Below are 144,179 nucleotides of genomic sequence, written 5' to 3' on the forward strand. Positions count from 1 at the left end.
ATACTGCTGACAGGTCAGCCAAGTAACAGGATGGAGACCTCATCAGCTGCTTGGTGACAGAGAAACTTCTTTGCTGTCTGTAAGAAGACTTTCTTCAGAGTCATAGGAACCAAAACCTCAACAGAAGGAATTCAGGAAAGGTATTTGCATGTGTGGACAGTTCTTATCAAAGCTTTGTTAGAAATGGAGAGAAAGGTGACTAAAGCCAAAGGGGGGAAGTGGCATTAGGAGGATTTTTAAGGCATCAAAGTAGAAGGACCTAGTTGGGAAGAAGGGGTCCAATGGGAGACAAAATGAGACGGCCAAAAGAAGGTAATGGGAGATTAGAAAAAAGATTAAAAAGTGGGATAAAGCATAACAATTTGAATACTGGCAGGAACAACTAGAGAGAAAGGAAGACTGAAGGATAACTTGGGAGGGAAGGGGGCTCCCTGCAGCAGGCAGGCCAAGCAAGCAGGCTCCCGTGCAGGCAGGTGGGGGGATGTACTCCCACACATTCTCTTCCAGTTGCATGAATTTTATAAACGAAACAGGAAGCTGGGTCACCAACAGACAGCATGTGGGAGAAGAAGGTATGGCTGAGCTGTTCAGGCAAAAGCAAGGATGAACAGGCCCAGAAGTGCAGCGTGTGCATAGTTACTGCTGAAGGCATTCAGTGGGCTATCTGACCAGTGCAAACCTTCCCTCCCTCAGGCAGGCCACCTGGAACCTTCACCCCAGAGGTGGGGAGTGCTGATTGCCGTCCATCCTCATGCAGGAAGGTGTGTGGAGAGCTTGTCCTGGGCAGAGTGCTGGCTGTCTTCCTGGTGATTTGGAAGCTTGCTGCTTGAAGCAAAGAGAACTGTGTTGGAGTCAAGGCATGTGGTGAGAGTCTTGGAAATTTTTTCTCTTCAGTCAAGAGCACAGCCTATGTCACAAACATGCTCATTCTAGCTTTACAAGAATTTCCACACAAGCTTTTCTTAAGAAAGCACGCTCACAGAGCCACCACACTGAACAGCAGCCCACTTCCTCAAAACTGCGAGGAAGCAGACAGTCGAAAAAAAGCTGCGAGGCGGTTGTTTATCACAGCTTTGCTTCAAGAGGCCCGAGATTCGTTCGAACAGGAGCTTGGCTTCCCATGACGCACTGCAAAGTGTCACCTGGGATATTTCTGGTAAAATTGAAAGCAAAGCCCCTGGGCGACCGTGGGTGGGTTAAGGAGGCTTGGGTGCCATCCCCAAGGGACAGATGGCTGGACCTTTGGCCTGAGAGAAAGGAAGAGGCTCATTGGCGAGCCAGCCGCCAGCCTGGGTGCCTGTGAGGCCGTCGTGAGCGGGAAGAGACGGCCGCGGAGGCGAAGATCACAAGGGCAGGAAGGGCACTGACTGCCTCCCGGCCACTCGGCCGCGCCCGAAACAAAATGTCCCTGAAGTTACCAAGGACCTGGGATTTCAACCTGAAAGCCGAGGCTGCGAAAATAGGTACGGTGCGGGTCCACATCTTTCCCTTGCCTCTGCGGTTCTTGCACTCGAACACCTCTTATTTGCATGTTGGCCTCAAGGGAGGGGAGGGCGTCGTCTGTGAAGAATGGACCCCGCAGCACGTCTGAGTTTGGGGAGATTTGCATTCAAGCCTGTGTACGGACTCAGGTTCCAACTTGCTGGGCGCCGTTTCCTTTAATGTGGAGGTGGGTTGAATGGATCAAGGGTAGGCTGCACCTTGTACACAAACCGGGCTTTTTGTTTATACCATCCATGAGTCTTTGCCATCTGGTTTGGAAACATCCACATTTTGAATGTCTTTCAGTAGCAGCATAAAATCTGCAGTATTCTGGGGAGTTTCATCTGGGAGTGAAGTCAGTTTTCTGGGCCCAAGAATGGGGGCTGTCTATAGCAAAACGTGGACAAGGAGAACAAGACAGGAATGGAGAAACAGTTGAAGATTTACAAAAGCTTTTGTTTGTTTGTTTTTGCGAGGTAGGGTGTCACTCTAGCCCAGGCTGACCTGGAATTCACTCTGTATTCTCAGGGTGGCCTTGAACCCATGCCGATCCTCCAACCTGTGCCTCCCTAGTGCTGGGATTAAAGGTGTGTGCCACCATGTCTGGCTACAAAAGCAATTTTAAAGCAACAGAATGGTAGGGAACGCAGATGCTCTGAGGAAGACATGTATATTCAATGAGTTGTCTTGAGGGTAGTTTTGAGATATCCTGGACTGCAGTTTCTACCTTTTCCCTCTCATTATAATGGGGCTACATGAGTTCAATTTTATTATTATTATTTGTTATTAGGTAGGTTTCTATTCCTTTTAAGACAGGGTGTCCCTGGCTTGCCTGGAACTCACAATGTAGACCAGGCTGGCCACCAACTTACACAGATCCATCTGCTTCTGCTTTCTGAGTGTTGGGGTTTGGGGTTGCAGGCCTGAGCCAACCATGCCTGGCAGGGCTGTGTTATTATTAAATTGATTGCAGTGATTTAGGCCCAAAGTGATTGCCTATAACACACACACACACACACACACACACACACACACACCTCAACCACATAATGAGATAAGTTCCTTGATATTAGACATGTTAACCTATTTGCAACAGCTTGGGGAGTTTTCTTGGAACAGAGTTCAAGGTGGACCTCTGGTGGTGACTGGTGTGTTAAAATAAGTGATCTGCTAAAAAGTCACAAGAGGGAGAGCTGAAGCAGGCCAGGGAAGGGTTTGAAGCACAGTTGACAATGATCAGAGAAGCTACTTGTCTTGGAGAGCAAGGACTGGCATTCACTAATGAAGCTGGAATCATGAAGGGCAGGAAGGGTTACCTCACTTAGTATGAGTCGGGTGAAGGCTGCTAGGCTGAGCTTCTTCCGTGAGTAAGGGCCTTCTCTCCTGTCCATACAAACACACTTGCCTACTGCTCATTCTGTGTCATCAAACCCCAATTTAAAAACACCTTTGTGTTGACATATATGTACATAATGTTGCATAATATTCTTTGATCATACTCCCCTCCAGTTACTTTCTCTTGTCCCCATTCCTCTTCCACTGAAACCCTTCTTTCTTTCCAATTATTTTCTTTTCTATTTTTATGTCTTTTTCCTTCCTCCCTCTCCACATCCATGATGCAATGTTGATGGGTTCAATGTTGTGTAGGTCAGGTAAGGACAGCTACTGTGAGGTCATGAATGCAATGGACTTCATATCCAGAAGACAGTTAATGACTAGCAGTCACTGCCAACAGCACAAAGAAGCTTCTCTGACCAAAGCAGCCCTGATCTATGGACACAGACACAAATATTCAGAGGGTAATCTGAGGAGCACAACATATCCATTTATCTAAACAATAGTAGTAGTTTCCTTCCTCCCCATCATAGGCTTTTTGGAGTAGGTTCTTAGTATCAGGCATGAATTCCCTCCTGTGGAGTAGGCCTCAAACCCAACGAGAGGGCAGTTGTTTACCCTGATAACAGCCTGTAACTACTGCACCAGTGGGTCATACCTTGTCCAGCTGGCTGAGTCCACAGACTTCACTGCTGGCTAAGCCTGTGGATGACTTTTTTCCACTACAGCCTGCACAGCACTGTGACATCTAGCCTGCAGGGAGGAGCTTCCAGCTCTTCACACTTGATTCCTCAGTCTCCTGCAACTGAAGCATGTGGAGTCTTCAGCAACAGGGTCTTACCATCTTGGGAAACCAAGAGCATTGTTAATAGCCTGCACTGTTTGGGGGCCTCAGAGCTCCCTGAGCAGCAGCTGACTGGGAAGTGTCTCACCCTTGGCGCAGGAATTTTCCTATAAATCCTAAGTCTATGGGAGCAGCACTATCCACCCATGCAATGTACTTCTGCTCAAATTCTTTTTTAAAACTATATATTGTAAAGTAGCAAACAAAGATATAGGTTTTCCACATGACTTTTCATACATCTTTAGATTTTATCCCTCCCCCACCTGCTCCTTTTCTCCATCCCTCATTTCTATCCCCACTTAAACCTTTCCATCCTCAGTATTCCACCTCTTAGTCTTCATATCTGCTACCCATCCCCTTAAGCCCTCACCTACTCCCCAATTGACTTCCTTCTGGCTTCCTGGCCTCTGTTGACTCCTGTGCCAACTTTATAAACTAAATATTTGAAGCTAAGATCTGCATATGAGAGAGGACATGTGGTGCTTGTCTTTCTGAGCCTGGGTTACCTCACTTAGTATAATCTTTCCTAGACCCAGCCATTTTCCTGAAACTTTCATAGGTTCATTTTTCTTTTTTAATGTTTATTTGCCGAGAGAGGCGGGGGAGAGGGGGAGAGAGAGAAAGAGAAAGAGAGAGAAGACAGATAGGGAGAATGGGTATGCTAGGGCCTCCAACTGCTGTACATAAATTTCAGATGCCTGTGCCATTTTATGAATTTGGCTTTATGTAGGTGCTAAGAGATTGAACTCAGGTTGTTAAGCTTTGTAGTCAAGTGCCCTAAGTGCTGAGCCATCTCTCCAGACCATCATTTTTCTTTTTGGCTAAATAGAACTCCCTTGTGTATATGTGCCATCTTTATTAGCCATTCATCAAGTTGATGGGCATCTAGCCTGATTCCATTTCCTAGCTATTGTGAAGAGGGCAGCAGCAAACATGCCTGAACAGGTGTCTCTGCATTAGAGCACAGCATCTGTGGCAGTCAGCTTCACGTTGCTGGCAGAAAATATCCAACCAAAAGCAGTTTGTGGAAGGAAAGGGTTTATTTTGGCTTACAGACTCAAGGGGAGGCTCCATGATGGCAGAGGAAAATGATGGCATGAGGGTAGATATCACCTCCTGCCCAACATCAAGCGGACAACAGTAACAAGAGAATGTGCCAAACACTAGCAAGAGGAAGATGGCTATGACACCCATAAGTCTGCACCCAAAATACACCATCTCTAGGAGGATCTAATTTCCAAATTGCCACCAGCTGGGGACCTAGCATTCAGGACACCTAAGTTTATGAGGGACACCTGAATCAAACTACCACATTACTCCTCTGACCCCCATAAACTGATAACCATCCATAATGTAAAATACAATGCATTCAGTCCATCTTTAAAAGTTTTTGTCAATCCCAATGATGTTCAAACATACCCATAGCCCAAAGGTCTTTTAATACAAAAAAAAAACAATAACAACAAAAACCATAATGGCACAGAATAAACATTCATACTGCAAAATATAGCACTGGGCATAGCACAGAAATATTCAACCAATACAAGATTTAAAACAAACAGGGAAAACTCTGTAGCTCCAAATAAACAACTCTAACCAGTGACCAGTCTCTAAGTCCAATAATTCTAATGCGTAATGAGTCTCTGCAGTTCCAAGTCTACCCCTCTAGATAGGCTACTTACAGTCCCAGAAAACCTCATCTGGTGCCAACAGGTCTCCTTGGTAGTCATCCCATAGTCCTGGCATCTCCACTGGGTCTCCACTGCAGCACACAGTTCAACCTCATGGCTCCATTAAGCTCCATGCAGGTAATCCAAAAAGCCTGCTTCACACTGCCCATGGCCATCTCAGAAAAACAAAGCTATGTTGTAAATTCAATGACTCTCTTTCCTGCATTTGTTATACTCCATAATGCCAAGTGAGCTACAAATTTATTAATCCAAGGGGGAATAAAGCAGACTTTGAAGAACAGGACACTCCTTCAGCATTCAGGCCCCTCACTTCAAGAGTCTGCTTTCTGGGCTGGAGAGATGGCTTAGCGGTTAAGCGCTCGCCTGTGAAGCCTAAGGACCCCAGTTCGAGGCTCGGTTCCCCAGATCCCACGTTAGCCAGATGCACAAGGGGGCGCACGCGTCTGGAGTTCGTTTGCAGAGGCTGGAAGCCCTGGCGCGCCCATTCTCTCTCTCTCCCTCTATCTGTCTTTCTCTCTGTCTCTGTCAGTCTCAAATAAATAAATAAAATATTTAAAAAAAAAAAAGAGTCTGCTTTCTTGCTGATATTCCAATGCTGATCAGCTGGCCCAATTTCAATGGTTGTAATCTCTCAAACAATTGCAGCTGAATGGGCATCAGTTTCAGCCCGAAGATTTCATGTTTTTTTTTTTTTTTCCTGTGCCATACTTCTCTGTTCACACCAGCCCATTTCTATGCAATGCAACCCTGAACAAATTCCCAGGAAACAGGCAGACAGAACGTAGGAAGCTTCTCACACAAAATGCTTCTAGCCCAGTCCAGGCAAAGCTCTCTCTCACCCTCATAAGCCAAACCTCACAGTCCATAGTTCTTACTGCACTCAGGTCTTTCAATTTTGACCAGAATATTTCATCAAACTGTACTTAAAGCACTGCAAAGCATCTCTTAGGCCAAGGTTTCATATTTGTCTATACTCCTTCTAAAAATCAGTTCCAAAAAGCCAAAAGCCACACAGACAAGGTTTCTAGCAGCAATGACACACTTCTCAGTACCAATTTTGCTACTGCAGTCAGGTTCTAATTGCTGGCAGAAAACACTCAAACCAAAGAAGCTTCTGTGAGGAAAGGGTTTATTTTCATTTACAGACTTGAGGGGAAACTCTGTGATGGCAAAGCAAAACAATGGCATGAGCAGAGGGTGGATATAACCTCCTGGCCAATATCAGGTGGACAATAGTAGCAGGGAAGTGTGCTAAACACTGACAAGGGGAAGCTGACTATAATACCCATAAGCCTGCCCACAACAATGCATCACCTCCAGCAGGATTTAATTCCCAAATTGCCATCAGCTGGGCTCATGCCTTTGACAGTGTCCTGCCTCTCCTTACAAGGGGCCTCCAGCTCTCTCTGCATCTGTGTTTGGTCTCAGTTAGGGTTTCATCCTCCTTCAGTTAAAAATGGCTGCTGTTAAGGTGTTTGCCTGCAAAGCCTCAGGACACTGGTTTGATTCCCCAGGACCCACGTAAGCCAAATGCGCAAGGGGTCACATGAGTCTGGAATTCATTTGCAGTGCCTAGAGGCCCTGGTGCACACGTTCTCTCTTTCTCTCTATCTGCCTCTCTCTCTCTCTCAAATAAATAAATAAAATATTTTTTAAAATGGGAAACTTGAGAAAGTAAATATTTAAAATTTTTCAGGGGTATAAAAAAATTGTCACATTAGATTTTCAAGCCTGGGATTTAGTTAGGTGGATTCGTGATTTCTACCAGTGTTTCTTAAAAGTGGCTTCCTTAGAGCCTACCTTATAGCCACCTCAAGTGCTGCTAATAATAAAGATTCCCAGGCTTCATCCTAACCAGGCAATTAGCCCTCTGGAGGGATGCCCAGGATCCTAAGTTTTAAAACATTATTTTTATTTGTTTATTTGCAAACAGGAGAGATAGAAGAGATGAGAGAGAGAGAGAATGGGTGCATCAGAGCCTCCAGCCACTGCAAACTGACTCCAGACGCATGTGACTTTGTGGCTACTGGGGAATCAAACCCAGGTTGTTAGGGTTTTTGGGCAAGCACCTTAACTGCTGAGCCATCTCTCCAGCCTGTTCCTACAATTTGGCAAGCATGCACCTGATAAGGAATTGCGTGTGGTGGGCTGGGTGCAGCAACCTCAGTGAGTTCTCATCCAAGCATTGTAGAGCTCAGTGCCTAGACCAGTCAGGCAAGCAAGCAGTGTTTGTTGACTGAAGAAAGTCTGACTACTAGAAGGTGATATTATTTAGTATTAATTAATAAAAAGTAATAATGACATAATGAAGTCCGGTGGAACCTTTGCCACATTCCATGCCACCTATTGATTTGTCGCCAACAGACCAGACTGCAGGTTCTATCTCTTGGGTGTCATGTGAACAAGGATCTACACTGTTAGCTGAGTCGTCTGAGGAGAGTCTTCAGGCCCCCTTGCATCTGTGGTGGGGCTCTAGGAACTGGCTTGTTAATACATGAGAGAAGCTATCTCCACTGGGGAGATCTGTGGAACTGGGTGTCCAGGTGAATGGGTTGTGAAAGAGTTGGGGGTTCTCCATCTGGTCCCCCCTGACATTTGTGGGTGGGTGATTCTTTGTGGTGGGGACTTTCCTATGCATTGTAGGATATTTAGCCACATCTTTGTCCTCTTTACCACCACCCACTGTGACAACCAAAAGTGTCTCCAGGAATTGCCAAGTGCCCTTTGGTGGAAAGGACAGCACTAACACCTTCCCCAGTTGAAAACTCCTGCAGCAAAGAGGGTGAAGCCATAAGGCAACTGGCATTGGAGCCTTGTGATTCACTCTCTGCTCAATTTCCAGGAGGCTCTTGCCAAACTATGACTTGGGGGGTTAGGTGGGAGCTTAGCACCAAAGGGGAACTTGCTGGGGAAACAGAAGACCCTGAACCGCTGTAGGGCCAGAAGGGGGCCTCTTTTTCTCTCAGTTCTTCTAAGTCCTGAGTGCCAAGACAGGGCTGGAGTAAAAGCAAAAGCCTGTAAATTTGCAGGGAGGGGCTCTGCACTGTGCTTCCTTCTCAGAGAGCTGAGAGGACCTCCGGGTGGCATGACGCCTGGGAAAGCACCACTGTGGCTGGGTGGGTCTTGATGCAGAGATGGGGAAGCACCACTCAGACCATCTTGCATCTGACCAACCCTTCCTGATGGGGAGCAGGGCTTGGACATGAGAAAGGTGGGGGAAGATGCAGGCAACGAGCAGCTGGGCTGGGAGCAGGGCTTGGACATGAGAAAGGTGGGGGAGGATGCAGGCAACGAGCAGCTGGGCTGGGAGCAGGGGCCCATGCTTTCCTTTGATCCTCCGTCATACTCAGTTTCAGTCCGGCGACTTGGGCCATGACAGCCTTCCACTGTGTTCACACAGTTTCTCAGATAGTTACACTTGTGTGTCTTCATCTTTCTGACTGAGTTCTGAATTACTAGCCCTGGTGAACAGGTTCTGGGACCCAGCATTCCTTCTTTCTTCACACACATGTCCTGCATGTGGCTGATCTGCTCTGCTCTGTTGAGCCGCAGCCAGTCCCCCAGGGAAAGAGTCTATGCTTTGCCAGTGTTTAGCTAGTATGTCGCTGGTTAAAATATTAGATCATTCATATCATATGTAACTGCAAGTATCTTCTCTTTTACTCAAGCTCCCTAAGCCCAAAAAGGGCCAAACAGGGCCTAGTGGTTATAGGATTTTGAGACACATAATGACAGTGACTCAAGGGGAGGGGAGTCTATCAACACTTTCCTCCAGGAATTCAGTAGTAAAAACTAAAGAATTTAGAAACACACACACACACACATAACATATAAACATATATGTTTATCATATATAAAACATATATATTGTGTGTGTGTTATAAAGTGAGGAAAGCCGGTAGTGGGGGCTTTCTAACTACTTTTCTATTTGTTACTGTTGCAATCAGGTTCGCGCTGCTGGTAGAATTCACCCAATCAAGACCAGCTTACGGGAAAAAGAGGTTTATTTTGGCTTACAGGCTTGAGGGGAAGCTCCACGATGGCAGGGGAAAACAATAGCATGAGCAGAGGGTGGACATCACCCCCTGGCCAACATAAGGTGGACCATAGCAACAGGAGAGTGTGCCAAACATGGACATGGGGAAACTAGCTATAACACCCATAAGCCCACCCCCCAAAATACACTAACTCCAGGAGGCATTAATTCCCAAATCTCTATCAGTTGGGAATCTAGCATTTAGAACACCTCAGTTTATGGGGGACACCTGAATCAAACCACCACAGTTACCAACATAATAATTATTAATCTGACATAGGATCTATCTTTGCTATTTACAAAAATCAGAGTAATGGTTATAAAAACATTTTCTACTTAAAACTTGAATAATTCAAACAATTTCTAAAAACTGGCTTTATTATTTATTATTGTTCATGTTAAAATAAGCCAATTTGTAAGTATGATTTTAGAGAGAATCATAGATGCCTACATAAACATATAGAGATAGAACTAAATGTATAAGGATGTCATGAACTTTTTAAAATAGGCAGACAACATGAATAGAAATAATACTTGGCCAATAAACACATGAAAATATACTTCATCTTAATAATTAGGGAGTGCAAATGAAAAGTACAGTGTCATAGCTGTTCTCACTCACCAAATTCATTACAGTGAGAAAATCTGATAATTCCAGATGGGGTCTACAATGTGGTCCAGAGGGACCTCTCACAAACAGGGTGTGGCTATGTTGGAGAACTGCCTGGATTGCTGAGCCAAGCAAATGATGCCCAGCATAGCAGTTCACTCCTGAGACTACTCTCTAGTAAAGCTCTGCTCATGTGACCAGAACGAAAGTACAGAATTTTCATAGACATATTGGTTTCATAGTAGAAGCCATGTGAAGAATCACCATAATGTAATGAGTTAATAAACTTTAGCCACTTTATATGGTGGAACATTGTATGAGAGAGAAGTATAAATAATTATAGTTACACACCTAAGTGATGTTGAGCAGAAACAATTTAATAAAAAAGAAAAAAAAAGAAAGTCCCAGAAGAGCTGGGTAGCATTAATAAATTACTTGTTATTCTTTTCATTTAGTTGTAGTTTAAAAACTATGTATGCATATGGCAAAATTATTTAAAAAAACAAGGAATCAACTGATAACAAAATTCAAGGCTTCATCTTCTGGAAGGAAAAGGAAGGAGAATATATTGGGAGGTTTCAAAGGTACCTAACTTTTCATAGGCACATGAGAGTTTATTGTGTTGTACGTTGAATGAATAAAGAAACACGTATACAAATAAGCCCTCAAAAATGTGCAAGGAATTACACCATTTGCTAATAGTAAATTATGGGTAAGGGTTTTGTAGGTGAGATGTACTCATACATATATGTATTATTATTCTATGAGTGTTCTCTATAAGAATCAAGTATTAACTGTGTTATTTAAGATACCCAAAGCTGGCACATGTCCCCAAGTGCTTGGCTAGGTGTATTGGCCAAGGTCCTGCAGATAACATGTGCTCCTTAGCAACTTAGCAGCCTTGGTCAGGCTGAAAAGGCTCCACCAAGCTGAGACCCATACTTGCTCTTCTGTAGACATTCTGGACCTCTAGTCCCAGGATACAGGGCTTTCTTGAAAGAGCTCCATCACTCTATAGTGGCCAGGCCAGCTTGCTTGAGCTCAGCTGGCTACTGAAACGCTGGTTCCCAGTGCGGCATCCTGACACCACATAGCCCATACTGAGCTGATCCATGTATGCTTGGGAGTTTCATTTACTGAAAGCCTTCTTTATAATTCATTGTCAAACTTAACATTTGCTAATCCACAGCCTGGGTCCTGGACCAAGTTAGTCTTGTTGGTGTGGCAGATGCCACTGTGTGCCCTGAGCAGCTTCCTGTCTCTAATGGCTAAAGATCTCGCCCAGCCACACACATCAGCACAGAGAAATAGCTAGAAATATGCCTTCCTTAATTGTCACAAAATAGGTTGTCCCTTCCAGTACCCACACCTGGCTTTCTGCAGAGGTGATATTACTGCTCCCCTATACTGTTAACTTACTTTTAGGCACAAGTTAAATGGAGGTATGCATCCTGCTGTCCAGGTCACTTGGGGATGGAGGCTAATGTTACCTCTGAGGCTCCTGCAGCAGCAGGAGAGTGAGGACCAACCATACTGGTGATGAGAAGACACAGCAGTTTTCCACTCACTCATGCACAAAGTTCCGCCAGCAAACACTAGACAGGCTTAGTTCTGTATTTTGTGCTAGCTTGGGAGGCAACTGGCTAGCCCAGTGGCTGTTGACACCTGGTCTCTGAAAATGGGTCTGGGATGAGATTGGTGTGGCCCTGGGCGCCCATAGCCTTACACAGCTCAGCTCACAGGAGTGGTGCTGTTGCAGCTCATATCACAGTTTCAAAAGCAGTTTCATGGTGTCCAATGGGAGGACTGTACAGGGACTCCAAACTAGTGGAGTGTGGTCCTTTGAGAATGCTGGGGCTGGAGAGATGGCTTAGCCGATAAGAGTATGTGTTGTGTAAGCATAGGACTCAAGTCAGTAAGTCTATACAAAAAGACGGCAAGCTCCAGGTTCAGTGAGAAACTCTGTCTCAGGGAAACCTAGTGAAAGAAAGAGAAGGTCATCGATATCCTCCACATGCATACACAGGGTGCACACACCTGTACTCACATGCATATACACACACCTACACCCACACACCCACCAAAAATAAAAGGAATGTTCACTCTGGGAGTAAGATCCCAGGATTTGTTAAGAAGAGTAAGTTGATGATGACAGTCCTTTCACACCCAAACTGGCATGAGGTAGCACCATGGCAGTCACCAGGTGCCCTGAGACATGTGATACAAGCAGGCACAAAGAGCTGAGGCAAAGCCTCTGCTGCAGCCACCACAACTGTGATCAACTTACACCTGGGGAAGCTGGGGAAGCCGTGGGATGGACACCACAGTGAGGTACAGGTCATTCAGAAGAGTTCCCTCACAGAGGATGGAAGCTTTGTAGAATCCCCAGAAGGAACTGAGAGGTGAGAGTTGTGGAGTGAGAAGATAATTTGCATTTTTTTGTTTTAGCCTTTATTTATCATCACTTTTGTAACTGAAAGTTTTAAAATTTTTTTTGTTGTCCATTTTATTTATTTGAAAGTGACAGAGGTGGGGGGAGGGAGAGAGACAGAGAGGCAGACAGAGAGCAAGAGAGAGAGAATGGGCACGCCAGGGCTTCCAGCCACTGCAAATGAACTCCAGACACACGTGCCCCCTTGTACATCTGGCTAACGTGGGTCCTGGGGAATCGAGCCTCGAACCAGGGTCCTTAGGATTCACAGGCAAGTGCTTAACTTCTAAGCCACCTCTCCAGCCCTGAAAGTTTTTTTTTTTTTTAATGAAAAACTAAAAACCACTTTTCACAAGACAAAAGATACTTGTAGGATTGGCAGCCAAATATAATAGCTCTGTCCATCTTTTTGGAGCCCACAGGCCCAAATGGAGGCAGAGAGGGAAACAATTACAAGACTGTGGTGAGTTTAGCTCCATGAAGCACGGGGGTCGCCCGTCAGCAGGAAGTCTGGTGCAGCCCTGCCCATCCCTACTGCGTCCTTCCCTTAAGATACAGACAAGAGCCTCTTAAATGTTCTCCACTTGCAACTCCAAGGTGTATAAAATTGGTGTACAAATCAAATGTTTGCTGATAATAAATGATTTCCACCCATTTGATTAGCATGCTTATATCCTTTGTCTTTGATAAGAACTTATGTGTTCATTGAAAATGATTGTCTATGTGAATATGTAAACTTCACGAAGCCTCTTCTTTTAAGAAGACCATATAAGTGAATACGTACATTGCTTCAGTGCCCACTGCTCAGATGTGCTATGGGCAGATTTCATACTTTTTAGTAGCAATATCAGAAAATAAAGTTTTCCTAAAAGGGTTTGAAGAACATGGTAGTGCTGAGGCACATCCCTTCTAGTTCATATATAGAAACATGATCCCATGAACATAGCACTCTTTCCCTGGAGTTATGCAAAGAGGTATAGTCTTCAGTATAAGTATAAGTGAAAACATGATCCCATGAACACATACTCTTTCTCTGGAGTTGCATTCATCCATCCACTCATTCATTCATTCACTCACTCATCACTCATTCACTTGATTATTCATTCACTCATAAATTTACTTATTCATTTGTTTATTCATTCATTCATTTGTTCATTATTTTCACTCACTTCTTTATTTATACTGAAAAGCTTCTTTCTATGTGACAGGTGCTTTTTTCTTTGTTTGTTATTTTCGAGGTAGGGTCTTACTCTAGCCCAGGCTCACCTGGAACTCATTCTGTAGTTCCAGGATGGCCTTGAACACACAGTGATCCTCTTACTTCTGTCTACCAAGTGCTGGGATTAAAGGCATGTGTCACCATGCCTGGGTGTTTCAGTCCGGTTCGCATTGCTGGTAGAAATCACCCAACCAAGAGTAGCTTCTGGGAAAAAGAGGTTTATTTGGCTTACAGGCTCGAGGGGAAGCTCCACGATGGCAGGGGAAAACGATGGCATGAGCAGAGGGTGGACATCACCCCCTGGCCAACAGAAGATGGACCACAGCAACAGGAGGGTGTGCCAAACACTGGCATGGGGAAACTGGCTATAAAGCCCATAAGCCCGCCCCCAACAATACACTCCCTCCAGGAGGCATTAATTCCCAAATATCCATCAGCTGGGAACCTAGCATTCAGAACACCTAAGTTTATGGGGGACATCTGAATCAAACCACCACACTGGGTTTTAAAAATATTGATTTTTTTTAAAAAAGATTACACACATAGAGTCCTCCTCTGCTGCCTCAGTTCTGCTGAGGGTCTTTGGAGGGGTTATTGGCATTCATTGTGGGAACCAAGAGGCCTCAGTCTGTCTCTGCGGGGATGGGGGAAACATGGTGTCTCAGGCTATTCCAGCCCACCCTGAGACTCTTACAATCTTTCCAGTCCCTCTTCCATGATGCTCCATGTGCCTTGGTGGGCAAAGTAGAGATCTGATTTAGTCTTGATTTCTCTGTAGACTCTGGATTGCTGTTTTGATAAGGTTTGAATGACCAGTGTCTGTCACCATTTCCCTGGAATTGGTTTTTAGGCTAGCCATGAGAGCAGTATTTGTGTCACTGCTTCTCCTATAAGGACTTCTGGGCAGACAAGGTGGATGTGACCTCATGGTAGACAGTTGGCTCTCTCTTCTTCATATCCTTGTTCTCCCCTGTATTCTCCTCCATTTGTAAAACAGAACAAATTATCCAACCAAAAGTGATGACAGTTTGAATAAAAGGGGATGAACCTAGTTATTAGAGAGATACATTGATGTGTATATCCACTCTCCTTGTTAAAGAGCAGCAGAGATTCTTTCTGGAGCCTGTTGGTTTCCGGTTCATCTTGTACTGCGTCCTTCATGTGAAAAGCATATCTCTAGCCACACCTTAACCTTTCTAAAAAAAGTCTTTCTCAACCTCACCACCACCATGTATTCTCCACTGGCCAAGCAGTCACTAGTACTTTTGCTGGCGGAGGTGACAGCTGTTTCCTTTCACACTTGTCATACACCCCCAAGCAGGCCCAGCATATCTCCATTCTAGAGGAGTCCAGATGCTTGCTGTACTGTGGGGGCTGAGCCCTGTGTGGCTTCCTCATTCGTCTGGATTTTCACGTTGAAAGAGGAAGTACTGCAGGGTAGAGTTCCTGAGTATGGTGCAGAATTGTTGGTCACATTAAAAAAAAAATGTGATGCTTGCAAAAATAACTTTCTGATCAAATCTAAACTAACTACAATTAACAAGCCAGCTCCAGCGTAGTGATGAGAAAGCTACCTGAAGTTTGTCCTCATTTCCATCCCCTTATCTCAAACTGCTAGTGGTGGGACCCTGATCTCCAGGCCCTGCAGCTGGAAGACAGATGTAGTAAGTTATGCGTGCAGGGGCATCTGGAAACTTCCTACATAAGGTCCGATACAGACGTACGGTTGAGCAGCAGCCCCTCAGACTCGTGGACAGGAAGACAGGAACATGGGCTGAGTCTGCTGGAAGCCCCTCCTCCCGGCCCGGGAACAACTTCTCCCAGAGCTGCTCCGTCTCCGTCTCCGTCTCCGTCTCCGTCTCCGTCTCCGACGGTCACATAAGCCTCTAGCCTCTGGCAAAGATGAAAAGGGACTCGGTGTTTAACTGTTTGTCATCACTTGCAAATGGGCCATAGCAGTGGGGACGGGTTTTCCCGTTTGCTGTAAGAATTCTTCACCTGACTTATTTTCAGATCATCGTTTTCAGGCAGGACTGTGAGAAGCGCTTCTCAGCCTCCTGGCTACGATGCAGGCAGATTCGGCTCTGAAGCCCGTGAACACAGGCTGCCATCTTGCCTTCAGCTCTCTTGCTGATTCTTGTGGCTATTTCCCCCTCTAACTGTTGTTCCGTGTTTCGTGGGACACACGCGGACGCTCAAAGCTGGAAGCCCACTTTGCTGGGGCGGAGACATCTTCCGTCCGCCGCAGCGTCAGGACGGGAAGAGGCACACCGTCACCGCGCCGCTCCCAGCCGCGGCCCGCGGCGCCTGGCCGAAGCCCGCCCGCTTCCCGCGCGGTCTCGCCGGCCGCGCACCGGCCGCCCTCGGCCGCCGCTCCAGTTTTCCGTGGAATCCCGTAGCCCAGGGCGCTCTGCATGGCGCTTGGACACCCGTGCGGCCGCCCGTCCCCCAGGGGACTGCTCCACTTCGCGAGTTCAGTCTGCTGTGCAGTTGACACGTATCACTGGGTGTCTGTCTTGTGCTGTGTACTATGTGCTTGGCTCAGGATGCCAGAGGGCTAAAGATAATTAAAATTCCATCAATCTCATCAGATGGGGAGAAGAAAGCCTGACCCACCAAAAAAATCAGACACAACAGTGCAAGTGTCGTTATGACATTCAAAGAGCCGACACTCTGGTTGTTCTGCATCTAGTTTTCCTTTCCCCACTTGAGACTCTGCCTACATCGTCCAAAACCACTTTCCAACGCCAGGCCGCCATTCTCACTGAGAGCCAGGAGAGGGCGCCTGCAGACAACGTGCTAAAGTTCCATTTTCACCAATAAAACTTGGCCTGTGTTGTGCATTTCTCTCCAGAAAGTCTTTATTTCTCTCCAGAAAGCTTGGATTTGACCAGTTCTCTCAACGGCACAGTTAACCCCGTTTTTCATCCTTCCATGCCCCAAAATGTTCAGAATGATGATGAAAACAATATAATGTGGCCACCTTTTTGTCTACAGATAAAAAAGTTCAAGAGTTGAAATATTTCTTGAAGGAAAAAGAGAAGTCTTGGCTTAAAGCAGACCTGAAAGTAGAGAGGCAGTGACTGTAAGAACGAAAGCTTCCAAGACACCAAACACGGATGGTGTTGCTAGCATAGCCTTTTACCACTGTAGGCAAGTCATGCCTGTCCTTTTTTTCCTCCTCTGCAAAGATGGGGAGTAGCTCTGCTTGCCTGGGGAAGTTCTTATGCAGAGCCGCCCCCAGCCAGCTCACCACTCACAGTCCTCCGCAAACCACGGCTTCAGCACCATCTCTGATGTCTTCATCACTTCCCACTCTGTGGCCACTCCATCCTTGCACCCAGCTCAACTCACCGATGTTCTCATATCAGTGAGCCCCTCTTCTGCTATACCTTTTTATTTTATTTTTTCTTTTTGGAATGGGCCTCACCACTCAATATCACCTACCTACCAAAGTTACTTTATTCCCCCCCCCCAAATACGTGCTGTTTAATGATAGCTAATTCTGATAAGCTGATGGGATTGAAAAGGTTCTGGGGTTATTAAAGCACACCTTAAAATCTTCCCATCAGGGAGTTTCCAGAGATGATTAGTAAGGAGATTAATTAACCTTGAATGTGGGTGGCATCATCCAAGATAGGCTGAAATTTCTCTCTTTATGCTTATTGGTCACCTTCCCTAGCATGAGCCATGATGGGCTGAAAGTCTCAAACTGGAAGCTATAGCAAATAAATAAATAAAAGACATGCTTTAAGATGTTCTCTCAGGTCACAGCAATGAAAAGTCTAATTTACACATCTATTCCTTTTTTTCTTCTTAAGGCCTTAATACTTCTTCCTATCCTTGCTATACTTTTATATGTCATAGAGAAAAACATGTACAGATAAGTTAGAAATGCCTCATTTTCCTGTCACCAGAGGCTTCTGTTTACTCACACCTTTACCTCCAGTTTTACCCTTCAACTTGGACAATAGGGACCTGGACGTTAGTGGGTTCTGCTGTTCTCACAAGATAGGGAGTCAAGCCAAGGGAGACATATCCACTAAGCCTGTGCCCTGCTCACCTTCTGAAATTTGAAGTAGATGGTTTGGAGGGTGGGAGTATTGTCCTGGGTCCTCACAATGGTTGCCCTGTGTTAGTAGGTTGTAGGGAAGCACTGCCACAATTTGGACTTTAGGGCCAGAGTGTCCAAACTCAAGGTGTGAGGCCTTTACTGTGAGAAATGGGGTCAGAGGAGGAGGGGCTTCCATTTCCATTCTTGTTGCAGGCTCTCCAGTGTCCGTGATGGACTGGTGGCTTCTCAGGCAGCCTTACGTGCTGCTCCCTGAGGGAGCTGCTCCGCACTGGCACCAGCCCATGCCTTGCCAACTCCCCTGTGATTCCTCTGTGCTCATCTCACTCCACTGCTCCGTGGTATTCAACAGTCAGACACATTCTCCTTGAAATACTTCCTTTTCTCTCTGTCATTTGTGGGGCCTGGTGTAAATTAAAATGTGGGTACCTGATCAGAAAGTATTAAGTGCTACAGGGTGGTGGCCGTTGAGCAGCAAGCGAAGTGCAAGAACAGCCATAGGGCAGGGCCTGTGTGAATGCACAAGTGTGCGTGCCTGTGAAGTTAGCCCTGGACAGACGCTCAAGGCCTCAGTCTCTTCTTCCCCCAGCCTCACTACTCCTTATGGCTTTAAACTCCACCAGCCCCTCTGTCATTGGGCCTGACTGCCCCTGGGTGTTCTGCCTGGCTCCGATTTTCTGCTCGCATACCTCAGGGGCTTTTTTCTCCAAGCCTAACCACCACACCATTTTCATTGCTTCTCCTCACCCAGTTTACCTGACCCCATTAAGAAGTTTTACTCTTCACAACTTGCTAGGGCTGAAAGTCTAGAGTCAACTTCAGCTCATTCTCCACCATCTACTGCCTCACGCTGAACCCATCAGAAGGACACTTTGGGTCACCAGTGTACTCTAATCTGACTCTCTCCATTGTTTCTGATGCTGTAAATGCCAACATTTCTCACCAAGTCTGCAGCAATATTTTGTGTGCCAGTTTATTCCCCACACTCTTGTTTTGTATAGTATATTCACACCAGGGCCTGAGTTGACAGCCCTTAAAAGTCACTTCTTCCTCCAAGCCATCAGTGTGCTTAGAATGAAATTCAAACTCAGGACCCCGCCCCCATCTGTGGACCAGGTTCCTGCCCCTCAAGCCCACAGGTGCCCTACCGCTGCTGTCTCCTACCCCAACCACACTCACCTTTCAGCTCCCGAAGCACTCAGAGGCCAGGGCCATCTCAAAGCCTGTCCTCTGTTTTCCCTGAAATGCCATTCCTAAGATTTTACCACAGCTTCTCCTCCCTTTCAAGCAGCATTTTCTCAAATGCTAAAGTACTTTGCGTCCCTCTCCTAGGTCTCTCCTGACCATTTCTTCTAATATACTCCAGTCTTCTTGTATCCTTTCTTTTTTTTTTTTCTCACAATGTGACTTTTAGTGTGAAATTATCTATTTTATGGTCATGCACTATATATAAGCTCTTTAAAGTAGGGGCCTTGCTTACGTTATTCTCTTTCAAATCATTCAGGAACAAGGACAGTGCCTGGTATATAGCAGCTATTATGGTAAAATTAAGTTGAAATGAGACCAAAGCATATTTGCTGGTTTTATTATTCCTGTAGCCTCTGTTCTTATCTGAGATGGAGCAATAGCTTCATCTGGAGAGAATTCTGACTTCCTTTCAGAGAGGAAAGTAGGACTTTTGGTTTCTGAAGCTAATTTGGGACAGGAAGGGGTGACTGAGCACTCAGTTATTCCTGAGGGAGGACAAGTTTTCAGTCACAGGCTTATACTGCTGGCTAAGGTCACAAGGGGGTACTTCTTACTCTTACAATCAAAGTCTTCTGAAACGTGGGCAAAGAATTCCTCAATTCATATTCACCTCCCCTTCCTCCCCCACTTTCCTCTCACTGGAAGTTGGTTCTCCACTCTCTAGGAACCTGACTCAAAAACTCAGGAGTCCTTTCATATCAAGGGCTACAGGTAAAATAAACTTTAGTTTTTATGTTTTGTTTTGTTTTCCTCCTTGGAGAAAAATTCAACTCACATTTACTAGTCAGCATGAGAAAACTACCAAGGAGATACAAGTACTAACGTGATATATCAGTTCAGTAGTATTTAGGGTTAGTTAGTATAAGTGGACAGCTGAGTAAAGGGGAGAAGATGAGTCAGGGAGAGGAAGATAGGGAAGAGAGTGAGGAAGAGAGGAAAGAAGGAAGAAAGAAAAGAATGCCAGCTAGTCTAGCACAAGTGTAGCAGTCAGATTCAGGTTCACTGAGATGAACTTCCAGACCAGGCATAGTTATGGAGGAAGGGATTTATTGAAGCTTACAGATCCAGGGGAAGTTCCATAATGGCAGAAGAAGCTGGCCTGCCTTCACAGGTACAAGAGAGAGAGAAGTACAAGCCTAAAGGTCAAAAGCCACAGCACACTTCAGGAACTCCAGCTAGGCACACTTTGCATATCTTTAGATTGAAATCTGAAACCAGCCACCACACCTAAGATCCACCCAGTGACACTGCCTCCAGCCAGGTGGCTGCAAGTGACTACAAACAAATAAACAACTGAATATATTCGGGGCCATCTATTCTATTATAACCACCACAACAAGGATGGTGCAAAGGTAGACCATGGGAAGACGGAGGAAAATGGGAAGCTCTGAGGTGGTAGAGGGAGGCACCTCCACGTGGTTTTATAATGTGGGCGGATGCTATTTAAAACCCTACAGGTCAAATTTCACAAGCCACAGACCAGTAGCTCAGTGGAACTTAAAACTACACAAATGAGAAAATAGTTATATTGTCAGTCCATTGCTGATGATAGACAGCAGAGTTGCTGCTGTAGACCAATTCACTTAGAACTTAGAACCAGCAACAAGTCAGACTCCCTTGCAGCTAGGATTGGGGAACTAGGCTGTTTGTATTGATTAGATTTACTTGGTGAGACCTGGAAGGTAGTGGTTCCAGAGGATCTTTCATGGGGGCTAATCCTGTTGCTGGAAAGCATGCAAGATTTCCAGGAGCTGAGCTTTAAGATCCGTCTTGTGTCCTGACCACAGTAGTAAAAATGTGGAGTAATTATACAATAGTGTATGTGATAAAAATAACATTTCAGAAAATGTGGAGGAAAATACCAGGGTGGTGGGAAATCATTAGCTCAGTATTTTCCTAGACAAGTCTCCCTGAGTAGATCAATCCAAGTGACAACTAATGGAAGTTTCTAGAACCTCTCTTGTTACTGAAGTACAGGTCCCAGCTGAGCACTGCTTGTATCCTGTGATGCTGATCATGGCCACCAGAGGGCGGCAAGCCCAGCCCAGGATTGAATATCCCTGGCAGCCTGAGCATTTAGTTCTAAAATGTGGCAGCATAGGTGACTGAATTTTGGATTTCACTTAGGGTCCTCTGGGACCCCTTCCATTGTGTTGGCGCAGGACTTACTGTCCTAGTCTCAATGCTGTAAGAGGCAAACAGCAAGGTCACCCTTTACATCTCTAAGGAGATAAAGATTTTGGGATTGTTTTGAATTTTAGAGATTGTGCATGAACTCCTATGAATATTTGTGTATAGGTTTTATGAGACTGTCATGTTTCCTTTCTTTAGGGTAAGAGGAGTGAGACTATGGGTCATCAGAGGAGTACATGCTTGACTTTATAAGGTACTCATGGTAGGGTAATTGGCCAAGTCTGAGAACTGTTCTCACACACCACTGAGCGACCTTGCACATTTAAGTCACCTTGTCTCTGCTTTACATGGGACCTGGAGAATTGATTGTGCAAGCACCTTAACTGCTAAACCATCTCTCCAGCCCGACTGGCATCATTTTATTGGATAAAGTGTGAGTTCAAATATGTTGCTCATTTAAAAAATTGGCTTGTTTTTGAGAATTAAAAAGATACATCCCATTAATAATCAGATATATGATTTATAAATCTTTTCTTCCAACCTGTTACCTGCTTTTCATTCTCTTAGTGCCTTATTAAGGTGAAAAGTTTTGATTCTGATAAAATTTAAAACCAATTTTCTCCCTTGTGAATTGTGCTTTTGATGTCCACAGTTGTTCTTTAACATCTTAACCCAGGAATAAATATCAGACACATTCCATGACTATTAAGACTCTGAGGTGTCCATTCACCTCCTGCCTGCAATGGCTTACAAAGATTTTCATTTTCCCCCACACCAGCACTGTGTACATAAACACACCCACATACTTACTTATAAGTATGGATTTCCTGTATCTCTCTGAACTCTCAGCCCCCCTTTTTCAGGTCTGCCAAAGCATATAAAAGTAGTGTTTTCCAAAATGCCTTTTGTCACTAGACAAAAGTGCTGAAAGATTGGAATAGGTGGTGCTATTTTTATAGCAGAGCACTATGGGATATCACTCTGCATCCTTTTTACCAAAATGCTTCTCACCCTGGTGTAACAAACCTCAATTATACATCAACTGAAATTTAATACTTAAGTCAGTGAATTAACCATGTTTGTATTTTGAACATCTTCCCAAGTAGTAAAGGAGCAGATGTCTTTAGAAGCCTTCCCTGAAACTAAGTACAACTCCCTCCTGCTTCTCTTGTGTTTGATTTGTAAGTCAGTCCCTTTTATAGTTGACACAATAAGGCAATGCAAGAAAGAGACAGAAGGAAGAGAAAGGTTGAAGGATTCTTAAGCATATGAAACAAATCCTTTTTATCCATCTTTTAGAATGCCACATTAAAATTACTTTTTCTTTTCTAACTGCACCCTCAGGCCAGCTCATTAGAAAATGCATAGTTTGTCTTATTTTAATGAATCCCCATTTTAAGTGGATTAAATTTAATGGAATTATTTCCATAAGGCATAGCCCATAGAGAGTGTTGGGAAGATGACAGAGGCAGAAACACCAACAACCTCTCTCACCATTTAGGCTTCACCTTCCAGAATTCCTCTGGTGCAATGGTTTTGGAACCAGGTATCTTGTGGAGCCTTGGTCTTTCATGAGATGGCTTGGACAGGACATTGAGTCCTGTCTCCCTACCAGCCAGCTATGCATGCATTCCCCAAGCAAGTTATGCTACTGACAGAACCCGGGACAGGCAAAGTGATCCAGGCAGCCCAGCAATAGGTATCTGTGCTTTCAGTACAGCAGTGCGGACTCAGTAGTGATTTACATTGCATCTCATTCCACCTTTGAATCCTCCAGTGAAAATGGTCTTCAGATTATTTAAAGGGCCCATGCCTTTCTTCTCCTTTCCTTTTCATTTTTCCTGAGATGAAGCCAACTGTAATATTTACAACAAACAACATTTCAAAAAGCCAACATATCGTGGAGAAGGGGAATAACTTAGATGTAGGAGGATTGTCATGAGTTCGAGGTCACCCTAAGACTACATAGTGAATTCCAGGTCAGCCTGGGCTGGAGCAAGACTCTGCTCCAAAAAGAAAAAATAAAATAAAATAAAGAAACAACAAAGTATGGCCCATTCAAAGGGGAAAAGTAGATCAACAAAAAACATTTCTGAGAAAGACCTAATAGAAAAATCTACTTAAAAAAAGACTCAGAACAATGATCCTAAAGATACCCAAAGAAATAAAGAAAAATTCAAGAAAATGATGTATGAACAAAATGGAAATACCAATAAAGAGATAGAAAACCCCAAAAGAAAACAAAAGAAATGTTGGAACTGCAAATTATTATATTTGTAATAAAAACTTGTCAGAGGGCAGGCTGGATAGATGGCTCAGCAGTTAAAAGCACTTTCTGTACAAGCCTGATGACTATACTTCATACCCCCAAAACCAATGTATTTCCAGATGCAAGTAGGGCAGTGGGAGGTGGAGTCAGGAGAATCCTGAAGCTTGCAGGCTAGCTAGTCCAACATTTGCAAACTTCAAGAGAGACCCTGCGTCATAAAGGTGGGAGGTGAGGACTGACACCCCAAGGTTGTCTTCTGACTTCTACATGTGTGCAGTGGCATGCACATTCCCATACACACATCATATCCACACAAACAAAATTAAAAATAAAAAACTCAGATATTTTCAAAACAGATTTGAGGAGGTACAAGAAAGAACCAGCAAACTGAAAGATAGATAATAGAAGCCATCAAGTCTGAGGAACATAAAAAGATTAAATAAAAGTGACCAGAGATGGCTGGGCATGGCGGTGCACGCCTTTAATCACAGTATTCTGGAAGCAGAGGTAGGAGGATCACGGTGAGTTTGAGGCCACCCTGAGACTACATAGTGAATTCCAGGTCAGCCTGGGCTAGAGTGAGACCCTACCTCGAAAAACCAACAAAACAACAACAAAAAAAGGTGACCAGAGCCTAAGAATTCTATGGGATATAAGTAAAAGAAAGAGAGAATATTTGAAAATATAATGACTAGAAACTTCCCACACTCAACAAAAGACATGAATGTAAACATTCAAGAGCTGAGTATATTAGTTGCTTTCTCGTTGCTGTGACCAAACACAAGACAAGGAACAGCTTAAGGAGAAAAGGGACTTATTTTAGCTCATAGTTTAAGGGTACAGTCCATCTCAGTAGGGAAGTTAAGGCAAGCGCTTGAGGCATCTGGTGACATTGAGTCTGTGGTAAGGAAGAAGAGAGAAATAAATGCTCAGTTCACTTTTTTCTTTCCTTTTTTTCAGACCAGGACTCCATTACCCAGCCCATGGAATGGTGCTGCCCACAGTGGGAAGGTCTTCCCACCTCAATTAGCTAATCTAGATAATCCTTCACAGGCATGCCCAGAGGTGACTCCTGGGTGATTCTAGATCCCATCAAGTTGACAATAGAGATTACACTGAGTTAACTCCAAGTCTGATAAACTCAGAGACCAATGCAAAGACACATTAAAATCCCACTGTCATGGAAGAAAGGAAGACAGAAAGAATGAGAAAGAAAGGCAAGGAGAAATTAAAAAGTAGGGATAAGTGACTAATCACCTACAAAGGATTTTCTATAAGATTATGAGGAGATTTCTCATGAGAAACATTGGAAGCAGAAAAGACAGTGCTCTGACAATTCAGAGAGTTAAAGAAGAGGAATTTTCAAACAAGAATCTTATATCCAGCAAAATTATTCTTCAAAAGTGTGAGAGAGAGCTGGGTGTGGTGGCACATGCCTTTAATCCCAGCACTTGGGAGGCAGAGGTAAGATGATCATCATGAGTTCAAGGCCACCCTGAGACTACATAGTGAATTCCAGGTTAGCCTGAGCTAGAGTGAAACCCTACCTTGAAAAAGAAAAACAAAAGTGTGAAAGAAAAGGTAAGGCATTCTCAGAGAACCAAAAGCCTAGGGAGTTTGTTACTACCAGTCCCTGCCCTGAAAGTAGTGCTGATGGAAAATCTATAGGTCAAAATGAACTTGAAACCATGTGAAGAAATACAGAAATGTAAAGATACATAATTATAAAAACCAATGCTATTATAACAATGCTATGTAACTACACATTTTGTTTACTGCATGATTTAAAAATTTAAAAATTGGGCTAGAGAGATGTCTCAGTGGTTAAAGGCAGTTGCTAGCAAATCCTGACTACCTAGGACTAATTCCCCAGTACCCATGTATAGCCAAAGCCCAAAGTGGCACATAGGTCTGGAGTTTGTTTAGAGTGGCAGGCAACCCTGGTGCATCCATGGTCACTCTCTCTCTCTGCCCCTTTCTCTCTGTCTTACTCTGTCCAAATAAATGAAAATATTTTTTTAAATGTTAGTTTAGAAACTAATGTTGTAATTTTGGTTTATAAACTACACTTTATTTTCTGCATAAAAACAAAAGTGTTAGGTTCTTGGAAACACAAGATATTAAAGTACAATTTGGTGACATGAACAACTGAAAGGTGGGGAAACAGTTGTTAGAACATCAGCGCATCGGACTGCGGAGACGGCTCATTTGGCAAAGTGCTTGCTGTGCAAGCCTGAGGACCTGAGTTTGCATTCCTATCACCCTTGAGAAAGCCCAGCACTGCAGGATGTGATCCCAGAGCTCAGGGGAGGATCCTTTCAGATCACTACCTGGCTCTCTAGCTGAATCAGTGACCTTCAGGGTGAGTGAGAGACCCTAGTTCCAAGAATAAGTTTGAGAGCAATTGAAGAAGACACTTGATGTCAACCTCTGGTCTTCATAAGACACATGGGCACATTAACTGCCCCCATACACACCTACGTCCACACACATATAGTAAACACATATATACCCATGCATGCGCACGTACCAAACACACATACACATACCGAAAGCAGATTATTTGTATGTTATTAAAGCTAAATTGGATTAGAATGTTACAACTTTGAGTTTTTAAATACAATAACAATTGTAACAAAAAGAAAATAGGTAAATAATATACACAAAAGGAAATGAAAAAGGGATTTCAATATTTCACTGTAAAAATTCAATTAAAGAATATAATATCATGCAGAAAACAAAGAACAAAAATGCTACAAGGAATGTGAAAAATAGCAAAATTATGGAACTAAGTTCTACCTCAATAATTACTTTAAATAAAATTGATCTTAATTCCTCCACTGACAAACTAAGCATCTTTTAGAATGGAACATTCTGAAACATGATCCACCAGTATGCTAAGAGACTCACTCTAGATACAAATACAAAGAATATTGACAGTGAAAATATATAAAAAGATATTTCATGCAAATAGTACCTATAAAACAATAGCAACTGCACTAATACAAACAAAATTTATACAATGCCAACAAGAAGCAGAGAATGACATATGTCAGAGGTTAAACACAGCAAGAAATGAAACTAACACACTAAATGGACTACAAAAAGCAAAAACAAAACCAAAAACAAACAAGACTCAAATTACCAAAGACAGAAATGAAATTGAACACCTTCTACAAGACACAGAAAGGGTGATGAGATATTATTTGATATCATGAGATATTATTTTGATGACATAGATGAAATGGAAAAAATATTAGAAACATGACACACCACCAATATTAAACCAGAAAGCAATAGAAAACCTGAGTAAACCCATAGCTAAGAAAAGGATTGAATCAGCAATCAGAAATCTCCTGGCCAAGAAAAGCTGTAATGGTTTCGCCAGTGAATTTTATCAGGTACTTAAGGAATTGGCAACGCCAATCCTTCACTCATTTTCAAAAATATTTAAGAGGAATACCTGGGAAGATGGCCCAGTGATTAAGGTGCTTGCTTATAAAGCCTGCTAGCCTGAGTTTAATTCCCAAGCCACTCACAGAGCTAGACATAATGTTAGAAGCATCTGATGTTTGTTTGCAGCAGCAAAAAGCCCTGGCACACTCATATACACACATGCAAATAAATTAATTAGTCAATTTAAAAAGTTGAGAGGGTCAGGAGAGATTGCTTAGTGGTTAAGGTACTTGCGGGTGGGGCCTAAGGACCCATGTTTGATCTCCAGATAGTCACGTTAGCCGTCCTGAACAAAGGTGATGCAGGCACAAGGTTGCATGTGCCTACTAGGTAGTGCGAGCATCTAGAGTTGGATTTCAGTAGCTGAGGCACTGGTGGGCCAATTCTCGCTCTGTCTCTCTCCCTCTTGCTCTCACTCTCTCTAAAAAAAGTAGGAGGGAAAACTGCCAAATTCATAGAACAAGACCAGTGTTACTTAATGTTAAAGCTAGTAAAGAAAAAAAAAAAAAAACTGCAAGAAACAGCTGACCAACATCATTGCAACACCATTGCAAAAATTTTCAGAAAAATACTAACAAACTGAATTCCACAGCACATCAGAGGACTATGCATGGCAGCAAAGTGGGATTTACCTCCAAAATTCCAGCATGATTCAACATTTAAAAGGCAATGAATATGATAAAACACATTTAAAAATGAAGAAAATGCACAACCATTTAACTGATATCACAAAATAATGAAGACTGCATATAACTCCCTTCCTCTCCCCCCACTTCATATTCAATGATGAGGGAGGAAAAGCTCTATGATGAGATCAGGAATAGGTGGAGATGCACACTTTCCCACTTGTATTCCACACACTGCCTGGAGTCCTAGCTAGAATAATTGGCAGAAAGAAGAAATTCAAATTGTAGGTGAAAAGTACAATTATCGAGAAAATGAATAAATAGGGGCTGGAGAGAGGCTTAGCACTTAAGGCCCTTGCCTGGGAAGCCTAAGGACTCATGTTCGACTCTCTAGGCCCCACATAAGCCAGAGGCACAGTGACTTAAGCATGTAAGGTTGCACAAAGCAACATTAGGAAGGAATTAAAGGACTGTTCTCGGTTGTTGAAAATTCAACTGCTGTGAATTAGGATGGTGGTGATAGTTGCATGACAATGTGAATGTATGGATGTTACACTTAAAATTGGTGTTTTATGTATTTTGCAGTAATAACCAATAATTGAAAAATGAAGAAATTAAATTGAAACTTACAAACTATTTTTTCACTTTAGAAAGCTTGCATGCTATTAGGTGGGCCAGGCCAGTTGTAGTGATTTCTAGTGCCATGGGCAACACCGTCCGTCTTTCCTCACCCTGCTTATTCACTCCTTCAAAGCTGCACTTTGGTGACAATGGGCTCAAAGAAAAAGGAACAAAAAGCACTGTGCAGGCGGAGCTGAGGGACAGGGGTCGGCCAAACAGATGCTCCCAGGCCAAGGCTCCTGAGAGCTAAGGACAGCCGGGGCCAGCAGCTGTCAGCTGCCACAGAGACAGAAGGAGCCCTTATGTTTTGTGAGACCCTCAGGTGATAATGGAAAACCCTCAGAAGTATTTTTCAGACAGCTGATAAAGTCTGACAGCTTTGCAATGGAAAGGGAACTGGCCTGTCAGTGACAGGGTCTCAAGGGAATTCTGTCTACTGCAGAGCCTCAGCCTGAAGCAGGCTGGAGATGCTGGCAGTTGGCATGATTTTACAACAGGTACTTCTACGTAATTCTCACAGGTTAGTAGCTCTAACATATGGACTTGGATTTTTTTTTTCTGATTGTATTATTAAGGTGTAGACTGCATCCTTCTGCCAAGCTCCAAATGATGATCTTTAATAGAGCTGTGAATATAGTGTCCATGGGCAGTTTCTCATGTTACAGAAACAGCAGGTACCCTGCTGCGTCATTTTCTGCTTCTCTGACAAGTCTCACCTGTGAGCACCATCATTTTCCTTACTCCTGGTTCCTCATTCTTGTAATTCACAACACTTGAATTTTCAGCAACATAGAGCAGTCCTTCAGTTCCTTCCTAGTGTCGCTTTGAGATATATTGTTGTATTTATTCATTTTTTTGAGATGAGGTCTCACTTTAACCTAAAGATATCCTCCTGCCTCAGTCTTCATCCTAAGTACTGGGAGTACAGGAGTTGGTTACCTCACTTGGAAAGGTACATATTTGTTGACACTCGATGTCGTTTTCTGTTTTTGATAATTTAACTTTCTTTCTGTGTATATGGAGCATACTGGGTGCTTCTCCATTGCTCATGAGCTTGTTTCCCTGAGTCAGAGACTCTCACTAACCCAGACCTTCCACTTCCAGTCAAACAGGTGACTGGCAAGCCCCAGTGATTCTCCAGTCTGTTTCCCACAAAACTGGGGTTACAAGTTTGCATTGCCAGCTGTTTACGTGGGTGTTGGGGAATCCAACTCAAGGTGAATTAGGCCCTCTCCGAGCTGAATGCTTGCACAGAAAGTGCTCTTACACGCTGTGCCATCTCCCCTCCTAATCGAGGCTGATGGGGAATATATAAACACAAGTTCACAGCCTTTTGAGACACTGGGCTTCTAAAAAGTCATCTTAAGTATGAATAGGATAAGCCATCTATTTAAGTATTCTTGCATTCCTGGAATATGTTAGATTTTGGCAGAGATAAGTGATAAAATGGGCAAAAATCTCTAACTTTGTGGAGTTTAGTATCTTTTTAACTGTATGAAGTGTGTTGGAAATTATTTTTCTTCCTCTTTACTGTTTCATAGTATTTTGTGTACTTTGCACCTCTCTCTGCATGCATGCCCATGCACACACATGCATGATTTCAGATTTCCTCTTATATTGCCGAGAGTCACTTGTCAATAGCAGTTTGGAATTGGGAAGACGAGGCCCTCGCATGCCAGGTGGTCACTCCTTCCTGGCTTCCCTCGGCTTGCTCTCTTTCTTGCTCTCTGTCACTTCGAGCCAAGTTTGATCGCACAGTGAGTCCTCTCCGGACTGAAAGCTCTAGGAGCCAGCCCTGCACTCCCCGTCAATCAGCCGATAAGATGGCAGCGCTGGTATCTGGAGGGCGGAGGGGAAGGCCTCCATTGTGTGGAATGATGTCTGGGTAGTCTCACTGCTGTGGATTGGAGGAGGGAAAATGGCAAAGTTAAAGTCCAGGGCAATGACTGATCAGTGAAAAGAAAATAAGCTTCAAAAAATCTTGAGGGAAGATTTTTATTATGCAAACATTTCAAGCACCAACATAGAGAGGAAGTATAGCCAACAACCAGCCATGCACTCCACTCCTGAAATTCAAAGTCAGTGTTTCCTAGGACCTTCCTTTCTTCCTTCGTCCCTCCCTCCTGACTTTCTTTCCTTCCTTCCTTCCTTTCTCTCACCCTCTCTCTTTCTCTTTCACTGAGATATTTTAAAGCAAATCCCTGTCATATCAATTTTCCCTTATGTTTAAGTATGCATCTTTAACAGTATGAGTATTTTATTTCCTCACCACATGGTCCTGATTGTACTTTACTAATATATTTTTTGGGTCATCTTTTCAGAAGCAAACTGCCTCAATTTCTAATGGGATACTCTTGTCAACTTGTCTGTCATGCCCATCCCATCCCCAGCACTGTTCGCTGATCTCAGTAGAATTCAGGGTGGAAATTGCTGGTCCCATAGCCTAGTAATGGCCCTGGAACAATGACAGGAGGGACAAATGTTTGTGGCCTCCCAAGGCCAAGGTCTTTATTTTAGCTTGCAGGCCCTGGAGTGTGGTCGCTTTGGCAATCCTCTTATTGCGACATGCAGACCTCCCTCCCATTTCAAGCATCATAATACACTATGTATTTATGAATGTTAGTGGCTAATAAAGCAAAAAAAACAAAAACAAAAAAAAAAAAAACAAATCCCTAAAATGACACTGGGAAGCCAGCATCTCTCTTAATACTCTTAGTTTAACATGTTCCTGGACAATTTATGACACGAATGTTCCCACAGTCCTACAGATCCAAATCTTTCTTCCTCGTGTTTATGTCTGGGAAAACAGATAGCTTCCAGATAGCCAGATAGCCAGATAGCAGCCACATTGTCAACCCAAGCTAATTTACCAGCTGTAGCCAAATCTCTACTTGTCTCAGCACTAAGGAAGCAGCAGCTCCAGGGTAGTATTCAGAAGGAAGTGCCCACAATTCTGCAAGCTTCTTGTTATTACACACGGCTTCCTGTTATGCAGAGAGAGGGAGATGTCGCAACTGTTGGAGACTCATGCAGACCCAGAAGAGGCAACTGTTTTCTTCATTCCTAAGAACAGGAAAGCTCTAAAATATGAGCGCCAGAGGGGTATCCTGAGAAGTGCCCTTATGGAGCAAATATGCCTGAGCAGGAAAACTGGCAAGTCAGATTTGTTCCTAACTTGGATTTCTAGAGCTGCTAAAGGGGTAATTATGAAACAGAAAGTCAGCTCCACCCAACACACACACACACACACACACACACACACACAAACACACACACACACACACACACTTTCCATTACTATGTTCATTCTGCTCCAAGACAGTTTTTACCTTTCCCGGCAGGACACACAGCTGTGCGAAGTTGTTGTCTAAGGGTAGACTGCTCTTTTATCTTGTAATCCTTATAGGACTAAGCACAAAGGGCACTGCCTGTGCAGCATGGGAAACCCATCCCATTCTTGGAGAGTGAGATAGACATTCACAGATCAACTCCTATGTACCCCTATAACTCAAGTCTCAAGGCTGAGTACCTGTACAGGGTGCTGTGGCTTAATGCCAGAGCAGATGAAGGAAGCCCCTTTGTTATCCGTCTCCCAGCTTATTACCTTTTGTCAGGGGTCATATTTTTTGAATAATTTTTATTTATGTGAGACAGAGAGAAAGAAGGAGAGAGGGGAGGGGGAGGAGGGAAAGGAGAAAAAGAGAGAGAGAATGGGCACACCAGGATCTCCTGTCATTGCAAATGAATTTCAGACACATGCACTACTTTGTACATCTGGCTTTGGCCTCACATGGGTACTGGAAATTCAAACCCTGGCCATCACATTTTGCAAGCAAGCACCTTTTTAACTGCTGAGTCATCTCTCTAGCCCAAGGGTTTTCATACCAAAGTTAAAGATAAAATTTAGAATTAAGGAAAAATCCAGGAAAGTAATAAGTTTATTCCAATGTCCAAATGATAGTTCTTGAATTGTGAAGGCTGTCCATCTAATCTCCGGAGTGAGGTTGCTAAATGGTAGGCAATTTGCTATGGACACACAGAAGGGAGAAAGAAAATCAGCCAAAAGTTCTAAAGTCACATGCCCTCATTTTCTTCTAGGAAAAAGCTGAGCCCCTCACCCTATATTCTGGTCCCAAGACAGTCAGAGGGGCTCCACATGTATAGACGTCATGCAGGCTGGGGTGAGTGAGGGATGTTCTCGGCATTTTCAGTGGACAGCTTCCTAGCAGCTCTCTCAGCCTGGGCGCTCAGCTGGGCTAACTCAGTCTTACTCTTACACTTTGCCCACACTAGGCCTTGATCAGCATCTTTGTCTCCCATTGAGCTTAGGAAGCAAGCTGGTGAGTTGGAGAAATTACCTAAGATGTTTGTTCCTATTGTCTATGGTGGACTTGAGATTCAGTACTATACTTGAGATTCAGTATCATTTCTCCATCACTGTTTTTCCAAGGCCTTGCGAGCTTCACCAAAAGCACCCTAGGTGACAGAAATAAAAACAAAAGTTGTTTATGCACAATACTTAGGCAATATGGATAAGAACCACATGGGTATGCAATAGTTTGATCTATTCCCCAAAGTGCACATGTAGAAATTGTTTATGTGTATGTTATATGTGTGTGTGCTGGCGTACATGTACACGAATGTGTGTGAGTATAGAGGCCAGAGGGGAATGTTGTTCCTCGGGAATGCTATCCACCTTTTATGGTCCTTCCTTCCTTCCTTCTTTCCTTCCTTCCTGTCAGGATCTCTCAGTGTCTTAGAGCTCATCAACTAGGCTGCACTAGCTGGCAGTGGGTCCCAGAGATCCACCTGTCTCCACTTCCTCAGTGCTAGGAATGGAGGCCCATACTACCATGCCCAACATTTTACATGGAGTCTGGGTATAGAGCTTAGGCAAGCACTTTCCCCACTAGGCTATCTCCCCAGTCTCATATGTTAGAAATTTAATCTCCAGTAGAGTAATAGTGGGAGGTGGGTCCTAACGAGATGTAACTGTGTCACAAGGGCTCTCCTCATGCGTGGAGTCCTCTGGGGAGTGGGTTGTTAGAAAAGCTATTAGCCCTTTCTCGTTCACTTGCTCCTTCCCATTGCACTTTCACTACGGGACGATGCAGCACCAGATGCTGGAGCCATGCTCTTGAACTTCCCAGCCTCCAGAACTATGAACCAAGTAATCTCTGTTTTGTATAAATTATGCAGCTTCAAGTGTTACAATTTAGTAGCAAGGATTAGACTAAGATAAGGAGCTTCTTGTAGTAGATTAGGAATCAAGTTTGCTCCTATGCAGATGAGAGGTGGGGCCACCTCTGTCCACTGCACTATTAAAAATTTATTTGTGTGAGGGAGAGAAAGAGAGAGAGAGTGTGTGTGTATGGGTGCATCAGGACCTCCTGCCTCTACAGATTCCTGACACATGCACCATTTCATGCATCTGGCTTTATGTAGGTACTGGGGAATTGTACCCATGCATTGAGACTTTGCGTGCAAGCACCTTTAATCGTTGAGCCATCTCTCCAGCCCACTGTACTCTTTCTTATGCTCTAACTGGCTTGTTTGCAGTGTAGAGGACTCTCCCTACCACTACAATACTTCTCTTTCTGGACTGTGACCTAAGTATGGATAGAGGGCTTGGAAATCAGAGTTATAGGAAATGGAAAAATCACTGCATCTCTCTGAGCTTTAGTACCTTGTGTAGAAAATGCAGGTAAAGTTCAAGTGCCCCCTGTGAAGAGCTGATGTAAGCAGCAAAGGAAGCTAGACATAGGTGTACTTGCATAGCAACTGGTACCTGGTGAGCAATAAATATTAAGTAATTGTTGCTGTTTATTGTTCCTGGAATAGGGACCAATTCTAATACCAGCCATGCCTGAATTTAAACAAGCACATATCCTTAGAAGCCCTACAAATAGGGAAATTTGCCATTACTTTTTTTTTTTTTTTAACAAATATAAAAACCCCTGATAGAGGCTGTGGGATATGTTTGTCAGTGCAGACAGGGTAATGTAGGAAGTGGGAGGTAGGGAGGGTGGTTTGACTAGCAATGTGGTAAGCTTATAATTTTCACTGAGGTGCCTGTAAGCAGCAGGAGGGGCTGGTCTGGGACTTCAGAGGAATCTGAAGTGAAGCTATAGGACTTTCCCTCCCTTTTCCAATTCATGCAGACAGTTTCCACACTCACGCACAGTGTTGAGAAACCATCTTCCATGGATCCTCCCAGCCTTGAATGCTGCTTACACCTGCTCCACACTCACAGCCATCTAAAGCAGAACCTAGACAGTGGCAGGTTGTAGCACAGATACAGAGGGGAGAAACAGCCCCATAGGTGGACCCTGGGAGAGTTTGTGGTTATTTTTCAGGTCAAGAGGTCAGAAGATGGGAAGAAGCACAGAGGAAGTGACAGAGGAAGCTGACTTCTGTGTTCACACTTCCTTCTTTAATTTCTCTTGTATCAACTCGGAGGCAAAAGCAGCTAACTCCTGCTGCCAACATAACACTCAAGGAACATGGACTCCTTCAATGTTTCTTCTGTCCTCCATTATCCCCATCTGCAGATGCAAATTCAATATCAACAGTCCCATGTTTTATCATGGCCCTTCCTTGCTCAGCAACATGAAATGGCTCCGTTATCTCTCAGATCAAGGTGGAAGCCTTATTTCATGTGTCACCTCAGGCCACTTCTCAGGGCTCTTTAGCCTGATTTTTCTCTTGGATGAAATGCTTTCTGACCTTTGTGGCCCACTTATCCCATGCTTTGTAATGATGGCACTCAGACTCTGGGAAGTGCTGACCAACACTATCTTCTGTGCTGATGGAAATGTTCTCTGTCTGATGTCCAGTACTGCAGCCCTATGTTCCATGGGGCTACTGAGCATGTGCAATGTTGCTGGTGTGACTGAGGAAATTTGTTTTTATTTTATTTAGTTCACATAATGCTCTATAGCACTTATAGTGGCTACTACCCTGAACAGCACAGTACTAGCCAGGGGCCTGTTCTTTCTCTCTCTGCTAGAGTAAGGACAGGTTTCTGGCTTTATTGAGACTTTCAGTCTTGCTCCAGAGAGTTCTATACACATGGAGCAACTGCCTTCTCCTCTTGCCTCCTTTGTCCTCCTGGGGCCTGGTCTGCAGCCCATATCTGGTTCACACCTCCTTCCCAAAGGGAGCGTGTACCATGCATGCAATGAATGGCTCAAGCAAAGCTTGTTGTGGTGATTACTGTCATTATGAGAATCAAATCTCTTTATTTCATCTGGGAACAAGTGACACCCACAAAGAGAGACTGTTCAAAGAAAGTAAGAAGGAATGTCAATCAACGCTAAAGCCCACAAGGTGTTTTCTACCATGCAGGGATTATCCATGAGAAGCATGGCTTGTAGGTAGGGCTGAGGGTTAAAATGAGATAGAAAGCTCCACAGAGCCTTCAGCTACTATCCTCCCCCAGTTTGAGATCTAGTGGGGACGTGCACTCTGATCCATCCACATCCTCTGACTTGTGACAGGTGACCCTGGGCCTGTAGGAATATCAACAAGCACTCCAGAAACATTGGTTGGACACACAGTGAGTGGTGTCATTTTGCAAGAAAGACGACCATGCTGTACGCAGTTCTAGAATTTGGAAGGAGGCCATGAAGACGAATAAGGTTTGAGAACCATAGGTACGAAAGGAGGTAGAAAAACAGGAATCAAAAGCAATGGGAGACATTGTTCATTAAAGTCAGTAAGGTTAGGGATGAGTGAAGAGAGGAAGTTTGAAGCAAGAGAAGCTGAGCTCTCAAAGATGCTCTCTACCCTCTCGGTAGGAAGTAAAGTCACTTGCTGACAAAACTAAGAGTGACATGTGCTTACTGTTAACCAGGACTGTGCCCAGGGGTTTGTAAGGGTCAGTTTGCATAATCCTTACAACTAGTTTACATAGTGGGAGCATTAGTAATTCAGTCTAGCGAGTAAGAAGTGGATGTGTGGAGAAGTTGCATAGTTCCTCACAGGTAAAATCCAGGAGAGGAAGCAGCATCTCTGACCAGGTGAGATGAGTGGAAAAGAATGAAGTGGTTGGCTTAGATATCTCCTGACTATTCCAGGGACCACCAAACCTGACCAAAAAGAAAGACAGTAAGATGGGAGCTTCCCTCAACAATCCATGGTAGGATTGGAATGCAGACACTGGGTAGTAGCAGCTGGGGAGAATCAACACAAAGCTAAGGCTTCAAGGGGCTCTAATTAGTTTTAGGGTCATTGTTGAATTGGCTGGGAATGAAGGAGGGCAGACATCAGCAGGATGGACAGAAACCAGGGTGGTAGATGGGTCACTATGGGGATGCAGGAAAGAGAGAATTGTCCTGGGTGGGAATTTCCATGAAAGTATAGGCAGGGATGCAATCAAATGATGGCAAGGCACCTTGGGAAGACAAAAGCTCCTTACAGCCCTGTGTGGAGGGGTCTGGCTTCAGGTCCTGTTTCTGTTGCTGTGGGTGATAATGTGGCTAGAAAGGTCAGATGAAGGCACTACCCAAAGCCCTTGGTCCAGCACAGAGTGAAGTAAACACTCAGTCGGCAGGGGTCCAAAGAGCACTGGATGACATGCGCCGGAAACTTTGGGGGGTACACTTCCCTGCGGGCTGGCGTGCGGGCGGCTCTGCTGGGGAAAGGCTCGACTGGACAGTGAGGCCCAAGCTGTGCACCGGCCCCTCTGATGGACCACTGTGGAAGAAGGCCCAGGCAGCTTCCTGCGGCCGCTGCAGCTGCACCCTGAACCCGGAGTGGGTCATTATTTTCTCCTCTCGTCAGACACTCACTCCCACGCAGGAAAAGGAAGCACCTTGTGTCAGATGCTGCGGCCACTTCCTCTTCGGAGGCTGCAGCCTGCGGGGAGCGGCTTGGGCGGGCTGCGCTCGGGTCTGCAGCAGCCCCGGCTCCGCTCTGGGTCATGGGCGTGTGCGGCTAATCCGGATCTGGACCCTGAGTGGAGATCTGGCTGTGCCCTGGCCACCGCTTCTTAGTCCCCTTGGCTATCTGCTTCGTGTCCCTCAGTCAGTCAGCCTGTCTGTTCCTCCCGACAGCTCGGTCAAGGAGTGTGATGACCGGGGAGCAGATGGCCGCCTTTCACCCACCGTCGGCGCCCAGCCCTCTGGAAAGGCCCATCAAGATGGGCTGGCTGAAGAAGCAGAGGTCCATCGTGAAGAACTGGCAGCAGAGGTACTTCGTGCTGAGGGCGCAGCACCTCTGCTACTACAAGGACGAAGAGGACACCAAGGCACAGGTACCAGCCTGGAGTGTGTCCCAATTAATGTGGCGCTCTCCCCCCGTCTCCCCCCCCCCCCCCCCCCCCCCCCCCCCCCCCGTCTCTCGCTCTCTCTCTCTCTCCAGGCCCAGGAGCAGGTAGGCTCACTTAAACTTGATTGGGTCTTGTCATAGGACCACTTTCCTCTCAGGAGGGGTATTGTTGCCTTTTTTCTATTTTCTCTATAGGAGCTACATTGCCTGTATGGCAAAGACAACTTCCACGACAGACTAACATTTCATAAGTTCCTAAGGCACCCTTGAGCCCAGGCTCACACTACTGGTAACATTCAGTTTCTTATCGGTGGCTCAGGAAAACTGATTCAGGAGCTCTTTGTTCAATAGACATATAATGGAAGCTTATTATAGCTTATGCTTCATGCATAAATGTTCTAATGTCGAACACTGTTCTGGACAAGTGAAATACACAAGTGAATAAAGCAGATGGCAACCCCTGACATATGGAGCCTGAAATATGGGGTGGAGAAGAGAAAAAATATATATAATAAATAAAGCAAGTGCATTGTTAGAGAAAAGTAAGTTCTATGAGGGAGAAGTAGAATAGGGTGAGGGAAAAGCATCTGGGAGAGGTGCTGTGGATAGAGTGAACTCATGCACAAGGTGACATTTGACCACGGCTAAGGAGGAGGGGGAGGTAGCTACATGGATGTCTGAGGCAGAGCCTCCCACAAGAGGGGTCAGTTACAGAGGAGCATCAGCAGACTGACATAGTGAAAACAGGACTAGAGATGATAACCAAAGGGGAAGAGAGGAGTAAGGATGGGGTCCAGGTTTGGGGATGGCAGGTTGTAAAAGGCACCATAGGTCGCTACAAGGACTTGGGCATTTACAGTGAGTGCCACAGTGAGCCACTGCAGGGTTCTGAGCAGAGAGAAAACATTCTTTAGTTTGTACATTGTATGTTGAACATGGCTATTGTGTTCTAAAACAAATAAGGGTCTTAGCAGAAGGCAGGGCAGTTGAGGTAAGGGGTGATGATGTGAGGAAATTCAGTAGGAGGTGTAGGCTGCAGGTCAGTGGCCAAATTCCAGACATACTTAGAAAGCAGAACAGACAGGCCCACGTGGGGAAGAGGATGAGGCCATGAGATGGCTTTGATCCTTCCACCTTAATTCCAGTACCCACTGTGGTGCATCACAGTGACTGGGACACTGTTAGCAATGACTCTGGGACCTGGGGTAAGCTGATGTCTTGGACAACCAGGGCAGCTGCAAACCCACGTAGATTCATCTCTGTTGTGATGGAATGGTAGGCTTGGAACTTCTCCGGGAAAACAGATTCCAGGATTTTCTGGGTTCAGGAATGGTGAAGATAAGAAGTATGTGGGTATGGAGGAGGTGGGTGAGCAACTGGGTGGAAGCAAAATGACACCATATCTTTAAGGGTGGTCTTAAGGATCTGTAAAGCAGCAGGATTTGGTTAACCACACCTTCCACTCTGAGTATATATCCCTGAAGATGCTGGGGAAGGGGCCCCCTCCCCGAGAACCCCACCACAGGCTCTTGATGATGCTGATGTCGGTGTGTGGTAACCAGACTTCCTGTTCATGTGTGTGCGTGTGTACACGTGTACTATGTGTGGTGTGGTATGTGTGATGTATGCTTGTGGTTGTGCAGATGTGTGCCATGTGGAGGCCAGAGGAGAATGCCAGGTGTTCTCTCCCATTGCTCATCTGCATGTTTTCTTGAGATGGAGTCTCTCTCTGAACCTGAAGCTGTGGTTTTGCTAGCCTCAGCAATTCTCCAGTCTCTGCTCAGCTCCCCTCAGAACTGGGGTTACAGGCATGTGTGGCCACTCCTAGGGAGTTGCACGGACGCTAAGGAAACAAACTCCGTGCAAATCAGAACCTCTCATGCCGGCATGCTTGCACAGCCCCCACTGATACACACAGCCATCTCCCCAGCTCCTCCCTGGTCTTTATGAACAATTGAAATCTTATCTGATCAACTGGTTTCAGGCTAAGAAACCACCATGGTGGCTTGTGCATCAAGGTGGCCAGCAAGTCCTCCTACCTGTAGAAGAAGGGGTGGCAATCCTGCTTGGGCCATCTCAAAACCATGGAAAGGGCCCCTGGGTGGTGGTTGTCTCCATGAAATATAGAATACAAAGTATTTTTATATCAAATGACTGCCAATTTCAGGACATATGATTATTTACTTTTCCTAGTCCCTTCTTTCTTCTTTTATGAAATGAGACAATACTGCCTGTCCTGCATTTGTCATATAATAATATGAAGCATGTGTAGAAACTGTTTTATAAAAATTAGTGACAAAGGGTAGACTACTCATTTGCAAGTCCTTGCTGCTTCTCTTGCTTGAAATTTAAGACTTTTTTCACAATCACATTGGCCTGAGATAATTAGCTACAGCTTCTAAGGCAAGGTGATTTATTTTTAAGAAATCTATCAGTACAGTACATTAGATCAATAGGCCAAGTGAGGGAGCCCTACAGTCCCTCACTAGGTAAATGAAAAAGCAGTTAATGAAACATAGCACTCACTTCAGATATGAGTATCAAACTTCTAGAAATAAATTGGTGATTTCTTAGAAAGTATATTTTACTGTATATTGCTATTCATAATCTGGTTGCAAAAGCTGTATATGTGCACAGTAGGATAATTTGAAAATGCAGAAAATCATACATAAAGCAAAAATTATTCAGAGTCATTAACAAGAAATAGATGCCTAAATCCATCAACTATAAATGTAAAATTATTATATCACTTAATTAAAATAGAAAGATGTCATAAGTATTCATCCTTAGTATTAAATATTATTCTACAATATGGTTAACAATAGTGACAAAAGAATCTACTGTATAGGTGCTCCGTAACTTTTAACCTAATTTCTTACTATTGGAAATTTGTACTGATGTTCTTATATCATTATAAAAAATAATTACCTGCAGATTTCATACCATCATGATTGTTTTACAAAGATAAGAAAATTGACTTTGAAATAATGTATTGTTAGCCATGCTAGTATCTATCACTGACTGGGAATTCCTATGCCTTAAAAATATCTAGAAATGAAGAAAAAATTACAGACACAAGCTAAACTCTTAAAAGGGGGGAAAGGTACATTTCCACATTGTCAATGTGGGTGATACTTAAATTAAAACAAATCCATAAAAGTACCAGAACAAAGTATATCTATCTGCACGGTCGTTGGAAAGCTAATATTTTTGTTTATTTTTGCATAAGTATGTGGTGTGCATGCATATGTATACATGTGTGGGTGCACATGCATGTGTGAGTACATGCATACAGAGATCGGAGGTTGACATTATATGTCTTCCTCTGTTGCTTCTTCTGTATTTTTCAGGCAAGGTCTCTCACTTGAGCACAGAGCTCACCAATTCAGCAAGATGTCTTGCTATCCAGGGAAGCTGATTATTTTTAAAGGACAACAAAGTCAGCATAAGATAAAACTTGTAGTGGTAAGCAGGAAAATATATATGTGTATTTGGCAAACAACTGTTCTTAGTATTTAAAGTCTTCTTCCAAATTCATAAGAAAAATCCAAATAGCTCAATAGAAAATTATCCAATTTATCAAAGAAATGTAATGGTAATGAACATATATTTAAAACCTTTATTTATATGGAAGCTGGAGATATGGCTTAGCACTTAACTGCAAAACCAAAAGACCCAGGTTCAATTCTCCAGTACCCATATAAGCAAGATGCACAAGGTGGTGCATCTGTCTGGAGTTTGTTTGCAGTAGTTTAAGGCCCTGGTGCACCCAATCTCTCTTTTTCTCTATTTGCCTCTTTCAAATAAATAAATAAATAAATATAAAAAAACTTTATATGGATAATTAATTCCATACAAATTAATGAGGCATAATTTCTCCTTATCAAAATGGGAAAGGGGGTTGGGGGGATGTTTTAGCATTTATGGCATTTGCATGCAAAGCCAAAGGACTGAGGTTCGATTCCCCAAGATCCACTTAGCCAGATGCACAAGGGGGCACAGACATCTGGAGGTCATTTGCAGAGGCTGGAGTCCCTGGTGGACTCATTGTCTCTCTTTCTGTCTCCCTCTTTTTCTGTCAAATAAATAAATAAATATTTTTAAAAGTGGGAAAGGTTTATAGACATGTCAGAGGATGAGGTTTAGGAAGAAGAAATTCTCATGGGCAGCAGTGGAAATAAAACATGGGTAACCTTTCTGGAGGGTTTTATGCCTTTTAACTAATCCAACCCTTTGCCCCACACTTCACATTTCTAATTGTGGGAATTTAACCTAACAGGTAGTTGTCTGCTGGTAATATGCTGGAAAATGTTTAACGTCAGGCTGTCTGGTGGGCTAGCTGGTTTGTGTGCAGCACTTGCCCATTTGTGTGGTGTAAGTATCTCCTTGACAAACAATTCAAAGTTCCATATGATGTTACCAACTCTTGAGATGTACAACACCAAATATAGAGATTTCATAGAATTTCATAGAATTCGTAGATCAATCACCAGCACTGAAGAAACAATAGAAAAGCATAATCAAGAACAGGAAGTTAATATGTTTGGGATAACATTATCTCTTTGAATATGAATAGTTTAACATGGGTTTATATATTGTACGTTTTAGTAATAGCTGTGTTTAGCCACTGCTTCAGAGTTCCTGAAAATGTCTAAGTTGGTTCTCATGAGCCAGGGCTTGCTGGCCCCACCTGTGTTCATTCAGACTCTGCCCCAGGCACTTGCAAAGTAGATGAAAGTCCTAATGGCCTCTTGGGCCCTCCCCTTTCCTCAGCATTATCCCCACTCTCACTCTGATGGTATTGACCTCTACTGAGTTTTCCCTGCCTGTTGATGACATCTGAAGGGTCTCGTACTCAGAGAGAAGAAAGTGCAAACTGATGCCTCAGTGTGAGAATTTGAACTCTGTTACTTCTTCCAGCTGCGCCTGGCCAGAAGGCCTTGTTAGGAATTCTGGAATCACACTCTCTAGGGTTTGAGTCATCATCTTCCAAATAAGTGGCTTGTGACCTTGGGCCAACTAATTAACCTCTCTAAGCCTTATTTCCTCGTCTCTCTAGTGATGAAAATAGTCCTTCCTCATAGGTTTCTTATGAAGATTTGATATGTTAATATATCTGGGGCAATCAGCACAGACTTTGGTACCTATTAATTGGTATATGTATGTGTATTACATACATATATTTTCATATTAGAATTTTATTTTTATAATTTTCTGATGAAATGATTTGGGGTATGAAATGATAGCAAAAGAGAGGTACTTGGAAGACAATTGACTTCCCTTCCCTCCTAGAAGTGTTCCTTCCTATGTAAAAGTAACATGGCTTTTTCTTCTGGTGTTGTAATTCATAAAACATGGCCCAACCATGATAGAATCTCAAGGTCATTTTCTGAAGGCACTGATGTGATTGACTAAAGATGGTAAGGATTGTGTATGTGAACTAGAATTAAAGGAAGTCTAAGGAAGTACACAATTCTGTTTTGTAGACAGATAACTTCTTTTTCTTTTCTCCTCATCCTCTTCTTGCTCACGCCTTTGCTCCTCCCCTCACCCTTCTACTTCCTCTCCTACTATTCTCTTCCTCTTTCTTTTTTTATCACTCATATATCTTTATTTCTAGAGCCTCACGAAATTATTCTTCTGGGTTTCTGCATTGATATTTTTTCTGAGAGTTTCTTTTTTTCATGTGTATGTGGCATGTGTGTATTCATGTTCATATGTGTGTAAGTGCACTTGTGTTAATGTGTGTGTTCATGTGTAAGCCAGGAGTTGATGGAGGATATTGTACTTAATCATGCTCCGGCTTATTTTTTACTTTATTTATTTATTTTTCCTGGTTTTTGAGGTAGATTTTCACTCTAGTCAAGGTTGACCTGGAATTCATTATGTAGCCTCAGGGTGTATTTGAACTCACAGTGATTCTTCTACCTCTGCCTCCGAGTGCTGGGATTAAAGGCATATCACCACACCCCCAGCTCCAGCTTATTTTTTGAGAAGAGAGTCTCTCATAGAACACAGAGTTCATTGATTCAGCTAGACTAGCTAGCAAGCAAGTTCCAGGGATCCTTCTGTCTCCATGTCTCCAGCCCTGGGATTGTTGGCATATGTGGCCATACCAGGTGTTTATATGAGCACTGAGGATCTGGATTCAGGTCCCCATATTGGTTTGGCAAGCACTTTACTCACTGAGCCATCTCCCCAGTCCCTGAAGACTCTGTTCCTTTATAGCATTCACTGTCACCAATCTTAATTATCATAATTTAGTCTTTGCTTGAAATAAAAACACCTGTTTTCTCAGTTTAGAATCAGATATCCTACCTTCACGATCCAGTGAGGTATGTGTAAATTATGGGCAACTAAATCTGGAAAAGCTAGCTGTCACATTGTGCAGTCATTTAGTTTCCAAGTATCTCATTGCAAGATAGAAATGATAGTTCTTGTCACACCTGTGCTAGGGAACTGCTGTTTTTAGAAGTGCAGTACAGATTGGAAAGCACCCTGTGTACACGTGGTATAAGTGACTTGCTTTTTTTTTTTTTACATATGTATGTGTGTGTTATACATGTATGTGAGTATGTTTCTATGTTTCTATGCATGTGTTTAAGAGTGCATGTACACATTGTTGTAGTTTGAATGACTAGTTTGAACTCCAGTAGATTCAGGAGTTTTTGTTTGTTTGTTTGTCAAGGTAGGGTCTCACTCTGGTCCAGGCCGACCTGGAATTAACTATGTTGTCTCAGGGTGGCCTTGAACTCAAGCCTATCCTCCTACCTCTGCCTCCTGAGTGCTTGCATTAAAGGTGTGTGCCACCACACCCAGCTAGATTCAGGAGTTTTATTAAAGCTTCTTGAATTTCCAGCTGCTAGGCTGGAAGAGGTGTCACTGTGGGTGAATCCTAGGGTTTAGCCTTAAGGTATGTTTGGGGAGGGATCTGGATTTACAGCCAAAGATACACAGTTCTTGAGCTTTGCCTGGGGTTCTTGGGATGTGCTTGTTTATGATGCTGTGGTGCTATTTCTCCACCAGCATGGATCTATGTAAAAGGGGCCAGCTTCTGCTGCCATTATGGAACTTCCCCTGAATCTGTAAGCTTCAAATAAATTCCCTTCCTCCCATAACTGTGTCTGGTCTGGAGGTTCATCCCAGCAACATGAAGCTGACTACAGGAAAATGTATGCAGAAGCCAGGATTTTGCATTAGGTTTCTTCCTCCATTCGCTACATGTTATTTATAGGGTCTCTCACTTGATCACAGAGCTCACCAATTTAGCTAGTCCAGCTATCCAGGTAGCCTTGGGTATACCCTGTCTCTACTTCCTGAGCACTGGTACCTCTTGGCATTTCCATGGTGCTGGAGATTCAAACTCTAGCAAGTGCTTGAACAAGCAAGTGCTTGATCCCCTGAGCCTCTCCCCTTGGTTTTCTGATACTACATCTGTGGATGAGGTCACATGTTCTACTGAATCCTCCCTGTGTCCCCATGGATCAAGGGTGGCGACCAAAATAATTATTCTGGAAGATCTCAGCTATGATAGTGAGGAGAAATGACTATCAGCTCCCTTCTGGGATGACCCACCTTTCTGCACTAGCTCAGTGTGGGCAAATTACAGAGACTTCCTGATCCTGTTTCCTCACTTGCTCTAGCAGTGCCCTCCTTGGAAGTGTGCCAGAGGAATGAAATGAACACTAGCAGGGTGAACACAGGGGCAGGAACCTATGCAGTGCTGCTCAGTAGCGTGTCACTATGTCTCCCAGATGGCTTCCTGCAATGCCTTGCTGTGTGACCCCCTCTGGCAGGCAGATGGGCAGCATGGTCCCCAGCCTCAGCCCTACCTTCACATAAAAGGTCTGGTTTGACCATGAAGTTAAATCTTGAAAAAGTGGGAGGTGGCAAGTGCTAGTAATGACACCCTCTGGGTTCATTTTCCTGTCAGGACCTTGTCCTCCTTTCTCTAGGTACCCAGTCAGCTGCATTTTATTTCACTAAGGCCTGAGTCACAGAAGGTCTCCATTCAAACTGGGACACTGCTTTCTGCATTCCATCCCATGAGCCCTCCTTCTCTCTCAACTGTCATTGTCTCACCTGTTCTTCACCTTAATTTTGGTACATACATGATAAAGTTGCTGATTGTATGAGAGGCCTAACTTCTTATCTTTCAGGGTTGTGTGTTTCTGCCAGGCAGTACGATCAAAGAGATTGCCACCAACCCAGAAGAAGTTGGGAAGTTTGTCTTTGAAGTGGTCCCAGGTAGGTATAGCATGTGTATTTTACTTCTAGATCCCAGGGCTCAAGACAATGTTATGTCCATCAACCAACTAACTATCCAAGAAGTCATAGCAGTTCTTCAAATACTTATCCTAGTTGATCTTATCCTAGTTGATTAACTAGCACCAAGGGCTCAAAGGATGCCCAGTAAGTGAGTGCTCATTTGGTGTAGTTCTGTGAACATTTCAAGAACACGTGCTTGGAGTCCAGTCTGAGGAACTGACCCAGCTGGTCCATCACTGAGCCACATAGCACGCTTCACTTGCTCTTTGTACAAAATGGCCTGTGATCTCTATGGGAGCAGCTCCCAGCCAAAGCCTTGGGAATATTAATGCTCAGTGACTTGCCTGTAGAACTAGAGCTTTGGCCAAAGACAGGCGAGGACACAGAGATCCAGGTCCATGGAACTTATATAAGCCTTTTTGACTGGCAGTGCTTCATGCACTAAGGAACAAATCAGGCCCAGTCCTCTCCTCGCACTCTACAAACTTCATGTGCACTATTCTTTCCTCCAGCCTCATGGGACCAGAGTCGCTTGGGTCAGGACTCCTATGTCCTCATGGCCAGCTCTCAGGCAGAGATGGAGGAGTGGGTGAAGTTCCTCAGGAGAGTCGCTGGCACACCATCTGGAGGTAAGAGCTTCTGCAGGTGCCCCTGGGCATGTACCCTTGGGCCAGTGCCTTGGCTGTTCAGAGACAGGCAGGTGGCTGCTCCAGACATGTCCCCTCTTGAATTGCATTCAGGAGAGACAACCCAGGAGCAGCCCTGGCCCATCAATGTGGCCAGGTCCTCTCCTGAATGAGGTGTCACAGTTTTTAGTTTTCCTTCTGGGTCACCTCACAGAGCCATCTCCAGATCAAATGGAGGCATGTGAGTCCTTTGCACTGTAGCAAAGATGTATGACATCCGAAGTAGGTCATTCTCTGATCTGGGCCAAGGCACTGTCATGTGGAGCAGCTGACCCTGGTTCCTGACAAGGCTGACTCATACAGCATTGTGGGTCTGCCCATTATGGCCTTGTGGGACCTGAGAGGGCTGCAGGCAAGCTCTGTGACTGAGGCTGGTCAGCACAAGAAGATAGCTGCTCTCCAGAAGAGGAGTGTTCATGTGGCATGAGGGAATCTCACAAGCATGTGAGAAACTCCACGTTAAACACTTTCCAAGATTAAGATTTTTGGGAATCTTAGTGAGATTCCTACACTAGAGCAGTCTTAACTTCAAAAATTCCAAACAACAAAACTAATGCAAAAACAGATCTGAAATCAACAACACATGTATCCAGCACGTTTTCCTTATTTTATAAAAAAAAAAAAAAATATGAGAGGGGCCGGGCGTGGTGGTGCACGCCTTTAGTCCCAGCACTCAGGAGGCAGAGGTAGGAGGATCGCCATGAGTTCAAGGCCACCCCGAGAATGCATAGTGAATTCCAGGTCAGCCTGGGCTAGAGTGAGACCCTACCTCAAAAAAACAACAAAAGAGAGAGAGAGAGAGAGAGAGAGAGAGAGAGAGAGAGAGAATGCATATGCATACTTTCATAAGATACCATTCCCAACTTTTTAGGCATATAAACTACTTCTATCACCCCAGGAAAGCTGTATAACTAACTAATTATTTATGATGGTGCTGTCATTTTAGAAATCATTTATGAAAGCTTTCATGCTTGCATATAAATATTGATTTGACTTCCCAACAGTTTCTTTCAAAAATTATATGAACATCAAAATAATATTATATAAAATTGAAAAATACTTCTTAAAACATCAGAGCTATTTCTATATTTTTCCTAACCAGAGATTTTACATATACATTTTTCAGAAAGATAAAAGTGGACTATATGCAATTTAGTATCATTATAACTAACAATTATCCCATATTGTTAAAGGATTTTTAAAAAATTATTTATTTATTTATTTAACAGAGAGGGGAGAGAGAGAGAGACAGAGAGAATGGGCACGCCAGGGCTTCCAGCCACTACAGACAAACTCCAGCCACGTGCACCCCCTTGTGCATCTGGCTAACATGGGTCCTGGGGAATCAAACCTCAGTCCTTTGGCTTTGCAAGCAAATGCCTTAACTGCTAAGCCATCTCTTCTGCCCTTGTTAAAGGATTTAAACTGATTCATTTTGGGGATTATTTTGGCTACAGGATAGAAATTGTGTACAGTGGTATGCAATCAAGAGAGCTGTGGGAGTGGTTACTGGTAGACACAGTAAAGAGAGGAACTGCCATGACCCTTTTAACGGGGCCAGCGGCTAAGAAATGGAACAGGACTCTAAGCTTGTCTGCCAGCTTCTCAGGGGTATGCATTGCTCACTTTGCTGTTCTCTCACACCTGCCTATTTTCACCTAGCCAGCATCCCTCTCGTGCCCACACTTGTCCCACACACTGCTGTGTCTGCCAGATTCCCTGTGTCACTCCTGTTAGTACTGGCTCAGCCTTTGCAGCCCCACTACAGATTCCTGAGAATAACTCCACCTGGCTCAGTCAAGGTCAGGAGTCCATCTGTGGGTCCATGTCCTGTGGCCCACTAGGAAGGGTTATGAAAAAAAGAAGAAAACAAAACAGGATAGTTAAACCCAAGAGTGCCTGCTATAAGCCACCCTCAATGCACCTGCATCTAACTACAGAAAGTTCACAGTTTCATGAGCTCTTTCCCAAGCCCTCAACACATGCCTTTCCTGTATTAATTGGGCCAGAATAAAGATTTCTTAATGGGTAAAATCCTGCTCATGGCGGTTTCAGCCTAGATAGGCTTGGCTGGAAGCTTCCTCCTGCACTGGACTGTGAGGTCCTGAGTCTGACTCTCTTTGCTTTCCCCAGCAAGGGCTTTGAGCTGTCTGCACTGACAGAGGTCATGGATGTCGCTTAAGTGTGCACCTGCTATGAGTCACAAGGTCAGCTTTATACTTTCACTGGGACCTGTGCCTTCTGATGTGCCTGGCTGAGCCTAGCCATGGCGACCTGCTGTCCTCTGTCCCTGTACCCAGGGAGTTCCCCTAACCAGCCCTCAGCCACCTCACAGAGAAGTAAATCAAGCATAACTCCTGGGGGGGAGGGGCATGGGAAGCTCAGGGGAGAGGAAGTCCTGTGTGCTTATTCAAGGAACAGTGTTGGTTCTGATGTGGCATCCTCATTGTTTTCAGTTATTCACTGAACCAAAATCACAGGTACCAAAATAACAAGACACCATGTAAGACAGAAGCACCTCACTAAGACCAATGAGCACATCAGGCATTAGTTCTCTCTGTGTACATTGGAGGACTCCAGTCCCCCAGTCCCAAGGGAATAGGTGACCTATAATAGACACTAGCTGGAGAAGGGCAAGGCTGGGCCTTCTTTGCACACAGTACTACTTGCAAAGCATGCATGGATCATAAGACATGCCCCCAGACACAGTGAAGTCACCAAGACATTGCTGCTTCTTTCCAGCTCTCAGGCACCTCTCTGTGATCTTTTCCATGTACCGCCTGACTACTCCTCATTACCTTCACTTCTGCTACCTGGTTGGGAAGGAATCCTTCCTGTACAAACTCACCTCCATTTACACAACTGCCTTCATGTCTTCTGCTCTCACTCAGCTAGTGAGCCTGCAAATCCTGTTATGTTAAGATGCTTCTCTGCTCAACACTATCCAGGCTGAAATTGCCCACGATCAGGATTTCTTCTTTTCTCTCCCAAAGTCAAAAGCCCTATGCTCACTTACAGTACATAGTCACCACCCCCTTGTCTCTCTGTTCTTATTTTTTAGAAGCTTCTTCCATGCTCACTCCCCTTGAGCATCATCAGCCTCCTCACCCATTCCAAGCATGCTCCTGCCTCAGGGCCTTTGCACTTGCTGCAAGGCTTGGCTCCTTGCTTTTGTTTTGTTTCTATTTGTTTTTTCAGGATTTTGTTTAAAAAATGACCTCAGTTAGCCTTCTTTTGATCATTCTATTTTATCCTTTCATCCTTTTCTTCTCCTACTTCATCCCTCCCTAGCCCTGCTTTTCATCGTTTCTCCCTAACATGTTACTCCCTTCTAATTTGCTAAATATTTAACTCATTTTTTGGCTCATAGTCTCCCCTTACTAGAATGGAAGCTTTGATGTATGAGACAGGCATTATTTTTATCTGTGTGTCCCAGAACTAAAATAGTGCCTGGCTAGGCAGGTACCCTGTAAATATGTGTTCAATGAACAGGTGAAGGAAAAGTCTTGCAGCAGAATCATTAGCCCAGACTCTCCTCTCCTTGGATGATGGTCAGCTTATCTGAGAAACCATTTCAATAGCAAGCCTCTTTATTATTAAAAGGCCCCTCAGAAAAAAAAAATCTATTGAAAGATAGGGGAAACTCTCCCCAGAATAATAGCTAGATATGAACAATTTTTTTTTTCCCACAGCAGGTTATCCTCAGATACCTAGTAGCCCACTTGAATACCAAGGTTAACAGAGAAGCCAAACTCTGGACAACTGGGCAGACTCCTCACGGAATCTAAATAGTGGCTAGAGGAGAGGCCTGGTGGCTCTCCCAGCTTCTTCTCAGTTCTTCCTGCTTCCCAGAGCTCTACACAGTATCTTCACCTCCTTGGCATTCCTACCTCATCATCCTAGCAGGCTAGCTATTCACAGCTTCCCCTGAGGGCCACAGCTGGAAGGCTGTGGTGTCTTTCCAAGTCTTTCTCATTTAAGCAAGAGAAGGGGACAGAACTGTTTCCACTCCCACAGTCAGTACAAGGTTTCTCCCTGCCCCAGTCCTCACACTGACACCTGGGTCTGTTCAGCGAGCCCTCCTGGACTAGTCTAGACTGTAGATGGGTTCTCCATCCAGGCTGTTTTCTTCCTCCTTTGGAAGTTTGCCCTGGCACTTGTATTCAGTTGTTCATCTTCCTGCTCTGCCAGTTGGTTTTAAGGAGGCCTCCTGTGTTTAAGCACTTTTGTGTGTTTGCCAGTTCAAGGCATATAATATATAAATACTGAATTATTAGCCTGGAGTGCTTTTCTTTCTCTAATTTTTAAAAATCTTCTTTGCAGCCCTTCACCACATGGTTCCACAATCCATAGGGCAGCGTAGCGTGTGGGGTGTGTGGTCCCTGCGGTCATGGCTAGCCTGTGTGAACTGGTCTCTCTAACTAAACCAGATGATTTTTTAAAACTTATTACCACTCATTCCTTCATCTTATCCTCTCCCAGTTCCTAACACAAGAGGGACAATTACTTATTATTTACTCAGAAACTTTATTGAGCCATGCACCAAGCCTCAGGCCTGCACTGGGTGTGTGTGTGTGTGGAAGGGTTAAAGGAGGAGAGACAGAAGGAGGTAGAGGGATGGAGGAGATAACACAATCCCTCTCCCAATGAGCTCATAGTCTATGAGAAGATAGAAATTACTCAAAAGCTCAAAGGAAGAGCATACAATTGTCATCTTGAAAAGTATAAGTAGATGGAATAAAAAGACATAATGTCACTTGAGAAACCAAGTGATATATTTGTGAAGAGGGCTGAGGAAGGCTTTCCTGAATGAGGGGATATATCATTTAACTCTCGACACCTAGCTAGACAGGGCAGTGGAGAGAGGAATGGTGTTTCCACCACGGGCATCACAAGTGCAAATGTCCTGAGATGGAGAGGAAAGTGGGCTCTTTGGGGAGAGAGGAAGGTGCTAAGAGCGAGGCAGCACATCCATGATGCTGGATGTTATCCTGGACCAGGAGGGAGCCATTGTGTCAATCAAGAGGGTAGTTCAATGAAAGACCATTCTAGGTTCTGCGTGGATCATGGCTGAGGTCAGAAGTAACACGTCAGTCAAAGCAGGAGGCCTGCTATGACACTCAAGCAGCCATCCAGACAAGAAAGGACAACAGATAGTGGCTTCGACAGGAGGGGTGGCAGAAGAGTTAGGGAGGATCCAACAGGTTTGCATACCACCCCACAGGTGACATTGCCAGGATGTGGGGAACTGAGGGAAAAGGTGGTGTCAAAGATAAGTCCTGATTTCTGGCTGGGAAGTGACAGAGGGATAAAGAGTTGGTTGTCAGTATGAGACTGTCTTAGGCCCTTCCTGGCAACTCTGTTCCGGCCTGGTCCCCTGTGACACTGGGTGACCACCCCAAGTGTCTGGGGTATGGCTGGTTACTTGTGGCACTGTCTTTTCTTTTCTTTTCTTTCAATTTTTATTTTTACATATTTACTTGGGAGAGGAAAAGAGAGAGAGAGAGATGCATGCACCACCTTGAGCATCTGGCTTATGTGGCTACTGAGGAATCAATCCGAGGTCCTTTGGCTTTGCAGGCAAAGGCCTTAACTGCTAAACCATCTCTCCAGCCCCTTGTGGCACTGTCTTTAATCTTCCCCACAGGAGAGGAAAACTGCTCAGTTTACCCAAGCACCCATCTCCCAGCTTACTGTCTTGGAAGGTCCAACCTAGCTTCCCTGTGACTCTGAAAGCCTTTTCAGGGGAGGGTGGGCTGGCTTCATAAAAGCTAAGTGACATTTTGTGTTCCTGCCAGACAGTTTGATATATGGCGCAGTGCTGGTAAGCGCTTGCATGTGGAATTCGCTTTTTTTTTTTTTTTAACCCACCTCTGAGATATCCCCTGAATGGCAGCTGACAATTAGCTGCTAAGTAAAAGGAGCCACTTATTATTATTGGGCCCTGACAGCTTTATGTTCACCCTGTAAAAGCCAGGAGTTCTGTGTGTAAAGGTGAGTGGTGTGGGAGAGGGCCGGGCAGGTGCCAACACATCCCCTGGGTTCCGCCCGACCTGAGCAGTCTTTGCAAGCATGTGCTGATCTGGAAGCCAGAGAGGACCGCGCTTCCAGTGGGAGGAGAGGCCCCTCTGGCTGGGCAGAGGCTGGGTGCTCAGCAGCCATGCCTCGTGTTCCCGGGATGCCGCGCTGGGAGCTGAGCTGTGGCTTTCCTGCCCTGGCGCTGCTCTTCTGCTGGGATTTCAGGAGGAAAGCCCCCAAGCTCCGAAAAAAAGGTATTTCTTCCCTATTTCATGGTTCAATCCTTTAGCTGCTGGACACTTTCTCAGCTGTGCCACACTGTTCTGTCAAGGATGGGTGTTAGCCTAGAACTGAGTCCTGGGAAACAGCAGGGCTGGTGGGAGAGGGGGTCTGGTCGTCTGGAAGCCTTGGGACAGGCTCTTCCTGAATTCAGAGATTCAGAGTGATGACGGAGGTGGGAGGTCATGGCTGATCTTTTCATTTTCACTTCCCAACCCACCCAGTTCCCTGGGGTTTCCTAGCCACTCCAGGGAGGGAGCTTTAGGTCAGTAGATAGAAGACAGACTGTCTCTTTGGTGGTAATGTAATGTCACCTTTTGGTGGCTGTTCCGGAGGGTATCTTTTGCCCAGAGCTTTAGGTCTGGAGGCTGGGGAGCACAGGGTTGTGCTGAGGGGAGGTGCGATGGCATGTCTGGCACTTTACCATTACTGTGCCCAACAGCCTTATGTTCACTTTGTAAACGCTCACAGTTGGTGTGTAAAGGTGAGTGGGGAGGAGAGTCTTGTGGGAGAGGGCCAGGCAGGTGCCAAAGCGTCCCATGACTGGGGAGGAGCACCAAAAATATCCACCCTGGTCCTTTCCTGGACATGTATTGGACAATGTCTCAATGTTATTCTACTGACACGTGTGTGTGTGTGTGTGTGTGTGTGTGTGTGTGTGTGTAAGGCACTCTTACCAACCTCTGAGCTACATCCCCAGAATTTTTAGTTTTACTTTTGAGATAATGACCTGGCTTTCTACTGACTTTAATCAAAGGAGATTAAAGTACAGAATATAGTATCACAGAGGAAGAATGAGGTTAGACAAATTCCAACAATCTGAGGTAGCTTTTTGTTAAATTTGTGTGTGTGTGTGTGTGTGTGTGTGTGTGTGCATGGATGGGTACATGTGCCACTGCACATGTGTACAAGTCAAAGGACAGTCTTAAGGTGTTTGTCTCTCTTCCACCTGCTTTGAGTAGGCTATTTCATCTCGCTATTTTTCTTGTGTTTGCTTTTGTTGCGTGTGTGCTGGTCTATAAGCTTCTGGAGTCTCCTGGCTCTGCTTCCATTGCCACAGGTGCATGGGGATAACAGATGTATGTGACACCTTGTGTCTGTACTTACATGGGGGCTAGGGAATTGAACTCAGGTTGATAGGCTTGCAAGCAAGCACCTTTAACCCTTGAAGTACTGAGCATGTCCCCAGCTCCCACTGAGGCTATTTTCCCATCTGTGACCTGAACCAGGGTTCACTCTGTAGGACTCTTCTGAGGCTCAGGCAGCAATGCACTTGGACATCTAAGGCAAGCAGCTCCCAGGGTCAAATTTGCCAGTTACATTGCCCAATTATTATAGTAATTATGCTGCATTTAGCAATTATAACAATTACATTGCATGTAATTATTGTAATTAATTAACTTTTATAGCTGCTAAGATGGAAGAGCTTCTGTTAACTGTGACTGGCTCAGCATGACAGTGGGTTCTAGTGCTATGGATTAAATCAGACTCCACCCTGTGGACAGAGGATAAAACTGAAGCTCAAGTGACTAGAAGTGGACCCAACCTAGGAGAGCATGAGGGGCCCTGGGGCCAGCCTTGCCAACATCTGCCTACTGCCCTCCCACTTTTTCCCTGGGCTTTCTCAGTACAGTTTTTCCCACAGTCAGGCTTTCCCATGTGCATATGGAACCAAATGATGTAAACAAGTATCTGGAGACCAGTACAACTCTGGAAGGGGCTTTTGGAGTTCCAGGGATGTTTTGGACTCCAAGTCTAGTGTGATCTGAGATGAAACATGATAAACTTGACCTAAGAAACCTGCAGAACACAGGGACACAGGGGCCTCATTCTCTAGAGCATGCAGCTGTGGGTTCTCCCTGAGGAAATGGCACTGACTGGTTTCTAGGCTACAAATATGAAGTTTGAGGTCTTTGGGTGAATTTAAAGGGTTGACATTTTAAGGAAGTGTGGCCCTGGGACAGGCTGACACTTAGAGGAAAGAGAGAAAAGAAGAAACATCTGAGCAAGTGGAAGTAGTCAGTGACATGAATGAGGAACTGAGAGGGTGGAGTGCCAGAAGCCAGCTGATTGGGAGAGAGCAGCTTACTGTGCAGTATGCTTCTGATTGAGATGAGGTCTGGAAATTTAACTCCTCCATTTAAAAATGCAAGGGCCTTCGATCTCCTTGACCAGAGCAGGCTTGGAGAAGGGCTGAGCAGAGACAAGGGTGAGTAAAGAATGGGAAACTTGAGAGACAGCAGGTAGAATGCTCCTTGAGGGCTGGGCCAGCATATGCCAGCTGTGTGCCAGGAGATAAAAATAGAGGGTGAGCCAGACGGGCTGTCTGCCTCTGAGGAGCCCACAGCCCAGGGGAAGAGAGATGTTTAAATAAGTCATCACAAAGCTGCAAATAGGGGTATACACCAGAGTTCTATGGGTGAAAAGGGAGACCCCCATTTCCTCTGGAAGATTGCACTTTCCAAGGGAAATAGGGAAATAGGAAGAAGAGCATTAGCTTAAAAAAAGTCTGCTTTTTTGGTCTTTGTGTCATCATGTCCACTCCAAGGAGCCTACAGCGGATTTACTGAATGATTTTGTGAATTCTGGTGGAAGCACTTTGTAAGTTGCCAGAAAAACTGATGCTCACAGTTCTGCTAACTGGGTGAATTGCATGCAGGTATCTGGTGACGGTGGTTTTGTAGTCTCAGTTCCAGAGAGCACTTGGAACTTCACTGACTGAATGCTGTTGCTTGTGAGAAAGGCAGAGAGGGAAACAGGAGCTGAAGGGATGGAGGAGAGTGGAATTAAGGAAGACAATGAGAGGTCTGCTACCGTATGTAGGATATATGGGAATTGAGGAAGGAGAGAAGAAATGGAGAAAGGAAGAGAGGTAGGGAGAGAGAGGAAGGAAGGAAGAAGGAAGGCAGAGATGGAGAGGAAGAGAGATAGATCTGGATCATGTATACAGGTGTAAGTTATCAGTTTATAGGTAATACCCAAATGTATGGAACCATGTGGATATCCGCAAGGAGAATGTCTAGGTGAGAAGAGTATCCTGAGCTGGGAAGCAGGCAGTGACATACACAAGGAGCCCCTGGAGGATGGGGCTTAGTAACAGAGGCTGAGGGGCATCAGGAACATGGGACAGGATAAGAATGATGTTTTGTAGCCACATACCGATAGGAATATAGTCTTAAGTGAAAGGAGACACAATGCCATCAGTCTCCAGAGAAGATCATCAGAGTATGGAATCATCCTAGGCTGAGCCTGGCTATCGGGAGGACACCAGAAACCTTGGTGGGAACAGTCAGTGGAGAGAGAGTGAGACTAATGAAAATCAACTAAGTTGTGGGTGGTTGAATAAGTGAAAGATGGGCTGTGAGGGAAGAAATCCCTCTGAAGCAGATATCTTTTTCATGAGTAAACTGGTGAAGAATAGCAAGTATGGTCATTTTCCTGAGAGCTGGAACAGATGATTATGTTCTTACAAATTAGCAAAGACCTACACTCGTGAGTGCTTTATATCAAATGAGAAATTTTGGACACAAAAAAAATACTTCTGGGAAGGGTGGAAGGCATGTAGACCACATGCCGAGAAAACAGCACCTACAGGAAAGGCAAGGCCTGTTTTTCCCTGACTGGGGACAGGCCAAGTGGAGGAGCAGTAATGAAGAGGCAGACTCTAGGGAGAAGGAGTCGCATGTCACCTGGAGAAATGGAGGAAGGAATAAGTGATCTTGCCTGCCGAGACAGAGGATGGGAGGGTTGGTGAACTCACGGGGAGTGGTGAGAGCTTGGAACTGAGGATTTGCAAAGACTTTAAATGCACATCTCTAGGATTTGCCAGTGCTCTATTCCCTCAATGTTCTCAATGGCCTGACAGAGGCACAGACACTAGGATTATATGCAGGATGAGGATGATGGACTTGGATGAGGAGAAAAGTCAGACTTCTCTGTGGGTCACAGAAATCCAAGGGCTCTTGAACTCTAGTTTCAACTGTTCTAGGAGACACCTACCTCCCTCTCTTATGGTCATTTCCTGGACATGCCAAAGAAAAGTTTTCAAGGGTGGCATGGTAGTCTATATGTTGAGTCAGATCATTTCAATTATGACTTTGTGATTTGGTGAAAAGATCTCTTAAGCTCTTTCCCAGAAAATAGAAACCCAATTTAGTGTGGACATTCTTTCATTGTCTCCTGCCATGATTTTTGTGATCTTTTTGTTTTCATAATGGGAGGGCTAGCTAATTGGGGATTTAAAAAAATTATTTATTTATTTGCAAGGAGAGAGAGAAAGAGATAGAGGACATAACAGGTCCTCCAGTTACTGAAAATGAACTCCAGATGCATGTGCTACTTTGTCGTTTTGACTTTACGTGGGCACTGGGGAATCAAGACCAGGTCACTAGGCTTTGCAGGCAAATGCCTTAAATGTTCAGCAATCTCTCCAGCCCAGGACAATTGGGAAAAAAATGACAAGATCTTCTGTGTTCCTTGTGCTGTTGACCATGCAAGGATATTTGGTGACTGTCAGTAAGAAGCTGGGTGCATTTTGGGGGAAGATGCTCACTAGAATTTTAACTAAAGAAAGGGCAAAATAATCATTACTGATGGAAAATACTTGCTTAAAATCAAGTTGATCAATTATTTTGGCAAAATTTGTTGACATCTGCTGTGTGCTGGGCTCACTGGGGAAGAAGAGATCTTTCACATGTTGTTAACCAAATGGGCTTGTGATCCTGCAGAAACACAGACACAAATCAGGACAGCTCAGTGTGTGAGGGATGGGATATGCAGGAGGAAGATGGGCTCAACGAGTGGGGATAAAGTCTCTAGTTGTGGCTGGAAAGGTCTGGCAGAGATATATATCAGAGAGAGTTCAGGGAAGACAAGTAGACTTCCTGGAAGCCTGAAAAGGGACGTGACTGGGCAGGAAGGAGAATCTGTCAGAAGATGTACAGACTGGAGAGCATCACATTTTGGGATGACCAGGGTAAGGTGCCTTTGAACGTATGGGTGTAAGTCATACCAACAGGGTAGGTAGATGTCAGGCCAGCACCCAGGGGTACCAATCAGACAGCTTTCAGATCTGTTGGAGATCAGGTCTGATTCCCTTACATACCAGCACTAGACACCATGAGGGCAAGGCTATGAGGAGCCAGAAATAAACACTTTCCTCCCATCAGCTGCTTTTAGTCATCTGTCTGTTCCAGCAATAAGAAAGTAACTGCAATAGGAGTGGTGTTTAGACAAACCAGTGAGTTAGAAAAGTAAGAGGCAGAGGGTTTTGAAAATGGTAGAAAGAAGAGACATAGGCAACTGCAACAGAGGGGCCAGAGGCCAGGAGGGACGTGGATTCAAGAACCTGGCAGTTCCTCCAGGTAGAATCTGTATTCATTATGGTCTAGATAGAGGGGAGAAGCCAGCCAGAGTGAGTCCTGGGGAGGACCAAAGGACTTTGAAAATTGATGTCCTAGTGTTGGATGTGGTAGAGTCCCAATCATGACATAACTAAAGCCACCACCATCTTCTGAACCTGTAGAACATGGGCCTAGGAACCTGGCAGGGGAATAGATGGGCAGTGACTGTCTTCATTTAGAGCTAATCTTGTTAGGCATAAGGGTGGGGAAATTACAGAGCCGAGCCCTGGCAGGGCCAGGTGGAGCTGGTCTATACTTGCTTTGCTGGAGGATATATAATTCGGAAAAATATTTTTACAAAGCAATTTGCATACCATCAGATCATGAAAATGTTCAAACCACTTGACACTGTGGTCTTACATGTGAAAATTTGCCCAAAGGAAATAGTTGAAAGAATGCAATGTTTCAATCCAAACGCTAATTCAAAGGCATTTGAATTAGTTTTTGTTCAAAGGCATTTATTTGTTCAAGGCAAATGTTCAAGTCAAACACTAACTAACACAATAAGAATAGACATTATGCACTTGTGCTGTGGACCTTTTGGTGAACATGTTCACATGGCTATACTTATGATAATAGAACAAATAACCTAAATTATTTTAGATGCCCAATGGCTCAACTCAGTATGAGATGACCGAGTGATGGGCTCTTGTGCTTCACGACTCAAGAATACCAGCAGAATTCAGAACAGGCTGCTCACCACGTTTCGGGCCTTGCTTTTGGGCTTAGCTTCTAGGTTTAGCTTTGTCTTGAGCTCCTGGTCTGGCAAGTTTTCTGATGTCTTCAAGGTTTGGTGTCACTGACAACAAAGTAGTTGTGACAATGTTGCCATCTCAGGGCAACTGTTAGGATTAAATGAGCAAAGGTGAGGTCATGGCATGCCTCTTAGTACAGTGCTCCATAGAAACTGGCTGTTGTATTTAATATGTATAAAGGGTGGGTCAATAGGAAGAAACAGGCGGTGATAGCTACAAATTTATCCTGGAAAATGTGAATAATTTCTCTCTCATGTTTTGTTTAGTGTCATTATTTTAAAATCTCTAAAGTTGCGGGTGGCACAGAAAAATCAGGAAGTGGGCAGAAAGCCCTTTGATCATTAGTTGATCCAAGAAAGGTCAGAATAACAAGGGGGTCCTGTTTCATTCTTCCCAGCAGTGTTTGGCCAGCGCTTAGATGAAACTGTGGCCTACGAGCAGAAGTTCGGCCCCCACCTGGTGCCCATCCTAGTGGAGAAGAGCGCAGAGTTCATCCTAGAGCACGGCGTGAATGAAGAGGGCATCTTCCGTCTGCCTGGGCAGGACAACTTAGTGAAGCAGCTGAGAGATGCCTTTGATGCCGGGGAGCGTCCCTCCTTTGATGGGTATGCTGTGCTCCTCCACACTGTTCTGTCTGTCCGCTACCTGCCTGGCTGAGGCAGGAGGACCCAGAGGAGCCAGAGACCTTCTTGGAGGCTTTAGAGCCCTGGCTCACAGCAGAGGACCTTTTATTATGCTCCCTATTCTAAATGTGTTTTCTGAGGCACAGTTAGCCTGCAGGGTTTATGTGAGAGAAAACATAAACAGAGGCTAAACCTGGCTGAGAAGTCTCAAGTGGGGCATAGGATGTAAGAGAAAGGGGGATGCAGGGGGGAGAGAAAGCTGAAACCTAACCTAAAACCCATCATAATCACCTCACATGCATTGACAATCAGAGCTCCCCGCACAAACACGGGATAGGGAATGTACCAGCTCTGTTTCCTAGGTCCAGACTCCTCAGCATTCCAGAAGTGAGCTAGAGTTTCTATGACTAGACAAGTCCACAGTCCTGTATGATTCTGAACTCAGTTCTGAGTCTTCAATGAATGTGTGCATTATCATGGTAGCCTCATAGTTCCCCGAGTCTCCAGGTTCTCGGCCCTGTGTGGGGCATGTTGGACATAGGGATTTATTCCCATTTTCCTCTCCTCTCACTTCTCCAGCCACCCAGCAGAGCTGTCCTCCTTGCTCAGCCCGACAACCCCACCACAACACTGCAACTCTTCCGGCTATGCAAGACCCACTTGCCTGCATTTCACTAGTCCTGTTGCCATCAATCAAACCAGCTCTTATTTCCAAATAGGCGGCCCATCAGCCCAGATTCAAAAATGGGCCTGAACTCTACCAGATCTTCAAATGTTGAAATCCCCTAGTGCTTACTTAAGACAGAGGGGAAAACTGATGAACTAAGTTGCCACGTGTGTGCAGGCATTCTCGCTGCTCTTCTCCCTCAGCCCTATTCTACTCACCAGTTCAACCCTCTTTTCCTCTGGAGCATCTTTCAGGCTCACTGCCATGGTCTTCATTTGGACCACCATAAGTCAAGGCTAGTTTATTAAGGGTGCTGGACTTTAAACAAGGAATGGTATTGTTTTTGGAACTATAGCAAGTTGTGGGCATTAAAGTTGGGGCCCTTTTGACAGCACTGTAAGTTGCATTTAATGTGCAGGTACCTGTTCCATTATGCTCGCTGCCTTTGTTTGGTTCTCTTGTTAGGTTTTAATTAGGTTTGAGGTTATTGAAGGATGCAGTGGGTTGCTACTAAAACACTGGGAATCAGTAAACCAAAAGGAGAGAGGTCATTGATAGGATTTGCTAAATAACTGTTTTGAAGATAGCTCAGAATTGTCCAGTCAGCATAGGTAGTACTGTTGGAGTCTTCGATTCCTATGGTCTTCTTGGGGCTGGAAGGAGGATCGTTGCCCTACCTTTTCATGGTACCTCCTTGTCTAGAGCTGAGGGTTGGAGTTGGCACACACACAAGTAGGAAGGACCACCTGGGCTCTTCACGAGGTCCTTCAGGACCAGTGCTTTCATCCATGTAGCTCTTAAGAAGACAAGCCTGATTTGAGAAGGAGTGACTGATTCTTTTCATTCATGTTATCTAACTACATCCCAACATATTTAGGGCCAAAGCTTCTTCTAATAGTGTGTCCTAGATTAAGTGAATGCCTTCTCCACCTATATATCATCAGGGCATGGCACCTTGCAAACTTTTGCCTCAGACATGTCTGTGGAGACAGCTAAACATTTACTATAGTTATAGCACTTTCACCCTTGGGAATAAATTTTTAGAAACCAGTAAGTGTCATGAAGGGCTTGGGAGATCAATGTCATGATAGTAGATGCCCCTACTGATCCCTTACATCAACCAAATTTGGTTCTATCGTAATATCTGCATTTCTTCACTTGAATAGAAGGAAACATAGGAGCTCTAGCTTGGTGAGATTCCAGCACAGATATTCACTGTTCTCACAAAACACACAAATGTAAGTTTAAAAATCTCCTCGTCAACTTTTTTACTGGGGTGGGACATCACCTGGTAACTGAGCTGATATCTTTCCCATAGTTCACTTCTCTGTGAGAGTGGACTGGCTCCACACATGATATGTATCTGGGCCCAAGGCAGCCCAGCAGTGCCATCTGAGAGGTCTCAAGTGATCTGCTGTGTCTCATTGAGAATGGACCAGAACTGAGCAGTTTTTGAATTAAAAAGAGTCATGTAAGGTTGTTCTTTTGGCTTAGAGGAACAACCAACTCAAGACAATTGATTCTGGAAATTTAGTAAGATGACACTTGAGCCAGCCTTAATACAGTGGGTCAGACAGTGTAACAAAAATGTCTAGAAACAAAAATCAAATTTAAAAATGTATAGAAACAATGGCATCAATTCTATTGAATTAGTGCTAAAAAAGGCAGGGTTTCACTCTAGCCGAGGCTGACCTAGAATTCACTATGTAGTCTCAGGGTGCCTTTGAACTCATGGCAGTCCTTTTATCTCTGCCTCCCAAGTGCTGGGATTAAAAGCATGTGGCACTATGTCTAGTTTTCAAACTGTCTTTTGAAAAATATATTTATTTATTTGCAAGCAGGGAGGAATAGAGAGAAGAGAGACAGTCAGAGAGAGAATGGATGTGCCAAGGCCCTGCAAACAAACTCCAGATGCATGCACCACTTTGTGTATCTGGCTTTAAATGGGTACTGGGAAATCTGACTTGGGTCGTTAGGCTTTGTGGGCAAGCGACATAACTGCTGAGCCATCTCTCCAATCCTAAACTGTCCTTTAACACTGCTATTGTTTCTCTTCAAAGGATGAAAGCTTTTGACTTATCATTTATTCTGTTTTTCTCACTGTGAATTCTTCATTCATCCTGTGGGTGGTTTTTGGCTGGACAGTGTATTCCTGAACAAGAGGCAGAGGGAGGGGTAGAATCCTGGTAAAAGGCAATTGGGGAGCAAAAGGTGATGGATTTGAAGATTCACATGACTTTGGGGGCACCAAATGAAATTGTGGGGACATGGGATCTTAATTTAATGTGGGGTACAGGATAAGTGCTGATCAAATCACGGTCCCTAGATTCCCATAAAAGGCAACTGGGTGCACTGTGACATAGGGACACTAGGAAAATGCCACTCTTGCATATTGCCAGATAATTGTTTTTCTTCCACTTCTTGGTCACTTCTCATCAGGTTTTGCCAAGCATGTCCCCCCAGCCTTGTTCTGCCTAGAGGTATTTTTAGAAGGTGACTCAGCAGGGTAGGATTTTTCAGAATCTCCATGTTAAGGGAACATCCTGTCCCAGATTTCCTGCCATAGAGTGCAGACAGGGCTCTGTGTTCTCCTTCAGAGGTAGAAAGTTCACAGGCTGCAGGGGTGGGGACCGAGGGAGGGAGCGGGCATGCAGAAGTCAGGACCAGCAACTGGCAACCAAGAACAGAAACAAAAACAAAAGAAAAAAAAATGTGAGAAGGTGCCAAGACAGCTTAACACTCAAGTCCTGGTGTTTTTGTTTCCCTTGCCTCAAATGCCTCCTCGCCTCCTCCAGGAGGCGTATCCACCGTCAGCTTGACCTACCATGGATAGACCACACACAGACCAGTACAGACCATCCGGCTTAGGAGTACAGTAGGTCACATGAACATCATGCCATGATGCTCTTATAATGAGTAAATTACGTAATGACACGTTTCTCAGAACACATCCTCATCATTGTGTGTGGTGGATCCAGATTTATTTTCTCATATAGCACTTCAGAATAACCACAATAACCCTATAAGCCAGGGACCAGCAAACTTTTCATGTATTAAATATTTAGGCTTTTCAATCTAGACAGTCTTTGCTGCAGTTACTACGCAGTGTCCTCACAGTCGGAAAGCAAAGACAACATTGAAATTTGAATTTCATGTAATTTTCACATCATGGATCATGGGAGACTTCTTTTCTCCAAGCACATCAAAATGTGATAGTTATTTTTGGCTTGAGGCTACACAAAAGAAGGTGCCAGGCCAGATCTGCGTCCTGAGCTATGGTTTACCAACCTGTATTATTATACCTGGGAGAAGCTGAGCCAGAGCTGGGCCTCTTTCAGTCAGTCAGTCAGATACTGGTCTCTCAGTTGTTTCAGTCCCTGCAGCGGGGTCTCCTCCCCAACTCCAGGCCGATACTCCTCTCTCCCCAGAGTCAGATCTCACCCAAGGGGCAGCTTCATCTAAGAAGACACCTGTGGCTCATAGCTCTGTCCAGGGCATCCTTTTCTACACTTCCATTTGGCTCATTGACAGAGTCCTGGGTTTTCCACCACATTGGTTCAGAATCTGGTGCCATGTGCTTCCTCCACATTCTGTGGCCTGATAAAGCTGGGTCCCGTGTGTCCCTTGGGTTTGCTACTGGGAACATAGTAGAAATAAAAAAAAAAAATAGACTGTCCTGGTGATTATTGGTTGAATTACTATTTAGAAGTATATGAACCAATCTCAGAACTGTTTTAAGCACTGTGGGAAATGAAAGAGATCTAAACCAAGGGCATAAAGCAGTTTACACAAGAAAATCAGAGCCTAATTTTGTGAACTGTAAGATACTAAAGAGTTTGAAGAAAGCAGTAAAGATCAAAATAGTTGAGGACATGAAAAGATGGATCTCATTTACCTTTGAGGAGGTTGTGGAATGAGGTAGAGGGATGTCTGTTCAGGGTTGTATTCCAGAAGGAGGAATAACAGAATGGATTTGCTTCCTCTCCTCTAGACTCTACCTGTTGACAACATGACCCTCTGTAGCTCTTGTGTCCACCCAGGAAAATCATCAGGGTGGGTGTGAGGAGGGTCTGGACCTCATATTCCAAGAGTGTGGCTTCTTTTCATCCAGGGACACAGATGTGCACACAGTGGCCTCTCTGCTGAAGCTCTACCTCCGAGAGCTCCCAGAACCGGTGGTTCCCTGGAGCCAGTACGAAGGATTCCTACTCTGTGGGCAGCTCATGAATGCCGATGAGGCAAAGGTTTGTCTCTTTTGCTAAGTATGTTGCTTGGAAGAAAGTAATTGCTACCCTGAACATAGTTTTTGGAGGTGACAGAGCACCCCACACCCTATAGTAAGATACTTTGTCAAAATGGTACTTTGGCTGTAGTGTGAAGCCCAATCATGGTGACCATAAGTCACAGCTTTCATGATTGTCATGGTCCAATAAAGAAATGTACCATAATCTGGGCTGGAGAGATGGCTTAGCGGTTAAGCGCTTGCCTATGAAGCCTAAGGACCCCAGTTCGAGGCTCGGTTCCCCAGGTCCCACGTTAGCCAGATGCACAAGGGGGCGCACGCGTCTGGAGTTCGTTTGCAGAGGCTGGAAGCCCTGGCGCGCCCATTCTCTCTCTCTCTCCCTCTATCTATCTTTCTCTCTGTGTCTGTCGCTCTCAAATAAATAAATAAATAAAAATTAAGAAATGTACCATAATCAAACACCTAGAGCCCTTGTACAAAAGATTAAAAAGGACGATTCTTATGAGAAGTCTTTCAAGTCCTATGGCCTTGCTGGGACCTGCTGGGACACAGGAAAGTCTGGCCACTGTGGAGGAGAGGCACAGGGCTGTGTTCATCATGGGCTGAAGTTCTGTGATGGTACTGGATGTCAGATGTGCCAAACAAAAAACACATGAGCCAGGGAAAAGAAGAGCAGACAACTTTCTTCTGATCTTTTCAGCCTCAGCTGCCTGTGGGTCTGTCATCACCATCCATAACAACAGACTTGGGAGTCACACATTCACCACCAGCAAGACTTTTGATTCTGTGTACTTAACAGCCATCACAATGGAGTCAGGGTAATAGCCCAATAAAGGACAAAAAATAAATTGATAAGATTATAACTATAAAGCTTTCATGGATTTTAACCAAGGTTTAAAAGAAAATTGAGGGGCTGGAGAGATGGCTTAGTAGTTAAGATGTTTGCCTACAAGCTAAGGGATCCAGGTTTGATTTCGCAGGACCCACATAAATCCAGATACTCAAGGTGGTGTGAGTGTCTGGAGTTTGTTTGCAGAGCAAGAGGTCTTGACATACCCATTCTCTCTCTCTCTTTCTCTTCCTCTCTCTCAAATAAAGAAATAAATAAAATATTTAAAGAAAAAGGAAATTGACAGCAGAGAAGGTGTCTGTGCTGCACTGCTAATGTGAGGGTCTGGGGACCCTCTTTCAGAAGGTTGGTTTTTTTTGTCGTGGCTATATTAAAAAATCTCTAGAAAAGTGGTAAGCCAAAAACTTATGAAGACCTAAATTTGACTTTCATTCTGCCATTTTGCAAATTATGAATTGTGTTAGTTACTCTCTTATTGCTATGACTAAAGCGACTTGAGGAAGGAAGGGTTTGTTTTGTCCCACAGTTTGACCGTGGTACAGAAGGCATGCGGCAAGAGTGTGGGGTGGCCGGTCACATCACCTGAACAGTGAGGGAGCAGAGAGAGGCAAATTCTGGTGCTCAGCTCACTTTCTCCCTCTTATTAGTCGAAGATTGTGGCCCATGGGATAGTGCTACCCCCAGTCAGGATGGGGTTTTCCTCCTTAATTAGACCTCTCCAGAAGTACCCCCACAGGTATTTTCAGAGAAGCGTCTTCAAATCTAGTTAGGTTGACAGTGAATATTCACTGTCATATATCGCCTATGAGACTCAATTCATTTACTCAGAGCAACTTTCCACAGGATAGAATGGTTATAGATCTGCCCTGTCCATGGTGTCACCCGCTAGCCACGCATGGCTACTTGGAATGTGGCCAGTGGACCTGAAGAGTCAAAGCTTATTTTTTTAAATGTGTGTATGTGTGCGTGTGTGTGCATATGAGTGCATGTGTGTCTGTGGTGTGACTATAGGGTAGATTTATGTGTGTGCACAGATGTGATGCCTTGTGCACTCACATGGAAGACAGAGGAGGACACTGGGTGTTCCCCCATCATTCATCTATTTGTTTCCTTGAGATTGAGTCTCTTCATTGATTTCAGAACTTTGGAATTTTGTAAGTCACAGAACTTCTCTGATCTCTGCTCCCTGCAGGATGGATGGGTGTTACAGAGGAATTCTAAAGAATCAGACTAAGGACCAACCCCCATTAGTCTTCATGCTTGAGCACGAAGCTCTCTTAACCGTTGATCCATTTATCTAGTCCCCCAACTTCCTAATTTAAATTTATTTAAATTTAAATAGCTACACATGCAATTGTTTATTGTATTGAGACAATTTTCATATCTGTTATGCCAGAATGTTGGAAGGACAAAGACATGTGATATAAATGAGTGACTAATGATATGGGGGGAGATTTCCTCTCTGATATGTCAGAATTTGGTTTGTAGTCTGAACTACAGAATATCTTTAAAGTGAATGAACACATAGTACCCTGGTCCTGTGAGAAAACAGCTGCACAACTTTCCAGTCACTTTCTGGAGGAGGCTGGTGACTTGTGTAGCTCCTGGCATAAGACAGAACTGACTGTTTCACATTTCAGAATTAGATGGACACACGGTGGTGATGCTGCTAATGTGTAGCTTTTCCAAGCAAAAGTTAGACTGCGTGATCTGACATGGGGTACTCTGTACATGAGTTCGGGATTTTGTAGAGGATGGATGATATGAAAACTGCATTTGTACAGTTATCTCAGCTCACCTTGGAAAAGCAATAGAATACTACAGAATAAGGCTTGAGGGACTGGTGAGATGGCTTAGTGTGCAAGTGTGAGGACTAGAGTCTGTGCTTCCAGCATCCACATAAATGCAGCCTGCCTGTAATTCCAGCTCTCAGGAGGCAGAGACAGGATCACTGGGGCAAGCCGACTAGCCACGCTAGCTGAATCAGCATGCTTTGGGCTTTCTTGAGAGACTCTTCTTCAGGAAATAAAATGGAAAGCAATTGAAGATGTCCATTATCAACCTCTGGCCTCACAGGCACCCGCATGCATATGAAGATCCACACATATGCACCTATATGCATGGGAACATATAACACACATGCACATACATGTGAAAAAGAGAGAGGAATTGCCTAGAAAGGCAGGTATATCAGCTCTCGGGACAGAGGAAGATGCTTAGGTATATTCTCACAGAATCCCCCCCCCAAGCTTCCTCACCACCCTCTTCTAAACTCAACATATTTGAGAGTTTCTTTGTCTATGACAGGCAGGACAGAAGGTCCAAAGTCTCCCTTGCTGGGGAAAATATGACAGAGCTGGTTGCTGGGAGGGTGAATCTGTAGCAGCTTTTGTAGAAATTTGTTGAACTTGGGAGGCTCTCATCACCAAGCAGGTACATGGTTGGATGGGAGGGACCATATCACAGTGTTGCAAGAGGTGAGGGTTCAAGACACAGTGTCTGTTTAAATTCACAATAAAGAGTGCTTGGGTCTGATGACCCCCACAGACCTCATGGGAGTATGTCATAATCATGATGTCACTGAGGGTGATTCCCAATCCCATAGGCAGCTGTGGCTGAAAGAACAAGCCTGGCCCACTCTTTGTGTTCTTTGAATAGCCACCTCTGACCTGCACAGCCATCGTGGAGCTTGAGCTCCCCAACCTGAGCCTGGCCTCTAGTGTGGCTAGCCTGGATTTGTGTTCCAGCAGGTTGCAGTAAGGCCACAGGGCTTGAAAGCCTTCTCCAAATAATATTCCTTTCCTCCCCACGCTTAAAGTGGTTCTGAGGTGTTACACTGTGCACCAGTTCTTGTTGGATTACTGCATCTCACTCATTCCGGAAGTAATCAGGAATTATCAAGTAGTCTTTACTTAACAGCAGCTCAAGGTTAGGGATGAGAGGGTGGCAAAATTATAAACAAATCTTCAAAAAATGTACTGTACAAATAACTATGGCCAATTCTGTACTATTTCTTGCAAATTTATAGGAATTTATAGTTGCTTCCAAATATTTTTAATTCCAAAAACTGTAGGAATTTGTGTTCCTTCTATACAGTTGCACCAATAGTATCCCCAAGTCTCCTTTCTGGTCAGTGAGCAAGCTAACTTATTTGTTCGATGGGAATATGACCTATTTGCAATATGTTAATATATGAAAGTTCTCAATAAAAATTTAAAACAATCTTTTCCCAGGCTCAGCAGGAGTTAATGAAGCAGCTCTCCATCCTTCCTCGTGACAACTATAATCTCCTGAGCTACCTCTGTAGGTGAGACACCTTAATTGTAGAGTTAACACTACTGTTCTCAGCACACTAGAAAGACGCTCTTGATTAGAAGAGGAGGGATTATCTCTGGGATCACAGATTTTGGTGCAGAATTCTAGACTGCTAACCTTATTTGGTTGCCACTGAATGTCTCTTTCAAGACAATTTCAGTAATCTCTAAAGACCTGGTTGTCACACAGATAAGCACACGTCCTCTTTCAGGCTTCCGTGGAGCTACTAAGAGTCCTGGAACATATATGAGGACCCCACATGCCCTTAACATTTCTAGCACTGTTTCTGGGCTTTCTGACTCTAGACAGTAACCCCAGGAACACCCATCCTAAGCCATGCTTTATTTTTACTTCAGCCATTTGGGGGAACCTCACAGGTATACTGGCTCTGATCTGCTATACTGGGAACCTCCATCCCAGACAGACCTCAGTTTTGTCTCTCATTCAAAAAAAAAAAAAAAAGTAAACGACATTCAAAGTTGTAAAAGTGATTTGTGCTTGATTTGGAATACCAGAAAAACAGAGAAAACTGCAAACAAGAACTAAATATACCCCTTGTCCAGCAACAGCCTCCATGAATACTTGGAGGCACTTCCTTCTGTACTTCTGTGTGTTTGGTTTTTTTTCTTGGCACCGATCTTTTTCATACATCAGTTTGAACACAGGGAATATTGTTATTCCAAATTGAAAAGCATGCCCCTAGCTCACAAACACAATGACAAATGTTTCCATAATATTTCACAGTGTTTCATCATTTGGACATATCACCTTTTATTAGTAGTTTCTCTGTATTTAGAGTTTAATGTTGCCTCAGTCTACTCACTTTTACATTGTTTTTAAAAAGTATCTCAAATTCCCTTTATGATCTGTTCAGTTTTTTTTAGTGAATTTGAGAGTTTCATGTGTCACCTGGGTAAAAGTGTGGTGACAACCCAGTGTTAGATATTGAGCACTTCTGAGAGTGAGGGATGCTCAGTACTCTTAGCTGGAAGGTGGACATAATGGATTCACTGTCCCTGAGACCTTTGTTAATTTTTCTCTCTGGATCCATGGATGGGTGGCTGCTGAGAAGTAACTGGTAAAGTCAAGGCATAGGAGCAGTCAGATGCCCACGTTAGTGCCAGTTACCTCTTAGTGCTCAGAACAAGCTCCTGCTATGTCATTTTTTCCGAAGTCACATAGTTTGTCCTCCTTGCTTGGTCTTGGGTCTTTCAGATCAAAGTTAAGCTGTTGTGGGCAGAGCATGCCTGTTCTATTCTGATCAGGAGGAAAGTTGGAATCCAAGTACACCACTAGTACCTGGAAGTGTTCTCTCCTGGCTACTTATTCCTAGTTCACTATGATGGGCTTTCTTGGCTGCCTGCAGGTTTCTGCATGAAATTCAACTGAGCTGTGCTGTTAACAAGATGAGTGTGGACAACCTGGCCACTGTCATTGGTGTGAATCTCATCAGGTCGAAGGTTGAAGACCCTGCTGTGATAATGAGAGGTACTTAGGCTGGTCCTGCAAGGAAAAGTGCAGAGGAAGTGACAGTCACAACACTGCTCCTAGTGTTTGTGCCCTGCTCTGCAGCTTGCCGAGCATTTTGCAGCTTGTCTCCTCTGAATGGTATTAACAGTCCTGTGAGGTAGGTAGTACAGGAATTATGCCACTGCCCAATGATATCAGACCACAATGGGTTAGTCCAAAACTAATTTACAAGTGTCTCTAAGTCTTTCATTACTTTTACATATATGTAGCCAGCCAGGCAGAGCAAGCAAAGCTTCATTTTGTAAGCCAGTTCACAAAAAGGCTATTTTAAAGCTGGCTTCAGAAGGCTCTGCTATGTGTCCAATAAGAAAACAGACTTCCTGGCTGGAGAGGTGCCTTAGCAATTAACGTACTTGTTTGCAAAGCCTAAGGCTCAGGTTCAATTCCCGAGTACCCATGTAAAGCCAGATGCACAAAGTGGTGCATACATCTGAAGTTCCTTTGCATTGCGTGGAGGCCCTGATATGCCCGTTGTTATTCATTCTCTCCCACTTCTCTCTCTTTGCACATAAACTTTAAAAACAGAAAGAAAACAAACTTCATGTTGATGACCACAGCAAGAGAGTAGGGTGTTTCATCTGTTATATTGCCCACCTGCCTGAATGAAAATGGATTCAGAGCAGCAGTATAGGCCATTGACAGCTCCCTGTTTACCCACTTCTGAATCCTTCTTCTAGTTCAGCTTCTCACCAAAATAAATCTCTTACTCCAAACAATTAAGAAGGGTGCTGTGAGAAGCAAAGCAACGTCCTTTGGGGCCCTGTGGTTTTAAAGCTAATTTGGAGACATTCCATGGATGTTAACCCTCAGAGACTATTTGGCTGCCATCCCATAGACCAGCACTGACAAATCTTTTCTTTCTTTCAGGGACTCCTCAAATCCAACGAGTGATGACTATGATGATCAGAGATCATGAAGTCCTCTTCCCCAAGTCCAAGGATGCACTACTGTCACCATCTGCTCAGAAAAATGACCCCAAGAAACCCCCAGTGCCCCGAAACTCAGTGGGCTGGGATGCTACTGAAGACCCCCCAGTTTCCAGGACAGACAGCTTCAGTCACACGGTGAGACACAGAAACTTCCTGTCCCATTGCACTCCTCCTTCAGTCCAGGTCATGTTACAGCAGCACACTGGGGAGTTATGGATGGTGCTGTGGGAATGAGCAGAGCTGACATAGACTGGTCTAAACACATGGAAGACGTCTGGCTTCACAGAATCCTGGAGGAGGGGCCAGTGACTGTGAGCATTACCCAAAGGCTAGCCAGTGGGATCTGCCCTAAAATTTTCTCTAGGGCAGAACCCTAAAGAAGCTAAATTAAAAAATAAGTCTAGGGCTGGAGAGATGGCTTAGCAGTTAAGCACTTGCCTGTGATGCCTAAGGACCCCAGTTCAAGGCTCAATTACCCAGGACCCACGTTAGCCAGATGCAAAAGGGGGTACACACATCTGGAGTTCGTATACAATGGCTGGAGGCCCTGGCGTGCCCATTTTTTTTTCTCTCTCTCTATCTGCTTCTTTCTCTCAGTGTCTGTTGCTCTGAAATAAATAAGTATAAATAAACAAAAAAATTTAAAAATAAGTCTAACATTGTAAAAGCTTTGGTGAGTGTTGTTGAATTCTGAGTGAGAACTGATTTCCTGTTAACCCTGAAACGTGATTTCTTTCTCAGAGTAGAGGATGTGTTCGTGTGGTATTCCTCATCCCCTGATAAACTGCCTCAGCAATGTCACCCCCTCACTTGTACAGAAGGGTTGGAGCTCACGTTCCCAGTGTCCCAAAACTCTGCGGACTCCAAAATATAGGCTATGTAAGGGCAATGATTTACAAAGGTCAAATATTTTCATATATTTATAGGAACAAATATTTTTTAAAGGATGTGTGGACTTTATGTAGCAGCTTCATTCTTTGTGTGAACAAGAAATGAATTTAATATTTCTGTTTGAGCAAGTTAGTTACCTATAATGCTGTTGAAGGTAGAAAACAAATGGAAGTAAATGGTACTGACTGTAATTTTTCTTCAATGAGGACTGTTTGGCTATAGGCATCTTACTAACAGTCTAAAATAAAATTGCAATTCAACATTGCTTGTACTTCGTATAATATGGCCACCCTGCAGTCCTTGAGGACAGCCATGGTGAAGTTCCTTTGACAGGTGTCCTGCCATTATCTGTTCTGGGCTGCCATTGAGCTGGGAATTTACATATAACCTTCTGGAGTTCTCACCAGAGCACTAGAGAGCAATTTATCATGCACTTTTTTAAAATTGAGAAGCTGAAGCAAAAGAGGTTGACTAGCTAGTCCAAGTCCAAGGTGGCAAGAACAATATGTTCTAGAACAGGTCTCAGGTCTAAGACTCTGTTCCCACTTCAGGACCTTGGTGCTTCTACTGGGGGGGGAGGGTAGTTATGGAAACCTGATTTGCTGGAAGGTAGAGAGCACCAGTCCTTGATTCTCTCATCTAGTTTGGGGCTCTTTTTTTTTCTTTTTACTTTTTTTTTTCTTCTCAGTTATACATACTTATATGAGATATATGTGTATTTCAATTAATAGAATGCATTCTTGACATGTACAGAGCCATGGACTTGGTTCCCAGCATCACTCTAACCAAGTGTGGTATTGTCTGCCTGGTGTCTCACCACTCAGGTGGCAGAGGCAGAAAATCAGAAATTCAAGGACATCTTCAAGCTACATAGGGAGTTTGAATCCAGCCTGGACTAGGAACTATCTCAAAATACATATATAATATATACACATGGTTCAAAAAAACAAAACAATAGGAAAATGTACCCACTGAGAAGACCTATTGCCTCCCCTTTCTCATATGTCCTACCTATCCTGCTTTATTGGTTTCTTATTTGCCCTTCAAGTTGAATTTGTTGAACTTTTCTTATGGCTTCTGGATTTTGAGTTATAGTTAGCTGGACTGCCCATCCTAGGATTATAAGGGGATCTCAGTTTAGAATTCTTCTATTGCAAGCAAGCAGAGGATATCAGCCCACTCTTTCTCTCTGGAGCATGAACAAGCTTCTTAGCTTCTATGTCCTCTTGAAAAATTACCACAGGTGATTACCACAGATGAAGTGATAAATTGAGATGTTGCAGATGTATGATAAGGACACATTTGTTTGCAGGTCTCTTAAGAAATATTATCTTGACACATGGGATAGAAAACTTATGTAACATCCATGGGCATTTTTTTTTTTCCAGGTAAGTGACTCTGATGCTACTAGCCCCACTGGACCATGGCCGAGTGACCAGGAGGACTGTGGTAGAAACCTCAGGGAAAAGCCAGGAGATTGGAAGGTGCAGTCTCGAAAAAGGACTCAAACGCTCCCTAACCGGAAGTGTTTCTTGACATCAGCTTGGCAAGGTGCCCATAGCAGCAAAGTGGAGGTCTTTAAAAATGAGTTCTGGTCATCGTCTTCTGAGACTAAGGCTGAGGAGGGGCACAGAAGAGCCATGTCTCAAGACTTACTCCACCTTTGTGACTCCCAGCGGACTTCTACCTATGACAATGTCCCCGCCCCAGCAGCATCCACTGGGAACACAGCAGGTGCGCTCTCTCCTCATGCCTGTGACTCAAAGACAGATGCTGTTACTAGCACAGACTCAGAAATGGGGACTGGAAGGAAGAATTCTGGAGATGAAGAACTCAATTCTTTGCAGAAAATGGTCCAGCACCTACAGAAGGAAATAGAAACACAGAAGCAGATGTACGAGAAGCAAATTAAAAAGTAAGTCATATGCAGAGGAGTGCAGGGAGCACCACTCCTGTATTCAGAAGGAAGGGGATTGTTCCCACTACACTGGGGCTGGGGAGATGGCTCAGCAGTTGAAGGTATTTGTTTGAAAAGCCTGATAGCCTGGATTCAACTCCCTAATACCCACATAACGCCAGATGTACAAAGTGGCACATGCATCTGATTTTTACTTGTAGTAGCAGGAGGCTCTAGAGTGCCCATACACACATTCATTCTCTCTCTCTCTCTCTCTCTCTCTCTCTCTCTCTCTCTCTCACACACACACACACACACACATATACACACAAATGTTTGTTTTTTTTTTTAAAAAAAGAAAGCCACATTGTAAAGGCAGTAATCCCTAGCAGTTAAACCTAATAAGGGGAAGGGAGAAGGGAATGATGGCATAGCTAAATTAATGAAAATCCTGAGCTTTAGATTAAATCCATGAAAGCTTAAGCAACTAGCTCAAGTAGTTTTAAGGACAAATATGTCATTCATTGATTCTGAAAATATTTCTTGAGGACCGCCATAGGTCAGACACCATTCCAGGTAGTGGGCATAGTACTTAAATAATACTTCCTGTGCTTGTAGAGCACTTCTTGCATAGGGCAGACAATGAAAATATGTAATAAAACATATTTTATGACTGGAGAGATAGCTCAAAGTTAAGAGCACTTCCTGTGCAAGCATAAGGGCCTGAAAATGTCATGAGAAACTTCTCAAGTTTGACTCCCAGAAACTACATAAACAGCTAGGATTTGCCATGTGCATCTATACCCCAGTCCCACAGAGGAGCAGAGACTTGAGAATCTCTGGCGCTCATAAAAAATGTCAAGTTCTATGATCAGTAAAAGACACAGGCTCAACTAAGAGCAAGTAGAAGAATGATGAAGTGGGACACCAGGGATCTTCTCTGGCCACTGAAGGCCAGTGCACCCTACTGCATGCAAACACACAAGGCCCTGCAAGAGCCCATCCATGCACACACACCACACACACCGCACACCACATTACACACACAAGCAAGACAAGCACAAGTATACATTTTATTGCAGAGGATGGATAATGCTGGGCTGTAAAATTAAGGTTGGAATGTTCAAGAAGTTACTAGAAGTTCTGATATTAACACAGGCTCAGGAGAACCTCTCTATGAAGGTGGCGTTTCAGAAAAGGTCTAAATAAGATGCAAGAACATGGCAAGCCCACAAATGGGGGAGAATGTGCCAGAAACATAGAAGCCAAGATGCAGAGGTCATGCGATGATAGCAGGCCTGCCATATCACGCACAGGAATATGGGTTCTGATGGCTGGAAAGGACAGTGGAGAAGCACAGGAGGCCAGGTCCAGGAGGGTTTTGCTGCCCACTGGAAAGCCTGACTGAGATGGAAGCATCTGGACTGGAAACAGTGCATCTACTCACAGGTTTCTCACAGCACAGTCTGCAGGGACAGATGGGGTTGGGAGGCAGCCTGGCAGTGATTGCCACAACCTCAAACAACCTTTGAGATGCTTGCTAACACCCTGTTCTCCTGAGGAGGAAAAGGATTTTCTTGAACTCTTTCTCATTCCTCTGATTGCCCAACAAATTCTTTTACATGAGAGATAACTTTAACTGAGGTTTTCACCCATCATAATACCACAAAATGAAAATTAGTCGCTGTTCATATTTATGGATATTCTTTCATCTATTAAGACAGTTAAAGGAGGACTGTTTTGAGCTTTTATCCATTGTTCTCTACAGAGTACTGTTATTCTAGAAACAAACTGGAAATCAATCATTTGTGGAGTTATGAGACTTTTATGGCATCTTGGTGGGACCAAAACTGCTCAAGAGAAGTGCCCTTGACAGAACAGGAAAAGAACTGGCAATGATGCATGAGGAAATGGCTCAGGCAGTAAAGTTCTTGCTTCACAAGCATGAGGACCTGGGTTTAATTCCCAGAATCCATATTAAAATACCAGACGTGGTGGTAGCACACACTTGTAATCTCAGCACTGGGGAGGCTGGTATAGGAGGCTAGCTGGGTATCACTGGCCAGCTAGCCCAGCCTAATTGGTGACCTCCAGGACGATAAGAGACCCTGTCTCAGTAAGAGGTGGATGGTACTTGAGGAATAACACTGTAGGCTGTTTTATACACACATGCAGCTGCATACATACGTGCACACACTATACACACACACACAAAGGAGAGAAAAGGTCACTACAGTGGCGACTACTCCTCCTGAGTGGAACAGACACCTCTAAGCGCACCTGAGACAGGAGAGTTAACAGAATGGCAGTGCCTTTTGCTTTAGAGAATCTTCTTATCACTCTCCAGGAGGAAGTACCTCATGTTCTAGAAAAACTGGCAGCTCCAGAAGCACACAAATATTCCTAAAGGCCACATGTCTGGTCATTAGACTGGGGTTTAAACCTAGGTCATCCAGGTTTCCAAGCCCACAAAGGCTCTACTTATTCGCTGACATTAAGCCAGCATGTCACTTGAGATTTTCTACAAGCCAGAAGGATAGGGAGAACTTTGAGAAGACTAGATTTGTAATGAGAGGGTCCAAAGAAATGAGAACAACTTCGGAGTAAGAAGAGACAGACAGTGGAAGGCAAGTCTGTGAATGGGGAGGATATTGTGAGATCCTTGAAGACAGAAACCGAGACAGGGACTTACATGGGAGCCCAAGCCTGCAGATGAGCACGGGGACATTTCCTGGGGAGGAGGTACGCAGCCCTCCGCCCCCAGGATGAAAATCCAAGGCAATTACCTAATTACATAATCCTAATTTCATTAGCAGACGATGGATTTCCTATTTAGGCTTAAAAAATGTGCATACCCATTCTTAAGAGTTAGTTTAGGGCTGGAGATTTGTTTAGCAGTTAAGGTGCTTTCCTGCAAATCCTAAAGACCCAGGTTTGACTCCTCAGAACTCAAATAAGCCAGACACACAAGGTGCCACATGTGCACAAAGCTGTGTACACATTTGAGGCCCTAGCGTGCTCATTCTCATTCTCCCCATATAAAAATAAATTTTAAAAAAGGATTCTTTTAGCCCATTTTGGACAAGGTACCAGAAGCTGTAAAAGGATTTTAGTAACAATGAAAATCCTAGGAGTTCAGGAAACCGAGAGATTTTTCTCCTAGAGCAGAACTTAGAATTGCAGATGGGAACACCTGTTCCCCTCCCCTTTGCTTCTCCAAATTGATCCAAGAAGAATCTCAATGAGGAAAGGGTCTGGTCCAGGTTCTCCACTGGAGCAAGGTGAAGAGGTGTCACATGTGCCTAGATGTGGGGCATCTAGATGGAACATCCACAGATTCAATTAGACAAGAAACACAAAGTTGCTGTCTGAGTGGAATATAGATAGGTTACAAGGGATCCCTTTCAACTATTTTATCTGGTTACATATATAAAGCATCAAACAATGTGAAACACAACAGAAGAGATGTCAAAAATGGTGTTAAATGACAAAGAAAGGTTCAAAAGTGCTCTGGGAATTCGAGTTTACTGGAAAGTCTTCTCGTGGGAGAAAGGATATAAATAAGAGGCACAGGCTGGGTTTGGGTCTGTGTCTCAGAAAGGAAAGTGAACCGGAGCAGGAGGTTGTGAGCAAGGGCGAAGAGGTGTGAAGGAAGCTCTAGAATTAACATTTTCATTTTCTTTCCTTCCCTGTAGCCTTGAGAAGGAAAACTATGATGTCTGGGCTAAGGTGGTCAGGCTCAATGAAGAACTGGAGATGGAAAAGAAGAAGTTTGCAGCTCTGGAAATCAGCCTCCGGCACATGGAGCGTTCCCGGGAAGATGTTGAGAGGAGGAACAAAGTTCTAGAAGAAGAAGTCAAGGATTTTGTGAAATCAGTGAAGGAGCCCAAGACCAAAGCTGATGCTTGATGGCTGGAGAAGTTCTGCAGGGACAGCCAACTCCATTCCTTTGCTCTGTGCTACGTTGAACTAGGAGAAAGGTCCCTTTCTAAGAGGGAAATGGCCCCTTGAAGAAAAATGTCACAGTCCCCAGAAAATAAATCAATGGGATTTCCAAAAATAAGGGTGATTAGGGACAAACATTAGCACTTTGGCCACATATACTCAAAGGGATTGTGTTCTTCCACTGTGCTCTTAGGCTGAATGAACTGGAACCTTCCATGGTAGATGACTTAGGCCAGTGGAGACATGTGAGACAAGTGCCACCTCAGGGCCCAGACAGAGGCTGGGCTAAGGCATTCATCCTTTGTTTTCTGTGTGGGATAACTGGCTTGGCTAGGTGGTTCAGGCCATATCTAAGCCACAGGGCAGAATACACTCATCTCGCAAGGGCTCACTTGGCGAGGGCTGTGCTGGAGGCAGAATCCAAACTTATTAGAGTAGAATGAAACAAACAATAAAGTGTAAAAAGAAAAGAAAAACAAGCAGGGCTGGTGCTAGTCCACACACCACCACCATGGCAGTAGTAAAAGACACTCCTTCTCTGAAGACGTTGTGGCCTTTCCTGGTGCGTGGTTGGGAAACAGGGCCTAGGCTAGATTCCACACTGGCTTGCTTCTCAGTGGTCCCACCTGTATCTGGAGGGCCTAGGAGCAAATGTTTACAACTGTGAAGTGACCTTAAGGACACACTGTAGATTTGTATAATGAATAGTCAAGGTCATCTTGATTTCCTATTTTATCAAAATGCAAGTGACTTTCAGGGGCACGGGGCACTAGACAGCAGCTGTGAGTAAGGCTGTCCCAGCAGACAGCTGACTTGTTCTACATCGAGCCAGCCTGGCACTGCCCTCGTCAGACACCAGAACCCTGGGTGGGTTGGATGAGCGTTCATAGGTTTTGTCACCATTTTAGTTATGGGGTATCCAAGTACTTTTTGACTGTTCACCCAGTGTTGGAGCATAACCCCCTCAATGAGGCATATTTATTTATTTGTTTATTTATTTATAAGTTGCACCTTACCCTGTTTGTATTTGGGTTTTACTTCCATGGATTCAACCAAAGGCTGATTACAAAACTATTTTGAGTGATGGCTGCTTACAGAACATGCTAGAGATGATGCAAAGCACACAGGAAGTGATGTGTGGGTTCTATGAAAATGCCAATGTATGTGAGACCTTGGAGTTTTGAGTCTCTTGGCCCTCTTGCAGTCTGTTGTTCTAATCCTCCCACTGATTCTGTTGCCACATACCATGGCTTCACTATATCATGTGAGTTAGAAAACATGCAGAGGTTAGGGACTGAGTAGTGATGAAATTACAACCAAAGATTGGGGGATTTTCCCCAAGGTGGCTTCATCTCGGAGACCACCTTCCCAGTGGTTATTGTCTGTACCTGTTTTACACTGTGTGCTTTATCATGCCTGGAAGTTACCTGAACTTTAGGATGCCATAATCAAGGGCCTCCAACATGGTTAGCACAGTGAGAGTTTGCCTCCCCAACACTGCCTCCTCTACTACTCCTCTTCTCTCTCTGCTTTCCTAACTGTGGGCGACCCGCTGTTCCCCTGGCACTCTGTCCCTTATCATCACAGAGTGAAAGACAGGAGCGTCAGTGTCCGACCACTCCCATTTCCTGAAGATGGTACCGATGGGGAGACAGCGCAGAGCATCGTCCTAGGGGCCTGTTTGCAGAAGATGATGGGGTAGTTTAGGACATGATTAAAAGCAATAAAACATTTGATTTTGTGGGGTCTACTTGCTTTTTAATTCTTTAAAATTTATTTGTGAGAGAGAGAGAGAATGAGAGGAGGTGTGAAAGGGCCTCTTGCCACTGCTGACAGATTCCCGATGTGTGCACCACTTTGTGCATCTGGCCTTATGTGGGTACTAGAAAGTTGAACTTGGGCTGTTAGGCTTTGCAAGCAAGTGCCTTTAACCTCTGAGCCATCTCTCCAGCCCCTTATATAGTTTTTTAATATGCTTTTTAATTTTGTAGTCACAGACATGATGGCACTTCCTGGGCTTCTGATTTGAGATGATGAATGTCTGCAGTTTCTTCTGTTGGCACATGTGCCCATGCTCCCTCCCACTGCCTCACACTGATCCTTTGGGTGCTGTGACAGAGTATGGAAGTGTCCAGCATCACAATTCTACAGGGAACATTTGTCTTAAGGTACAGAGAGAGGCCCCTGGAGTCAGTTTTTAAGGACCATGTTACAGGATCTTGCTATATTAGACAGCCATAGATCAGGCTGAGCAAGATACCATGTTTGAACCTCAGCCTACCACAGTACAGGGTTAGAAAACCTGGATTTTATCCAGCCTCACCCCCACCTCCACCTTCTACACTCTTGTATCACCCACATGCCTAGAGCAGGGAAGACCTGCAATGTGCCCCCTTCCCAGACAACTGGTTTTCCCTCCAAGTCTTGAGCTTGGCACATATTGGTGTATGTTTCTCTTACACTTGAGGAAGGTGTGGCTGGGAATGGATGATGCCCTCCTGATAAGAGTTTGGAGTAGTCTGGGGCCTTGTTCTTTTGTTGTTGTTGTTTGCTTGTTTTGTTTTTTGATGTATGGTCTTATTCTAGCCCAAGCTGACCTGAAATTCACTATGTAGTGTCAGGATGGCCTCGAATGCATGGCAATCTTCCTACCTCTGCCTCCCATGTGTTGGGATTAAATGTGTGAGCCATCATGCCTGGTTCAGCTTGTTGTTTCGACAAACTTCTTAGAGGCAAGAATGGGGAGACTGAGGCAGCTGAAGGCCACTGAGGCAAAGGACAAGGACCACAGTAACACAGCAGCCACTGGCTGGGCTCCATGGGCTCATGAGAGGGGCATGAACACTAACTTGCAGTAAACAGCCACATCCCACCACTTCCTGTTCACGTATTATCAGTGTCCAACGTCTGGGATGTATAGAGACCACCAGGAGGTGGAACTGCAGCTTCCATTTCTTCCAAGTGGGAGTCATCCACTCAATGAGCAGAAGACACTCTTGAGTGCATCTAATCCAACCTGTTCATTCACTGCACAGGGAAACTGAAGCCCCGTATTGGGGCCAGAATGTCACACGAATGTCCTCTAGCCCAGGTCGGCGCAGAGCCCATCTTCCCCTCAGAAGGCTCCCCAGTCCAGCCTTTACTGTGCACATTTCTTTTTTAAAATATTTTTATTTGTTTATTTATGGAGGGGGGATAGAGAAAGAGGCAGATGAGAGAGAGACAGAGAGAAAATGAATGGCCACCCCACTGCAAACAAACTCTAGACCCATGTGCCACCTTGGACATATGGCTTATGTGGGTACTGAGGAATTGAACCCGGGTCCTTAGGCTTCACATGCAAATGCATTAACTGCTAAGCCCTCTCATCAGCCCTACTGTGCACATTTCAACTGGCGTTCTTCTGTTCTGCCGTACTCCCAACAGAATCACCTATGGAGCTCTGCTCATAGCATTCTAGGGCTTATATAGCCTACAGTGCCAACATTTTCCACATGCCTCCTGCAAACCAGTTGCAAAAGCCCATGGAACACTTGATGAGGTAGTCACACTGACAACCACACTTCTCATTACCACTTTTCTGCATTCCTTACTTTTCTCACTGCTGTGACCAAATGTAACAAAGAGCAACTTAAGGAAGGAAGGGTTTATTTTAGCCCATGGTTTGAGGGACAGTCCATCATGGTGGGGAAGGAATATGAGGCTACATGCTCACTTCTGGGAGTATCAGGAAGCAGATATGGCATAGGAAGCAGAGTTCAGGTATAACCCCCAAGGATTTTCCCCCAGCAACCCACTGTTCCATGTGTGCCTCGCTCCCCACAGCTTCCAGAGCATCCCAAAACAGCACCTCCATCAATATTGGAATATTGGGAATTTTGTCTCTCCTCTTCTTTTTGCTCCTTGCTTTCTGGTGTCTGTGAGATCAACTAAATGTCTCTATTGAATACTCCTTGTCAAAGTCCTTGGCAACAGACCCAGAAACACTGAGACCCAGTGACCACAGCCTGCTACAACACCCAAAATTGAAATATGCTGATTATCTCAGGTATTTTGTTACAGTGACATAAATCTAATTAACATGTCTAACTTTTAAAAAGTAGAAATGTGGCAGGTCATATTCCCATCAGTTATACTCTTATTCCTTTTTCCCTGGCCCCATTCCACAAAGGGCCCTCCTCAGTGCAGTTACTGGTATTCCAGGTGGGGTCATAAATGCATTAGTCAGTCTCTGTGGATGTGGGTGGGGACAACAATGCCTCAGGATACTCTTTTCCACCTTTTGGCTCTTACAATCTTATTTATTTATTTGACAGAGAAAGTGGGAGGGCGGAGAGAATGGGCGCACCAGGGGCTGCAGCCACTGCAAACAAACTTCAGATGTGTGTGCCCCCTTGTGCATCTGGTTAACATGGGTCCTGAGGAATCGAACCAGGGTCCTTTGGCTTTGTAGGCAAATGCCTTAATCGCTAAGCCATCCTTCCAACCCAGCTCTTTCTGCCTCCCTCTTCTGTGATGTTCCTTGAGTCTTGGATATGTTATAAGTCTACTTTAGTGTTGAGTTCTCTGCAACCTCTGGATTTCTGCTTTGATGAGTTTTGAGTGTCCTATTGCCATCTTCCTGGAGCTGTAAAAGTAGCCGTAAAGGGAGCACTCATGTTGAAATCACCGATTTTTCTGCAATGTCTCCTGGGGCCCAGCAGGTGATAATAGTCCTGACCCATCTTGTGATAGGCAAGTTTTTCATGTATTGATGAATTCTTGTTTTCACTGCCAACTGTTTTAAGACAAAACAAAATAAAACAGATTCTCCAAACAAGGCTGAGAGCAACATGGGGTATAAGGTAAGACTGGGCATGGTGACGCACACCTTTAATCCCAGCACAAGGGAGGCAGAGGTAGGAGGATCACCATGAGTTTGAGGCCACCCTGAGACTGCATAGTGAATTCCTGGTCAATCTGGGTTATAGTGAGACTGTAACTCTAAAAACAAACAACCAAAAAAAGAAAGAAAGAAAGAACAGAAAAGAAAAGAAAAGAAAAGAAAAGAAAAGAAAAGAAAAGAAAAGAAAAGAAAAGAAAAGGAAAAGAAAGTTACTTAAGAGACTTTTTGATGGGCATAGCCACTTTTTAGCAAAAGACTGGTGGGAGCTTCTTTCTGGAGCCTGTGTGTCTGTGTGTGCTTGGGTGTGTGGGAACAGGAAGGTGGTGGTAAGAATGAGTGACTAAATTTCCCTTCCAGGAGCTGAGGTCTTGAGGGTCAACAACGAAGTGACTTCCATGAAGACCTGGAGATGTGTAATGATCCGTGAAAATCCACAGAAGCTACCAGTGCACGGAAAGCTGACCCATACAGGTGATGAAGTGGGCGTCTGGGAGATGCTTCTGAGAGAGGCTAGGTCTAGCTGTTAAGCAAATATAAGGAAGAAACAAGCCAAATCCTGTATGCTGAGGCCCACTCCTGCCACGAGAGGGAGCGCTCGCCGCAGTCCTCAGCCCGCCACAGATTGGAATCTCCAGCCGGGAATCTGGTGGGGCCTGAAATAGGTTACAAGATGTGGGTCATAATTCCCTTACAGCATGATCTTTGGAAGTTCTATGAGTATACAGGGCTAGTTTTGCCGGAGAGACCTGGGGCTTCTACCACCTTGCCAGACCTTAGATGTGGCAAGTTTGATGAACAGCCATCTAGGGATGGAGGTTCAGGGTTTAGAAGTCCGAGTGAGCATTTATTCCACTTCCAGTTTGCAGGCTTCAGCTTTCCGTGGGACCTGGGCACAAGGCAATACTCTCAAAGCTCCAGCACCCATCCTATCCAACTCCTAGGGCCTTCTGCAAAAACTTTTATTCAAATAAGTGACTTTTTCTTGAAGAACTCCTTTAAAACAGCTCTCCCCTCCATGAAAAAAAAAAAAAGTGGTGTACTATGTGGATGTAATCAGACACATTTCAGCAAGATGAAAATTGCTATTGCCAAATCTATGATTCAGACTTGCCAGTTGTCTCCCCCAACCAAGTCACTGGGTATTTGTTGTTGATATTGTTGTTTAATTTTAATTTTTATCTACCTATTTGAGACATGGAGAGAGAATATGGGCATATGTGCCAGGGCTCCTACACCTGGCAGTGAACTGCAGACCCATGCACCACTTCGTGCATTTGACTTTACATGGGTACTGGGGAATCAAACTAGGGCCATCAAGCTTTGCAAGTAAGCGCCTTTAACTGCAGAGCTATCTCCCAGCCCAAAGTCACTTTTTTTTTTTTTTTTTTTTAAGGATGAAGTATAGTTCTGAGTGCAACTGTTCTTCTTTTAAAAGGCTTTAGAACAAGGCCTGGCTGACAACATTCTGACTTTAATTTACTATTTATCATCACTTGTGATAACGAATTTATTGGCATGATTATTTTATTAACATTGGTCTCATTACTCACCTGTAAGACCTTGTGTCCTTATTTGACACAATACTTAGCACAGTTCTGGGCACACAGAAATTGATTGATGCTGGTGATTCCAAAACTGTGCACCAAGGCACTCCCACACCAGCTGCTGGAGCAAGCTTACAAAGGCACTGTAATAGATTATCCCAGTGACCCTTGACATCCATGGGAGCTCAGAGAAGACCCCAGTTGCAGGCACCTCGTGGCTTTGATATCAGTTCATCTGCATTTCTTTTAATCACAGCAAACCTTTTGAAGCAGCACACACAAATAGAATAGGAAACAAGGGTGATAGTGTTTAAATCAACTTCCAGAACCGAGAAACCAGGACATGCCCACTGGCAATTGTAGTTATTTACAAATGAAAATTTTAAATCACTGTTTTTCTTTCTATTTACATGTGTTCTTTCAATAAGCTACTAAGTTGTTTGGACATAAGTTGTGGAGGCACAGACATTCCCAGAACAACAAGAGCAGTCTAGAGTAGGGCATATACTGGATGCTGTTGGAACCTGTGGAATGGAGCCTCCCTGCCCCATGCTGATGTGGGAGAACGGCTTGGAGAGCATGGTGCAAGAGTGGTATTATGATCCCACTGTGTAGAGAACAGTGAGAAAACATCTCTGAGGAGGGATAAAAAGGGTTCAGGGAGCAGAAGGTGAATAGGCAGACAAAGCTGAGCCATCAGTCAGTCAAGGCAACGCCATCAGTCTCGCTGCATGGAACCAGGTCCCAGGAAGGTAAAGAAGACTAGATTGACATCTAGGGGAGAGAAGACTGTATTGCAATGCAGGGGAGAATTCTCTTTTACTTTTTCTTTTAAATTTTTAGATAAACTACAGGAAGTTACTCTCTTTTATCTCCTCACCCCATCTCACGTTACCCTGGAGGCCCTTCTCAGTGGGGTTATGATAGTTACTGTAGGGTCATGAAGGCCTCACTCAGTTCCTGTTGGGTAGCAGGGGACCCTGCCTCAGCATATTCCTACCCACTCTGTGGCTCTTACAATCTTTCTGCCCCTTTTTATAAATGTTCCCTGAGTCATGGCAGGCCTGTTGGCAGTCTGATTTAGTGTTGAATTCTCTGTAGTGTCTGGATTTCTGTTTTGATATTTTTTTCTTAATTTTTATTTATTTATTTGAAAGAGTGAGAGAAGGAAAGAGGAAGACACACACACACAGGGAGAGAGAGAGAGAGAGAGAGAGAGAGAGAGAGAGAAAGAGAGAATGGGTGGGTCAGGTTCTCTAGCTATTGCAAATGAACGCCAGATGCATGTGCCACCTTGTGCATCTGGCTTACATGACGTGGGACCTGGGGCAAACCAAGGTCCTTTGACTTTGCAGGCAAATGTCTTAACTACTAAGCCATCTCTCGAGGCCTGTCTTGATAGGTTTTAATGATCACTTTGTTCATCACCATAACCTGGAGCTGGTTGTCAGTTCCCCTGCAATTTTTCCTGGGCCCTGGCAGATGTGGTAGAGGTGGTACATCTTGTGGTGGGCAATCAGTTAGCTTCTTATCAATGGATTTTGGTTATCCTACATTTTATTTGCCATCTGTAAAATAAGTCAGATTCCCCAAACAGTAGTGAGAGCAGCTTGAGTTAAAGGGAAAGATGTGAAAGATTTCTTTGTGGGTGTGTGTGCAAGCTCACTCTTCTCCAAAGAACAGTGGGGACTTCTCTCTGAAGTCTATGAGTTTCCTGAAAATGGGATTCTCATTTGGTTTGGAGTACCAAATATGAGTTTTCTTCCACTGAGCAGGCCACATGTCCAGTTAGAGAACAGTTGGTTACCCATAAAGGCTGTGTGCTACTATTGCATGAGTGTATACTTCTTGTCCATCTGGTTGATTTCATAGTCTATTTGTGTCCATTTCCCTCCAGCATCACCTATAGGGCTTTTCACACTATGAGGGCTAGTTTTCCTTTCAGTTCCAGATGGTATTCTGATGTCCTGTGACCACAGCCAGTGGTGTCTTCAGCAATAGGGTCTTCCCTATTAGCTCTGGCAGGTATCATGTGTTTTAACAATGGCCTACATTGTTTTGGGGACCTCATGAGTCTCCCTGGCTAACAGTTCACTATGGGTGGGGGCAACCCAATTCTGGGCCTGAGAATTTACCAACCTGAGTCCATGGTTTTAAAGTTAAGCTTTTTCTACCTTCTGTCCAGACTGTTCCCCCCCCCCCCCCGGGGAGAGTTTTGGACCAATTGTTCTGAGCTGGCATTGCTGAGTAGACCATTCGCAGATACATGTCTAGTTCTAGCTCAGAGTGCTGTGTGGATTGGTGCAACTCTGGATTTGAATAACTTTCTTTCGTAAATCTTCTGCAGCCACTTCTCATCCTTTTCTTTCTTTGAGTTTCTTATTCTCTTTCTTCATTTAGCTCTATACTATGGCAATGGAATAGTTAGAGTCAGACCACTCTGGAAAGTACATTATTTCTTTCAAAAGGTCACCTGATGAGCAGAAGCTCTGACTCTTTTTTATTATTACATAATAATTTATACATAATAAACCTACAACCCTGAGTTCATGAAACAAGGCAGCTTAACCTCTCTAGTCTCTGTGTAATTTCAGAGTCAGGGTGTGGAGATAGAATGGTTGTAAAGGAGAGGAATCTCTGTGTCTTACTTTCAACACATCTTTTAAATTCTCCCTCATCAAAATTCCCTTTTCTGCACCACCCTATTTGTTCTGTAGATTTGTATTTTTAGTCTTTGTTTCTTTACCTTGCCATGGGAATAACTAAATTGGGGTCTTCTTAGCAAAGAAATATGAACAGACAAGAAATCTGTTTTTACCCCTTCATGATGCTGTCATGAGTATTAAATAAGGTGACATCCTTGGAACATTGCCTGGCACTAAGGGCTTAGTAAGTGTTAGCTACTATTTTTTATTTTTATCTTAATTATTTTTAATCCTGTCTCATCACTCCTTGCTGTGGCCATCTTCTGTGTAACCATTTAGTGTTTACTGTGAGGTGTGTACACCATGTACTAGGAAACGTAGGTAGAGGAGCCTCATTCTTACAGGAGAAGCTTCAGGGGCAGATGGGACCCACAGTAAGGACAAGGGTTCTGGAGCATGAAAAGAGAATGAAGGGTTTAGAATAGTCTAACTAAATTTGACATGGAACCTGTTGATGACACACTGGAGCAACTGGGTGTCTTAAGATATGCAAATTATGAGCACCTACTCCAATGCCCTGGCCACATATTCCAGGCACAGAAAGTAATGTAAACTGAGACCTGGAGATGTGTCTAGTGGGTAATCATGTCCTGAAGGGATAACAGACGTAAGCCAGACAGAATACGGACTGATTTATGGTAGAACCATGAGAGGTTGTCAAGGGCTAATAGCAGGATAAAATGAAGAGAAAGGTCAAGGGAGCCAGAGTCCTTCAACAGCCAAGAAATTGTATGGTCAGTGAGAGTGAGAGAAAGCCAGACTGTGGAGTTCTTCCCAGGGATCCAGAGAGATGCCCCAGACAGCAGCCCAGAAGACCAAGGACCCAGTCTGTTCCCATGGCCTATGCCATACACGGCAGTCATGCTTGTTGGATACATGTGCTTCTGTCCAGCTGTAGAAAAGATTCAACTTTTCCATCACCATTTGCAGATCTTCATGCTTTCCTCTTCAGACATCTTCTCTTTCATTGTTCTTAGTAAAATTACCTTCTAGAAACACTGTAAGGGAGAAAAGATTCATTTGGGTTTGTGGCTTCAGGTATTAGCCCATTATGCTTTTAGGCAGAACAGAGCAGCTCAGTTCAAAGTTCTGGGAGCCTGTGATAGAGACTGCTCACATCACAGCAATCTGGAAACAGAGATTAAGGAAGGAACTAGGGAGCCAGCTATGTTCTTCTACCAGCTATGTTCCAAGTCCAAAAGGACCAAGGAGCTCTCAAAATAGCGCCACCAACTAGGGGAGAAACATTCAAAATATGAGCCTGTGGGGGACATTTCCGAGTCAACCCATAATAGTTAATGCACCATGATTCATCAGTCTTGGTTAATAGAGTCATCATTCAGAATCACTTGGAGTTCTTCACACACTATCCTGTTTCCATCAGTTATTTTTAATTAATTAATTTTTAAGCAGAGTGAGGGAAGGAGCATGCCAGGGCTTCTTGCTACTGCAAATGAACTCCAAATGCAAGTGCTACTTTGTGCATCTGGCTTAACGTGGGCACTGGTGATTTGAACCCAAGCTGTCATGTTTTGCAAGCAAGCATCTTTGACTGCCACACCATCTCTCCAGCCACCGTTCCCATTAATTTTATTCCTTTTCCTCAGTCAGGTAACTTCATTCATGGATATATTTCTTGAATGGATTCTTTCCTCATTGAGATGAGGACATTTATGCTACTTTAGGCCAGACATTTTTTTTCCAATTTCTTTGGTGGGCTTGCTATATCCTTCTTTTCTCCTACCTTCTGCTGCCCTCAACAAGGAAACCAAATAGCTTTGGGGAAGACATGGAACAGAGCCTTATTTGCAGCACTGCATCTGAAGAATCAGTATGCCACAGTGATCTCAGTTCCTCAGGCAGAAGGAGATGCTGTTTAGTATCTGCTATGAAGTCAGAAGCTTCTGTTCTAGCAGGCTAAGTTTCCTACTGAAGTAGAATCAGCTAGGTACCCCCAACAACTCTACTTAGCTCAGGAAACCCAATTCCACTTAAGCTAAACACTATGAAGTCCCTATCTTGTGGCAAGTCCTTGGCAAGCAATAGCAATATCAGGCAATGTGTGAGGCCAGCATGGACCATGCCTCATGAAGAAAACTCATTTAGCTGGGAATACACACAACAATCAAATGTGTTAAATGTTAAAAAGGGAAGGGGCCATAGGACATGTACCTGGAAGATTTGACCTAGTCCAGTGATGCAGACAATCTGTCGCTGTGCAAGTAGAGAGAGAAGACTGTGCAGGTCTGGAATGCCAACAATAGAGGCAAAGGGGAGGATTGTGCTTCAGGGAGAGGAACAGAAGAGGTGATTTCTCTTGTTCCATTATGAAATACAATGGGAATTAGAAATGCATGGAGGGATTTTCAAATGAGGCACATGAACTCAATACTGACAGCTTCTTTGAGGTCACTAGTTTTAGCACAGGCATGAGTGTCTCAGATATTTCTACTGACATATTAATAGGTGTTTCTACTGACATACTAAGAATGATGGCAGTGCAGTACAGGCTAAATTTTAATGAAATAGCATATTTAATTTTTTGAACATTCATTTATTCAACAAAAATTTATTGGCCTTTACTCTGGAAGGCACAGTCGGGGAGCTGAGGAGGCATTGGTGGGCGTGTATGTGTGTGTGTGTGTGTGTGTGTGTGTGTGTGTGTGTGTGTGTGTGTGTTCAGAGGAATGTGTACTTATGATTTCAAGAATCCTGAAGTCACCAGTAGAGAAGGCTAGTGGTTTGGGGGTTCTCAGCCAGCTTGCTATGAAAGCACTCTCTGGCCTCTGAGGTTCACTGAGCCTCTGGCTTTACTTTCCATGTGTGAAGGCCAAGGGAAGTGCTAGGTGGATTCCAAAGTCGTTTCTAACTCTACAAACACCATATAAGTTGTGTGCTTTCAGGGTAGAAAAGATCCTAAAATCATCTGGATAATTACTATAAGTCAATTAATTTGACCATTAGTAAATTTCAAGGAAAGAGAGGCAAGTGTCAGGATCAATTAGGAAGCAAAATGAGAAAGGCAGACCAAGAAGCCCACCCCAGTGACAGTGTTTGCTGAGGCGTACAGGAACATGCAGCAGCTCTGCTGTGAGGTCACTCCCTGATCTATGAAGTGCTGAAGCAATGATCATATCTTTCCCAGTTCTTCTCTAAGAATCTGTGAGTCAGCTAGAAGCCAAGTCACGGAAAGGTCCAAATGAGACCAGATGTGGCCACTGTGCTTCCTTATCTCCATATCACCCTGTTCCTCTCCTGATATGAAAATGAAGTTTCTGAGGCCAAGGAGAGGTTCTATAAGGAACAGAATGCAAATATGAACCAAATTCACTCTATGAAAACCAGAAAGAAGCCATAACTTTTGGGTGAGATGCCAAGTTCAAAGAGGTAGCCCTCCATGATCTCACATCTTCCTAATGCTAAGGACCTTTGCATTGTCATGACAAAAATAACCTGGCAGAAACAACTTTATTTGGTTCATAGTTACAGAGCATTCAGTTTATGGTTGTTTGGCCCATGTATCCAATAAAACAACATGGTATCAAGAGCACACGGTAGATGATAGCTGTTCACATAATGGAATGTAAGAACAGAATGTGACAGGAAATGGCCAGGAATGATCCATCCCAAGGAATGTCCTTGAGTGGAACTGTGCTGAAATCACCCAAGGTTGCATGATACTTCTCCCATGACAACCAACAATACATGTGCACAGATAAATGTATGATTAAATCAACTTCGTGCTCAGCCTTGTGGAAAAAGAATAGAAACATGTAACAGGGAAAGGTGAACATATCACTAAAGGTGGTCAGAATCTCCAGTGGAGGGAGGAGGCTTCAGGTCTCCATGTTGTAAGTTGGCATCTGATTGTCAGCTAAGAGCCACACAATGAGCAATGTATGCTCACAGCAGTCAAGTAATGGAATCAGCAGAGATATCCAACAGGGATGAATGTATAAACATGAATGTGTTTACTCAGCCTTAGAGAATGATGACATTATGTTGTTTGTAGAACAGTGGATAGAATTGGTGATTATCACTTAAAGGAAAATAAACCAGACTCACAAAGACAAATGTAGCATAGTTTCTCCTACTTGTGGAAAAAGCAAGAACATAAAAGTAAAAGAGAAAATATTAGAGATGTGGAATAGGGAAGGGATGGGTGAGAGAAGGGACTGAATATCATACAATTATATGCTTGTACGGAAATGAAAATGTCTTAATGAAAGCCATTGTTTTGTGCACTCAGAATACTAATAGAAATGGGAAAAAAAACTCAAACAGATATTTATTCAAAGAAGATATGCAAATTGCCTATAAGCACATGAAAAATGCTCATCATATAATTAGGGAGTAGAAATCAAGACATTAAGATATTAGCTCACATTCATTAGGATGGTTATGATTTAAAACAACATAAAAATGTGAAGAATTAGAGAAATCAGAACCTTGTTCACGGTTGGAAATGATGTTGAAAACAGTATGATAGTTCTTCAAAAAGCAAAATACAATTGCCATATGATCATCAATTCCATTTCTGGATATATACCCCCAAAGAATTGATTTTATACACTGAGCTATTGAATTCCTTTTCAGAAAGTACTTGCCTATGCCTGTATGTTGAGGTGTTTTCCCTTAATAGTTTAGGTTTTACTTTATGGCTTTTTACAGGATGAGAGATTTGGATGTGATTTCATTCCTCTACATGTGGATATTCAGTTTTTCCAGCATCATTTGTTGAAGAGGCTGTCTTTTTTCTCCCCAAAGTATGTTTTTAGCTTCTTTGTCAAATAACAGGAAGGTGTGGTGGTATGAATTTATTTCCAGATCCTCTATTCTAGTCCATTGATCTACATGCCTGCTTTTGGTCTTGTACCATGCTGGTTTGTTTGTATGGCTTGAAATCATCTTGAAATTAGCTACGATGATACCTCCAAAAGTGTTCTTTTTGCTCAAGGCTGCTTTGGCTATTTGTTTTCATATGAATTTTGGGAACATTTTACTATTTCTGTGAAGAATGCTATTGTAAGTTTTATGAGGTTGCATTGAATTTGTGAGTTGCTTTCAGAAATAAGTGTTTTATATTATTAGCTCTGTTAATCTATGAGCATGTGAGGTCTTTCCACCTTATAATGGTTCCTTTAATTTAATTTTTTTCTTTAGTGTTTATCAAAAACTAACAAATGGGATATGAAATAAAAAAAGCTTTTGTACAGCAAAGTAAATAAGTAGAGGAATGAAGAAAGCTTGCAGAATGGGGGAACACCTTTGGTAGCTATATATCTGAGTGAGGATGGATGCCTGGAAAATATAAAGAAACGAAACAACCTGGAAAACAAATGGGCTTATGAAATTGACAGACAGTTCTCAAAAGAAGTATGATTTACCAATAAAGATAAGCTTTAAAATTTTAACCTCCCTAGCCATGACAGAAATGCATGTTAAAATGGTATTAGGAGCTGGAGAGATGGCTCAGCAGTTAAGATGCTTACCTGCAAAGCTTAAGAACCCAGGTTCAATTCTCTAGAACCTACATAAGCCAGATGCACATGGTGGTGCATCTGGAATTCATTTGCAGTGGCTGGAGGCCTTGGTATACCCTTTCTCTCCCTCTCTCTTTGCCTCTTTTTCTCTCTGTCAAATAAATAAATAAATAAAACATTTAAAAAATGACATGAGACTCCATCTCATCCCAGTAGGGGTGTATATCATCCAGAAAACCAAGAGACAACAAATGTTGGTGAGGATTCAGGAAAAGACAACCCTTACACACTTCTGATGGGAATGAAAACTAGTCTAGGCACTATGAAAATCAGAATGGAGGCTACTCAAAAAAACACACAAGAGAACATTTTGTATAGCTGCACCACTCCTGGACATAGACCCAAAGAACTATAAAGTAACATATCACTTAAAATTATCATACTATATGAAGTAAATCAGAAGGACAAACATACCATGTCTTTCTCTAATTTGTAGATCTTAGATATATGAAATCATATATGTATATAGAACATAAAAGTAGTGGTGAGACTGCCAAGGGAAATTAATGGGAGGAGAAAGGAGAGGTATGGGCATTGATATGGTCAAATTACATAATATACTTGTATATTATATATGCTTTTATGTTTTTTGGAAACCCATCATAATGTACAAAGAATAGACACTAATTTAAAAAAGAATTGAAAACAAGTTCTTAAAAATATTTGTACTTGGGCTGGAGAGATGGCTTAGCTGTTAAGCGCTTGCCTGTGAAGCCTAAGGACCCCAGTTCTAGGCTCGATTCCCCAGGACCCACGTTAGCCAGATGCACAAGGGGGCACACACATCTGGAGTTCGTTTGCAGTGGCTGGAAGCCCTGGCGATCCCATTCTCTCTCTCTCTGTCTCTTTCTCTCCCTCTTTCTCTGTCACTGTCAAATAAATAAATAAAAATGAACAAAAAAAAATTTAAAAAATATTTGTACTCATATTTATAACATCATTACTTATAGTAGCTAAAATATGGTTGTAACCTAAGTATTCATCCACATATGAATTCATAAGTGATATATATGATATACAAGTATCATTCATCCCTGAAAAGGTTGAAATTCTGATATATGAGATACTGCATAGGTGAACTTTGATGACATTATCAGAAATGAAATTAACTAATGAGAAAAATGACAATCTTTGTGATTCTGCTTATATGGGATACTTACAACAGTCAAAATTGCAGTGGTATGTCTGTAACTTGTCACCTTCATGTGGCACTTAAGAGAGAGAGAGAAAGAGAGAGGTAAACAGCACAGGAAATAATATCTCACCTTAAAATACATGTATCAACAAATCAGGCTTTTAGTGCAAAGTTATCTTTAAAGTAATCAATATTATAAATAGCCCAGCAGTTATATTAAATAACTGTTATCATATTAAAAAATTGCAGTGGTAGAGAGATCTTGTGTAACAGCCAAAGTGACAGTTTAAATAATCCAGATTAGCTGCATGTGGTTGATTGCCTTCCTCTTATTGAATATCAGGAATTTGAAGCAATCCATATTTTCCATTATTGTCTTTTTTGGTTTCACTAGTGTGGCCATGGTAACATCAGTAACAATATACCCCACAACATCTTTCATAAGGAAATCTCTCTGTTGCTACATTTTCATATTTGGTCTTCATTCGTTGAGCTAGTGAAAAGGAGCCACTTCCTCAAGTGTCAGCTCTGGATCCAAAAACATCTACCAGAGATAAGAGGTTGTCATAGCAAAACACAACAAACCAAAGGTGACAGATCATGGGACTTGGTTACTGTACTTGCTGTGTGAATCCACACTGCCTTCAATCTTTGCTTACTCCATATTCAGCTTTTCAACACCATCTCCTGGGCTGTCTCAAAAGCACTTTGCTCCTCGCTTTGCAACTCCTCAAACAGATGGCACTCAACCACATTGTATGGTTCCTACTTCAAAAAAAAAAAAAAAAAAAAACCATACTTACTAGAAAAATGGCCACATTTAGTTGTTAGTAGCTAGCTTTCAAATGCACGTTCATGAAAGTTTGAAAACTGAAGAACATAGTGTAGTAGGATATGGAGTTGTTTGTTTCCTGCCTAATGAAAAAGATGTTGAGGTAAATCTAGGGCAAAACCTCACTGAAGCATCTTGCTCAAGGTTGAGTCCTGATGTTAGAAGTTGAAAAGTCTAGTCTCACGATTAATTCTTCCATTGATTGGTAAGGGAATCTCAGGTAAGTTACTTAATTCTTTGGTAGTTCATTTTTCTAAAGAGCAAGAATCCTAAATGCAGCTTTAAAACATACAGTAAGGCTGGAGAAATGGCTCAGTGGTTAAGGGCACGTGCTTGCAAAGCCTGACAGCCTGAGATCAATTCTCCTGTACCTGTATAAATCCAGATGTAAAAGTGGAGCACGCATCTGGATTTTTTTTTTTTTTTTTTTTTTGCAGTGGCAAGAGGCCCTGGCACACTTATTCATTCTCTCTGTCTGTCTGTTTCTTGGTTTGCAAATCATCAATCAATCAATAAGTATAATATACAATGAATTAAAAAAAGAAAAACCCAATAGGTATTCATAGCACTGGCTTGAATATATATTTTTAACACATTTATTGATTTATAGGCAAGCAGAGAGAGAAGTAGAGAGAGAGTCTGAGCACCCTGGAGCTTCTTGCCACTGCAAATTTACTCCAAATGCATGTGCCACTTTGTGCATCTAACATTATGTGGGTATGGCGAAAATGAACCCAGGCTGGCAGGCTTTGCAAGCAAGAGCCTTTAACCACTGCATCATCTCTCCAGCCTCCTAGAATATACTTTTTAGGCAACTTGACTTACCAAGCTTTTAAAAACTTAAAATGATTTGACTTAAGAAAAATGTGATTCTATTACAAAATACTTCTCATACCTAAAAGTCTTTTAAAATGTATGTTAGAAAACATTAATTCACTTTTGAATGTATTTTAATTTTCACTAAGCTGATTGTTGGAATTTAGGGGAGAGGAAAGATGGCTTCTTTTACTTCAAACATAGTAAGAGTTGCTTCAAATTAGAGTATTTGGCATGTGTTTCTTATGTTTGAGGACAGAAGAGACATGTAAAATCTTAAGTTTGATCACCATTCAGGAAATCAAAAGAGACAGTGACCTAGTCTGGTGGGGAAGTAAGATCATATGACTAAGCAAGACTTGTGGCGTTCATCATGTCAAGGATGTGCTCGTCACTCACAGGCCAGATACAGATGTTTCATAGACTAGAGTATCCTCATACAGCTGCATAGAGCCTCACTCAGAGAGTTTTTAAAAACATCTCAAAATTCACCAGCCTGTCTCCATCAGTAGGTAAAGCCTCCATTTTCTCCATTGACTATGAGTTGGCCTTAGTGACTCATCCCTGGACAACATAATGTAGAGGAAGAGGTGCTGCCTGGATTGTGGACAGAACACATACTCTGGGTGCTTTCTGATTACCCTGAGGTGGTCGTGTTAGGAGAACAGATGGAGAACCACCAACCCCCTCCCCAGGTGCCTTTGCTACAATGGCATCCTGGCCACTATCGGATGGCAGGACATCCCAGAGAAGCGACTTTCAGGTGGAACCAGCCTTGCATTTACAAGCAGAACAAACAACTGTCATCATCCAAAGCATTGTTTAGTAACATGGTGACGGATGACAAGATGAGAAACTGCTAGGGACATTGTGGGACATTAGTACACGAAAGCTTGATCTGTACATTGCAGGAGTCAACAGCTAGCCCTCAGGTCACAGTGACTTCAGGTTTCCAAAGACCTCACATAGGAAACTGAAACTTGAACCTTTTTCCAGGCCTCAGTGATATGGAAATGACGTACAACAATCCTAGAAAGAAACAGAAATGAAAGGTAGACCATGAGAGCTCAGCCGCCAGTGTTCGGGTTTGTGCCTGGCTGAGTGACATCTGATGTGTGTCTGCTTCTGCTGTGACTGGGCTCTTCACATATGCAACCCGAGGATAAGGTGTTAGGAATTACTGTTGTTTGCAGTGTTGGCAGGTGTCATGGTCAAGTGGAGTTCAACCCCCAGTCTCAAAGCTGTTCTTCAACAATGAACCATGTGGGACTTGTCTGAGATCTTCTGAATAGTCTTTCAGGAATGCCTGGGCAAACCTCTTCATCTTTCCATGCCTCCTTCCACTCTTATAACCTCCTGAGCGATCCTTGCACAGGCTGCCAGATTCCATAAATAATAACCCCTAATTAAATCTGAACTTCAGATAGATGTTGAAGACTTTTGAATCTAAATATATTTTGTGCAGTATCTGTAAAATACTTGTATTAAGAAAAATCATTATTTATCTTTGACTGATATTGACTCTATATTTTATCTGACAACCTGATGACTAATCTCAAACTGTACCAAGAATGTGAGCCTGGCTCTTGGGAACCAAAATGCTATGATTTGGTTCCACTGTGCACACCTCATTTAGACATATTTTTGCAAGATCTTTTAAAAACGAAGAAGAAAGAATAAAATGTGACAGTTGCAGCAAAAGACGTAATAGGAGCTGGTCTCATGTAAATATTATGTTAATTAAAGCAGATGAAGCATAAACAACATAACTTTGGGAGCTGGTTTCTGTTCTGGCTGGTTTCTTAATATAGTAACTCAGTCCCCATCCTGTTAGCACTCTTTCCTTATCAAACATTGAACTGAAGTTTAAGGAAGTTTAAATTACTAGCGATTGGAGACCATTTTTCTAAATACTTGGAACAGATGGTCTGTTGCCTGAAAAGCATGCTTCCTTTCGGGGAATGGAGTGTTGAGCCCAACCAGTTCAGGAAAATGTGTAGTTGCTCAGTATGGGATATCAGATTTGCTACACTGCAGAACATTTTCTCTTGCTCTGGCCTTGTCACTGATTGGGCCTACAGGACAGAAAGCATATCTGTAATGCTTACATCTTGGGCACTACATTGGACAGAAACAAACAAGCTTTCTGCCTGCACAAATTCTCACATTAAAAAAAGTTTAAAGGTGATTTTTTAAAAACTTTTTTGTTTATTATTTTTATTTATTTATTTGAGAGTGACAGAGAGAGAAAGAGGCAGCTAGAGAGAGAAAAAGAGAGAGACAATGGGCGCGCCAGGGCCTCTAGCCACTGCAGACGAACTCCAGATGCGTGTGCCCCCTTATGCATCTGGCTAATGTGGGTCCTGGGCAGTTAAGCCTCAAACCTGGGTCCTTAGGCTTCACAGGCAAGCACTTAACCGCTAAACCATCTCTCCAGCCCTTAAAGGTGATTTTTAAAGATGAATGCCATTTGACATGGTGCAATTGATAGAGTTAGACATGCTGTCAACTGAGCAGCAGTGGACTTAACAGAATGGTGATGTCCTTTCTGCCAGCTTCTGGGAGATCTCAGTTCAACTCCAGGGCCAAATGCACTTAGCTGTCTTTCGTCTCTTTTAACCCATAACAGTTCCTCCACCTTCCTTTACCTGTGATTGATTTTTATCTTTAAATCAAACTCTTTTACAATTTTTTCTTCAAATTGGTACCTCTGATATTTTTTCATAATTGTCAAGTTTTGTTACATATTTCAGGGAACAAAACTAATTAAAGGTTAGACCTATTTACTAGAACCTCGTGATGCCATGCAGAGAGATTGACCAGAATTCTATGTATGAAATTGTCCTGCTGAACTTAACCTAACAACATTGCTTCCTGCTGCCCATCAAAGAGTCTTAATGTGAATTGAGTAGTCTACATTTTTCTGAGTTTCTCAGAATCTTGCTTTAGAGTGAAAAATGAACTGAGGTGTCCACATATTTCAGAGCTTTCTTTGGATGGGAGGAGCAACTGGAAATCTGTGTAAACAGACTAAGGAAGGTGAGGGTGGGCAGGAACTGTTTCTTGTAAGCTGACAGTTCAGGAGAGTGAGTTCAAGATAATCACATAATCCATTTATAACTGCCCAAGTTAACAAACTCTCACCTTCTCCAAATAGGCCCCTTATTTACAAATATTCACTTTTATGTAAAAGTGGGCTCTCACCCATGTGACCAGAGTCACATGTAAGGGACCCCTCAAATTAGTTTCCCATAAAACCACAAAAATCAGGTCACATTGGTATCATTCTCAAAACTTTAACATATTGTTAGATGTGTAATATGAGCTTTGCACACTTTTTTTTCTCATACCTTATTACAATTGACCTCCTAAGATAACTCACCATCTTGTGTCTAACCAGTATGATTCCAGGCTGCATCAGTAGAAAAGTAACACCAGAACAAAGCAGTGTCCAGAGTGGCCTTGCCCAGATCCAGCACATGTTGAGAGAAATTCCCTGGCCCACACCCACCACAGGGGATATCCATAAATGGAATTAATTTACAGGAGAATGAATAGACTGCTAAAGAATTCAAAGCAAGTCACAAGAATGGCTTTTCTGGCCTCTCCAGTATGGACCTAGTTTAAGCTCGTGTTGGGAGCTCAGTTCCCTCCTCTCTAGGGCACAACTCTGCTTCACCTTGTCATGCTCACCCAAGGACAAGGGCTACAATCCCTGCTCCACATGTGTCAGTTGAGGCCTGCCAGCCAGGACGCTGGAGTCCTCTCAAGAGCGGCAAGTGACTGCCCAATGGAAGGAATTCTAGCCTACTATGAGCTCTCTCTCTTCCTTTTAAATCCTTCATTCTGAATGCCATGGGAATGAACTTCTTTCTAGGACAAGCAGCAGGATCTATCTGTCAACTCAGGGGCAGGTGCAACCCAGACACAGTCCTTTGACCTGTTTCCATCCGTGTGAGGGAGCCTCTATGAGTGGCCACATGCACAGATGCATACTGTCCACTTTCCATGGTTCTAACAAAGTCCATTTATAAAGCAGAGGCTCATTCAGCTCTCTGTTCAGGAGGTTAGGAAATGGAAGAGCATGGTGCTCATACCTGGCCAGGGTCTTCTTGCCACATTATAATATGGCAGAGGGTATGATAAATGAGACATGCCAGAAAGAGCCCACCTTTATTACAAAACCATTTCTGTATAACCTGTTAACCTATGAGTCTATGATTAATCCATGCATGAGGGCAGAGCCTCATGACTCATTTACCTCCTAAAGATCTGTTCTCTGAATAACAATAACATGTGAATTTGAAGATTAAGATTTCAACATTGACCTTGTGGAGGACATATCCAAAATATAGCACAGACGTTTGTGAGGAATATGGAGCAGTGGACTCAGGATTGCAAAGAGCTGTCTATAAACTAGAAGAGAGTAGGGTGGTAGACCTGAATGTGAGGTCCCAAGAGTTATAGAGTGGGAAACTATGAGGGACATCAGGAGAAAATTCAGTCCCATTTATGAACTGCTAACTCTCTGCTTCCCAGGGACTTGCACATTTAATGAACCAAACTATTTGTTAAACCATGTAGAGTTGAGACAAAGATCTCTAAAATTTCAACAGATTCCCCCAAGAGTGTAAGGAGCTCCCATCTTATGATTAATATTTGCAGACAAGTTGAGAAATGCTTTGATGTCTATTAAAAAAGAGCAGGATAGAATTTTTTAAGACTCCTTCTTAAACTGGAGATACCAAAGGTTAGTGAATTTTAATCTCAGTATTTTTCCAAATTGCTCTTAATATACCTTATTCAGGTTTCAAAGAAGTATTTTCCAGTTACTGCCAAAAGGAACCAATGTTATTTTTTCTGTAAGTCTTTGGCATTCGGGAAATTTACAGTCATAGACCTATGAAATGAGAGAAGCATACAGACACGGAAGCTCAAAGCAACGTTGTAGGTTGGCCAGTTGGCCCAGCCATTACGAGAGCTTCCTGAGCAAACATGAGAACCCAAGGATCCCTGAGACCACCAGAGTTTGATTCTTCAAGTCCCAAGTAAATAGCTGGGCATGTGCACCTACAACCCCACACCATCAAAGCCCCACAATCTTCAGAATCAGTAGAGCTTCCAGCTTGAAACAAAAACATACTATGATGTGGAATTGTAAGCAAGGAATGACATAGTATAGAAAGAGATCTCAATTCAAAGAAAAATAAAATGCCAATAATTTTGTCAAAATAATTCTTCCATTTTATTTAACAAGATAACTCAAATGTACATAGTTGGTTTATGAGCACAAAGTAAAATACCTTTTCCATCTTCATCTTAGTATACTTGCTAAATAGACTTGGACATGAACTTGTTTTACCCAACATGTGCTTCAGTTGACTTGTGGTGTCTTCGTACTAATTTCCCATGCATATGGAAACCCATTGGGTAGGTACTAGCATGTCCATCTCTCACCATAATCAGGTTGAACACTCCAAAAACCAGTGCTTGTGTGCTATTACAACATGCTGATTATAACAAATGGTTATTCCTTCATGGGGTCAGTAAAGGATGGATGGATTTCCACCTATAGAAACATCCTTTGTTGCTGCCATTGTACAGTATTATTTACTTTTCCTTCCATTGATTGTGTAAAATCAAATGTCTTTGTTTGGGGGTAAGGATATATACAGGGAACTGGTGTTTACTTTTCACCACACATGAGCTTACAGGACTGCAGAAACTCTGGGAAACACCTAAAGTCCTTAAGAAGGACAGCATTCCATCTAGGTTGGCAGGCAAATGACAAAACAATGTTTTCTGAATTCAGAAGGGAATAAGAAGCAAAGTTCTCTATATGAACATATTTTTTCACTTGAAGAATATGTTATGTACAATCTAAACTTTAGTAAATTTTGAAAGAATATTTCATCACTAATGTCTTAGACTAAAAATTATATCGTAGAAAAGAGTTAGGCACTTTGATGATGACTCTTTGAGGAGTTAATAAATTAATACTTTTTCCTTTATACAGTAATTGGTCCAATTACAAATGGATTTATCTAATTGTGTGTCTGAACTGGTAGATCATTAAAGGCAGAGAATTGTTTCAGAGGAGAAACTCCTGCTTAAGGGGACCTAATTAAATACCACTTCTTTTAACTGAGTAGTTAATTAATGATACTCCCTCGTCCCTGGACAATATTTATTTCTCATGATAAAATGACAATGTCTATTTATGCAGTGGCGTGATGTTTGTTGGCTAAATATGTTCTGGAACCTCTACATATGAGCTAAAACTATACTACTTACAGATCTGTAAGTACATGGAGGAGCTGATAGAATGCCTACAAAATTCAAACACACAACACTATAGCAAGATAATGTAACAGAACATTTGGATGTAAAAAACATAGACGAATATACAGGCCACATATTCTAAGTGAGCTATGCTCTGGGGAAGGATACTACTTGAATTGCATAGAAGACTATTCTATCTAAGAGAGACTCACAAACAAACAAAATATAAAATATTTAATATTCTACACTATATTACAAAAATAAATATATCAATTAATAAATAATAATAAGCCTAAGAACTTCCACATGACTGTTTGGTTGTAGGCTGCCTGAGTGCCTCTGCTATGATTTTTCTCAGGAGCCATTAGAGGGGATTATCAGCATGAATGATGGCACTTCTGCCATTCAATGTAAAAAGCAAAAAGACAGGTGTGGGCCACCACAGCGGATCTGTGATCAGACATTGCATTAATAAGTTCTATGTCCTTAAGATCTGCCTGCCTTACGGCTTCTTGTTAGAATAGCAAACCAGAAGAGTGGCAGGGATCGTGCTTAGAGTGAGGAGAATGCTGTCAGTTATGTAAGGCTTTGATCATTTCACTTTTTGTGAAGAAAGCAGAAACTAAAAATAAATAAGGAAACTAGCAACACTTGAGTGCCTGAGGTGGCCGTGTACACCTCTTTCTGCAAGAAGACTGTCATGGAAGCAGGCTTGTGCCTGGACTGTGGTGGGCGGAGCAGCATCTGGGATATACAGTGCAGCTGCAGACAGCCTTGGCTGTCACCTCAGGACAAGATTCACCAGCAGCAGGGTGGGGGAGCAGGGAGCCCGCAGAGGGCATGAAGGGGTACCAAAGCTGGACTTCTATAAGCAAGTTACTGTCAGTGGTATTCCAGGGCCAGAAAGCATGCAGTTCTCAAGTTCTCAAGACCTGACTGTCATGTTTTCAGGTAACATCTACACCATTGAAATCATAAAGCAGGCTTCTTCCCACCTTGGACTGCTCCTTGTGAAGCATTCACCACTAAAACCTATACTACATATTTGACACAAGCAAGTAAATCTTATTAGAAATTATCCTGTTAGTCCGAGAGTTTACTATTACAGCATCCTTGAGAAAAGATCAGAAGTACCATGAAGTATGTAAATATACATGGTGTACCGTGGAGTATAAAGGATGTACCATCTTCTACCAAGGGTGTAGGTCTGGCTATTAGAAGCCAGCTATGCATGTAACCACACATACATATGCTCACACAGAGGCTAGTCCAGAAATGGGTGATTCTAAATAGTTCAAACTGTTGCTCACTGTGTTCTTACTGATGGTCAAAATAGCCCTCTTCCAGGGCAATGATTTCTCTAGGATTTTTCCTTTGGGGACCAGTGCATGGTAGCTATATAGAGTTGAAGTTCAAAGTTGGAAAAGGACCTTTAAAAGAACTTTCCTTGCTACATAACCCTAGAAGATTTATGAAAAGGAAATTAATAGCCCAGGATAAAGAAACAAAGTCAAGACTTCTTAAGGAAGCATCCAAAAGTGGGGTTGGGCATTGTACTGGAAATCACATTCCTGACTCCCTTCTGAATCACTATGAGGCCTGCCTGGTGATGCTGGGAGGCATAAGGCCTGCTTGTTTTGGCACCTCCTGCAAAGAGCCCTGGATCCCAATAGGGGGCGCTAAGACCAGAGTCAAGTTAAATTTCCAGATGTCAGATCACTAACTTTTTCCATGCTGAGAGAAAATGCTTTTAGGTGCCTCCTCCTGGCTCCTGCAAGGATAATGTAGCACAATGAAGACAGGGAGATGGTAGAGGGAAGTGAGGCTTGGTGGCCAGGAAGCCCAAAGGAAGGGTGAGGATAGACAAGAGTGAAAGTAGAAATGACAGATGAGAGAGAGATAGAGAGAGATCATAAAGTGAAGAAAATTTTAAGAAGTGAATAATGCAACAAATAGGTCCCTTCTGATTTTCTTTCCTTTGTCTTTGATCATTTTACTTTGTCCAAAATATTGAATTGTCCCAGTAGAGCGGTTGCTAATTTTAAAACACTATCCAGGGACAATATCTACACTCTTCCCCTTTCTCCTCTGCTCTCCACAGGACACATGGCCCTGCTTCCTGTTGTTGAGGGACAGAGTCAGTCTTGAAGTCCTCTCTGTCCTCCTTTGTTGACTAGATACTCTGCAGCACATGTCCCCAGGGGCTCGTTCTTTGCTCTAGCACCTGTGAGGCATTTGGTTCTCATCCCACCCCACCCCTCCAGCACACAGCATCCTTATTCTGCCTGCTGCTCTGAGCTGTGGTAGAAAATCAACTGTAAAAGCCACACTACATGTCCAGAATGTATGGGACATGTAGCTATCCTAAGATGGTCAAATTCCTAATGTGAATTTTCTTAACCTAAGTCCCATATCCTATAATTTGTATACATCAGAGAGAGTCAGTGACATATAGTCATAACCTACCTCAGTTTAACCAAAAGGTTTTCATGTACACACACACAAACATGCAAAATATCTGTATGTTGATGCTGTATTTTGTTTAGGGGATTTTCTCTTCAAACGGGCATACAGGATAAGTGTGTAGGCTTTCCATTTGCTGTTTGAGATACTATCTCCAGGAAATGTCAAGTCCAAACTAAAACAGATCAGAAGGGACTGGACTGTGTAGCAAAATATCCATTTTCTACAACACGCCAGCCTTTCCATTTGTTTAAGGTGGCAAGTCTCTATAATCTGTACACCTTCATTAAATAGTCTCATTAAATAGAACACAAAATATACACATTTACAGTTATTAAATAAACCACAAGCTTCCTATCTACAGCCACATTCAGAAACAGCCATGCCTTCATACCTAAACTTATAGGTGACAACACCTTTATCTAAATAGAGGATGGAGATGGGCTCCAGCTTCGTGGGCACACAGCAGGCTTTGGAAGCTTTCTGAGAATTCTTGAGGTGAACCAAGGACTGAATAATTGCATGCTTTGTGGGTGTGAGGTGCTCTGCCAAGGGGTAGTTACAGACACCGCGGCATTCGTAGGCTTCATATCCAGGAGGAGCAATGATCCAGGAGTCCCAGCCAATCTCCTTGAAGTCAATGTAGAGTGAGGTCCTCTTGCAGTAGTTTCCCTTGGCATTCCGTCTGATGCGAGCAGTGGAGTCATAGATGATGTTCGACCTCATCTGCAACAAAGCCTCCTCCCCAGGTCCACTGGGAAAATCATTCATACCCAGGTTGTCTGGCTCCAGAAACTGCTCGTGGGTGATCATCTCATTCAGTTCCTCTTTCTGCTCCTTGTCACTACTTTGGTCATTAGAAAACACAACCAGCAGAGGGTCGTGCTTATTCTGGGCACTCATGTCTATTTCCACTTGTCCCCTTCCAGTCTTGTCAGCTTGGACTTGTCTGCTCTCAATGTGGACCTCTAGCTGATGGGTGGATGAGCCTGTCTTTTGCCAACGTCTGACAGCATCAGTAACATTGAATGTCTCCCATTCACTGTTAATTCCATAGATTTCCCCTGATGTTAAGACCAGCATGTTCATTTCGCTTTCATTGATATCTTTGCTCTCAAGAACTTCAAAAATGGTAATGATCCGGTCCACACCATTGTACATCATGCGATCTCTCTGCACAAGTGTGTACAACCTGAGTTCGGCCATGATGATCTCTTCGTGGTGAGGGACAGACACATTGAAGAGGAGAGGGTATTTCCGGATCCCTTTGAAACTTATTGGTTGAGAAAACATATCTAAAAAACAAAAGGAGAAGATTTAAATAAAATCAGATCTAGGAGTCCATTTATGTGGTAAGAAAGAGGACCTTTCTATGCAGGAAGTTTGATACAAGTGAACCAGAAAAGATCCACAAGAATAAATGCAGTGGTAACATGTGATGAAGAAAAGTCAAGAAGGCAAATGGTAAAATTTTAACCTGAGTGAACCCATTTGAAGCCATAGGACCCATAGAAAAACACTGCCAGTGGATGGGAGCAAAGTCACCCAGCCGGGAGTGGGTAGCTTACTTGCCCCAGAGGTACAGAACTGGAAGGGGCTGTAAAGAAGACTAGTCCTCTGTTTGTTAAGCAGTAAAGATTTATCAAATGGACTATACGGAGATTGTACTTTTCTTGAAGCTTGTCATAGATAAGGACTTTGGCACTTTTCATATTTATATTTGTAATGGTGGAGAGTCCCATGAAATTGCCTGGGAACTGGTCTTCCTGAAAGACCTCCATGGAGATCAGAGGTTCATACATAAACTATGGCCCACTTGCCAGTTGGACCTTTCATATGCTTTTGAAAGTAAGTTTTTACTGGCATACATCCCTCCCTTATGTATTGCTGTATTGTCTCTACACTGGCAAAGTTAGATATAGACTGAAGAGCCTAAAATATTTACTGTCTGTCCAGCCTTTACAGAGGAAGTTCTTTGACCCTGGTTCTACACCAAAAAGCCTAACAAGGTCAACACAACAACTCTAAACCCAGGGGTCACCGCAGTTCATTTTGGAGTGTGTGATCCTCTCTATCAGGGAGTGGGAGAAAATAATACTGGGCATAGATGGGTTGCCTTAGTGTTGTTTCTCTAGCAGCGAGTGTGAAGTCAGCACACATAAATCACTCCAGAATCTCTGTTTAGTTTCAGAGTCATACTCTTAAATGCTATGATATTGACTTTTGTGACTCTCTATATATAGCCCAGGCTGGTCCAAAACTGGCTATATATATCTGGCTGGCCTCAAATTTGCAACAATCCTCCCCTCACACACCTCTACTCCCATTGTGCTGGGTTTAGAAAGAAATGTGCTACTGTCTTGATGCTGACATCTTATTTGAGAATTTTACCATGAGCTCAGAGCTCCTGTGTAGTCTGTGTGGATAAGGACTCCTTGAAACGTGGACATTATGACCCCCCCAAAATGCTAAGGACCAATGATCCAGGGGCTCCATGTTGTCTCCAGCAGCATTATATATTCAACTGGTGATATAGTGGAAGTCAGTGCTCCACAATATGCTCTTTTAAGGCTTTTTCTTTATCTGATTATTTTATACTTATTACCTCTTAAAAGTTTAAAACCTTGTCCCTAAATTGATTCTTATATGGAGTTTTTAAATTTTTACATTATTAAAAATATGTAGTGATCTCACATTAAAAAAACTTCTGGGAGACAACTAAAGTCATCTTCACACTGTCAGTGGGAAGCACAGACCTATATGACCTGGCATGGAGCTCAAGACTAGCTACTGTAGCCAGGTCTCAATCTTCTGCTCCAACCACAGTTCCTGCCCATTCTCTATAATACAGGGATTACTGCACTTTTTCAATTAATATTTGTCCACCAATTGAATGAGTTGACAATCCTCTTATTTGATCAACACCTCACTACTTGCAAACACATCCCTTATTTTCTTCATTCTGTACCTTAAAGATGCTCTTTTAGCTTTTGAAAAGAAATCTCTCTTGCCTTATCCCCACCTCTCCATCATTGGCATACCCCAAAAGACCCCTCTCTTCCACAAGTTTACCCCAGAATGAGTCACCCAGGTATTTGCTTTTTATGAAGAACAGAAATAAGAGCAGCTCCTTGCTCCTGAGTGAGAAAAGCAAAGAGAATAAGCTTTGGGGTGGGACAAAGGGTTGCAAAAACAAATGAGGAAAACTACGGTAAATCGGGTATATGTACTGAGGCAGTGGTCTCCAGGATGTTCACACAGGTTAAAAATTATCAAGTTATACATTTAATTAGATACAGACTTTTATATGCCAACTCTACCTTAATAAAACTGTGTTGTGAAAATGAACTCATGGGCTGGGAAGAAGGCTCACTGGTTAAAAATGCTTGATTTATAAGCCTGCAGGCCTGTGTTCAATCCTCCACTGCAAATGTAAAGCCAGATGCACAAAGTGGCACATGCATCTGGTATTTGTTTGCAGTGGCAAGAGGCCCTGGCATGCCCATACCCATTCTCTTTAGCTTCCCTTCCTTTTCTCTCTCTCTCTCTCTAATAAATAAATAAAAATATTAAAAAATAAACTCACATGCAGTAGGATTGAAAGCTTAAGGACAATCTGTGCTCAAAAAATTAATCTATTTAAGAATTGAAAAAATAAGCTCTTCAAGGCCAGTATGGGCAAGACTGTCTAAAAAATACTAAGTGAATAATTAAATCTACTTGAAGTTCTTTGCATATGAGGGCACAGTGATAAAACAATGGAGGGCTCACATTTCATGGCAAGAGAACCAATGTGCATGACAAATTCCACATGCCAGGTGGTCTCATGTAGCTGTGACAATGACTTCACAATGTCCATACTACCCAGAAAATGCCTAGAACTGACTTCTCATATGACTCAGGGAGGGTGGAGCAGAGGTGAGAACTGAAGCCATGCTTTCCACCTCTCAGGTGACTTGTGCTTCCCAGGTGAGTCACTTGTGGACTTTGTCTCCTAGGGCATGGCACTGAGCAGACAGAAAGGGTAAGAAAAAGGATGGTAGTAGCCCACAAGGTGAGCCCAGTGAGAGGATACCTCTCCCCACCTGTGTGTTTACTCTTCCAGGCTGGCAGAGTTTCAGTGCTGAGTGTCCTCTTAGTCTGCACCCATCACCACGGTTCTCTGGCTATTGCAATCTTCACCATCTCCACACCCTGACCTCAATCATGAGATCCTTCATGGGGAAGTAGGAGTGAGAGAACTTGTTCCCACTACACCAGAGCTTGACACATGGCTCAGAGCTGGGAAGCTTGAGAAAGAAACTCTGACTTGCCTCCAAATGGAATCTTAAATCTCCACTTGCCATTTTTTACTAGATGAATGTGACCAAATAAAAATTATGGTAGCCAGTTGAATTTTAAAAGCAAAACCCATCCTGGAACCTAGAGAATATCTACTCACTATTTACTCTGATGCCTACTTTACTAAGTAACTCATTAATAGCCTTTGCAGTTTATTCAGTGCTTCCAGAAAATGAGTTCTTCCTTACCCATAAATGCTTATGATTCACTCACTGTGTTATGTAGCTATTGCTGCTTCCATGTTACCGAAAGAAATTAAGGCTCTGATGATCTAATCTACTTATCCACAACCTTCCAGTTCAAACAGATATTTCTATTTCTTTATGACTGCTTTCTACTTTCAAGAATAACTTCCAATATTAGTCAAAACCTCTTTTATACTTCCTGGATTACTACAGAAGCATATATAGTAAATATTAAAGAATTAGCCTCTACCATAAATACAAGGTTATTTTTCTACTAGTATAATATTAAACAAAGGATTAACTTGCCAACTCATTAGATCTAGCTATTGAATTTAAAGATCTGGGGTGGAGGGATAATAATTTGAAGTTTTAACATCAAACTCTTCTTAAGAATGCAATGATAAATGTTGTCATCAACTGTTCCTGCACACTTCCTGGGAATCTGCTATAAGCAATGTTCTAAGAATGAGCAAAACAATCAAACACAGAAGAGCTTTTGAAAAAATTTAACAATATGCCTCCATTCTGTCAGAACAGTTCCTGAATGAAGTCCCAAAATGAAAACTCACCCAGAGTTTGAAAAAACTACAAGTCCCAACTTTTTTTTTTTTTTTTTTTTTTTGTGGTTTTTCAAGGTAGGGTCTCACTCTAGCCCAGGCTGACCTGGAATTCACTATGGAGTCTCAGGGTGGCCTTGAACTCATGGTGATCCTCCTACCTCTGCCTCCTGAGTGCTGGGATTAAAGGCATGAGCCACCATGCCCAGCTACAAGTCCCAACTTTAAAAAATTATTATTTTCGCCATTTTCATTATAAGTAGAAGTTGACAGTTTTTACTATCATTTAATATCCCACATAGAAATTGAGGCTTATCTAAAAAATAAAATGGGAGATGAGGTGCAGCCATAGATCAGCATGATTTTTTTTGTATTATTTAGCATCCAAATTATTTTTTAAAAAACAAAGAAGACCCCATTATGATGTCAGAATGATAGTTATTTAGCAATTTTTTGCTAAAAGGTATTTTGAAACATCTTTAGGATTGTGGAACAATATCATAAATGGTGCCTTTGCATTTGACCACTATGCCATTTCATTTATGTATTTGCCCTTATCCATACATTGTAAACTTTCTTATTGCTTCCTGAAAATAGGATTCACTCCAAAGTTCATCAGTGAAAATGCAAACCAACCTTCATTCTTGAAACTCCTGATGATGTTGGCAGAAGGCATGGAGGTCCGGTCCCGGGCGAATTTGTTGTAGAGTTCCAACATGTACTCCGGCGGGTCCACCCTGGCTGAGTCCTGCATGGGGATGTCAGACAGGTTCAAGGTCTTGAGAAACTCATCTTTCATACTCTGCAGCAGTGTGTCAAAGTCGATTCCATTTTGCTCTGAAAAGACATCATCAAAGAAGGGCATATCTTCTTCCAGAGGCTCAAGGCCCATGATGGGACTACCAGAAACGCAGTGAGCCACCAGGCAGACGATGCTCAGCTGCAGGCCCAGAGAAGCCATGACTCCACTCAAGTCCCAGGGCCAACCCAGGAAGGTTTAACTCTCCTGGGCTCTAAGTGGCAGTTTTATCTCGCAGAGCATAAGTGTCTCCTGTCACTGAAGACAAGTTTGGAACTCTTCCTTTCCCCCTCCCCCTACCATTCTCCATCCCCTCCCCCAGCCAAAAGTCAGGTTGCAGTAATTGGATAACAAAATCCCCTATAGGGCCTAGCCCTTCTTATCTCCCTAGTGTAAACTTGTACACCAGATTTCGTTTCTATCTTGCAATCCCCTTTTCTTTTTAATGAGCATTTTGTAAACATTTCCACATTCTGACACGGGAGAGATAGGACAATTTTCGCCTTGCAAAGGCTCTGCTACTCTTTCTTGCAACTCACTTCCTTTTGGCAGTAATGTCTGAATTCTGCATATAAGGGTGCAGCTTCACATGTGTGTGACAGGCATTAAGAAACCACAGAATGAATGGTGACGCATATTAATTCAAGTGACAGGGCTTGTGTCTCTGCAGTTGCATCAAACAGACAACAGCTTCAAGTTAAATAGATATGTAAAAGTTTGAAGCATGCATTTTTCAAAAGCAAGGATTGTGAACTTCATGGCCAATAACCAATAACAGGTTTCATCAGAATGAAAGAAATCAAATACCTAATGTTAATGAGTACAAAAGTGTAGCACTTTGTCAAGCGTTTCATAGAGATCATATGTTCTCATCCTAATCACATCATGGACCATCAAGGTTTCTTAGCTTATAAGTCTTGAAATTACACGATGACGGAACCAAAGATTAAACTCAGTATGATGCTTACAAAAAAAACATAATCAATCCTGCTTTGATACCACTATTAAACTAGGCCAGTTTTGGGTAGTAATACTGACAGACTAGCCCTGTACTGGACAGTCAGTGAAGAGGAAGGGTGTGGACCATGGACCTCAGGTCCTATACCTGTGAAATCAATTATTAATATGGCCCAAATCTCTGCCAACTTCATCTCCAAGACTAAAATGTCTCAACTAGAATCTTGACAAATAGCATTACTTGGTAGACTTTTAAAAATGCCAACTACATTTGATATGGAGAAAAGTCTGGTAAACTTGATTGTATCAATTTTAAAAATGGTGCCAACTTGACTGTATTCACTGAGTACAAAACTAAAAATTTTTAAATATAATAATAAAATGCTATATTTTCATAAAAAATCGGTTGTATCAGTTTAGGAATAATAGACCAAGGCTGATCATACTGCCCCCTCCAGTTGGTGGCAGTAGCAGCCATGGTGTCCTCATGGTGCTAAGGATTTACACAGCTCCAGGGGATGATTTTCCTGTGGGGGAATGGTACTGAAATCTCTCTGACTTACTCAAGGCATTCCTTGTATAACTGCTTATGCAGCCATGGACTGTGTTCTAGACATTTGGTACACTGGAATACTATTTTAGTTTTAGTCTCAGTTAAATTTTTCTACATTTACCATAGGGGGCTACCTATAGTATCTCCTTTTTTTTTCAACCAAGATATTCAAGAATCACTTTCTGGTTCTTTCCCCTTCTAAGATATAAAAATTTACAGTGATTTTTAAAGCTTCCCTAGAAAGAATACTATCTTGTTTAGTAGTCACTCATTGTGCATTTTTCAATTGTTTATTTTAATCTAATGTTCTGATCCTGTAGCAAAGTTATGGCTGCAGATTGGAAATACATTGTACCCTGAACAGACCTACAAGCAAGCGGCACACTTTAACATGAGGTTGCAGACAGCACTCCAGCAAGGTCCTGTATTGTGTACTGATCAAAACAAGCACCTGTTATCTTCACACACGCAGATGTCAACGCACACTCCAAAACTCTGCGTGGCAGGCATGTGTGTGCAACCAGTACAGGACATCCAAACAAGTGGCACTAATAGATCCTTGGGTGCACTGGTTTCAAAGGTCAAAGGAGAGACATGCATCCCACACTATGAAGCTCTAGCTCTTTACATTATAGGCAGAAAACACACAATGAAGATTTCACTGACTTCACTGTACTTGGAGTTAGAGAAGCTACTGAGTTAAATATTTAGACCAATTTTCCACTAAAATGTGTATGGTTTTAGCTGATTGAGAGATGGACTAAGAAAGGGCTGGGCATATGGGTAAATGTGCTTGCTTGCTCTGCAAGCCTTTCAACAGGAGTTAGAATCTTTAGTAAAAAAAAAAAAAAAGCCGGTTGTGCACACCTGTCTGTAATCCTGGGAGGTGGAGTCAAGTGAATCCCAAAGCTCATAGACCAGTTAATATGGCCTTCTCAGTAGCAAAGAAACAAGAGAGACCATGTCTCAAATAAAGTGGAAAGAAAGGACCAATACCCCTAGGTTACTCTCTGACCACTGCACACATGCCCGTATGTACACACATGCACATTCATACACACATACACAAATAATCACCATAACAGAAATAGACTAGGAAAGTGACCACAACAACATCCCACCACCTACACCATCTTGAACTGCATGCTAAGTAAAAGTCGACAAGAAAGAAGACTGGGCTTCATGTATGTAGGAAGAAGACATAGCTGATCTCCTCTTCTGAAGTTGGGATGTCTTACAGATTGGTTGTAGAATGTCTTTGTCCATGATTTTCTCTAGAAACCATTCTTAATGATTTTCATCTAAAAGAGCCAAATGTTTCCATACTCCTTTCCCTATCTTGATTTTTTTTGACATGATCCATTATTTGCAACTGATCTCATTATTTTGGCCCCCACTCATTTGGATTATGTTACAACTCATCCATCATGGCTAAAGATCACTATTCCATGGAGCCAGAGATACAGAAAAGTTGTATTTCAACATTTCAAGAGAACATGCATTTGGGAAACAAAATTCTAACAATACACCAAACTTTTCAACCCTGAGAAAAATGCTCTGCAAAATTTACCACATTTGGGGGAGTTTTTAGAGACTTGTTTCATAACTGCACAAACACTGAACTTCTCTGGATTCTCAGAGGTACTGAGTGATCTGATCCAGTGATAGGCCTATGCTTATGAATTTTGCCATTCCCTATAAGTAATGAGCAGACTTGAGCCATATAATAAATCAAAATTCCCTGACCAACAGGAGGCTAGTGAAGTTCTTTGAACATGTCTCTCTATTCTTGTAATCCTTATACCTTGAATCCCACCTTAAGATCATTAGTGGAAAATACATTCAGGAAAACATTTGACATTACACAGAATTGTTACTCTTGGGCTGGAGAAATGGGTCAGTAGTTCAAGGTGATTGTATGCAATACCTTATGACCAAGTTTGATTCCCAGTACTCACAGAAAGCCAGCTGTACAAAGTGGTGCATGCATCTGAAGTTTGTTTGCAGTGGCTAGAGGCCCTTGCATACCCATTCTGTCTCTCTCCTTGGAACTAAATAGATGAATAAAATAAATTGTTAGCCTTTCATACTAGCCAATAATTCTATTCCTATAGTTACTCCTATTAAATATTAAATCTTTGGGTCCATCTTAAACCTTATGTGGTAATAAAAATATTTAACCAGCTATATGATAGGTTTTGTCTATTTTAATATACACAAATTAAACAATGTTATGTTTTTTAATGACTTCCCTTTCTGCCCCCAACAGATGTTTTCCCTTGTTCACATGGAGATATATGTAGCTGTCATTCATTTATTTTCACTATAAAATGGTTGTCAGTTTTATAAATATGTGAGGTCTTACTCGTCCTCTTTAATGCTGCTAGATACTTGGATTATCTCCCTTCCTTGCTATAGCCAGAACTACCATGAACAGTCTATTATTTTTCTGTTTGAGAGCTTCTCTAGGAAGTGCCACCCAGTAGCTCTTTCTGTTACAACACAGCCACCAATGAATGTGTGGATATTGAGTAACTGGGACATGGCCAAGATGGCAAAACTGAATTTCAAATTCCACTTAATTTTAACTCTTTAAAAGAAATTATTTTTTTTAACTTTTTTTAAAAAAATTTTATTTAGTTATTTGAGAGCGACAGACACAGAGAGAAAGACAGATAGAAGGAGAGAGGGAGAATGGGCGTGCCAGGGCTTCCAGCCGCTGCAAACGAACTCCAGATGCGTGCGCCCCCTTGTGCATCTGGCTAATGTGGGACCTGGGGAACCGAGCCTCGAACCGGGGTCCTTAGGCTTCACAGACAAGCGCTTAACCGCTAAGCCATCTCTCCAGCCCTAAAAGAAATTATTTTGAGAGAGAGAGAGAGAGAGAGAGAGAGAATTGGCCGGCCAGGGTCCTGGCCACTGCAATCAAACTCCAGACCCTTGCACCACCTGGTGGGCATGTGTGACCTTAAGCTTGCCTCACCTTTGTGCATCTGGCTTACATGGGATCTGGAGAGAGGAACATGGGTCCTTAGGCTTTGCAGGCAAGCACCTTAAGTGGTAAGCCATCTCTCCAACCCTTTAATTTTAAATCTTTAAATTTGCATTTAAATAGCTTCAAGTAGCTAATACATATTTTGGGCAGTACATGTCAAGATTATCTTTAACAAAAGTCAATATAAAAATATAATTATTAGTTAGTAAGAAGTACTCACAATTTTATGCAATGCCAGATGTTTTCCTGAATGGATTTCACACTCATATTGTCTTGTTTTCACCCTTGCCAGCACTTAAAGAGATGCCTCACATCTATAAAAAGTACGTGTATTACAATGCATATAAAATTCCAGAATTCCAAAAACGTAATGTTTATTATTAAGTTTAGAAAACACTTCACCAAGAGTTCCTTGAAATAGTGAGTTCCACAAGTATATTTTAAGTCAAATTTGTTACACCTAACCCTCCTTTCAGAAACACATGCATGGCCTGAAATAATGAGGCAATATTTACATGTGGATATATATATATATATATATATATATGCTTCTTAAGTCAAAAATGCTAAACATGAAAATGTCCACTGACCTAGGATATCCTGGGAGTGGGGTAGACAGTTCCCCAGCTTGCTCTTAGAGTCACTAGAGGTGTTTGACAGCTGTGCTAAGCAACATCCCAGAGAGCAAAGTTAAAGGCGCAAACCCAGCCAGGGCACTGTGCCACCACATAGATAAGTCAAGCCCTTTAACACCAGAGGCTGCTAAGGGCTTATCCCACACTCTCAGCAAGATAAGCTGCCATTCACGCCTCACTGCACATTGAGCTCTGCAACGCAGCTCAGAGAAAAACGAAGAGATGCAAGTGCGTGCAACTATTCTGGGAAAGAAAATGAGCAGGTCTCAAGTTCTTGCTCCTGGGGGCCCCATCTCGAGTATACTCCTCAAAATTATGGGTTTTTCGAGAATGTCGTCACCACAAGGCCCCACGTGGAGTCTCAATTATTACTAGCCACATGATCAAAGTCTTACTGTGTGGACTGTTGCTCACTGTGTGGTGGAACCTGTTTCCCAATTTTGTAGATAAACCTGAAGCCCAAAGGGTTAGATGAAGCACCCCAAATTACTGGGGTTGGGGGAACTTGGAGTCCTATTCTTGCCACTGTTTTCTTCTGTATTCTCTAAGATACATGTGCTGTTTATGGTTCATAGTTGGACTCTGAGAAAGTGAGTAAGACTATGCTGTGATTATAAACTTGAGTTGCATATATTAGAGGCTCTCTTTATACTACCTGTTAATTATTGTTGCCCTGAAGCCTGAAATAACCCTCTATTGTTGTTAGATGTCATAGGTCACATTCAACTTCAAATGTTCTGTTCTATTTCCCCCAAAGAACAGGCCAAATGCGAGTCTTTTCTTCCTTCCTTCCTTCCTTCCTTCTTTTCTTCCTTCCTTCCTTCCTTCCTTCCTTCCTTCCTTCCTTCCTTCCTTCCTTCCTTTCTTCCTTCCTTCCTCCTCCTTCCTCTCTCTCCCTATCTCCTTTTATTCCCATAAAATATGTTCACCATGTCTGTGGAATCCAGTATAAACATGTTCTGAAAGAACAAAACAATATTCTACAGGACTTTGTCCACAGATCAAAGGCAAACCACATTTGTGGTGGTGAACTTGGAACATGACTATTACAAAATGAAAGACACCTGTGAGAAAAAGAAACATAGCTTCATAGAAAAAGATACAGCTTAACAAAATTAGTCTGGGAATGTCAACTTCATGGTCTGAGACTGTGTCATCATAAAGAAAGATAAGATTAAGGAGCTCCCCATCATCAGTCCACTGAAGCAACTTTGAGACTGAGAACCAGAGGTCAGCCTGGCTGGTCTCAACACTGGGCAGGAAAAGAGAAGGAAGAAGAAAAACAAAACAAAATGAAAAAAAAAAAAAAACCTGCCTTATCAGTGGACAGCCATGTTCCTAACAACTTTCACTTGACAAGTTTTAAAAATTGCATGCTAGAAGGGATTCTTGGTCACTGATGCCTTCAAAGAAAGAGCCTTCAAGAAAAAAGTTAGCTTATAGGAGGTAAGTTCTACTATAATCAGATGTGTTCGTGGTCTCCTGATCTGTTGTCTAGTGATTCTGCTTAAGCAATCCTTATGAAGCAATGTGGATGCACAGCTGCAAAGTAACACAATGGAGTTTGACAAGTATCTTCAATGAAGCTGCTTCTGAAGCAGTTTGTGTGTGTACCCACAGCACCCAAGCCACATATTTGGTCCTTCATGTGCCTACAAAATTGTCAGCCAAAGATTTATCATGGCTAGGACGTTTAGGGTTCATTGGCTAATTATTCCTGGGGACTTAGTGTGTGGTTGGGATTGATAACAGCACCTAAAAGGAATTTTAGTAACGGATAACAACAGAATTCCTTAAATAGCAACCAGACAGCTGAACCAAGCCAGGGTCACTCCATTGCAGAAAAACTTAAGGCTTCTCCCCCCTTATAGTTGTCTTGATTCTGTCACTCTGCTACTCAGCCATCATGGGCTTAGCAAAGATGAAACCCCCAAGTGAACTTTGTAATAAAGCTAAATAACAAAATTTGTGATAAAAATAATCCCAAAAGCTGCTTTCCATCTGTTACGCCAAGCAGAAAAGTGGCCACTCTCTGTTGCATGGTTGACATACCTCTGAGTTGTATCAGCTTCCTTGTGATAAGGTTAGAATGTCTGTCTTCTCAAATAACACAGACAACTTGAAGGCAGGAGTATATTCCATTCATCTATCCTTGGGTCACAGCAAGGAGCCTGGCACACATATCATGCCCAATACTGGGTAAACAAAGGTGTGCATTTGTGATATGGTGCATCCTATCACTTATTTATCTGCTATTGGTTCTGTTCCTTATTATACTGAAGAAATGAGTTTTAAATAAAACTAAGGAGATCAGCATTTAAGGTAAGGGTGTTAACCTTCTTCAACATCACAATCTTCCTGAAGGCTGAGTGCATAGTAGTCCCTCTGGTGGCCTCATGCCATCTGCTGTTCCTTGCCAATCCACCTGCAATGGTAGACTCCTTTGAAAATCTTAAAGTTCCATTTTGGGATATTTCTCTTTGGGGCAGTCCTTTGAAGACACTAGACAGGACTCCATATCTGGGACCCCTGATGATCTAAGTGACTGACCGGACAACAAGTTCTGAGCACCCTCCAGTTAGGAAGTGTTCCCTCCCTTCTAAGGAGGGGCTCCTCTGGACCCCTTGATTTTCTTCTTGTGCTTACTTTGACATTTTGCTTCTTGAGTGGACTGATGTATGATTCGGAGGAAAGAGAAGACAAGGTAGCTGCTACTGGGTTCTGGGCAAAGTGTAATTATTTCTCTGTATGGTCTATCCAGGTCATCAGGAGACTACTAGGTTTGGGGAAAATCCTCATGGAAACAATGATTTTACCCAGTACACCCAACATTTCATAAAATGTGCTCTCTGAATCTTGTGGTGGTGAGGTTGAGTGGCTCCAAGAGGAGAAAGGAATCTTGAGCCCCAGCCAGAGGCAATTTATCATGGTCAACAATTCACCATCCATTACCACCACTCAAACAAATGTTTATTAAGCACCTGCACTGTGTAGTGCACAGTGGCATTAGCCTGCCAGGAAAGACATTGCAATGCCAGCCAACGTAAGATAAAACAGTAGAAAGCTACTGCTTATTAAGCCCTGCTTTGTACCAGAAACCAATGCCCATGCTTTATGGCCATGGTCTCATCCAGTTCTCCAAACTTGTAACCTTGGTGTGTCATACCTTGGAACAGAGGAAGGTGCAGGTGGGAAAGAGGAACAAGAAGAGGAAGATCTAAGACTGATGACAGCCCTGTTCCCAATCACTTGGTCAAATATGCTCTGCATCTCTAGGAAGGCTGATCAAAAGTTAGGAAGACACCACAGAGAACATGGTTTTAGGGAGAAAGAAGGTATAGAAGGGGGCCCTCTGTCAGTCACTACTACCTTTGAAGGAGTAAGGGAAGTTGAGAAACATTATATTAAATATTCTCATTTCCCTCCAAGCAGCAAGACACAAGCCCATCTGGTGAGAAAAGTAAGTGCAGGGGAGGAGAGAAGGAATGGTGGAGATGTACTGATGATTGACAGCAAGTGTAGAGTGCCAGTGTGTGCCTGGCCCGCACGAGACTATTTACATGAGTAACCTCTGAATTCTCACAATCTATTAGGTCAATGCTACTTGTCACTCAAGGAAGCTAAGGCTCAAAGAAGAGACATAAGATGCCCATGGTAGAATGTGGGCTACCAGTAATAGAACCAGAATTCTAATTCAGTAAATGTGACCCCAGAGACCCAGAGCTGAGTGAACAGGGGAAACCTTGGCTCCTAATTTGCTCTTCACTAATAGGTAAAAATTAGAAAATTACTGGTCCAGGGGTGGTTTGTGAGGAACTTTTTCACCTAGAACACTTGGACTGAGGAGAGACGGCTCTGTGAGTAGAGTGATTGTCATGAAAGCAATCATGAGGACATGGGTTTTGGATGCTTAGCACCCACATAAATGCCCAGTGTGGTGACACATGTCCACAATTCCAGCATTGGGGAGGGGAAGACAGGAGATCCATGGGTCTCACTAGCCAAATCAGTGAGCTCTAAGTTTGTTCAGTGATTGAGGAAGATATTAGACATTGAAGCCTTGTATCAACACACATTTACACACATGCACATTCACTCCATGCATGTGCCCATACTTATACAGACAGACATACACACAATGCATGCACACCATACACACACACACACACACACACACACACACACAAAGTGTGGCAATGAGGTCAACAAGTTAAGAATCACTAAAGCTGAAGTCCAAAGAAATTTCAAATCAGTGTGGAGTTTCAACATTATTGACTTACTGAGTGAAACAATTGAAGACATAGATAAATCCCTACACTTGTGAATATTCCTAAAACATATTTCCCCCAATTCAACAATTCAACTCAGCATTGTGTAGCAAAAAAAAAAAAAAAAAAAAAAAAAAAAAAAAAAAAAAAAAGCAGTTCCTTTTAGAATCTTCACCAGCCTACATGCAAAGGAAAGAGTTGTTGCCATAGTCATCAAATTTGATCCTACTTTGAATTTCAGTGCATTTGAAATATGACTGCAAATATCAGTAGAAAACCTCACTGGGCCCACAGAACCACAGGAACAATGGTGTATGCTGGCTTCTCAGTATATACGTACTCTGAGCATGCTGGTTTTAAAAAGTCAACAAAGGGCTGGAGAGATAGCTTAGCAGTTAAGACGGTTGCCTGTGAAGGCTAAGGACCCAGGTTCTGTTCCCTAGTATCCAGGTAAGCAGATGCACAAGGTGGTGCATGCATCTGGAGTTTGTTTTGCAGTGGCTGAAGGCCCTGGCTCACTCATTGTCTCTCTCCTCTTTCTCAAATAATATAAAATAAACTGAAAAAAAAAAGTCAAGGTCTGGATAGATGGCTTGGCTCTTAAGGCACTTGCCTCTAAAGCTAAATGAGCCAGGTTCGATTTCCCAGGATCCACGAAGGCAGATGCACTAGGGGGCGCATGCATCTAGAGTTCATTTGCAGTGGCTGGAGGTCTTGGTACCCATTCTCTCACTCTCTGTCTCTGACTCCCTGCCTATTTCTCTCCCTTTCTCAAATAAATAATTAAAATAAAACTTAAAACAAAACAAGTCAAAGAAGAAAGGAGTCCAGACCTCGGCATGGAAAGCAAAGACGATGCAGGATGGGGTCTTCCCACTGAGCAAGCCATGAGATGAAGGGGTCTGCTGAGGACCAGAGCCAGGAAGCCAGGGAGGAGCAAGTCATCTTCCAAGGCGGTGCTGCTCTTGAACCTGTGCTGCTTGCTCTGCTTTCCCTGAACCATGCTTCTGAGTACAATTCCTCCAGAGAGAGGAGTGTCTTCCTCCTTCACTGTTGCATCATTGCTGTCGAGGAAGCTACCCACTGAAGTGCTTTACAAGTTAGTGGACATCTTGGACTCTTTTGTCAAATTCTGTAATATCATCGTCATCTACTTTTAATCAGCATTCCTCAGACTTCTTCTATCTTTTCCTCTCCAGGACTTCTCCTCCAGCCACCAGGGCCCACAGGGCACACTAATGTCCATGTGCCACTGGAGGACAAATCTTCTGAAGCTTTTTCAATAAATAGTCAACTCTTAGGGATTGTCTTGTAGAACATTTTACCCAGTTCATTACCCAGGAAGCTAAGTGGTATTTCTACTTTAGCTAAAAAGTGAATCTGCAGATTATTTTCCCTATTGAGAAATGAAAACACAACAAAACCAGTTTAGTCACATCATACAAAATGTATTCTAGAATAAAATGCCAGCTGGTTTAGGGATTCTCACAGGTCAGAGCATGATCTTGTGGCAGAATTGTAGGTTCTTGCTCCCAGTAGGTGATTTCTCTTAACCTTCAAAGCCTTAATTTTGTCCTCTATAAATCAGGGACAATAGAACTTAGCATAATGAAGTTCAGGCTGGTAATTGCTTTTATGAATGTAGAGATCTATTCATTTCAGGCTTTGAAATCATTTATTTGCCTTTTGAATGAAATCCTATTTTAAAATTTATTATCTTGTATATATTCTGGCATGACATAATCTGTGATTAAAATGCTTTTGAAGACTGCTTAGAACTTTAAAAAATTGGCTCAATGAATACACAGTTCACTCTAACTTAATGAGAGTCTCATTAACTGGGACAGCCCATTGAATTATACTGGCTATTGTAACTATTGGAAAAGGTCAAGCCATGAACTCCAGCTAAGTCCTCATTAACTGTGTGACAAAAGGAAAGTAGAGTAATGAATACTGCAGTCTGAAGACCAAGAGAAACATGAGATGCCCTCCTGCATGTCCCTTCGTGTACGCAAAGACAGGAATGAAATGACCAGTAACAGAAGTAAAGGAAAAGAGCACTTTGATAATTGAGGTTTGAAAAGTACTTACATGCAGTGTCAGCCCTTCTGCCTTCTCTCCCCTCCTCCCATCTACCCTCTCCCTCTTCCTAATTATGGGGAGAGAGAGAGAGAGAGAGAGTTAGTGAGGTTGACAAACAAAAACTATCCTTTTTATGTAAATAAGTGAATGGAAACTTCAAAAGATGAAATGACTATATCTGGATAAAGCTTATCAGACCCTCTGGGCTGAAGCCTGACAGTTAACCCAGATCTCAGTGAATGAGGAAGCCAGGCAAGAGATTGTTTCCAAGTGGAAAATGTGCTAGGTGGCATCACAGCAGCAGATTCAGAAGGTTGTTAATGGTTTTAATCATAATCATTTTCAGATACTCCATATATATTTTAATATTCTATCAAACATTTGCTGAAAGTACTTTTACAATTGGAATAAATAGTTCAGACAAAGCTGGACATGGTGGCTCATACTTATAATTCCAGCACTCAGGAGACTGAGACAAGAAGATTGCCATGAGTTTGAGACCAGCCTGGGCTACATGTCAGGACTCTGTCCTAAAATAAAAGCAAAAAACAAAACAAAACAAAACAAAAAACCAGAAAAAGTCATGGAAGCAGGACAGTGACAAATGGGGAAGAACAAAGGTTTAGCTGGAGTAGGAGTAGGATAAGAGAGAGAATTGAAAGTGTCTATGATAAAAATGCATCATTCACAGGTGTGAAATTATCAACAAGTAAATAACACAAATGATCAAAACAAAAAACTAGGGATGAAAGTGAGCACAATGTTATCATTCCATATACATTCCTTTGACATTTGACTTTTCTGTATTAATCTACAATCTCTGTATTGCTCTATTAATTCCCACATATGCCAAAATATATTGATGATCTGGATAAGGTAATCACTTATTTCACAGATTCTTGAAGTGACCTTTGGAAAGTTTTTAATGGAGAAGGGGTGACATTCAGTGGTTGAGACTGGGAAGTAATACCTCCAGTAATAATTAAAATATGATCTTATTTTGCCTCTTTTTGTGGTCCTCAATAAATATTCAGCTGAGGTTGTTGAGAGTGATACTCTCTTGCTCTCTCTCTCAAGAAATGCTGTGTTGGTCAAAAGAAAGTAACTGGGATGTGTGCAGGAGGATCTGGGTCCCTGCCTTTCATGTGGGTCTCTGTAGCACTGGCCTCAGTCTGTTGGATTTGTTTCAGGCACTATAATCTCTAACCTCCCAAGGTTGCTCACATGCAAGTTGGAAATATGTCTGTGGGGTGAACAAGCCACAGAACAAGCCTATGTATCTGTGGTATCGCTTTATAAGGGCAGAAGGCAAACCTTGCTTCAGTATATGGTCATGGTCCTCCCTGGCTCTTCCTGGCAGTGGGGATAAGATTCCACAGGGTCTGTTGGGAGAGTTGCACATTCATTCACCATCAGAACTTCAGGGTAATTGACATTTAGACCTCTTAATGGGGACTCTTTCAGAATGGACCATGTATGGGGAAAACTGCAGATGAATCCAGAGAAGGCAGAAATAAGATGTCACATTGGAAACTAATTTTAGTCATCATGCACATGCCGGTCCCGTCACACTTCCTCTATCTCTCCTCTCATGCGGCAGGCAGTGTCTGATAGCATTGATGGGTGGCTTCATGATGCGCCTCCAGAATACTTTGGAAGAACTCAGTATCACCCTTTGGTACCCATGACTTAATGAGAATGATTTGTATCATTCCATTACCCAAAGAGCAGTGACAGATGTCAGTATTCCCAGATAGCTTCAGAAGTAATTGCCAGCACACATTTTGCAAGCAGAACTTACAGCACAATGGGTTACAATGACAGGGTTTTGGGGAAGAGTATTTGTCACAAGATGGAGTCAAGTGGTTCATGAGCCAGCATTTTATCAGCTGGTAATTGTTGGTAAACTCAGATGTATCCGAGCAGCTGGAACTCCAGTCACTCGCCAAAGACTGCCTGAACAGGGATATGATAGAATACTAAGTGGGACACAGTAGGGCAGGACCTGCACATATTTCAGGTCTTCTTTCAGCTCTTCTACTGAAGCTCCTAATGACTATGTATTTTTTCTCAGTTTATATATTATCTCTTCACTAGCTGATGGTTGGGTAAGAGACTGTTGGAACAAAAGAAACACAATGAGGAATTTATTCTCTTCCAGCTGGTTGAGGTTTTGGATCAGGGTCACATGACTGACTGAAGGGCAGTTGAGTGGTGTTCCATCTTTCCAGAATCTCTGGAAGCAGAGCCATGGAGCTGGGTGCTGACAGCACACAAGGGGAGATCGCTGTGCATCTTAAGCATGGAGCAGGAGGAGGCAGGAAGGACTTCATGCTTCTGCCCTTTTTGTAGCATACACTGTTCCCACCCTGCCCTCCTGCTCAGGTCTTCCTCTAGTGTTTATTCAACATTACACTCAGATAAGAATTCTGCAGTACCAGAGGCTGGAGAGATGGTTTAGTGGTTAAGCATTTGCCTGTGAAGCCTAAGGACCCCAATTGGAGGCTCGATTCTCCAGTACCCACATAAGCCATATGCACAAGGTGGTGCATGAATCTGGAGTTTGTTTGCAGTGGCTGGAGGCCCTGGTGTAAGTGTGCCCATTCTCTCTCTCTCTCTCCATCTGTTGCTCAAATAAATGAATAAAAATAAAACAAAAATTGTAAAAAAGAAGAATTCTGCAGTACTTATTTTCTCTTCAGTGCCTTTAGGGTTTCATCCAATAGGATATTAAAGAGCATAATGTTTTTGTATCACACAGACCTCCTTGTGTGTAACACAATATGATCATTTATGGACCATGTAAACTTGAAGTGATTATTGAATCTCTGGGCTACCATTTTGTTCATTCCAGCTTTAAAATGAACTTTGCTTCTACTGCTATCTATCCCCTTGGGTCACTGTACAATTGACACTAATACTGCCTATAAACTATTTTAAGACCTAAGCTGGTAAATTGCTAACATTAACCATCACTATGTAGTAAAAAATTGTTTTACTTTTCTAGTAGTGTTAATCATTCAAAGTGATTTAAAATTTACTATATTTGTGTGTCAAAAATGCTGAAAATATGGACTGGGGAGGTAGCTAAGCAGTTAAAGGCACTTGAGTGCTCTATCGATAAAAAACTTCCTACTAGGTTGGGTCCCCTGCAGTACCCACATAAAGCTAGCTGCAAAGTGGTACACCCATCTCTAATCTCAATGCATTTATAGCAATGGGAGGCAGAGCCAAGAGAATCCTGAAACTCAAGGACCAGCTAGACAAGTCTTTCCAGTGGCAAACAAGAGAGTCTTTGTCTCAAAAACAAACCACTCCAAGGTTGTCCTTTGACCTCCACATGTGCACCATAGCACATGTACACACACACACACACACACACACACACACACACACACACACACACAAATAAAGGAATTAAATTTAAAAAGATTTTTTTCACATTTAGAAATGGTTTTTATTATTTTTTTTATTAGTTTTGTACTCAGTGAATACAGTCAAGTTGGTTCCATTGTTAGCCTCCTCCCTGCCCTCCCCTATCTGCAGGGACCCACTTAGCTGGGGAATAAGGGTCATGCATTGTAGGGTTAGCCATCAGTTATGTGTAGGAGGCAATGTCTCTGTGTATCATGACCTACGTGTGGTCTGACATTCTTTCCACCCCCTCTTCCTCAAATTTCCTTGAGCCATGTTGGGTTCATTTTAGGTCTGCTTCAGTGATGAGGTCTTGGGAGCCTCTGTGTCTCTGGATATCTGGTAGGAGTTGATTGTTCTGTGTTGATCTCCTTCACCCTTGTTTTGGTACTAGGTTGACCACAAAAACAGCACTCTTGCATGTTTCCTCAATTATTCTTAGTTTCAGCCAGGGCCCTTTTGAGGTGTGATGGGGTGGTTCTCTCCATAGGATCTGCATCTATCTGTAAAAGAGAAGCAAATTCTCCAATGGAGAGTAAAGTTAGCACCAGATAAATGGGATAACCATTTTTTTAGAGAGAATATAATAGGTGTAGATCATCTTGTAGCCCACAATTGGTGGGAGCTTGATAATGGAGAGTGGGCTTATTTTTGGATATGGTTCTGACTTGATTCCCAGCTCCAGCTATGGGTTCCATTCCACTGAGCAGATCAGTCAGCCAAATCAAGAGCAGTTGATTACCCTGTGAGCCATGTTGCACTATGTGTGCCACTATTGCACTTGTGTGACCATCACATCAGGTTGTTTGCTGCTAAATAGGTTAGGTCATCAGTTGCTTGGACAGATATTGGTCATTTTCCCCTAGTCACCCATGTAGCACCTTCTGGAACTACACAGGCTGATTGGGGACTGACTCTCTTTCCGCTTCTACCCATGTCACTCCATGTTACGTGCCAACAGCATATGGTATATCCAGCAGTAGTAGTCTTACCACCCACCTTTGGTGGGTCATTATGCTGGTACTGGAGTTACAGGTCAGCTCTCAAGAAGAAAAGGAAGAAGAAGATAAGTAATATGAAAGAGATGGAGAGTCAGAAAGAAAAGAAACATAAGATTAAACTTAGTCTTCATCATACTCTACTAATTAATTAATTAATTTTTTTTGTGGGTTTTCAAGGTAGGGTCTCACTCTGGCCAAAGCTGACCTGGAATTCACTATGTAGTCTCAGGCTGGCCTTGAACTCACTGCAATGCTCCTACCTCTGCCTCCTTCCCGAGTGCTGGGATTAAAGGCATGTGCCACCAGGCCTGGCTAATTTATTTTTTATTGACAACTTCCATAATTATTGACAATAACCCATAGTAGCTCTCTCCCCACCCCCATTTTCCCCTTTGAAACTCCACTCTCCATCATATCCCCTCCCCTTCTCAATCAGTCTCTCTTTTATTTTGATGTCATGATATTTTCTTCCTATTATGATGGCCTTATCTAAGTAGTGTCAGATACTGTGAGGTTATAGATATCCAGGCCATTTTGTGTCTGGAGGAGCATGTTATAAGGAGTCCTACCCTTCCTTTGGCTCTTACATTCTTTCTGTTATCTCTTCCACATGGACCCTGAGCCTTGGAAGATGTGATACAGATATTTCAGTGCTGAGCACTCCTCTGTTATTTCTTTTCACCACCATGTTTCCTTCTGGGTCATCCCAAGGTCACTGCCATCTGAAAATAGAAGCTTCTCTAACCAAAAGTGAGAATAGCATTAATATATGGGTATGGACACCAAGGTAAGTGCTTACTGGGCAGTTTGATGAGCATAATATGTACATTTAGCCAGGCACTAGCAGACGTTACACCCCAGGGCTCATGACTGCCCCCAAAATATTCTTTTTTTCCAAAAATATTTTAAATGGTGAAAATAAATGTAACTTTCTTGGGAATCAACTTGACATTTGCTTTGTTTTCTAGGTAGGTTTATGTGGGTGGCTATCAAAGTTATGGAAGCTAGTCTTATTTTATTTTAAAAAGTTATTTATTTGAGAGAGAGAGAGAGAAAGAGCGAGAGAGAACATGGGTATGACCAATCTTCATGCACTACAAACAAACTCTAGACACATTGCACCTATGACTTTGTGCATCTGACTTTTAAAAAAGGGTTGTGCAAAGCATAACATGGAACTGAGTGTTAAGGAGAACATTTCAGTCATGTTGTTGCCTCTCTTCAAAACACAAGGTATGAGGTAGTATACCTATTGTCCTTTCTTTTTCTTTCTTTCTTCTTTCTCTCTTTCTTTTCAGTTTGTTTTTCACTTTTGTTTGTTGGTTTGGTGAGGGAAATGTTCTACAGTTGACTGTGGGGCTGGTTACACAACTCTGAATACATGACAAGTCATTAATTAAATTATCAACTTTAAATGGTGAGTTATATACAACAAAGCATATCAATTTAGCTTTCAAGAAAAATAAGGAGCCAGGGAGTTGGCTCAGCAGGTGAGAGTGCTTTGCTACACAAGCATGACTGTCTGAGAGTCCCAAGTTTGATCCCTAGCACCCATGTCAAAAGCCCCTCAGTCCTGTGGGGGAGGGCTGACACAGGAGAATCACCCATGCTTCTTGGTCAGTCAGTATGACTTGGGTGTGGGAGGGTATATTAACCAGCATCTCCAGGTTTAATGAGAGACTGTCACAAGGAAGCAGTGTGGAAGAGTGATAGCGGAGGACACTTGCTATATTTTTCGGGCCTCCGTGTTCATGCACAAAAAGCATGTACAATTTCACCCACAAGTGCATATACTCACTATACGTGCACACACCACATGGATACAGGAATTTAGGTTGTCTCTGAGAGAACCACAGCCGTTCTTAGCTCTTGGTTGGGCTGTTACTCAGGAGTTAGGGTGCCTGACTCACAGACACACAAAACTTCAATGAGCCAGTGGCCTTCAGGCTCTTGACTTATGAATTCAAATAATTGAAATCCACAGACCAGAGAGTAAGTCTAAACAGGTTTTATTATAGGGATTATAGAGCTTGAAGCACTCAAGAGTAGAAAAGAGGAAAGAATAAAGAGTTCCTGCTCAAGAGGAAACAAGAGTAGGATTCTTGGAAATGGTAAAGCCCATCTAGAGACCCAGACTGGGGCTCATGCATCTGAAGTTCGCTTATAGTGTCAAGAGGCCCTAGGCTACCTGTGTGTTCTTTCCTCCTCTCTTTATGTCTTTCTTGCTGAGGAACTAGGCCCTTAGGCTTCACAGGCAAGCAAATTAACTGCTAAGTAGTCTCTCCAGCCTGGAATCACGTTTTAAGCTAAATAATATGATCTGAAGATATTTTATGTCAATGTGCACTTGTATAGTTTTTATTAAACACTGCAAAATCTTTCATACATTTGAATATATCCAGATTTTGCTTAGCCAGATTCTTACCATTAAATTTTTAAGTTATTTCCTTTTTTAAAAAAAAACAGTGTAAACTGTCAAAGTACCTAAAGAAGGTACTTTAATTTTTACCTTAGCAGGGAGGGGTCTTGATAAACAGAATGACTAGCTTAACACAGTGTAGGAGTTGACTTTGTCCTGGCTTAAATAACAGTGGCATGATGCAGGTGGCTGTCTCAACAGAAGTAGGACTTGAACCTGGCTCTGTGTGGCCAGAGCTTCCCCACCCTGGACAGGCAGCCTCAGCCAGCCATAACCCTGTGCCTTCCTCACAGGCACCCAGGAAGCACCCAACTCCCTCTCAACTTGAGGTACAAGCTTGATGGAAACTTGGGCTGAAACTAATTCTCATTTTTCACTATTAATTATGAATTAGGAGAAAGCTGGTGCAATAAGCACCAAGGAGTGAATGAATAAGGACTAAAGCCTGGGCTTTCAAAGAGAAGTGCCACAAATAATACCTGTTGCCTTGTCCTTTGCACAGCCCCTTCACATAGCTCAGCTGCCTCTTGGTAAGACATTTGTTATACAAGTGAATGGAGGAACTGAGGGTTGGGTCTGTTTTTCTCTAGACAGAACCAGTAGGTGGCAAAACTTTGGCAAAGTTCCCACAATCTTCAGCCACTTAATCTAGGGTTTTTTTTTTTCTATTAATAAATTATCCAAAAGAATGGATAAGGTATTTGACTGGTTTTCCTGTTTTGTTTTAGTAATATAAGTTTTCCCTTCCTTCTCTGAGAATGGGAACCAGGAATCTATCTGGCTCCCCACTTCTGAAAATCTGCTCTTCCCAGTCCTGGCTGTTAGCTGAAGAGTGAGGCTTGGTAGCCTATTGCAAAAGGACAGCCAGCTCCCTGTCCCCAAAGCAATGGTGTGCTGTATAAACTTCATAAATGAGCACAAGATGTCCTGTCAATTTTAGCTTATTTAAACACAGTTTTAGGAGAGGTCAGGTTAAAAGATTAAAGGGAATCAGATAGGAAAAGTTAAAAAAGAAAAGAAAAATGGATCATATATTTCTTTTAAGAAATGAGAGCCAGTGAAACCAGGCTTCCTGACCCTTTCCACATTCGTCCTAATGACCTTATCCCTACTTGTTGCCCAAGGGAGGCTCACACCCTTTTCATCACAGAGGATCAGCCGCCCTGACATATCCTGGTTTCTGCTTCTCTTTCCAGCCTTTCAGCACCAAATACTGAACTCACATTCCTTTTGTGTCTGCAGCAGCCTCCGCCTCGTGAGACAAGTGGCAGCACATTGCAGATGCGCAGCACAGTCCACCAGAGTGGAGGAACGGGTTATCACAGATCAAATTCCTGAAGCAGCCGCTTCCTCTCCTTATCAGGGAATCGGGGATTTTTATGAGGCCTGGGATGAAAGCCCTTCCAGCCCTCCAGCTGTACGCATGACTTCTGGGACACGGAATAAGGGAGCAGGCTCTCATCTGTGCTAATGGATGTCCCCAGAGAGGGAGGCATGACAGGCACAGAGTCATCTGGTGTCACATTCATTCTCCCACCAAGACATTTGGCTACCTGCATTTGCAGGACCCAGCCTTTACAGTGTAGACATAGCAAAACTAGGCCTTGCCCTTAAGGACTTGGGGTGAATCCAGGATGATCAGGTCACACTTGTTAAGAATTTGTCTTCTGCATTTCCATGTAAAAGTAGTGCAGCCAAGGTGAGACCTCAAAGTAGACCCCAGTCCACCTGCCTCATGGTCCTCTCTATGAGTTCAAAGGATGAGGGACAACACACAGATATTTTAACATAAGGTCCCACAGGATCCTTATTAACAAATTGCTTCTAGGACAAGTCATTGCAGCTTGTTGAAGTTGTCTTTGAACAAAAAATATCTATTTAGGAAGCATTGGGTACTAGAATTTTGGGATAATCATTCTCAGATTCAGTTCACCTCAATCCAGTTGAATCAAGATATCGCTGAGAATATTTACATTAAAAATGCAATAAGAAAAGCCAGGCATGGTGGCGCATGTCTTTAATCCCAGCACTAGGGAGGCAGAGATAGGAGGATTGCCATGAGTTCGAGGCCACCCTGAGACTCCATAGTGAATTCCAGGTCAACCTGGGCTAGAGTGAGACCCTACCTTGAAAAACAAACAACAACAACAACAACAAAATGCAATAATAAGTGGCCTCAGCAGGGGTTGGTGGTCCATACCTGTAATCCCAGCACTCAGGAGGCAGAGGTAGGTGGATCGCCATGAGTTAGAGGCCACCTTAAGACTACATAGTGGGGCTGGAAAGAAGGCTTAGCGGTTAAGGCACTTGCATGCAAAATCAAAGGACCCAGGTTTGATTCCCTAGGACCCACATAAGCCAGATGCACAAGGTGGCAAATGTGCTTGGAGTTCTTTTGCAGTGGCTGGATGCCCTGGTGGTGCACCCATTCTCTCTCTCTCCCCCTCTCTTTGCCCCTCTCTTTCAAATAAATAAATAAAAACAAAACATTTAAAAAAAGACTACATAGTGAATTCCAGGTCAGCCTGGGATAGAGGGAAAGATCCTACCTCAAAAAACAAACAAACAAACAAAAAAGAACTTGCCCCATCTTTATTTGGGGGGGAATGGGTATGTGCATTGTGGTGGTTTGATTAAGGTGTCCCCCATAAACTCACGTGTTCTGAATGCTAGCTTCCCAGCTGATTTGTGAATTAACACCTCCTGGAGGAAGTGTATTGCTGGGGGTGGACTTATGGGTGTTATCGTCAGTTTCCCCTTGTCAGTGTTAGAAACACTCTCTTGTTGCTATGGTCTACCTTATGTTGGCCAGTGTTGCAGTCCGGTTTGTATTGCTGGTAGAAATCACCCAACCAGGAGCAGCTTCTGGGAAAAAGAGATTTATTTTGGCTTACAGGCTCGAAGGGAAGCTCCACGATGGCAGGGGAAAACGATGGCATGAGCAGAGGGTTGACATCACCCCCTGGCCAATATAAGGTGGACCATAGCAACAGGAGAGTGTGCCAAACACTGGCATGGGGAAACTGGCTATAAAGCCCATAAGCCCGCCCCCAACAATACACTCCCTCCAGGAGGCATTAATTCCCAAATATCCATCAGCTGGGAACCTAGTATTCAGAACACCTAAGTTTATGGGGGACACCTGAATCAAACCACCACATTCCGCCCCTGACCCCCTTAAACTGATAATCATACATGATGTAAAATGCAATGCATTCATCTCATTTTAAAAGTCCCCATAGATTTTATCAATCCAAGTGATGTTCATACATCCCCATAGTCCAAGATCTTTTAACTGAGCCATAATACCAAAACATAACCTCAAAAAACCCATAATGGCACAGAATAAATATTCACACTGCAAAAGATGGCATTGGGCATGGCAAAGAAACATTCAATCAATACAAGATTTAAAACAACCAGGGCAAATATCAAACTCTGTAGCTTCAAGTCCAGCAACTCTAGCCAGTGACAAATCTTCAAGTCTGATAATTCTAACCAGCAACAAGTCTCTGGCATTCCAATTCCGCCCCTCCAGCTAGGCTACTCACAGTCCTGGAAAACTTCATTGGGGCCGGCAGCTCCTCGGCAGCCATCTCATGGTCCCGGCATCTCCATTGGGTCTCCACTGCAAGCCACGGTTCATCCTCATGGCTCCATGGGGTCTCTATGCAGGCAACCAACAAACCTGCTTCACACTGCCCATGGCCATTTCCAAAACACAAGACCGTGTTGCAAACTCAATGACCCTCTTTCCAGCATTTTATACTCCACAATACCAGGTAGGTGCCAATTTGTTAATCCAGGGGGGAATAAAGCAGACTTTGAAGAACAGGGCACTCCTTGAGCACCCAGACCCCTTCAAAAGAGCTGACATTCTTCCTGTTGCCCCAGCGCAGGTCAGCTAGCCCAGTCTCAAAGGTTGTTATCTCTCAGTTGCAGCTGAACGGGCAGCAGTTCACCCAAAGATTTTCCTTTCTGTGCCATATCCCTCTGCACACACCAGTTCATTTCTACACTAAGCAATCCTGCACAACTTCTCAGGACATGGGCACAAGAGCAAGCTTCTCACACAAACTGCTAGCCCAGTCCAGGCACAGCTCTTTCTCACCCTCATAAGCCAAACCTCACAGTCCATAGTTCTTACTGCATTCAGGTCTTAGAGCTCAGACCAGAATAGTCCATTAAGCTGTACTTACAGCACTGCAAGGCATCTCTTAGGCCAAGGTTTCAACTCCTTCCACTTTCCTCTTGAAAATCAGCTACAAAAGGCTGAAGCCACATAGTCAGGTGTCTAGCAGCAATCCCACTCCTTGGTACCACTTTACTATTGCAGTCCGGTTTGTATTGCTGGTAGAAATCACCCAACAAGAGTAGCTTCTGAGAAAAAGAGATTTATTTTGGCTTACAGGCTCGAAGGGAAGCTCCACAATGGCAGGGGAAAACGATGGCATGAGCAGAGGGTGTTGGATCTCGGGGTAACAAGGGCCAAGTGGCAGCACTGAATAGCCAAAGGCGGGTGAACATGTTTTTCATAATAGACAGTGTAGGTAAAATTATGCACATAAAGGTATGACTCGTATGGACCTTTGGTGTTGGCTGGTTAATCATGGTGTTCCCAGAAGTCAAATAGATAAAAAGCCTACTGAGTTTCTTCTTGATCTGTATAAGCAGAAAAGTTCCACAGCAAGGGGACATAAAGCCACTTTGAATTATAGCAACAGAGAATCAAGACCTCTTAATCAGTTTCCAGACTTGAGCCAGTTTACAGATCCTGAGCCCCTTGATTGAAGGGTTGGCCGGGTTCCCTTGGGGAAGGACCCCCCTACAACTGCCAAAAGTTTCAATATTAAACTTACACCTATCCTTCCTCAGAGGGACCTGCAGCCTTTTGCTAGGGTAACTGTACACTGGGGGAAAGGAAATAATCAGACCTTTTGGGGCCTACTGGACACTGGCTCTGAATTGACATTGATTCCAGGAGACCCCAAAAAGCACCATGGCCCTTCAGTTAAAGTAGGTGCTTACAGAGGTCAGGTGATCAATGGAGTTTTGGCGAATGTTAGACTGACAGTGGGTCCAGTGGGTCCCCGAATGCATCCTGTGGTTATTTCCCCAGTCCCAGAATGCATAATTGGGATAGATATACTTAGCAGTTGGCAGAACCCCCACATTGGTTCCCTGACTTGTGGAGTAAGGGCTATTATGGTTGGAAAGGCCAAATGGAAGCCATTGAGGCTCCCACCACCAGGGAAAATACTGAATCAAAAACAATATCACATCCCTGGAGGGATTTCAGAAATTAATGCCACTATAAAGGACTTGAAGGATGTAGGGGTGGTGGTTCCCACCACATCTCCCTTTAACTCTCCTATTTGGCCTGTTCAGAAGACAGATGGATCCTGGAGAATGACCGTGGATTTTCGGGAACTTAATCAGGGGGTGACTCCAATTGCAGCTGCTGTACCAGATGTGGTTTCTTTCCTTGAGCAGATTAACACGTCTCCTGGTACCTGGTATGCAGCTATTGATCTTGCAAATGCTTTCTTCTCCATACCTGTCCATAGGGACCACGAGAAGCAATTTGCCTTCAGCTGGCAAGGTCAGCAGTACACATTTACTGTTTTACCTCAAGGTTATATTAACTCTCCAGCCCTGTGTCATAGCTTAGTTCACAGGAACCTTGATCGCCTGTCCCTTCCACAGGGTGTCACGTTGGTCCATTATATTGATGACATAATGCTAATTGGATCAAATGAGCAGGAGGTGGCAACCACTCTGGAGTTGCTGGTACAGCATATGCGCATCAGGGGATGGGAAATAAATCCATCCAAAATTCAAGGACCTTCCACCTCAGTGAAATTTCTAGTTCAGTGGTGTGGGGCTTGCAGGGATATTCCTTCTAAGGTGAAGGACAAGTTGTTGCATTTGGCCCCTCCTACCACTAAGAAAGAAGCACAACGTCTAGTGGGCCTATTTGGATTTTGGAGACAGCACATTCCTCACTTGGGTGTCTTACTCCGTCCCATATACCAAGTGACTCGGAAAGCTGCTAGTTTTCATTGGGGCCCAGAACAAGAGGAGGCTCTTCAACAGGTGCAGGCTGCTGTGCAGGCTGCTCTACCCCTTGGGCCGTATGATCCAACAGATCCAATGGTACTTGAGGTTTCAGTGGCAGACAGGGACGCTGTTTGGAGCCTTTGGCAGGCCCCCATAGGTGAATCACAGCGGAGGCCCTTGGGATTTTGGAGCAAGGCCCTGCCATCATCTGCAGACAATTATTCTCCCTTTGAGAGACAGCTCTTGGCCTCCTATTGGGCCTTAGTGGAAACTGAACATTTGACAATGGGCCATCAAGTTACTATGCGACCCGAGCTGCCCATTATGAGCTGGGTGTTGTCTGACCCACCAGGCCATAAAGTTGGACGTGCACAGCAGCAGTCCATCATGAAGTGGAAGTGGTATATACGTGATCGGGCTCGAGCAGGCCCTGAAGGTACGAGTAAGTTACATGAGGAAGTTGCCCAAATGCCTATGGTTGCTACTCCTGTTGCAATACCTTCTGTCCCCAAGCATGCACCTATGGCATCATGGGGTGTGCCCTATGATCAACTGACTGAGGAGGAGAGATCTAGGGCATGGTTTATGGATGGTTCAGCACGTTATGTTGGCACTGCCCAGAAATGGACAGCTGCAGCATTACAGCCCCTTTCTGGGACAACTCTGAAGGACTGTGGTGAAGGGAAGTCTTCACAATGGGCAGAACTTCGGGCAGTGCATATGGTTATGCATTTTGCTTGGAAGAAAAAATGGCCAGATGTGTGGTTATACACTGACTCATGGGCTGTGGCCAATGGTTTGGCTGGATGGTCTGGGACTTGGAAGGAGCACAATTGGAAAATTGGTGAAAAGGACATATGGGGAAGGTGTATGTGGATAGACCTCTCTGAATGGGCAAAGGATATAAGGATACTTGTGTCCCATGTCAGTGCTCATCAGAAGGTGACCTCCCTGGAGGATGACTTTAATAATCAAGTAGATAAGCTGACCCGTTCTGTGGATAGTGGTCAACCTCCTTCCTCAGCCACCCCTGTCATTGCCCAATGGGCCCATGAACAAAGTGGCCATGGTGGCAGAGATGCAGGCTATGCATGGGCCCAACAACATGGACTTCCACTAAGGCTGACCTGGCTACTGCTACTGCTGAGTGCCAAATTTGCCAACAGCAGAGGCCAACTCTGAGCCCCCGATATGGTAGTATTCCTCGGGGTGACCAGCCAGCAACGTGGTGGCAGGTTGACTACATTGGACCTCTTCCATCATGGAAAAGGCAGCGTTTTGTCCTTACTGGAATAGACACTTATTCTGGGTATGCATTTGCCTTTCCTGCACGTAGCACTTCTGCCAAAACTACCATCCGTGGGCTTACAGAATGCCTTATCCACCGTCATGGCATTCCACACAGCATTGCTTCTGACCAAGGAACTCACTTCACCGCCAAGGAAGTATGGCAGTGGGTTCATGGTCATGGAATTCACTGGTCTTACCATGTGCCCCACCATCCTGAAGCAGCTGGCTTGATAGAACGGTGGAACGGCCTTTTGAAGAAACAGCTACAGCGCCAACTAGGTGGCAACAGCTTGGAGGGCTGGGGGAGTGTCCTCCAGCAGGCTGTATATGCTCTGAAGCAGTGTCCTATATATGGTACTGTTTCTCCTATAGCCCGGATTCACGGGTCCAGGAATCAAGGGGTGGAAATGGGAATCGTCCCACTTGCCATCACCCCAAGTGACCTGTTAGCTAGATTTTTGCTTGCTGTTCCCGCAACCCTACGCTCTGCTGGACTACAAGTCTTGGTCCCAGAGGGGGGAGTGCTTTTGCCAGGAGACACAAAGACCATTCTATTGAACTGGAAGCTAAAACTTCCCCCTGGTCACTTTGGGCTCCTAATGCCCTTGAGTGAACAGTCTGAGAAAGGACTTACAGTGATTGCAGGGGTGATTGATCCAGATTACCAGGGGGAAATTGGGCTGCTCCTCCACAATGGCGGTAAGGAAGAGTATGCCTGGAGTGCAGGAGATCCTTTAGGGTGTCTGTTAGTGTTACCATGTCCTGTTGTCAAAGTCAATGGATGTCTGCAACAACCCAATAGAAGTGGTGTGATAAATGGCCCAGATCCTTCAGGAATGAAGGTATGGGTTACCCCTCCAGGTAAAGAACCAAGACCTGCTGAGGTGCTTGCTGAAGGTGAAGGGAATACAGAATGGGTAGTAGAAGAAGGCAGTTACAAATATCAGCTAAGGCCACGTGATCAGTTACAGAAACGAGGACTGTGATTGCAATGTTTCTGTCCTGCCTTGATAACAGAGTGTTTGTATCTACACCAATATTAAGATTGTATCATTAGCTAAACTATTGAATTTATATTAGACCCATTGTATTAGAGACTAAGCTTGTGTTGGGGGGAAGATTTTGCGGTTCTGGTTGTACGTGGGATAGTTATGCGATGTTAGGCAGAATTATGAGCTTGTTACTGTTTTCATTTGGAAATTAAGTATGATGTAAGGAGACATGATTTGATGCCAAGTTGACAAGGGGTGGACTTGTGATAGTTAAGGTGTTGTCAACTTGATCTGTTTAGTAATCCACAGGCTGCTTCTAGGAAGGATCAACTAAAGGAGGAGGTCTTTCTCCCAGGGTGAGCCCTTCCCCCAGAGTGGGCGGCCCCGCTCAGAGGGGGACTTGATATAAGGAAGCTCTGGGTAGAAGAGTTCTCTTTTTCCTTCCTTCCTTCCACTTGGCTGCTGGAGCTGCTCCCTACCTTCTAGCGTGGATTGAAGAGCAATACGGACTAAAGACAAACTTCAACTGAAGACGCATGTGGATCGAAACCCAGCGGCTCCTCAGGAAGCCTCCAGGCTTTCCAGCTCCTCAGGAAGCCTCCAGGCTTTCCGGCGCCATCTGCAGTGCCGGGTCGGGACTGCTGAGGCATCCAGCCACGTGGACTGAGCAGCTACCAGGTTCAGTTCAGTGATTCTCAGGCCTGCAACTGCTATTGGACTACTGTAAGCTAATCCAATAAATTCCCTTTTTAAAATAATTCATTCTAGTAATTCTGTTCCTCTAGAGAACCCTGACTAATACAGCTAGGGAGTGATGTCCACCCTCTGCTCATGCCATCATTTTCTCCTGTCATCATGGAGCTTCCCCATTGAATCTATAAGCCAAAATAAACCTGTTTCCACCCCCAGAAGCTGCTCTTGGTTGGGTGATTTCTACTAGCAATGTGAACCTGACTGAAACATGCATTCTGATCTCTTTCCTTTCTTTTCTAAGCAATGTGATCACAATTTCCCTAAGTTCATGATATGGGGCATCATAATGCAGGCTTTCATGCTTTGATGCCTAGAGGATAGAGTGAGAGGACAAATCATGATGGTCCAGAGCAGGGTGTCCAAGAATATCATGTGGTGGCAAGAGGGCAATGTTCATAATGTTAACTGAATATGGAATGATTGATCAAACAAGTAAATATACTAACAGTAATTGAATCCAGATTCCTTATGGTCAGAAAAGTGAGTTACATATAGAAAGTGAGAAGCTAAAGTAAATCCTGGAACTAAATTGAAGTTAGAGAAATTAATGTACAACATGGTTTGTATCAGATATAGACATGCCTGATATGTATAATGTCAGCATAATAACATATGTGGCACATTCATATCTTTACTCAGGTCTCTATATTTCTAAGTACATACATATGTGCATATACATACAAGTACCACTGCAAAGACCCGAGGGCACAGACAACCAGTAGCAATGAGATATAGCATATATAACCCACTTTTTAGCTGGGCGTGGTGGTTCATACCTGTAACCCTAGCATTTAGGATGCTAAAGCAGAAGGATTACTATGAGTTCAAGGCCAGTCTGAGTTATAGAGTAAGACACGTCTCACAAAACAAATAAAATATTTTTACTTCTGGAAACTTTAGTAAAAGGGACTGGGACTGCTGGAGCAACAGCTATTTATAGTATCTGGGCAGGAAATTGCAAGGTGAGCCGAGAACATCTTGTGGGGACAAACAATAAGAACATGAGGATATGTACAAAGAATGATGGGAACATGTAAAAAATATGTAGAAGCCAGCCTGAGGCACTCCCCATGGCCAAATCTGGGACAATTTGGACATCAGAATAATGACAGTTCAAATTGTGATTCACTAAGTAAAACAGCATTCCAAGAGTCCATACAGATAAAGGTAAATAAATTGACTGATGAGAACTGGAATGTTTCAAGTTATCAAGTATGTCCAACAGTCCATCACAATTACTGTTGCATACAAAGACAAGGAGTCACTGGCACTGCAGTAGCAAATCTCTCCCCAGAAGCCTTTTCAAGTGCTTGAAAGGTGTGTCACCAGTAAGGAATAAAGTCCCATGTGAAGAGGCCAGAGCATGGCATCAGCAGTGTTCCTGACAGCATGACTCTTCCCAGAAGGACACCCAGACTCCAACTATGAAGTAATACCAACTGGTCACATTTGCAGGGACATTTCACAATGCAACTGAGTTGTAACCTTTACACTGTCAAGGTCATTAAAATGAAATGAATGAACAATACAGGACATGGCAGCTTATATTCCCAGAATTTAAGAGGCTGAAGTAGTGGGATCATTTATGAGTTCAAGGCCAGCCTGGCAAACAAAGTGAGTTACAAGTCAGCCTGTGATAGAGTGAGACCTTGCCTCAAAAATAAATTAAGGTGGTTCCAAGTGGAATGGGCCAAAGAAGAACTGAAATAGCTCTATGAAACTTGTCACCCTGAACAGGGCCCCTATCTCTACAGGACAACATTTGATGGGATGTAAAGATTTATGTGGCCAAAATGTACCATCATTTATTTCCTGGTTGTGTTAATTGTAGTGTAGTTACATAGAAAAATGTTGTGATTTATAGAACATACAAAAAAAAAATGGTTCACAAAAGATGGGTACCAGGTAATTTTTTTGTTTGTTTCTTTTCAAGGTAGGGTCTCACTCTAGCCCAAGCTGGCTTGGAATACACTCTGGAGTTCCAGCCTAGCCTAAAACCCGTGCTGATTGTCCCACCTCGGTCTCCCCAGTGTTAAAGGCATGCACCATGATGCCCATATTACCAGGTAATATATACTCCAATGGGTAAAATGCATAAGTTTGTAATTGTGTCAAAATAAAGCATGCATAAATAACATAGAAGTACTTATTTGTTGACCAATAGTACAATATTCCCACTCCACCTCTTGTTCTTTATTAATAGTCATGTTAATGCATTGTTCCCACCAAATGAGACTATTAAAATGGGATGTCAGTTTATTTGATCAATGCTGTGCTGTTGCTGTGAACAATCAAAGGTCCCACTTAGGGAACATTCCAGCCTTTCCCCTTTTAGCAAGCACATGAGAAGTGGTGGCAATAAGATGGCCAATGAGGAGCTGCCTCTGCTCTACTTTGTCTTCATTTCAGTGAGAAAATGGGAGCAAGACTCTTGGTCAGTGTCATTAGTGGGGGTAAGTTGGAATTGCTGCAAGTCCCTATGAGAATATTTTTCTTGATGACAACTGACATCAAGGTGCTGTGGTGTGTGTGTGTGTGTGTGTGTGTGTGTGTGTGTATACGGCAGATCAAGGGTGGCAAGAAAGGGAAGGGATAGTCCAGTGTCAGCAGCAGCAGGCATGTGATAATGCCTTGGGGCTTTAATAGTCTAACTCTCTCAATTTTCCTTTGGAATTAGCTTGGAATTTCTACACACAAGCTACAGAACAACCCTCAAAGTCATTTTTTTTTAATTTATTGAGAATTGTAATACATGAACTTACTGATATTACATTAGCCTTTTCTGTCTCCCTCTCCCAACCCTATTGAACTTACTTTCTTTGTTTTATATTACAGTGTGACCATTTCCTAACACTGACATGATGCCACAGCACATAATAGTTAATAAGATCAATTATGAAATTAGGTTGGACAAGTTAACTAAGTGTACCCAGCTCACTTTCCTTAAATTAATGGTGATTCACCAGGTGTGGTGGCATACACCTTTAATCCCAGCACGTGGGAGGCAGAGGTAGGAGGATTGCCGTGAGTTTGAGGTACCCTGAGAATACAGAGTGAATTCCAGGTCAGCCTGGGCTAGAATGAGACCCTACCTCAAAAAACCAAAAATAATAATGAAGGTGATTAGATACATAGCACATGGCAAGAGGTTAGCTGGGAGTTAGACTTACAGAAAGCATCCAATGGATTGTCACTACCCTGATTATAATTTGTTGAAAGAAAGTGCAAAGGCAATAACTTTCATAAGCATAACCTTGCTAATTGTTTGTTCAAATCAGAACACATATTTAATAGTGGTCTGAAACCCACCGTGTCTCTGATGAAGGAGGCTAAGTTATCACCTTAGTGGCTAGGAGTTAAGCATGTAGTAGAGGGTCCATTCTCACAGCTGCTTTCCTCTCCAAATTTTGGGGTGTTCCTCAGGAAGGGAAAGTGTTATATGTGAGGAAGGCAAGTGACACAAATGAACAAACCTGAGCGAAGAGGTACGGGTCACATGCAACACTGAGTGAGCAAGAGGCAGGAGAATGAAAGGAAAGACTTTAAGTGTGTTGACAGTAGGGTCCACAGTGTTTCCTGACGCAGAAGAGACCAGCTGTCAGAACTTGACCCTGCCCCTTCCTGCTCCTGAAGCCCAGTTTTGGCAGAGAGTTCAGTCAAATGAGCATCCTGATACACAGCACCTGCGGGCGTGGAGGGGTGAACAGTAGCCCAGGTAAACCCCAAGAAACTGCAGTACTTCTGAGGTGCCCAGCATCACAGCTGTGGAGGGCCATACCTCTCCAGCTACATATTTGAGCCCTTGTTTGGAATCACAGAGTTAGTTTGCTCTGGAGGGGCATGGAAGTTGGGAGGAATGACCTCCAGCCATATTGCATCACGAACAGCAGCCAAGAACCTTGGATCCCCTGAGCTCTATTTATTTCATTCTCTCCTGATCCTACACAGACTCTTCATCTTCTTCTGATGGCTACACATCCTAAAGAAACCATCTGGTCTGACCAGAGTTCCCCTGGTCATCTATCCCCTCGTCCAACTTCCCCAGAAAGGGCAAGAAAATGCTTGTAAGCAAGCTCTGCCCAAAAAGGGCTAGATCTGGTCTGCAGACATTGCACCCTCATCCTGTCCAGCAGGCTCACCTTCCTTCCTTCCTTTTGGGACCCCTTACCAGGTCTCTCAAAAGCACCTTAAGGGCCCTAGCTTCACCTTCTTTGCTCCTACACCCACCTGGTGGCCACTTCATGAATGACACAGTACAGAGTTTAAAGGCTGATGAGCAGAAAGGGGAAAATGACATCACATTATAAGTTAATTTTCCACCAAGTTAATTAATAAAATAAATGCATTGTCAATCAAAGGGTCTATGTAATTCTGACATTCACTTCAGAAAATAAATTAACAAGAAGAAACAAGACTTGTTATTATAAACAAGTTATAATAACTTTTAAAATGCAACAACAAAAAATGAGATAATTTGAAGAAACAAGAGGATAGAAATAGTATTATAAAGCTTTGAGTTTGAGAAAAGTATATCTAAAGGTTAAAAAAAATAGTATTATAAATCCATGGTTATAAAGTATTCTTCTTCTAGAAGTACAGACAATAATATCAGTTGAACACAATGGAAAGTATAGAATCATATCAGTATATAGGAATTGAGTACACAATTAAGTTAACATTTAAATAAATTGGAAAATTTCTGTTAACAAATAGCATTAAAATGCTTCCCATTAAAACATAAACCAGACATTTACAAAAGTAAATTCTAATTACATTGAAGATCTAAACTTGAAAATATAACTATATAATGTTAAAGAAAAGTATTTTGAAAATAAAAAGGCTTTAAACAAGAATTCTTAACATAACTGATTATATCAGAACAGGAAAACTTTGCAATAAATGGTTTCAAATGAATTTAAAATATACAAATTCTGAGAAAAAAATTTTCAACAAAGAAATAGTACATAAAAAAATGCCTATCAATTGTTTTAAGGTCCCATTTTTAAAGGAATAAGTATATTTTAAAAGACTCAATGGGAAAGAGGTAAACTTTAATAAACAATAAGATTCAAAGTAAAATGACATTTACTTCAATTTGGTTGACAAATGTTGAAGTTATTTCTGTAATGGCCAGTGAGTGTCTTGGGAAAGGATACTGGCTTTCTGCTGCTGGAGAGGAGGGTCAGTAAACCATATTATGTCCTTACTATGCACAAGTACAGAAGAGTAAAATACAGCCCAGGTATGAGAGCACAATACAAAACACATTAACCAGTAATATGTTGAACTAAAACATATAATATGATCCTGGCTGCCTAAGGCATAAAAACACTAGAGATCTTGTATGGACATATGGGTATGTATGCCTGCATATGTGCACATATGTGTAAAAGGTTCTGTTAGAGTTCTGTCAACACATATGGTTTTGGCCTTGGTAGAAAAGATTGTGACTGAAGTTCAGCTCAAAAGGTACTTGCCTTAACCTTCAGGTTCTAGTGGTTTCATGGGGGGCAATATCTGTGCACTTAGAAATGTTTCTAAGACAAGAATGGTTGATGTACTAGTTGGTATTCTTTACTGATGGCCACAGTAAGCCAGTCTTGTCTTGGCAATATGACCTTGTGACCTTCCATCAGCTTTCAGATGTTAGAGCACACCCCAAAGCCAGAGTGATGACATCCAAGTTCAAGCTTGTGACCACAGTCCAACAGTGCTGGTTGGTGACCTTTCCCTTGCATATGAATGTGCATGTGGTATATATGTGAATGTTCACATGTGTGTGGGTGTGGGCATGTGTGTGGATGCCAGATGTTGACACTGGGTGCTTTCCTCCATCATTCTCCACTCTGTTTACTGAGTCAGGGTCTCTCGCTTGAATCCAAAGCTAGCCAGATTGCTCCAGGGATCCTCTAAGTCTGCCTCCCAGTGCTGGGATTACAGGCAGGCTTCCATGCTTACCCAGAGTTTATAAGGGTGCTGGGGTCTGAAATCCGGTAGTCATACTCCTACAGAAAGTGCTTTATATGCTACACCATCTTCCATCTTGTCAGCCCTTGATTGTTCAATTCTTAAAATAATACTTTGGACCAAAAACTTCACTCTCACCTCAAAAGATAATAAAAGAGAGTTTATTCTGGAGTCAGAGATGAGTAACCATAGCCTTGGAATACAGATTTTGGTTACCTCAAATCCTATGTTCCAATGTGGTAACCATTTCATGAAGTTTTCACAGTAATGAAACAAAGAAAGGCATAATTCAAGTCATTTTTAAAAATACAATGGTGAAACCTCAGGTAGGAGGATTCCAGAAAAGCAGGAAATCTCTCCTATAGGTCTCAGATATTGCCTGGTAGCCTTTGGGTTGGTGGAAGCTAAGGATATATTCATACATTCAAAAACATTTACTTAATAGTCACAGGTTATTAGGTAACATGGAAGAGGTATACAATAAATGGCTATTTAGGGCATTAAGACAGACATGACTGTTTGACACCCAACTGTAACATTTCATCTCTACACAAATTGCAAAAGCTCTAATCATTCATTCAGCCTCAAAGGCTGTTTAACACAGTTGTAGCTATTTCATGTGCACCCCATAACACATGTGTATAGAGTATGTGTGTGTGCAGCCCATGCACATGTTTGCAGAGCTCAGAGAAGAATGTTGGATATCTGGCTCTTATCACACATCTGCAAATATCTTTGAGACATGGTCTCTCCCTCAATCCAGAGCTGCTGTCCATAATGTCAGTGGAGCCCCACTGATACTCTGGTATCCACTCCCTACAGACTGGTGTTCCAGATGAGCAATGGACATACCCAGATTTTTCCTGGTCTGCAGAGTTGACTTGGCAGTCTCCTTCCTGAGAGGCCCTCATGTTTAAGTGGCAAGTGCTCTTAACCACTGGGAGTCATCTCCCTTGCCCACAGTTGTGGCTTTTACTGCAAACATCAGTTTCACAGTCCCATTGGGTAATATTGCTGTAATATCCATTATAAATAGTGAGGAGGCTGGAGTTCATACAGGAATTG

General features: G+C 43.1%; 2 protein-coding genes across 4 annotated transcripts; one reads left to right on the forward strand and one right to left on the reverse strand.

Annotated features, from left to right (window-relative positions):
• The first annotated feature begins 1,357 nt into the window (after positions 1-1,357).
• Positions 1,358-79,379, forward strand: Arhgap25 (Rho GTPase activating protein 25). Of its 3 annotated transcripts, none has more exons than XM_004662183.2 (11): positions 1,358-1,463; positions 37,130-37,329; positions 45,503-45,590; positions 46,124-46,240; positions 59,149-59,356; positions 64,153-64,285; positions 68,368-68,441; positions 69,816-69,937; positions 70,847-71,043; positions 73,188-73,714; positions 77,392-79,379. In XM_004662183.2, the coding sequence occupies exons 1-11, from the start codon at positions 1,403-1,405 to the stop codon at positions 77,603-77,605; spliced, it is 1,941 nt and encodes a 646-aa protein (XP_004662240.1). In that variant the 5' UTR covers positions 1,358-1,402; the 3' UTR covers positions 77,606-79,379. The 3 variants fall into 3 exon arrangements, with proteins under 3 accessions (XP_004662240.1, XP_045009464.1, XP_045009465.1); XM_045153529.1 differs by having other exon boundaries at positions 59,152-59,356; XM_045153530.1 differs by lacking the exon at positions 1,358-1,463 and having other exon boundaries at positions 37,033-37,329; positions 59,152-59,356.
• A 24,821-nt stretch (positions 79,380-104,200) lies between these two features.
• On the reverse strand, positions 104,201-109,890 carry Bmp10 (bone morphogenetic protein 10). The gene is made up of 2 exons (XM_004662182.2): positions 109,566-109,890; positions 104,201-105,141 (listed from the first exon to the last, which is right to left on the reverse strand). Exons 1-2 carry the CDS (start codon positions 109,888-109,890, stop codon positions 104,201-104,203), a joined length of 1,266 nt encoding a protein of 421 aa, XP_004662239.1.
• Between the last annotated feature and the right edge of the window lie 34,289 nt (positions 109,891-144,179).

This window comes from Jaculus jaculus, chromosome 6 (genome assembly GCF_020740685.1).
Source record: "Jaculus jaculus isolate mJacJac1 chromosome 6, mJacJac1.mat.Y.cur, whole genome shotgun sequence".
Classification (NCBI taxonomy): Eukaryota; Metazoa; Chordata; class Mammalia; order Rodentia; family Dipodidae; genus Jaculus; species Jaculus jaculus.

Coding starts and splice junctions, on each gene's coding strand:
- Bmp10 (XM_004662182.2), bottom strand. CDS start 109,890: ATGGCTTCTCTGGGCCTGCAGCTGAGCATCGTCTGCCTGGTGGCTCAC. Junction 105,142..109,565: donor CAGGAGTTTCAAGAATGAAG/GTTGGTTTGCAT, acceptor TTTGTTTTTTAG/ATATGTTTTCTCAACCAATA.
- Arhgap25 (XM_004662183.2), top strand. CDS start 1,403: ATGTCCCTGAAGTTACCAAGGACCTGGGATTTCAACCTGAAAGCCGAG. Junction 1,464..37,129: donor AGCCGAGGCTGCGAAAATAG/GTACGGTGCGGG, acceptor TCCTCCCGACAG/CTCGGTCAAGGAGTGTGATG. Junction 45,591..46,123: donor TGTCTTTGAAGTGGTCCCAG/GTAGGTATAGCA, acceptor TCTTTCCTCCAG/CCTCATGGGACCAGAGTCGC.